Raw genomic sequence first — 141,981 nt, 5'->3', positions numbered from 1 at the left:
GTACTGAATAGTTTCTTTATTTTTGCAGCTGTAAAATGGCAGCCTTAGGAATGTTTATGAAAATATTACATTCTAGCTAGAGATTTTGGCAGTCTCTGTAGATTCTCATGTCATACAAATGGGTCACTACTAAAGAATGAGCTAAATAATTTATTTCAAAAATCATATTGTGTTGAAGAGCACATTCAGCTCAATAAGTAAGACATATTCACTTCTCTATTTGAAAATCTATTCAGATTATCTTTTTTTCCTTTTATTCCTGCAGACGCGTGGTGCTTTTTTCCATGACCGTCCTCGTGGTCTAGTCTAAATTATTCGTAAGGGGAAAGAATACCAGCCTTCATGGGCCGTCTGGCTTCCACTTTTGGTCATGGGCCTTATATGGAGCTCTCAAAGTGTGACGTGATTCTGAAGAGCAGTGTGGTCTGCGGACTGAAATGACTTCAGCATACCTAGAAAAAATGAGAGAGAGTTTCCACTAGAAAGACAGCAGTGTTTGCATATCTAAGAAAATCTTAAAGGCAGGTGCTCAATCAAGCCAAACACAACATTAAAAGTAAAGAGAATCGGCACACTGCCACTTAAGCTCTCAAAAGACAATTTAATTAGACAATATTTCAACCCACAAGGTTTTCATCAGGTCACACACGAAATACAAGAGAACGCTTTATAGTCAAACTCTAGACATCACACCAGCAAACAATGATAACCTCAATTAACCAAAAAATAGGTAGTTAGGAAAAATACACAAGTTGAAACAATAAAAAAAGACTACATGAAAGAGGTTTTAAAAACATATATAGTTGAATTATTAGCCCCCCTTTTTAAGTTTTTATTTATTTTTTTAAATATTTCCTAAATGACATTTAACAGAGCAAGGACATTTTCACAGTATGTCTAATAATATTTTTTCTTCTGGAGAAGGTCTTATTTGTTTTATTTCGGCTACAATAAAATCATTTTTTTTTTTTAAACACCATTTTAAGGACAAAATTATTAGCCTCCTAAAGTTATTTTTTTCGATTGTCCACAGAACAAACCTAATTATGCAATACTAACTAAACATAAAATGTTCTTTTCCAGCAGATAATAAAATTCAAATTAATTAAATAACCCAGCATTAATTGTTCCTACATCACAGAATTACGCAGAAATCAGTATGATTTTAAACCCTAGCAACTACCCATAACAATCTAGCAACCACAGAGCAACACACTTGAATTTATGCACATCCAAGTAGCACTAAAGACTATAGAATACACAAGATGTGTCACTCGTACAGTTTTGAATGGGGAAAAGTGTAACGGTCAATATGGTGAATGAAGCCCCGCCTACTAGTAGGAGCAAATCATTGATTGCTTTAGACTGACGTTTCTCCGGGAGAGGGACTCGGATCAGATGTGTGCTTTTATGAATCCCAACAAACATTTGCGTAAGAAATAAGAAATATATCCAAAAAAAAAAAAAAAAAAAAAACTTGAAATCTATACTTTCAAATGAACTATGAGTGTTCTTGAAAACAAAAGTTTATTTGGTTTTGTTATCTTTATGAAGCAAACACAAGGTACAGTCTGTTCTGTCAAAATCACATCACAGAAACTACAAGAATGCCCACAAACTCGTAAACAATGAGTCGCTGTCATTTCTGAAAAAGATTTACCATCAAGACTAAGTTGTGAATTACTTCAGAAGAGGAGCATGATCTGATGAAGCATTATCCAGAGGATGATATCCCTGCTGAAAAAAACAGCTTAAACCAGCCTAGGCTTGTTGGGTGGTTTTAGCTGGTTGATCAGCCTGGTTTTAGAGGGGTTTTGGCCACTTCCAGGCTGGTTTCCAGCCATTTCCAGCCTGGTGTTAGCTGGTCAGGCTGGAAAATGACCAGCTAAAACCAGCTAAAACAAGCTTGACCAGCCTGGTTCAAGCTGGACTGGTTTTGGTTGGACTTCCAGCCTGGCTAGGCTGGTCAAGTTGGTTTTAGCTGGTCACCAGCCTGGAAGTGGCCAAAACCCCTCTAAAACCAGCCTGGTTGACCAGCTAAAACCAGCCAACCAGATTAGGCTGGTTTAAGCAGTTTTTTTCAGTAGGAATGTGTAACACTGCCTTAAATAAAGTTGGTGTCTTGGGTAACCAGAAACATTTAGAAACGAGCATTTAGAAACTAAACTTATGAGACAGTTGTTCAATTTTATTGTTGATTCCCAATATGAAATGTAATCATAAGCTTGACAAATAGTTTTGGAGGATTTGATGTTTCCCTATTTAGACAGAATGCCTAAGCATACTGCACAAGAGGTGTTTCAAAGATGGCCGCCAAGTGAAATGGCTTGCCTGAAAGGGACTTTGGTAGCACTTACATATTTTATCAAAGTAGACTATCCAGGGGAATTATTTCTTAGTAAGGTTATGTCATACCATGTGACAAAAAGCAAGCCAAAAATGTGCTGTGATAAGATTGAGAGTGAAGCCTTTGGGCTGACAGCAAACAACAAGTCAAACTAAGGCTAAGAGCAGCCTTTAGTTTCAAAGAAAGAGAATGTTTTTTTTTTTTTTTTTTTTTTTTTTTATAAATTATGTTCTGATAACCTCTGTTACTGAATTAAGAAAACATTTCAGTCATTTCAATTTTTGGAGTTTCACCAGGGACTAAATGTGAAAAAAATCCATGTGGGTGATATTATTTAGAGAGCAGTCCATATTTTAGAAAATTGTTAGCATACTTCCTAATTGCACTGAATCTGTGTTAGCATTAGTGATACAGATTACAAAACCGCCAAAAGAGCACAAAGGTTAATATGTACGTTATTTGCAAAGTTCAGACAGTGCCTGTCTGTTTTAAGGCGTATTTATGAGAAAAAAATGTGTCATAGTCACTTGAAAAGTGTCATCACCATTCATTTCCTTTACTAACTTGACTAACACTTTGCTTGCTAACTACTCACAGTGTGTGTCTTTAAAATGTTTCTAATCAAGTCTGTGGTGATGACAGGCCAAACAAATGCCTGACGAAATGCTATATTTAGAAAGCTGTTTGTTCCTCAACCCTCCTCAGCGTGTCCTTCCACCATGCCCTTTTGCCTATTGCCTCAAGTCTAATGCTAAAGAAATGACTAAAACATAACTTAAGCTTAATTTCTGTATTGTCATTTCATGCTGTGAGTCAGTCTCGACAGATTGCACATTCTCAGACACCCCCTAAAACTGCCCCTCGGGGGAAACAGGCCTGCTAAAATACCCCTGTATGCAGAGGAATTTAACTGTGGTGGGAGGAAATTACTACACCCCCAACTCCAGAAATCCCAGATGTGCCCCAGACTCCAACATGTCTGCCTCAAATCCAGTATAAACACACTAGCACCACTCTTACAAGAATACTGATCCCATCAGATTTAAACAAAGATTCTTCATCCCTGGTTCGGACTATTGTTGCAAGTCAAGAGTAGTCATCAAAGTGACACTAGGTCCTGGATTAAGATAACAGGAAATAGGGAACACGTGGTCAGAGCATTAGTTCAAATTCAGAGACACTGAGTGGATGTCTGTCCTCTGGCTCCGGGATATTACTGATTATTATACCTGTCAACAGTGTCGGTTTGTTCTCCACACAGTGTTCGCTCTGCTCTGGATAGGGTTACGGCCGGCTGGTGACTGTCTCTATATAATGTTGACGTCATTTAGCTGTTCATACTAGGATCAAATTTAAGTTAAATCAAAGTAAACGCGTAAATTGGAGAATTTTACCTTTTATTACAATTTAAGTGTTGAATGTCAGTTGAATTTTAAGAGCTGCATAAAGATTGCTCTGAATGGATTGAAAGATTAAACAATGGACTGTGATGTATTAATGGATGAAGGTTGGATAAAAAAACAGATGGAAAGACTGATTGATGGATGGATGTATTGATGAATGGATAGATGTTGGATTCATCCAATGGATAGCATAAATAACAAATCTGAACATTGCATTACTGTTTAATGTTTGTCATCTTTTTTCATATTTATTGTCATGTTTTCACTTGTCACTTTATGTACACTGGAAGCTTCTGTATGTAAACACACTTGGCAATAAAAACAATTCTGATAGGGATGGAAAATTACAAGCATCCTGAATGGATAGATTGATGGATGGATGGATAAAAGAAAAAGTGTCAATTATTGCTAAAAAGATGTTTGGATGGATAGAAAAACTGAAAGATAAATGGAAAAAAACAAAAATGGATGGATAGATGGATGGATGGATAGATGGATGAATGGATGGATTAATGGATGGATGGATGGATGGATGGATGGATAAATGGATGGATAGATGAAATAAAAGTTTAAGTATGGCTAAAAAGATGTTTGAATGGATGAAAGACTAAAAGATGAATAGAAAAAAAACAAATATGGATAGACTGATGGATGGATGGATGGATGGATGGATGAATGGATGAATGGATGGTTGGGTGGATGAATGGATGGATGATTGGATGGATGAATGGATGGATGGATGGATGGATGGATGGATGGATGGATTTATGGATGAAAAGTGTAAATATTAAAGGCTAAAAATAAATATTTAGGCTAAAAAGATGATTGGATGAATGAAAGCCTGAACGATGAATTAAAAAAAAACAAATATGGATAGACTGATGGATGGATGGATGTATAGATGAATCAATGGATGGAAGATGGATAGAATAACAGATGAAAAGAATCATTAATTTATGGATGGATGGTAAAAAGATTAAAAGACTTGAGTATCATGGATGGATTGATGGATGATGGATGAATGGAAGGTTTGAAAAATGATGAATACAAAAATGGATGGAATGACTAAAAGATGGATGGATGAAATTGAAAGATTCAAGCCTCATGTTTGAGTTTATGGATGGATGGATAGATGAATGGATGGATGGAAGGATGAAACTGAAATGAATAAGGGAAAAAACATCATTAATGGGTAAAAGACTAAAAGATTATTGATGGCAGATATACATACACTATATACCCTGTTTAACACTCATCTTGTAGCCTGACAAGTCCTTGTTATTCAACAAAACACAAGATGTTTCTTGTAAAACTGTTTGCCAGGGGCATTAACAAGTCTTAATAAATCCCAGCTTCAAATGAACTAAAAAGAATGTTATCATTCTCTATAAACATTTACTCGCATACTCAACAATCCTTCAGCACCACACCCTTGATTAATAATCTCCCGTTTTAGCAGATTTCATTCACCACTCTAATGTGAGATTACACCTCCAACAGACTGGAAATGAAAATTAAAATACACAAACTTATGACTGAAATTGGGAAGTTCTATTAATTGATATGTACTGTATGTTTAACAGGCATGTGGGACCATCTCCCAAGCCAGATTGGTAAAAACAAATCTACAAAATAAAGATGTTGTAAAGAAAGTCCCTTTCTCAGTTTCCCATGCTCTCATGTGCATCGATCACACCCCTGCGGACTGGGAATTCTGCCCATTTTACTAATGCTGTGAGTCGTTGACTCCCGGGACTGCTCTTTTAATAGAAAATAAACATAAAAAGGATAGAGAAAACTACATTTTCTGTTTCATCTGTGAACCTTTAAACCGTTCTCAGGATGATTATACAACAGCTCATATGAAGAGGGAGTTACTGATAGACACTCCCTCCACATTCCTCTTCATTCCTACTGAAACGCTGTAGTATCAATCATCGTCAGCATTCAGATGAATCAGCATGCTGAAATAATTCAAATAAGACTTTTTCTGTTATGTTACAGATATATAAATTCTAATGCAATATATTGTTTCAAACTACTAAAATGTCAATAAAAAATCGCGTTGTTAAACTGCAAAGTTGAATTTTCAACATCAAAAGTCAACAGAAAAAAGATCAAGATCAAGCTCCTATAATAAAATTTATAATCATAAATAAATGAAAAAACATTTGTGAATCATAAAACACAGAAACAATTGATATTTACAATTTATGGCCAATTCATGTAGTTGAAAAAGAACTGTAAAACTGTTTTTTGATCATGTTTGCCTTACTTGCCTTACTTACAAACCTTCTATTTAGTTATTAGATAACAGCTTAACATATTATATCAATGTAGTATATAAGAATCACTGAATTAATAAATGCAGAATAAGTTAAAATAGTATGGAAAAAGCAAATAAAAAAAAGAAAATATTGATTTCTAAATTTAATTTGACTTGTATTTCATTGCAGACAATACAACAAACATTTTTTAACGTGTTCCTTATGATTGTTTTATTTATTTTTGTTTGTTTGTTTGTTTGTTTGTTTGTTTGTTTGTTTGTTTAATATTCCAAATTTGGTTCTTGCAACACATTTTAAAAAAGTTGGAGCAGTAAAGCATTTACCACTTGGTAATGCTGCCATTCCTTTTCAAACCACATAAAATATATTTAGGGACCTATTACTGAAGTAATGACGAATCACTAAAGGCACTGAAGTGATTGAGGGTGCTTTTACACCTGTGAATCGATTCAGTTGTTACGAAACAGAGATTACAAATGTTACATTGTTGCTCTTTGCTCTTGGACCGGTTCGCTTTCACATTGCAAAGTTTCTAATCGGACCAAAAGAGCTAAAACATGTCACGTGCGAGTTAACTCTCCTCACATTGGTCAGAATGTCAGGGTTTATTTTGCAGCGTCCCGCTCAGCTGTCAGGAGAGGTGGTGGTTTGATTGCAGTTTGACACACAGGGTGCGCGCGCGCAATGTGTCTGAGGAGAGATGCGGTGGGGAGGGGTGAGAAGGGTGCGTGACGATGCCTATTTGAGGACCGGGAGGGAGACGCGAGATTACCGGGAGATCATCACTCGTTTGCGGGCACCCGGAGACTCACGAAACTTCCCGCCATACTCAGAATTCTCTCTACATATAGCCGTATGCCTATTACATATCCAGAAAACACTGTGATATAACCGCGCTCAGATCGGATCGCTTTCTCACTGTAATCGAAGCGCTCCAGGATTCGTTTCAATCGAGTCAAGACCACCTCACTCAAGCGATCTCGGAGCGATTACTTTGGCGCGGAACAGAGCGCGATTGCCCTGTTCGCATATGCTAAACGAACCGCGCTAACTGGGCAATCGAGACACGTTCTGAAACAAAAGTGTAGGTGTGAAAGCACCCTAAGTAATTTTGTTCCATTCTTCCAGCAAACAAGTGCTTTCACACCTGTGAATCGATTCAGTTGTTCCGAAACAGAGATTACAATTGTTACATTGTTGCTCTTTGCTCTTGGAGCGGTTCGCTTTCACACTGCAAAGTTTCTAATCGGACCAAAAGAGCTAAAACAAGTCACTTGTGAGTATACTCTCCTCACATTGGTCAAAGTGTCAGGGTTTATTTTGCAGCGTCCCGCTAAGCTGTCAGGAGAGGTGGTGGTTTGGTAATGATTGACAGGGTGCGCGCACGCGACGTGTCTGAGGAGAGATGCGGTGGGGAGGGGTGAGAAGGGTGCGCGACGATGCCTAATTGAGGACCGGGAGGGAGACGTGAGATTACCGGGAGATCATGACTCGTTTGCGGGCATCCGGAGTCTCGCAAAACTTCCCGCCATACTCATATTTCTCTCTTTATATAGCCGTAAGCCTATTACATATCCATAAAACACTGTGATATAACCGCGCTCGGATCGGATCGCTTTCTCACTGCAATTGAACCGCTCCAGGGTTCGTTTTAATCGAGCCGAGACCACCTCCTTTAAGCGATCTCGGAGCGATCACTTTGGCGCGGAACAGAGCGCGATTGCCCTGTTCACATATGCCAAACGAACCGCGCTAACTGGGCAAACGAGACACGTTCCGAAACAAAAGTGTAGGTGTGAAAGCACCCTTAATATGGGCAACATCAGTATCTTTAAAATGTGCCACACATCCTTCATTGGAGATAGGTCGGGACTGCAGGCAGGCTAGTCAAGTACCTGAATTCTCTTCCTTTGTGATGTTGCATTGTCTTGTTTAAATATGCATGGGCGTCCCTGGAAAAGAAGGCAGCATTTAGGGCTCTATTTTGACGGTCCATGCGCAGAGCGCAAAACGCAGGGCGCAAACGCTTTCAGGGCGTGTCAGAGCGCATTTTTGCTAATTTAAGGACGGGAAAATCCGCTTTGCGTCATGGCGCATGGTCTAAAAAGGTTGAGTTTATTTTCTTAATGATTTATAGATGTGTTTTGAGAATAAACCAATTAGAGTCTCATCCTCTATTGCCTTTAAGAGCCAGCTGCGTCAGGCCATAAGCGTATTCGCTATTTACAGGATGTAAAGTAAGTTTAAGTGGAAAAACTGAGCATTTCACTAGCAAACAGTTAACAGTTTTTTAACAGAAAACTGTTAAACAGAGCATCTACTGCGTGAGAATGAGAGATAATGGATCACTTTCACTCTCGCTCTTGGATATTGAAACCATTACGCACAGACATCAATTAGTCTATAAATAATTAATTTAGTTTGTTAAGCACAAATATTCGTTTAAAAACTATTTCTAAATTCAGTTCTAATTTCCAGCAAACGAATAAATGAACAATATTAACGAAGTGTGTTCAAATACCTGAGTTATATCCTAAAACACATCTTGTGCCCCTTATGGTCTAAAACCTGACAGGTGGGCAAATCTAAGCTTGTTTCTAATAAAACAAAAATAAACATGGATATAATAAATAATACTGCTAATAATAACAACATTATACATTATAGGCGCAACTTTGCGACGGAGTTTAGACCGGGTTAGTTTTGGTCTAATGGAAAATCTATTTTAGTTTCTCAAAATAGCGACGCACCAGCAGTGCGCCTCAGAACGCCTTCCTTTTCCGACCAGCACGCCTATGGACGCACATATGAGCGCTAATACATTTGCTATTTAAACAGCGTAGCGCAACGCCTCAAAACGACTCTTGCGCCAAGCTGAAACTACCAAACAAGTATTGCACCGCGCCTTGCGCCACATTGCGCCGGGTGTATGATATGTACTTTTTAGCATTATTGGTGCCACCAAAGAAGTGCAAGTTACTTTGCCAAGGGCACTGATACAACCCCATGTCTTGACAGAAGCTGGCTTTTGGACTTGCTGGTAATAGTCTGGATGATCCTTTTCTTCTTTGGTCCGGAGCACACAGTGTCCATTTCTCACAAGAAATACTGATTAATCTGACCACAGTACATGTTTCCACTGTGTGATGGTCCATCCCAGATGCCTCGGGGCCCAGAGAAGTCGACAGCTGGACACTGTTAACATAGGGCTTCTTTTTGACACATTTTTAATGTAACTTTGTATTGTGATACTTGAAAAAGGTTTGCCAAAGTAGTCTAGAGTCTATGAGGTGGTATCGCTTATAAATAAATAATAATTCTTGATGCAGTGCCACCTGAGGGGTCGGAGATCACGGTTGTTCAGCATATGCTTGCACTCTTGTCCTTAAAGCGTTCAAATTCCTCCAAATTCTTTGAATCTTTTTATAATGTTACACACTGTTAAAGGAGAGATATCCAAATGTCTTCTTATCTTTCTTTGAGGAACATTGTTTTTTTTTTTTAAACATTTCAATAATTTTCTCACGTATTTGTTGGCAGACCTCAACCCATCTTTGCTCCTTAAGGACTAGACCTTTCTTGGATGCTGCTTTTGTACCAAATCATAATTACAATCACCTGTTAACATCACCTGTTTCAAATCACATCATTATTTAACAAATTTACCTAAATACTAGCCCTAAACTGCTTCTGTCCCAACTTTTTTGGAATGCGATGCAGGTTTGAAAGACAGGAAAGGATGTATATTTACAAATGAAATAAAGTTGACCAGACAAAACATCAAATATTTTATGTTCATATTGTCTGAAATGAAATACAAGACAAAGTAAATTTGGAAATCACTACTTTCTTTTTTATATGCATTTTCCATACTGTCGGAATAATTAAACAATTCATGACAACATTCTTATGTCACTTTACCTTATTTTAAAGTTCATCAGGTTTCAACTTTATTTTTAGGTTTACATCTTAACTAGAAGTTTTAACTTACTTGATGTAAATTACTTTCAAATGTAAGGCTGTCAGTTTTCTGTCAGTGCTGCTTGCTCATTCTTGTGTATGGTGTCTGAGCAGTGCAGTGTGCTTGTGTTGATGCAGCTGTCTGTGTCTAAAGCTACTATGGCCTTTGATGACTCTCTGTTCATACACTGTACATAAAAACCATTGCTGTGCAGTTTCTATAAATAAAGCTTTACAATTTAATTTATTTTGAAATTAAATCGCATGTAAATGACTGTGTCTTATCACTTGATCACAGTCAGTTCCTCATGACCCAACAGCTGTGACCTCACACACGTCACATAAAGATGGTGGTTAGAAGATCTACAGCCATAACTGATAAATCTAATGTTAAAAATGCTGACACTATGAAGTTATGTAAAACTTCCTATTTACATTCAGCTGGTAAAACAACCATTTCAGATTATTTAGAGAAAGAAAATACCCATTACTGCTTACAACAATACAGTTGATACTGATACAATTGTATTAAATAGTAAATAAAAATGGAAACTTCAGACTATTTACTGCTCCTCTGTGGAATAAAAAAGCAGACATTTATATTCTCAATTATCTCAGTTAATTGCATTATAATATTAATATGCTATAATGAATATTATTAATATTATAAATAATAATAATAATAATTACACCAATAGATTTTATAATTAATAATAAAATAATACTACTAAAATGCAATTTTGACTGTTATCAATGTTTGAGCAGTCTAAGCTAAATTCCCACATAAAAAATACTTTAGTAACTTATAGTAAATACTACAGTGTTTTTGAAACGTTCTTGTGAAGCAGTCTTTGGTAATTGAGCTTCTGTGCTAATACAACAACTACAGTATATGTAGTATAAATAAAAATTTCTACCACTAGAATGTATAAATACTAAATACCACAATTTGGTGTAGTAAAATCTAAAGTATGGCCAACAGCTTTTTAATACTTAGTTAGCTACAGAATGACGATGATGTTGTACCTAAAGTGTTGGAAATATTAGGCTAAAGTATCTATAAAACACTTTTAACATTTACTTTTTTAAAAGGAAAAAAATCATTCAAAGACATTTTAGAGATCCAGAAACACATGATCCGCATGTTCTGTTTGAGTCTGAACAGAGCTGTTATTGTGCTCAGCAGATGTGTTCACTGTGTTTTCTCATTCTGAAGTGATGAAATGCCGTTTTGGCTGGAATGTCCGTGACTGATTCTTCTCACAGTTATCAGCAGTTTCATGTTGGTTTTCCTGATAAGTTCAATGTTATTAGTGGCTTCTAGATTCCCTGACCAACTGCAAATCCTGTGAGTAAAACATGTCTGTCTCTTTTACTTAAATATAGATTTTTTTATCGCGCCTTTTTACATCTTGCAATTGGAGTGCCACCTTCTGGTTATACTGTAAATGTACCTGATTCAATGTGAACATAAAGGTCATTTTAATCAGGCTTAATATTATAACTCTCTTGAATTATATTCTTGGCTTAGCTAAATAGCAGAATTTGCTAAAGAGTTCACCTAAAAATGAAAATGAAGTCGTCGTTTACTCACCCTAATGTTGTTAAACCTTCTTTTCTTTTCAAATACAATAAAGAAATACAATAACAAATTAACAATAAATTCATTTTTACATCTCTTAATTGAAAAGTCAGTTCCCTGCCAGTTTTGATATTTTGATTAACAAGCCCATAGTCAGCATGTATTTGCAAGGGGTAGTTCTTTCATCTTAAAAACTTTTTTGCAGTTATTCGCCTAATTTTCTATTAAATTATGAGGTTCAAATATTGCATTTTAGTGACACTTTAAGAACATCTTTTTAAATTTTCTTTTAATTATTTTATTTTATTTTTTTTTTGCTGAATTGTCTTGTTGAATGGTTATCATGACCACACTTTTTGATGCAACAAAAATATTTCCTACATTGTTGTCAAAGTGCTTATATTATTTTGTTTACAAAAAAATTGTTTATTTACAATTGTGCATTTAAACTGTACATTATATACAGTTTTAAGAATATTGTAATGAGATTAGAATAAAAAAATGAACATGTAAAAAAAATTAAATGCTATTTATCATCATCCATCATTTAAAAGATAATACAAAAAACAATAGGAATCTGTTAAAACTTGTTTTAAATCAAAAACTGTAGCCTACTGGCCAGCTCATGTCCTCAGTCAGAGTTTGCCCATTTGAATAATAAAAATATAATCTTAAAGCCTTCTTCTATTGGTTATTTTCACAATTTATGATGGCATACTTTCATACTTTTCGGGACACATGAGCTCATATAGGGCCCAAATTCTGTCAGTAGGAGGGGTCTTTCGAATCATTCGAACCTCCACTGGCTACAGACATGGACAACCTCATGCTAAAAAATGCTAAAACTATGTATGATTTGGGGTTTCAAAAAGGACATATGACACTGGAACTCTAGGGTGAGCAAATGATGGCTTATCATTCGGTTTTTGGTGAAATACAATTGTGCAGAGTTGAGTTTCCCGTATTTGTCTTTAGCATGAGTTTCGGGGCTGACTACAAAGGGTGTAAATCTGCTAGTAGTCAGTAGGTGTCTCTACAGATTCTTATCACTACAGTTAAAGCTAATAATAAATGATATGCTGAAGATATTTATATAAAAGATTACCCTGAGGATACTAAATTAAAAGAAATGAAATGCACATTTAGCAGTTTGGTTATATATATATATATATATATATATATATATATATATATATATATATATATATATATATATATATATATATATATATATATAATTGAATTAGAAATACAAACAGCACCCAAACATGCGCATTTAAAATATTTTACAATTATATAAATTACATTCATATTTCTAAGCATATTTTTAAAATTACTCATTTACACAAGAGGAAGTTTTAGATTTTGTAGAGAGTAAGTCTCCATGTGCTTCAAAGATTACTCACTTTAGCTTCTAATCAAACATTTCTTGGCAGCGGTGGCTCAGTGATTAGCACTGTCACTGGTTCGAGTCCCGGAGCTATGGTTTCCCTCATAGTCAAAAGATATGTGCTGTAGGTGAATTGGGTAAACAAAATTGGCTATTGTGTATAAGTTCATGTGTGAATGTGAGAGGGTTTGGGTGTTTCCCAGTACTGGGTTGAAGTGGCAACAGCATGTCTGAATAAAACATATGCTGGAATAGTTGGCGGTTCATTCTGCTGTGGCAACCCCTGGTAAATTCTGGACTAAGCTGATGAAAAATGAATGAATGTTGGGAACCAAAAAGTGAATGCTAACCAATTAGCTCAACAATAGGGAACAACAGATCATGGGCTATGGAAGTCAATGCATATAATCAACTATTTGCTTACCAGCATTCTTTAAAATATAATAGCGTGCACAGGTTTGTAGCAAGTGGATGTTGATTCTAAAAAAAACACAAAATTAAAGGTATCATATCATGAAAATCAGGATATACAGAGGCATAGCTGAATAATAAATGTCCAGTACATGTAAATGTCATACAGTAAGCCTAATCACCATTGTTTTCTTATTCTCGTATAATTCCAGTGAAAGTAAATCCTGGTTAAATTAAAAAAAAAAAAAAAAAAAACACTGACTATCCACACGTTCATTAATATGCATGCCACAGGCAGCGTTTGATTGGTCAAAACATTTCTTACTGACATTACACAATCTATATTTTTCCATTATGTTTATCTAAGCTTGTATTATTCTTGATTTGTATGTGGGATTTTTAAAATGACACAGGGAAAAGTTATGGCTCATTCACATAGAACACATCTTTGCATCTAAAGCCTGATTTATACTTCTGCGTCAGGTGACCGGCGTAACCCACGGCGCAGGCAACGCGCGTGGCTGTGCATTTATACTTCTGCGCGCTGTCTCTGCCGGTCTGCATTAACACTTCCGAAACGCTAGTTGGCAGTGAGGTGTAAATGTTCCTCTGTGTCAAGTTTCTTCGCTACTTTTTTGCATTTCCTGAACACTTCCGGGATGTACAAGTGGCTCAAACTCGCTCATTTTGAGGCAGGAACCGGCGGACGTGCAACAACTTTAACTATGAGGTAAACACAAAACAAAACTTTCCATCCGGAGCTCCTTCACGGGACTCCACACTTGTAAACAATCGCTCGCGCGGCGTCGCGCCATTCGCGCGCCTCTCGGTCCCGCCCAGACTCGTCAGCGCTACCAAGCCGACCAATCACACAGCTTATGCTACGCGTCGTTGCGACGTGTAGTTACATTTTTTGAGAGGTGCACGTCAGTGACGGCGATGGCCACGGCGAAGGGCTATGCGTCAGCGCCGTAGCATACGCCGGTGTTTGACGCAGAAGTATAAATCAGGCTTTAGGACTTACTTGATGATTCAAAATGTATTTTTACATATTTGCGCTACTTTTCTTATGTTTTTCAATGTAAACAAGTTGGATGTATGCTGGCATCTCTCATGTTTTGAAGTGCCGTGATTGTGAGTATGTTTTTTTTTTGGATGCTGTGTGAAAATAACAGAATCTCAATTTTTATGAGCACCGCTCATCACTGTCAGTTGCACAGCATTAGACCAAGAAGAACTTGGAGTCCAGGCAAGCATTGTTTTAGTGTACAAGCACTCAGTGGCTGTGTCCAGGCGCTCTATGCTCTGCTTTTTCAAAAAAAAACCTTTCCTGAGCATTGTCTTCCACATTTTGCCTTGTGAAGCCTTGCGCATTTCTTTACAGTGCATCAGAATACAAAATGTGGAACATATGGATTATAAATGTTTTTAGCACCACCCCAAAGAGGCATAAACTGCATTTAAATATATATTTTGTTTGTTTAACTTGTATATTGGAAAATCTGTCATTTATGTATGTAATCAGGCAAAAGATAAGTGAATGTTTGCAATGATGCAACAAAAACACAGATAAGTCAGAATTATTAGCCCCCCTTTGGATTTTTTTTTCTTTTTTAAATATTTCCCAAATTATGTTTAACAAAGCAAGGAAATTTTCACAGTATGTCTGATAATATTTTTTCTTCTAGAGAAAGTCTTATTTGTTTTATTTCAGCTAGAATAAAAGCAGTTTTAAATTTTTTAAAACCTATTTTAGAAACAAAATTATTAGCCCCTTTAAGCTAATATGTTTTTTTTTTCTATAGTCTACAATAGTCGACTGGTTTGTTCCATCGTTATACAATAACTTGCCTGATTCCCCTAACTTGCCTACTTAACCTAATTAACCTAGTTAAGCCTTTAAATGTCACTTTAAGCTGTATAGAAGTGTCTTGAAAAATATCTAGTCAAATATTATTTACTCTCATCATGGCAAAGATAAAATAAATCAGTTATTAGAAATGAGTTATTAAAACTATTATGAATAGAAATGTGTTGAAAATAATCTTCTCTCCGTTAAACAGAAATTGGGGGAAAAATAAAAAAGGGGGCTGATAATTCCGACTTCAACTGTATGTCAACTGCTGAATATAAGTGTTTAATGCAGGTTTATGCTTTGTGTCATATCTCTAAGCTCTCAATGTGATTTTGTCTGGAGTGAAAGGACAGCAATAAACTTCAAAAACTTATTTGTTTATGTTGAGGCTAACATTAATTCCTGCCTGTGTTTTCATATACATTAAAACCACTAAAAACATATCTGCCCCTTTTTAGCGAGCATATTATAAATTAACTTATATTTAATCCAAAAAACAACTCAGGAGCAAACTACGTGACTGGTGGCATAAAGATATCTCACAAACTCAGCTCAAATAAACTACACTATAACACTTCAGTTGAAAAGATTTTGCATTTCAGAATACAGTATGGTCAAAAGTAATCATATTAGAGCCAATTCATATGATTGAAAATGGAATTTAAATCTACCTAAGTAACATACCTTCCACCAATATAATCAGAGAACAATTTAACATATTGAATCAATGCATCAATCAATACTATGGCGTCATTAAAGTTCATTTTTGGGTGAATAGTACACATTATAAACAACCATTTTTTCCACTTCCATTCAACACACTAGTAGCACAGAGACAAGTATTTAGAAAAAAAGAAGGACCACACAGAGATGTTGTATACAAGAGTACAAAACAAAGAATAAACTTCAGGCATTATGTCCGGTGTACTGTTCCCACAGCTAACATCTGACCGGATGAGCCAAAGGTTGTAAAATGAAACATTATAGTTTTACACAAACAGCAGATGATCTCCTGCACTCACAGGAATCCTATATCCTATATTATTCATAAAGCCCAAATCCTCAGCTTCAGTTGTATCTGTGAGGGGACACAGAGAAAGATGTGTGTGACGAAGATTTTCCAGCTCCAGTCCTTGTGCAGCTGCGGAGTCCAGCTGAACGCTGAGAAACCCCCTCTTTAAGCCACGAGTGGAAAGTATTCATCAAAAAAAGAAAAAAAAGTGCAGCCTCATTTACTTGAAGCCAAGCCTGCTGTGATGTAAAGTATTCACACAGTGCGTAAAAGCCGAATTAAACTCCTTGAATGGCCCAGAGATCACAGAAGTGCACATTTCAGCGTTTGTAACTGAAGAGCTGCAGCAGAATTAAAATATTTGTAGTCTAAAGTTACCTCAGTGTTTTCACAGACTGATCTTGTGGTTTTGTGGAGAAAAATGATACTGTTTGCTCTGAGACAGACGTTTGGTGTTCATGAGATGTTTTTCTTTGATACCATTCCTCCATTTATCTGCTTTAAAATGCATAAAATGGAGCACTAATGTAACACTCCCTGAAGACAGTTTTAAAAATGTGTGTCATCTGCTAAACGCTTTTCCATACAATATTTAAAAAATCAGGTTGTGATGATGTGTTCAGCAGATGCCTGCATGGTCATCTTACATTATTTCTGAACTGTTCTGAACTGTTTTTATGAAACGTCAGCACAGCTTGTTTGCTGTGATTTTTCATTAAGTCAGTTTGTTTAATTGAAGACTCGTGGATGCAAGTGGATTTCATGAGCTCGAAATATCATGACTCGTAGTGTTGAAAACATAAAAAAATAAATAAATAAACGGGGCTAATAATTCAGAGGGGCTAATAATTCAGGGGGGCTAATAATTCTTAAACTTAAACTGTATAATGATTGTTCACAGCTGTTCCAACTTTAGTTAATGACTAATTATCCTATCAGACGATCCTAAACTCACTATTAATAACCAGACTTTTCTCATCTCAATATCTTCGTCTTGAACAATCCCTCCCCCCGACCACCCCCCGCCCACACACACACACACACACACACACACACACACACACACACACACACACACACACACACACACACACACACACACACACACACACACACACATCCACCCACCCAACCTTACTTTCCCTTCTTTTAAACGGGAGACACGGTGGCCAGTGATTAGCACTGCTGCCTCACACCAAGAATGCCCCTGGTTTAATTTCCTTCCAAACCAGGTGACATTTCTGTGCGGAGTTTGCTCATTCTCCCCGTGATCGCGTGGGTTTTCCTCGGGTCCTCCGATTTCCTCCCACAGTTTAAAAACAAGCACCCTGAACAATTAATCTAAAATATTTTAGCCAAACTCTGAGTACACCCTCTCAGCACCCATATCTGACTTTTTGCAACAATAAGCTGGAGAGGGAGTCATCGAGATCTACCTGAGCTCAAACTCCCCTCTTGCCTTGCAACGGGAGGGAGCCCAGGGCTCGAGGATCTTATAAGCTCAGGGCACTCTCCCGGGACAGCACGCCAAACAAGCTTTATTATCAATCATCAGCTAAGTGTGAACTCTTGAAACTTGGAAATGACAAATTGAGTAGACTGTACTAAACATGAATAGACTAATCTTGAGGATAAGATCTGTTTAAACTCAACAGTGATTTTGACTGATTATCCAAAACCAGTAACATCTGAAATTAAAGACAAGACTTACATTAAAATATTGGAGCGTATATAATAAATAAAAAATGACAGAGCCCGTCATTTTTGCAGAACTCCCCGACTTTCTGTAACTCTCAAGCTCTTCCTAAAGCAGGTAGAAGTTTTCAAGCTGCTTGCGGAGTCACAATCATTTGATAGAGAGGGACTGTTGCTGGGGAAACCTGTGCTGTTCTGTCAGACTGTCTAATTGAGTACTGCATTATCAGAGCCAAATTCCACTGGCACACAAAGCAGGGATTATTCCCCCGTCAGGGTGTTTGAGGGAGGAGATGGGGGGTTCGGTGCTTTTTCTCACGAACTCTTTACACCAGTCAGTCCTTGTCCTCCAAACTTCCCCGCTGCTGTGAGATCTGCCAGACTGTGCTGGATGTGTTTCCCTCTTCAGGCAGACACAAGGCAGCAGTCAGACTTGATCATGCCCTTCTGTCCAAACAGAAGGACTCGTCATTTACAAGATGAAGATACCAGAATATTTACCCTCTGGGCAAATAAAGATTACACCCACACACACTCATAAACAATATTAAAAAACAAATATAATACAAATATTTTTATTTTTAAAATCCCCTAAAACACAAAGAAACATACTTGTTCTTTGTTTTAATTTTACTTATTCGTTCATTCATTTTCTTTTCGGCTTAGTCCCTTTATTAATCTAGGGTCGCCACAGCGGAATGAACTGCCAACTTAACCAGCATATGTTTTTACGCAGCGGAAGCTCTTCCAGCTGCAACCCATCTCTGGAAAACATCCTTACACACTCATACACTACGGACAATTTAACTTACCCAATTCACCTGAACCGCATGTCTTTGGACTTGTAAGGGAAAACCAGTGCACCCGGAGGAAACCCACATGAACGCTGGGAGAACATGCAAACTCCACACAGAAACGCTAACTGACCCAGCAGAGGCTCGAACCAGCGACCGTTTTGCTGTGAGGTAACAGCACTACCAACTGCACCACCACATCACCCTTAATTTAATTATTTTTCTTATAGTTTTATTATTGCTGCTGTTGTTTATCATTTATTTTATGTTTTAAGTTCTATTCTCATTAAAACCTGCAATCCACTGATTGAACATTAAAGTCGTAAATCTGAAATGCTTTGGAGGACATCTTCAAGTAAAGTCTTTTTAAAAAGACACTTGGAAGTACTGTTGAGGTGGGGGAAAATGTAATTATTAAGTTTATAAAAATTGCAAAAAGCAGCATTTAGAAATTTTATATTTTTATATTTATATTTAATGTTTAAACCTTGAACCGAGGAAGTCAAAGCCATAAAAAAGTTAGTAACCAAAGCAATGTTTCAGTATGTTTTGATGCAACGTAAACATTTTTACTATTGCAATTAATCCCCCCATTTATTTCCAACGCAACCATTGTAGACAATGAACAACACGATGTGATTTTTTTCTCAGGGCGTTTTACCAATTCCAACACAATCTCACAGCAATTCATTACTTTTAGTCGCTAATTCGTACAATCTTATCCACATACAATTATTCATACATACAATTTGCTTATCCCCCAAATGATGGTTGGGTTTAGGTGCCACAGCTTCTTTTTAAATCGGATATTTTCATACGACTGAACTCATACGAATTTGTACCAATTAGCCACTAAACTGACAAAACAAAAAAATACTTTGTTTTCTCATAAGATCAGGCTGCTGATTATTATACTAATATCAGAAATGGTACGAATGCTTCAAAAAAATTCTGCCATTGGTATTGGCGAGTATTTGAAACCATAAAGCGATCTGATACATATAGTTACGCCTGCTATGCTTAATGCTTTAAACCTATAGTGAAATTCTTGTGAAGACATAAAATGTGCTAGCAGTACATGCACTTTTACAGTATATGGGGCTGGGATATTTCACACTGAGCAAACCAGCCAATAAAACTGCAGATTGGACAATTAGCAACTTTAATATTATTAACTGAAAAGCATTTAAAGATGCAGAACTCTTTTCATTCATTCACATTTTGTTAAGGGAAAAATCTGAAGCACACCATAAAATTAGATCAATTCATGTAGGCTAGTAGATGTAAATACATATTAAGTACAAAGACATACCTAGATATTGTACATTAGATACCCTGAGCCCAAGTATCAGAACATCTCTGTTTTTCCCCAAAGACAATTCATCTTTTGTTTGTCATTTTGACAGCAAGTGCAAAAATCTTTAACAAGTTTCAAATTCATACCTTTATTTAATCGCAATTCCAAAAAATAGGATCAGATTAGTTTTGATTCCATGGCAAGAGTTTACCAGGAAATGCTGATTCTACTGATTAAAAAAAAACACACAGCACACCAACAGATAGATCAAAAGCTTTTCCATTAATTCAAAATGACAGAGTAGACTGCAAATTTAAAATTTTATTTAAAAAATAATAAAATTTAAAAAAAGAGCCATTCAACAAGACTGGCGTCTCTATTGAGCATCTCTGACAATAAATACAACACAAATGGAATGACTGGGGACACATACGAGTTGGTCTACATGAATACATGGGCCTACGGCACAATTTAGCAATGCTTTGTTTGGTCAAAAAGACTAAAGTAAAAATATATACTGGTTTAATAATAATAATAATAATAATAATGATAAAAAAAAGTATTATTAAAAGAAAACAAATTTTAAAAAAGCCACAATGCTTAAATCGGCCTGGAAACCAATGAACATTTCTGTATGTCTTTTCTTTTTGTACTGCAGTCAGTATAAGAACAGGAGGAAATCTCTATGTATTTAATAAAAACATCCGCTCAAAACCAAGCCAGAGTCTGGTATCCAATATAATCTTACCAAACAATTATGTTTAAAATTTCACAAATGTCTCCAAATCAGTCTCGAAATTTAAAATAGGACCAATATTTTAAGCCCAAGCTAAAATCTAATCATCTATCTGCCTATTAAAATACTGTATAATCAACAGAGGAAACTCCTCTTAACATCTGTTTCTTGTCATATAAAAAAGGCCAACGAGGAAAAATAAACAACAACAACCTTGCTCTGTTGAAGCCAGGATCCCAAAAATATTCATTTGCGCCACGATCTTGTGGTTTAATAGTCAATGCCATGGTCATATTGGCCTCTGTATTCATCATGGTAGTCTGCCTGGTATTCGTCCTGATATTCGCCGTGGTATTCAGCCTGGTAGTCGCTGTCGCTGATCTCGGAGCCGTTGGTGCCAGTGCCCTGACTGCCGTTGCTGTGGATAGTGGGCTCAGTGGGTGAGGAGCAGTATTTGGGGTCATACACCTGTCTGCCCAGCCCGTACACGCTCATGCCCTTTTGAGAGGCCACTTTGTTGGTGCCCATCTGAAGAGAGATGGTGGAGTTGTCCAAAGGCTGAACGGCCACTTTCTGGTCGAAAATGTCTCTTCTGGTGCCGGGTGCTGACATGCCAGCCTGAGGGAGAAGAAAAGGTGAATAGATAGTTAACGAGGAGTGCTTCACACTTAGTTTGATTGACAGACCCAAAACAGTGTTTGTTCATGGTCTCTTTCCCCACTGGATTGTGTTCACATGCCAGAATACTCAATACGGATGCACCGCTGCCATTTTTTGGAACCAAGCTCAATACAGTTGACCAATACAGATCCGATTTTGTTTCACATGTAGTTTCTATATCTGCTAATCAAAAACTCAAATGATGTATCGTCTTTAGTAAAAATAACAGACCTATTGTATATGACAGACGACACAATCTCACTACACACGTGATGCTTGCTGTAAACTACGCTACGTTATTTGAGCATTCATTACTACATTGAAAGGATCTGTTGTTGTCCAGCTTATGTTTCCGTTGAATAATAAGATTTTTTTTGTTGAAATCTGTAATAGGCTACCAACAATGCTTAAATTGTGAGATCGCGAGCTCCCAGAACAGGTCGGGGTAACAAATCCAGCATGCTACCCGAGGATGTAGAGCTTTCGCATACAAAAGGGAATAGCGGGCTGTTGGATAGCGGAGGGGTGTCGAGGATGTAAGTTTAGAGCTGGGGCAGGGGTTGGTTGTGATGGAGGAAAGGGTTGGGGAGATGCGAACAAAGTGAAAGAAAACAGCGGACTGGGGAGGAGGGCTGGTGAGGAGGGTGATTGGTAAAATGAGGTACCGGATCAGATTTCAGAGATGCCAGATCCGGCGTGTTCCGGCACAAATTAAGCCCTGGTTACCACTATTGATAGGCTACCACTCATCACTGGTAAAATAACCAGACTTTCAGCAAAGCCTGATTTACCTGCAGGTTTGACGCAGACTAAACTAAACTGTCTGAGGGCAGTTGAATTTATTAAACACTCCCTCACTTAAACTTACCATGAATGAGACGAAGAAAATGAAAGCACATCAGCAATGAGGAAAAAAATCAGATGCTCAATACATAAATCTTTAAAATAATGACTTGTATTAAAAATGTAGCAAGTATATGACAAAAGTTTGTGATACAACAATAACAGTTAAGTATTAATTAAATCTTTACATTCCATGGAGCGAAGCAAATTATCCATCCGCACATTTGTCTTCATTGTTTATATATTTTTGTTTGAAAAATGATCTTTTTGGAATGAATTTCATTTGGTATAATTTGTATCTTAATTTGATGTATTTTTCGTTGGTCATTTATCGAACATTTGAGGTACATTCGAGGAACATTTGAGGTGAAGTTCAAAACAAGGTCTTCTTATAAGCTTCAGCGTCAAAACACAAACTGATTTTTAAATAAAACATCAATATAAATAACATTACAGTGAAATATTCAGTTTCAGAGAGGCCTATTTTAAACAAGTCTTACTCTTAATGACAAAATCATCCATTGCGTTTCAGCTTTATTCGTTTAATCAACTACTTTGACCACAATGAGCCAGGCTTCATAGCACTGAAAGTATTGAATTGTGAATGAATGGAGAGGTGCAGCAGAGGTGAATATGAATTTAACCACTTAAAATATTCATCTGCACATCACATGAAACTATCCAATGGCTACAGAACAATTGGGATATAGTAGGCCTACACGACAACTTTCTAGTGCCTTGGAATTGGCTACCTTCATGGCTTTTGTTGGCTTATAAATTCCACAGTATATAGCGCACACGCAAGATCGGATTTAGATCAGTTCCAGCTGGCCGATACCTGATCCAGCAAAAATATGCGGTATCCAACAGATATCAGATCCACGTATCGGAGCATCCCTAATACTCAATATAATATCAAATCATTCAGTACAACCTCCACAGTTCAATATACATATATAAAATCCAGATCCCCATCTGAATCAAATAAGAGTTTGATCAGGGTTAAAATAAAACCCAGTAAAAAAAAGTTGACTTCATCGGCCATATTTGAAGATCCCACATATAAAAAGTAGCATCTGACTGAGCATGTGAATGATCATAGAAGACGAATAGTTCAGTGTTCATAAGATTTAAAAACTTAGATGTCCACAGATAATTTCTCTTCAACCCCAAAGCATGTGTTTAAATCGGTGAGGAGTTTTCTTTTACAGACACCCCATGACAAACAACTGCAGTTTAAATAGGGCTTTTGTGATTTTTTTGGTTTTCATCAAACATCTTGTGTCTCAGAAATAAACAAAAGTCTTATACATTTTTGGAATTACATTAGTGTTGTCAAAAGTATTGAGTTCAGTACTGGAATTTAAAAAGGTTATCAGTTGACCACTTTTCACCACTGTTAACCAAATGCAAACAAACACACTGGAGCGTTTCAAACCCTCGTCAATCAACTGATCTGTCTATGTGCTGAAACAAAGACTATAGAATACACAAGACACGCCACTCATAATGTTTTGAATAGGGAAAAAGATTAACGGTCAATATGGCAATTGAAGCCCCACCTTGTACAGGAGACAATCGCGACACACTAAGGCTTGAACAAGACTTGAGTTTCTGCAGATTTTGTTTGATTCGAACACTTAAAAATAAAACTAAAGAGACAGTTGTTTAATTCTGTTGGTGATTCCTGATATGAAATGTAATCGTAAGCTTGGCAAGCAATTTTAGAGAATTTGATGTTTCCTTGTTCAAACAGAATACCTAAGCATACTGCCTAAGAGGCATTTTAAGGATGGCCGCCGAGTGAAATGACTTCCCTTAAAGTGACTTTGGCTTAAATAAGCAATCCGATGATGGATAGACTCTGCTTTAAAACACCCAAGTTACAGTGTATCAGTATTTGAGAACGTGATCGACAGCAATTTCAGTACCAATTTGTACCGAACTCAATACTTTTAACAACCCTAAATGACACGAGATGCAAATAATGACAGAATTGTATTTTAGTTTTTGTTAACTAACTTCAAATCGTCATACACACCTGGCTCGCTCCTTTATTAGTTCCCATCTGCAGGCTGATTGTGGTTTGGTCAAATGGTTTGTCCGCTTGAGTCTTTGGGTCGTACAAATGTCTCCTAGTACCATAAGCGGTCATTCCAGCCTGACTAGCACACTTATTCGTCCCCATCTAGGCATTGGGGAAAAAAAGGATGTGTATGAACATACAAAGCATGAAAATATTATTGGAAATACAAAAAAAAAAAAAAAAGACCTATCGTCACATTGGAATTATAAGGTTTTATCTGCGTTCTGAATGATTTTGAGACACTGAGCTTCAAAGTTTTTGCATTCCATAGCAAACAGTATTTGTGAAACCATTTGTTTTGTTTTTTTTAGATAAAAAGTCTTTAAATGTAAACAACTTATAAAAAACATTCCATAATGTAAATAAGTTGTCATTTAATTAGAATATGTCAATAACTCAATTTTGACAAAAATGTCATATAGAACCTTATAATTCTAAGGTGACGCCATGTCAACTCAAGAGTTAACCTCACCTGCAGGCCAATCACACACTGACCAGCCTTCATTTTCTCATCATCAAAGCTGCGAGTCTGCTTGTCTGCATACTTTACACCAATGTCGACTTTTGTGTTCATACCTTTGGTTTTTGCCTTTGAATGAAAGAGTGAAAGTGGCATTACACCAGCAAATCCAAACTGTTGTCATGAAGTCTAAAACCTTCTCTCGTTATCTGCATCTGAGATGGTGTGCACAAAACTCACCATGCTGGCCAACGCAAGAAGTGTGGTCTGGACTTGAGTCAGGTTTCCGTTCTCGAACAGATCATTGGCCTCAAAAATGTCGTTAGGCTTCAGGCCATAAGCAAGAATAGCTTTGATGAAGTTGCCCAGGTTCTCAAGCTTCAGTGAAAACAAGAAGATAAGTGGCTTTGCTATCATGTTTTACCCAAAGAAAAAACAAACTTCAAACGAAGAAAATTCTAAGAGCAAAACACAAAAAGCATATTACGTATAAATCTTGTGTTCCTCACCTTGTGCCAGTTCAACTTGGAATGGTTGATTTTCTTAATAGATCCTGGTTGAAGTTTATTAATCAGTCTATTAGAAAGAGAAATATTACATTTAGAGGGTTTGATTTTACAGCGCACATTACAATCCACAATTGAGTCCAAATAAATGATCAAAAGAAATTAATTAAATTCAGTAAAAATGCATTAAATCAACTTCCATTTTAACTAAATATTGCTCTTTTTAACTCTTTATTTTAAGAAACTTCCAAATATATATTTGATGGTTTTTACAAAACTATTAAACAGACTTTATTTTCAACAAAATACATATCTTAAGTAACTCAGCATATTAAAATTATTTCCAAATGTTCATGAGTTTCTGAGGTCTAAAGAAATAATGCTAAAATTCAGCTATGCTATGATTATATTAAATTGAACACAAAATACAAATAGAAGTTCAATGGTAAAGATGACAGATTTTACTATATTTTTAAAAAAGAAAAGAAAAAAAATCATGCAGCCATGTTAGGTGATAGTGTCTTTCCAAAAATTACCAGGCCACAATACATTTTTACTTTTTTTCATTTAACAAATACCAAGATAACATGCAACCCAATTTTTCTTCAGTAAAAAGCATTAAAACACATTCTGAAAATAGCAACAGCCTACAAAAGTTGACATGGATACCAGACTGGTGGTTACGATTTAAGTGACACATGGTTTGAGCTTGGGAAAATGTTGTTGTTTTTTTAGGATGCTCATGCCTGAATATTTTAAGCACCCCATAATCTGGCACATTGTCAGGTTACAATAAACAGGACAAAAATGTTACAGGTTAGCTGAGTCATTAATTGGAGCCAAACAAACAACCTGAGCTCTACTGTTTTGAGTTCCCAATCAAACTGAAAAGCACATTATGCTCATAAACTCACTCGCATAGGATGACGCCATCCTTCAGTCCCATCTGGAAGTTTTCTCCAATTGGCATTCCTGTTACATCCTCAATCCAGTACCTCAGCTCCTCTTCCTTCTGCACGTCATACTTCTGGGCAATCTACAAGGACCAGAAAAAAAGGACTGAAATCTTTTGCCTCCTTAAACAGTTTTTCCATATGCAATCCAAAGCTTGCCAAACATACAGACACTTGAAACAAGAGAGTATTAGAAAATGTTATTTTCTACACTTCACTTCCATTACAACTTAAGCCGATTTTCCACTATCATGCCAAACTGCTCTTCAGTACAGTTATGGTCGTTTTTCCACTGAGCCTGTAACAGTGCGGCACGATTACGAATTGCTCTCCGCCCGGAATTCGACACGGTTTGACAATCATGCTCAAGTGTGCCAACAGATTCTGTGTGTTGACATTGCGGAACTGTTGCCAAGCTACCACAGCTGGCTCAGCAGAAGCATGCTAGTTATCAGACAAGTAAACTACAATACATTTAATATAAAAAAAAAGTGACACAGGTCTAAACCATACAGTTTGAAAAGGGTTTCAAAACCAAGGAGCAGTCTCTGGCAGAATGTGACCCACCACATTCTCTCGAACATATTTTATTTATTAAAGTTATTATTTTATTGACTTAAATATAATTAACCATGTATAATATAATTACTAACCCGTCGTCTAAAATATTAGAATAATAAAATAGCCTATTGTTTTATTTATGGTAGAGTTTGAATATTGACATCCTGAGACCTTTACTTCACCTGAGTGAATGTGAGGGTGCTTTCACACCTAGACTTTTGATTCAGAACCTGTCTCATTTGCCCAGTTAGTGCGTTTCGTTTGGCATATGTGAATCCAGCAATCGCGCTCGGATCCGCGATCGCCTGAATGAGGTGGTCTTGGCTAGATTGAAACAAACTCTGGAGTGGATCGATTGTAGTGAGAAAGCGCTTTCCCTCCAAATAAAATTTGCCCAGAGCCGTGCAAAATATGGCCTCTAAATAAATATGGGTGCTGTGACGTGTAGCTATATTTAGCACCCCTATATGAGGGAGCGGCAGTGTTTAGTCACGAGGTTGTTTTCACTTTTACACATGAATATGAAAAAAAGTAGATTTGGAAAACTACCAAGTGATCTTCGTCAGCTAAAATATATTTGTAGGAAAATCCATTCTGAATGGATTCTGAATCTCTGGTGGTACACTTAAATTTATTTATTAACATATTAACAACAATATTAACAATATTTAAACATATTAGGACTGCACTATATGAGGAAAGTACTCAATATAATGGAGTATTCTTAACGATATTTCTTACAATAAAACATGTCAAATATTTTTGTTAGCCAAGTTTTTAAATGATTTATGGAATTATATTAAAATAAACAGATAACATATTATTCAGATCCAATTAATGTGAATTTAAAAAAAAAAAAAAAAAACTGATCTCTGATCGGCTTTTATCGCTTTTCTCTTTGGTCTTGACTCCTGCCAGTAGTATTTATTTTCAGCTAACCTCACCTTGGGCCACTTAAGCCAATAGCAGAACAGTAACTACTGTTCAGGGTGGGTAAAAACAGCAATTCCCCATCTGATTGGTCCAATTTAGATAAACAACCAATGCAAAAAATAAAACAATTTAGAAATCAAACGTCTGCCATATGTATATTACATATACTTTTATAACGATAACAATAATTTTGCAACATTTATTGTGCAGTCATATTAAATATGGTCATAGAATGATTTATCTGCTTAAAGGTACTGTGAAAATTATTTTTTTTAGATGTTAGTTTCAGTCTCAGTTTTAAGGATATCTATTAGCTAATGTGCTCCAAAACTCAATTCAGATGACACAATGTATTTTTTGGAGGATGTAATATGATATAATACAATATTATGTCTGTATTACATTTGAAGGATGTAATACAGATATTATACAAGTTTAACTTTTGTCACTTCTGCCCAAATCTTTTTTTTTTTTTCACGTCACCTCATACTACATTTTCTCATTAAATCTTGACCAATCAAATAGTTTCTAGCATCTGACATGCCCTGCCCACTTTAAGACACCTATTCATTTAATGCGCTGTAGCTTTACCACTCTCACTGGCAGACCTGTGATAAAACAAAACAAACAAAACCTCTCTGCATTGTTCAGTTGGGATCATGAGAAGCATCAAATATAAAGTGCACAATTCAAAGCACTTCACAGGACCTTTAACACTGCTTAATATGCTTGTTAATCTTTTTTATTTAGTATTCTATATTCTCTACTCTACTTCACATAACGGGTTTAAAAAAGTACTGTTGTCATACTAACTAAAAAGAAAACATTACAGAATCAGGTGATGGTGAAATCTTTTTTCAGTTTCAGTAAATGCCCCTGAAAACTTCTATGATTGGCCCTGATACTGCTAGACTTGTTCGCCGTGTGAACCTTTTATAACAGGAACCGAGAACATGTGCTTGAAACTCGAATGGAAACTTCTGCACTGTTCCAATTCATGAATTCATAAACTTCCAAACAAAGGGTTTCTGACAGTGCAGGTGCAGTCATGTTTAAAGGTTAGCTTTGGAAAACGGTCTCGTCTTCATCTCTTGGTAGTTTGTGCAGGATCAGAGCCAAATGCAGTAAGATGGACAGGAAATTACTAATCGCTGCCCCATCTGTGAACTCCAGCTTCAGGAGCAGCTCCAGACGCATGTCATACTACATTATGACCATTTAGAAAACAGAATAATATTGAAAGAGCTTATCAGGCTTCCAAAAAAAGGTCCGGGCACATAGTTTTGAATTGTAATTAAATTAGGCTGCTTCATGTTTCAATAAGGCAAGGCAAGGCAAGTTTATTTATATAGCACATTTCATACACAGTGGCAATTCAAGGTGCTTTACATAAACAGGAATAAAAAAGACAAGTTTAGGAACATAAAATGCAGACAATAAAAATTATTTAAAACAGATAAAAACAATTTAAAATGTGTTAAAATAGGTTATAAAAGAATGAAAAATAAAACGAAAAAAACCTAATAGTGCAATCTGTCGGACGTAGCACAATGCTCATACAGTGAAGGCACAGCTAAACAGATGTGTTTTCACTCTTGATGTGAATGTGCCTAATGTTGGGGCACATCTGATCATTTCTGGAAGCTGATTCCAGCAGTGAGGAGCATAGTGACTGAAGGCAGATTCACCCTGCTTTGACTGAACTCTTGGAATTTCTAGTTTATATGATCCTAAAGATCTGAGTGATCTGTTGGGTTTGTATTCAGTGAGCATATCTGTGATGTATTGAGGTCATTGGCCATTTAGTGATTTATAAACAAGTAATAATACTTTAAACTCTATTCTGAATGTAACTGGGAGCCAGTGTAGAGACCTGAGTACAGGTGTGATGTGCTCTGATTTCCTGCTTCTGATCACAATTCTGGCTGCAGCATTCTGGATGAGCTGCAACTGTCTAACTGTCTTTTTAGGAAGGCCAGTGAGGACACCATTACAGTAATCCACCCTGCTGCTAATAAAAGAATGAACAAGTTTCTCTAAGTCTTCACTGGAAACAAAGCATCTAATTCTTGCAATATTTTTGAGATGATAGTATGCTGATTTACTGACTGCTTTGACATGACTATTGAAACCAAGTGTGCCGCAAGCCTACGTTTGAGTGAAGGTTTCGGCCGTTAGATCGCCCCCTGGGGGCTGGCTGCAGTACAAGTCATAAAGCCCGCCTCCCCGTGTTAATGAAGGAGACTTGAGCCCAAATAAAAAAAAATATTACACTTGCAATAAAATGTCCTGAAAGATAGTTCTGGTCGATTAAGGCACTGGTTATTGTGCTGAAATAGGTGCAGATCTTCATTTTTGTGAACAGTTTGTTTTTAGCAGTAATTTAATGCTGGGCGTGTCATCGTGATTTACAGCTGTGATTGACAGTTTCTCAAAGCGCGGCGTCTGAGCTTCGGCAGGAGACTGAAGTAGACTGAAGTGTTATTATTCGATTTCTGTGTTATTTTACCATGACAAAATGAGTTCAGCAGTAAACTATAGTTTCTGACATACATGATCCTGGTGGAACACTGTTTATTCGCTAAGTTCAGGGCTTTTTTCGGGCTTTATTAGTTTGCTGATACACGCCTAGCCACCCAGATAGCAAAACACAGTTCCGGCTAGATTCTCGCCTGCCGGAGACTTATCTCTTAGAGCTCAGACTGACTAATGTTACCTCTGCTGGACCTACTCCGGATGCCTGGACTCACTGCCCGATTCCAGTCCGAGTCAATCGAGCCAGATGCGGCGGCCGAGCGAGCCGGTGCTGCCGCATGCGAGCCGGAATCAGCCCGCGACGCCGCGAGTAAAGTTATGCGCTGCGGCCTGGAGCTGGCGCGATTGAATATATAAAACCCTCATATTTGTTAACGTTATTACATCCATTTGTGTTGATATGACAGCAAACGCATGCTGAGAAGTTCGGGGGGCGTAGTTGATTTTACATAAAGCGTTTGATTGGAAGCTCGACTCCGCTCATTTTCGCGGCTCCTCCTCTGGCTCCATCAGACAATCCTTCTGCGCATGTCTGGCTCCAATTTCAGCAGTCTTTTGCGACAGTTTGTGCCCGTCAAGCAGGCGTTTTGCCCTCAAGGCGTTCAATGGGAAAAAGGGCTGTCGCGTCGTCCATATTTTTTACAGTCATTGATTGAAACTCAGATCTGACTCCAGAGTCACACCAAGATTTTTTACCTTATTTTTTGTTGTTTGACCCTTAAAGCCAAGGTACGCATTCACCTTGAGAACCTCATCACTGTTCCCAAACGCAATGACTTCAGTTTTCTCTTTGTTTAACTGAAGAAAATTTTGGCACATCCAATTGTTAATTTCATCAATGCATTGGCAGAGGGTGTCAATGGGGCTGTAGTCATTAGGCAGTAAGGCTAGGTAGATCTGAGTGTCATCAGCATAGCTGTGGTAGGAGATTTGATTCTTTCTCATTATTTGGCTCAGGGGGAGCATGTAAAGGTTGAACAGGAGAGGTGCCAGAATCGAGCCTTGTGGGACTCCACATGTCATGGGTGTCCACCTCGACCTATGGTCACCTTTACTGACATGGTAACCTCTACCTTTAAGGTAAGATCTGAACCATTTGAGGACTGTCCCAGACAGCCCAACCCAGTTTTCCAGCCTATCCAGAAGTATGCTGTAATGCAGCACTGAGATCAAGCAGTACCAGCACTGTTAGTTTGCCTGAATCTGTATTTAGACGTATATCATTGATTATCTTTATAAGGGCACTCTCTGTACTGTGATGTGCTCTGAACCCAGATTGAAAATTGTCTAAATACCCCTTTAAGTTTAAAAACTTGTTAACCTGGTTAAAAACAACTTTTTCAATTACTTTGCCAATGAAAGGGAGATTTGAGATTGGCCTGTAATTGCTCAATAGGGTGTTATCCAGGTTGCTCTTCTTTAAGAGGGGTTTAACAACTGCAGTTTTAAGTGAGGTTGGAAAAATCCAACTTGGCTGTTTGGATGAGCTGATTGCTTTTCTGATATTATTGATCTAAGAAATGAGCAAACTCATTACATTTGCTTTCAGAGAGTAGCTCACTGGGAATCCGACCTGGGGGGGTTTGTGAGTCTCTCTACTGTTGCAAAGAGTGTACGAGCATTATTTACGTTTTTGTTTATAAGGTTTGAAAAGAAAGTCTGTCTAGCAGTTTTTAGCTCCACATTAAAAGCATGAAGACTGTCTTTATAGATATTATAATGGACTACTAGTTTCGACTTTCTCGAAACTAGAAAAAGAGGTATTCCATCCTTTCATTGTCATTTTAAGGTTTTTTAACTTCCTTTAAACAGGTCTAGTCTTGAAATCTATTGTAAATGAGCTGTAAAACATATTCCATCAACTAAACAAATGAGGCTCAGCTTCTGAATGAATGTTTAAAAGAGTAACAAGTTAAATCATGTCTACGCTCAATTCTGCTCTCCCCTTAAGAAATGAATAGCGATTGAAATGTCCTTTTCTTTTGTCTAACACAACTTTGGCCCTTTATGAAGTTTTTCATTAGGAGTGGACAAATAGAGCATAACGCTGTCCACCCCCTTGATTTAAGCATTATTGCCCCCATTCTTTTCCTACCCAAACATTTCAAACAATCCTATTATAAACAATTCAGAGCCATGAATCAAACCAATGAACTATGAGATTAACCAAAACACTACTAATGGCAAGAAGAGGGTGGTGGGGTGTTATATGATTATGTTACATAACATTATTGATGTTATATGATATTTTGAGTACCATAGCATATAATTGTGAATTTAAGATGCTATGATGCACATAAATAATGCAATGAGCATATTTTGAAATAAATTCAATTATAATTACAATTTCTTAACAGATAAAATAAAAATCTGAGCTAATGCTAAAATTAATCATTTATTTTGAAATATAATTACTTAAACAGCGACTTTTTATAACATAACCTATGTAGTGTAATAATTATATGGGCTTATGAAGTGCAATTATTTAATGAAATGCTCCTCTCTAGAGTTTATTGCTCTATCCAACTAATAAGCTGTGGGCTCTTGGGATGTCCCCAGCTGATATTAGTCCAGGTAACCGCTGTATAAAGGCTGGCCCTTTATTTTATGTCAGTTGTTGTGCAGGCATCATTAAAGAGAAGTGTAGTTTGTGACCGGATTGTGTGACAAAACTATTGTGTTGGCCTATCCAAGCAGCCCATCAGCAGTAGAGCATGTTTTATTACTCTCAGTTCTTCATAGATACAGAATGTTTTCTGAGGTAATTAGAGTGTAGTGAAAGATGCAGAACATTTTAGATGTGATAAAAACGGCAATGTCCTTGTACTGCCTTTTCTGCATTGCTTTCTTTGCTCCATATCTTTGCCCAGAAATTGTGCTGAAGCCTAGTCACAGAGCTTATTCCTTTTTATTGCAAAAAAAAAAAAAACATCATACATCATATATTTAATCCAGTTTCTGTGATTTAGAGCTTAATCTCATTTGTGTGAATGAAATATATATTTTTGTATGATGTAAATTAAAATATACTTGTTTTACTGCAATCTTACACTATAAGCTTATTGTCGCTAGTTTAAAAAAAAAAGTAAATTATCCTCATTACAAGTTTTTGATAACCTAAAACTGTTCTGCTGCAATTCCAAAGTCTCTGTTTTCGTTTTAAAGTCTTCTAAAAATAAGGGCTTAACTGCACATATTCTCTCCCTGATGGGGTTATCTGGATCATTCTGTATCCTGTAAGCCCAGTAAATATAACTAATGCACAGATTTTTGTTTTATTTTATTGTAAAGATTTGTTCTGTCATCTCAGTTTGCCTCAGAGTATCACGGTTTGTACTGTGGGGGTGTTCTTTTTTTTTTTCTATTTAGTTTGAATAACGAAACAGCCGATTTGCGGATGTGTTTTAGTTCTGTCACACTGCTTGTCATAAGCACTGATAGATAACTCTGTAATGAGTACCATCACACTGGTGTGATCAGTCTAGGTTGATCTCTGTGGTACATACGAAAAAATTGTTTAGAGGGTCACGTGACCAGCTGCTAAATTCAAATCTTCCTCACCACAATCACTTGCTCTTAGCCAGAGAAAGACAAGCACATTTCTTGTCAAGCATTGACCAAAACATTTATTTGTAGTTACTAAAATACATGGTGTTGTCTATGGAGAAATTACTAATTTTCATCTTACACTATTGCACTATGTTTATTCACATCAGATACACACTGTTGTTTAGGAAACTAAAATGTTTATTCTAGTCTTCTTCCGCTTTTATGTATTTTGGGAAACCTTCACTTCAGTGCATCCACATATTAACATGGCTGCGTTCAACACCCATCAATAAAACAATGAATATAATTATTATGAAGCAGTTCAAATGACAAAATGTGTGTTCAGGTTATGATACAGGACTGAACAATATATCATTTGGGCATCAATATCACAATGTGTGTATCTGCAAGTTAGGGATGTCCCGATCCGAAATTGATATCGGATATCAGTCCAAAAAAATTATATCGGACTGCGTTAAAAATCACTAATATAAGCAGTCCGATTTGCTCTAAACTCCCTTACAGCTATTCAATCCAGCAGCGTCCAGAGCCAGCAAGCAAAGCCCACGTGATCACAACACTGCTTGCAAGCAAAGTCTCTTTAAGATTTAACATGCGCTTCACACTAAGTTATGGTGTATTACAATAGAAATCTATTGTGACGGTAGCACACTGACGCAATCAACAACGGCACATCTCTACTGGTTTATTTACTTCACGTCAAGCGATCTTTAAGTTACATTGTTTTGTATACGCTGCTAAGCAACACACTGAACGGCGACGAACCGTACACCATGGGAGCCTCATTTAAAACGTTTACATTACAATTCGGTCATGGCATATCGTGGTTCATCCAGTGTGACAGCCAATTTAACACCAGCGCTTCCCACATATAAGACTTTATCTCAGCGGCCCGGTTCTGTGTGCGTGAGAAACTAAACAGACTCGGGTGCTCTGCTGCTTCAGACTTCAGAGACGCACTGGACATCTGACTTTGGTAGTCGCTTTGAGATGAGCTCAAGGACACGCGAAGAGAAGCTTTTTACTGAATAGACTGACCCAGCTCATTGTTTAGGTTGACTATACATCCTCTTTTCCCTGGACATGCCCTCTATTTGAGACTTAAAAATGCATTCACTCAGGATTTCTAAATCGCGCAACATGTCCCGGATTCTGCTTTTGTTTTCTATAGCTGTCATGTAAAAGATGTTAAATCCTAAACATTTTTGTTGTTTTAATTGTCTATTAAACAAGAATAAGAAATCATTCTGTTGCTGAGGGCCATTACAGTTTAAAAGAAAGAATGGTATTACTTTCTGGCAGAAGTAAAATTTAATTAGAGGCATTCCCATGTTTAACTCTTCTTTAAAAAGCCCAGAAAGAGAAAGTGCTCTGATAAACAGAGTCAGCTTTGCACATTAGTTTACAGTTCTGTCTCTATTTACATTGTCTACTTTTCACATGTGGGCAGTAGGGTGGTATCTTTGCAATATATTATGCAAATAAAATGAATTTTAATAAATACAATTATTCTTTAAAGTCACATTATTGTATATGATGTGGAGAAAAGGTGTGTATCAATCCAGCTACTGCAAATATATTCATGTTAAAGATAATTTGCAATATATATTATTATAAAATTAATAATGTTTTGTTTAGGAACATTGATACAGCCATAATCTTCTTATGATACAAACACAGATTAAATAGATCTGATCATGTAAATGTTTGTACTAACCATACTGCACATTTTTATTAATTTAACAATAACTTATAACAATAACTCCTTACTTCTGCTCTACTGTATGAAAGATATTTTTCAGCTCGAAACTGGATCAAAAATTCATCAAGAAGCTGTGTGTGAAATTGAAACTTTGGACACTGAACCTTTAGTTTTTTCCTTATGTTCCTGCTCTCAGCTGTTTCTACCATTTGCTGATGGTAAAAATAAATAACTGAAGTGACCTTTAATTAGTATTTTGCACTTTAAAAATATTTTTTTGTTTATTCAATTAAGATATTTTTCAGGGTCTTAATATCTATTCTTTAATTCCTTTATATTTATTCTTATGTAAAAGGTTCACATTTATGCAACCAATAGTTAATAAATTGGTTGTTTATTTCCATACTTACTGTTGCTGACTTTTATTCTCAGTTTGATCTAGCCTTTCATACATTCCACTCAACAAAATAGGTAAAAGTATTCATGATTTGTGCTGATATCGGATTAATATCGGTATCGGTTCGTACTGAAGGTTGCAATATCGGTATCGTATCGGAAGTTAAAATGTGGTATCAAGACATCCCTACTGCAAGTCACTTTGCAGGATTTTATAATTTATTAAAGAGTAAAGGATGAAGATGTTATATATTATGAAGACAATGTGTACGATGTGTTTTTTTTTACATTTGATTGTTACATTTCTTTACCTTAATACTGTTAGTAGTAGTGTCAAAATTAATTGTGTCTTTGGTGCACCGTGTTGCAGATGGGGACAATTCGATATCGGTTCAGTAATCATTATCATAACCCGTTATGTACTATTGACATAATTTATCACATATTTGAGAAAGGAGAGCAGGAGTAATTAAAACATAGAAACTCTTTCACTGACACTGAAGTTACAGCAAAAGCCCTGTTTTATTGCTATAAAGAAAATGAAAGTAAACTCCATCCTCCATGTTTCCTCTCATCTTGGCCATTACAGTGAAACGTCTGGACACATACAAGTGTGTGTTTGCAGAGCGAGTTTTCACCACCATGTCTATCATGGATCAGCTGTGATCACAGCATCTGTTCATCAGTGTCACTTATCGGTGAACAGCACCTGTGCATTAGAGCCAAATGCAGCCCTTTCTGTTGAGCGCATGACCAATTATAAACGTTTAACAACTCGCTCAACAATGCTCAAAAAGCAAGTGGGATCATATTTGTTTGCTTATTTGCTTTAAATGAAAGCTATTCAAGTCATTTGGTGAAATTATACTCTTATAGCGGCAAAACATGATATCAAAATGTCAGACTTTTCTAATATTGTGCAGCCCTATTATATTACACAATAATCAATTTAAGCCAAAAATGTGCAATCAACATTTGAACGCACTGATATTGCAAGATAAGTTATGATTTATTTATTGTATGTTACTGCCCCTCCCAAACCATTGTTATTTTTATGATATTGATGAGGAGCCATTTTGTGACATTGGAAACCCCCCAAAAAACAACGTCTTCAGGGTAAACACATTAAAATCATTATCTGCAAACAGAAAAATTAAAGTAATCTGTATCTCTTGAACAATGGTTATGCTCTATATCCTGTTGTGGCTGCTTATTCTTCAGCTGTGTGTCAGCATTAGGGCGACAGGAAATGGGTTGGTGTCAAAACTGAGACAATTCAAACAAAAGGACCATTGATGCGTCGCATGCATGAGTACATCATCGGTCCTTGGAGAGCTCCTGATTCAGGTGAATGAACAACAGGGGGATGACAAGCAGAAGTGGAAAGGAATATTATTAATTGTCCTTATACACACTGAAGAAAGAAACAATCTTCACTTATCACACATAGGCCCAAGGTATGTGTGCCATTGTTAACAATGTGGACATCTTTCAACACTAGAATATATACGTAAACACAAATGTACATACAGGGCTTTACATTAACATCCGCCAAATGCGGGTAGATTTCAGTTGTGGCGGGTTAAACAGCCACTCGCACTAGCCACTTTGGCTGGCTGAAACTCATTTTTAAATTGCCAGTGATGGCTCGTTGCCACTACAGAGAAGACTATTAGGCCCCGTTTACACTGCCAGTTAAATGTGTTTCGATTTTTTGCTCATACGTGACACAGATCAGATCTGTTCTATGACACTGTAAACACAAAAAAAATGCATGCATTCAGATATTCAGAGATCGGTTTCAGGACTCCTTCATATGTGGAACTGGAAATAAATCAGATATAGATCGGATATGTAACACTGCGACTGTCATGTAATCAGGCAGATCGGATTGATATTGAGGCATTCCGTTCTGTACATCATTAAACTTGCGACAATGTGGTGCTTCTCCGCGGTTTAATGACAGAAAGAAGAGTGTGTGTGGAGATGCCGACGCGGTAAACAACCGAGGAAACATACAGGGGGAAAGTGATCAGGCGCCACAGTTTGCTCCCACCAGACCTGAGACCTCTCTCGTACCCACAAAATCCTCTGAATGATGGAGGACATCATGAAGCACATAAACCATAAACGCAAGCTGCGATGATGGCCCTTTCCCACCTTCACCTCAAAATCATTTTAAAGTTGGTCGAACTTCGTCTTGTAACTTTTGTTTTTTGACGCTATTAATACACGCACTGCGGGCTACACATAGAATAACTTTATTCTTTCCAACACCAGTGCGCACACAGGCAAAGGCAACACGCACACATCAGGGCTATACCATTAGATAAAATGCGTGGGGGTAAATCTGGACTAAACCATTCACTGCTTATACTACACTTGCATTGTTTATTGAGTGCAACCACAAATGCAGGGACACTTGAGCATTATAAGCCGCGATTCATCAGCGGATCGCTCGTATGTCAGCTTATAGACAAACCAGCTGATCTACATGAAAAAAAATCTAAAATAATTTTTTTTTTTAATTATTAAAAAAAATTATTAAAAAAAATTTACATGGTAGACTCGGAATATTGTCTTAATCATATAAAGATCAAAATATTGAGGTTTGATTATTGTTTGATTATTATATTATACAGGAAAGCAATTCTGTGTCCATAACTAATTTGTTAGCAATAAACACCTCTTAAGAGGAGCATTTTGCTAAACATACATTTTATCACCCATTTATCCCTTACTTAACTTGTTAGTAATATCTTATTATTGTGCAATGTGTTAGAATTAATCTCTAAAAAAGCAAGTTTCCGATAATCGATTTCTTACATGGCTTTTATAATCATCGTGTAATTGCAGGATTGATACGTCTACTAGTTCATCTCTAATTAAACATCTTCTAAACACCTAATTTTTCAAGCCAAATTCAAAATAAAGGGGTTGAAGGGAGATATAAATGGCAAGCAAAGATGCAGGCATGCAAAGCATTCACACACACTACTGATCTTTCCATTCAACTTCAACAGAATTCCCAATGAAATAAAAGGCGCAACATAAAACAGAGGCCAAATGGGGTTGAGAGCAAAGTCTCTCCAAAGTCAAACCCTTCTCAAATCTCACATCTTTCATCTTTTCAGTCTCTTCTGTGGAGCATTTAAAGATATACTGCTTTGAATTTAGGAAATTGGTAGTGTCTTCTCATCCAGCTGTCCACTTTCCATCTGCTGTACAATAGATCTTGTGTGTACTCGAGCATTTAAAGAAATAGATGGTAGGGAAAAAATGTGTTCTAGCACACAGATACCTTTTTTGACTTCCCCAGAAGTTTTTGAACTTCCTAAGGACACAGAATAGAGGGAGAACATCTGTGTTTGGCACAGTGAGAACATCATGTTGGGAGTTCTGCTGGCCTTATGTACAAAACCATTCGTGTGTGGGGGTAAAATGTGTAAATAATAAAAAGAAGAAACACTTGCAGGAAGTACTCGGGGAATCCAGCCAGAGCTGGAAAAGCATCCTGCCTAAAATGTGGTGATACATTTGCTTGAGGGAAAAGCTCGAACAAAGATATCATGCTGTTAAAGACCTTGGTGAACAGCACAGCTGTTTCTGCTGATCAATTATTCACCCTGTTGCTCTGGAAATGTCCAACAGACAAAATAATGTGGCCTGTGATATAAGCATATATTTACACACATATACGCATACTACACAATTTGTTTGCATAACAACCAAGTGTCCATTACATATTGGAAATCTAATGCTCTGGTGAATCTTGAGAAAACTGCAGGAGAATATCGATTGAATTTGTGCACATATGAATTTAAAGTGAATTCAGAATTTAATATATATTTGCCAATCAACGAAAATACAAATACTGATTATTTATTGATATTGAAATTGACCAAATGTGGCAGTCGTGCTATTATATAATTTATATGAAGGATAATACTTCTATTTCAAATAAATGCTGTCGTTTCAAACTTTTATTCATTAATGTATCCTAAAAACACAACACCTTCCAAATAAAGCAGAAAAGCTTTCAACATTGATAATAAACGTTTATCGTTATCAAAATGTTATCAAACATTGATAGTAAACGTTTTTTGAGAACCAAATCAACATTTTTCAATAAGCATAGGAGGAAATTTATAATAAAATATTGGATTTAAACAAATAATTTAATCAGAAATTAATTATTTTAGTCACGTACTATTGTGTGCCAATTGCAAACTTTTGAAGTTACTTCTTGTAAAAAAATTGCAGGTACTTATGTTTCTCTTTACAAAGCGACACCACAAACCTTTGGCTTGGTGAGCACAGCAAAGCATTTGTAATTATGTTTGCATGTCAAGTATGTATCTTCATATTGTAAAACATATTAAACTATTTACATATTTAAATACTAATGTTGTGTCGATAGACGATGCCATCGATTTATTGTGAATGGCTTTAGTTATTTCATAGCGGACTTGAAACCACTAGAAGTCTTATATCCACTCTTGGAAAAGTGTAAATGGTGTGCCATTTTCCGTAACTGTGGGTAAATCTGTCAGTGTTATTTTCATTCTCTCATCTTCAGCGCTTCACATTTTCGCGGTTGTAGCTCCTGTCATCTGAAGGCAGAAGGCATTGACTGAGTGTTTGATGGCTGATATTAACCAATCATTCGCGTTTAGTTAGAGCAGTGGGCCAATAAGAAGAGCACAAACGCAGGGCAAGCATTGCAGGCTTTTTACTTCAGCAAGTTCATTTAACAATAGTTTATCTGTTCCTGAGCGCTGCGCTTGGCATTTTTAGGTGCAAAGATGCATTCTGCACAAATGTCTCCTAAATCCACGCACGTGGTGAGGATTTTGCAGAGAAAACAATGAAAATGTATGCACTACAGTGAACTCCAACAGAACTCTCATCTCCTCCATCAGCTGTGGGAAAAGCCATTGGAACGACACAGATCACTATGCCTATTCATGCCAGAGTCATGGAAAAAAAAAATTACTGATGGGTGGTAATTTGTTTGTAACTTTATTTATTTATGGTTTGGTTATGGATAAAGCAAAGACCATGTGGGTCAGGTAGTAAAAAGAACCGAAGGTTGTTGTCAAGAACTGAATACAAATTCAATACGGGTAAAACACACACACACAGAAATATTCCCCTATGAATAAGTGTCCAACGGCAAATTTTCTTCAGATATTCACAAGAACTCAACGAGCGATAATGAAAGTCAGCTGGTGGTAATGGTCTTCACACTTCTGAAGATGGCAGAGGAAAACATCACCAGAAAACATCACCTCACTGTGGTTTACCCTGTTTGCTCAAACCTCCTGCATTCTCACCAAACACACATGGTGATGGAAATCTTGTTTAATATAATTGGGCTCCATTTATACTAATAAATTTTAATTTTAAAACAGTGTTGTAGAATGACAACCATCCTCGTCCACACTGGTGTTTCACCTAGTGTTTCTGAAAAGCTCTCAGTCCACACTATACTGCTGAAAAAAACACATCACGTAACCACACACACACTCTGGTATTCGCTGCATACGTCCAGGCAGTCAGCGGGTGTTTTGAGCACCTCAGGTGAGAGCAGTGCACATCAGAGAGTTCATCAAGGATTTACTGCTGGATCTCATCTCACTAAAATTGCTAAACATGATATTTGATTCAACTTGTCTCTATTTAACCACTCTTTGGTCTTTTAAATCTATTACTAGTTTTCAGGTATCATGTTTTGGCAGAGCGCAAACATAAGTTATACAGGTTAAATAAACAAATAACAAAATAAAATCCCAAATGCAAATTAGGTGTTTATATCAAGTTAGAGTAACTGACTGTAGCAATAGTAACCCACAGTAAAGGTCAGTGGAATTAGCTGATTGGTCAAGTAAGTGAATATACGCCAAGTCAGAGATTTTTCGGCAAATGCGTTTCCATTGCCCTCTATTCTAAATAACCATTTCTCACACAAGTCCAAAACTACCTTAAACGTGTGTAAAAACATTTTTGCAAATAATTATTAAAAATGTGTTGTCGCCATCACTCTGCTGAATGATGCTTTAAAAAGCTGCCAATCTGTATGGGCAAACCAATCAAAGTGTGCTCCTGATGTAAAATAGAACTCAGTTGGTCTTTAATCATCGTTCCTCATACAATATGCAGATTACCCACCCACCAAACCCGAGAATTATTTTTATTGGTTGAACTTCCTGATATGTTCACATGACACTGGTAAACAACAATGCATCACTATAATTACAATTTCCACTGAGTGGTACGGTACGGTTTAGTACGCTTTTATGGCTGTTCCCAATGTCAAAAGTTACTAAAAAGTGAACTGTACCACTTTTTGGGTACCCTTTCGAAAGGGTACCTAGTACAACAAAAGGGTACCAAAAGTAGAGCTCTATGCGAAGCTGAATGCTATTGGTTTACAGAGAAGCGTCAATAGCTCGTGCAACAAGCCAGGAGAATGAAAACAGGGGAACCACCATTTTTAAAAACACAGCTGAGACAATACACCGTAATAATACATATAATAACAAGCCATGGTCGACACAAGCTCAAATCTTGTCATCGTCTGGTTGAACAGCCACAAGGCCAAGAAAAGCAGAATCTACCCTGTCGTTGTTTAAGAAGCCATCTAAAGGGCAAGCGGTTTCACTTTCTTGAGAGAGCTCGCTGCGAATCTATATTTGAAATAACAAACTTTGAGCTGATGATAATAACGTGCACGTGACTAAAGTGCTTCAGACATCCTATCCTTTCAGAAACAGACAAACGTGAGAGTGAAGCATGCAAAAACAAAACAAAGGAAAAGCTTCTCATGATATATGAAGAACCCATACAGCTTTACTCTAGACATTTTTCCTGGAGCGAGAATGACGTCAACTGAAACTTTCTGTCGTACACCACGCCCACCATTGGTACCCTTTTGGCCTGATATAGGTGACCCAAACCATACTGTACCACTCAGTGGAAACAGGCTAAACATCTGACACATATGGCACACTTTTCTAGAAACACTTTTGCAGATCCTCAGTCATCCTCTGATTGGTTTAAATATAAAGGATTTCCATGAGTTGAGTTAGCTGCAATCTTTATCAGCCCGCCTAGAATCAAGTCTGAGTGGATAAACAAGCTGGGATGTTTATATTGATGACAGTGCCAACACACCCATCTGTTATTGTAATGCCGAGTTCAGACTGCATGATTTTAAAAGTAGTCGTGTCACAGATGTTTTCACACTGCATGACTATCTGGGCTAGCGTTTCGTCGCTGCTTTGTTTACACTGCAAGATGGTTCGACGACATGGACATTCACATTGCATAACTTTACTATAGGGAGAATCGCCGACAACTTCGTCCAAACTACGTCTCACAGCCAAAAACATGTAGTATATCTTTTGTTATTAACTACATAATGAGAAAGAAGCCTTTAATGGGGTAGAACATGTACATGTTTGCTCACCTGGGTTTAAAGGGAATTAGCCATTTCTTCTCAACTTAAGTTGATAATAAACTAATTTCTTTCTGTATGAAACGTCAAACAGACACGGTTGCTCCTGAGTCCTGTCAAACCTCCACTACTTTTTCCTCCATTTCGTGGGTCCAAATAAACCGAAAAAGAGTGCTTTTAACTTCTCCCCCAGCCTCCCGCTGGCCTGCAGCAGGTATATACACTCACACACAAGTGAAAGCTGCTCTCTCATTGGCTGTAGGTGATGGCTGATGTTATTTTCAGTCAAAACTCAATTCACACGGCATGATTTAAATCGCCGACAGCTCCAGATATTTAGCATGACAAATATCTCACAGGCATCGGCGACTCATCGGCGATTCTCTCAGATCGTGTCTTTGATCGTTCATACTGTGTGATTGTCACTCACGTGCATGAGCAGCGATTTGCCTGTGATTTCAGGCATTTGTCGGTGATTTCTCAAAACCTGTCAGTGAGCCAAAATCGGGGCTAAAATCACGCAGTCTGAACTAGGCATAAGGGTAACTAATAAGCAATTATCAATTTGACTTAAATTGACTAAATGCTTTGACACAATATTGGTGAATAAATCAATTTATCATCCTAGCTATATCATTTAGTGCTCGCAAATGGTGTTTCAATAAACAAAATTGCTCTCAGTTCCTGCGATGTGAACATGCCAAAAAGTGGCAAGTAGTTCTAGGAACTGAGAAAAAGAATCCCCTTAGGTTTCATTATATTGTGGGCGCATATAAATCAAGAATAAAACTTAATATAATTTAAAAGGAGTATACTGTTACCATCTATCTTTATCTCTGGTTTTATAAATTATGTACTCCAATTTACGTGTACAAGGACTCTATGTAACAAAGATCCACTTTATTTTTTCGATGTGCAGTATAAATGTACACAACAGTCAAGTAAAAAAGGGCAAAAGAAACACCGGTCTGCAGACGCACAATATTGCATTCAGAAAAAAAGCTGTAATTGAATTTGATTTAAAGTGCTGTTTAGTCTTAACTCTATTTTCCAGAGAACCTGCTTGCGATACAATAATCAAAATATTTAAAGCGGACATGCCCAAAGTTGGCCTATTGTAACCTTTGATTTGGCCCATCAGAGTATGATGGAAAGGATTGGGGCTAACGCCTTTAGCACAGAGATCATCAGTTCTAATTTGACGTAACCTTTTTTGTTTGTTTTAAAGCTGACCTACAAAAAAAAAAAAAAAAAAAGTAAACTGAAAATATTTTAATTAAAGGTGCAGTAGGTGATTGTCTTCAGAAACATTTTTGTTGTGCTGGTTGAAAGTTTCTTCACATTCCAAGAGTAATGATTACAGTAAATGATCTAAATGTTATATGCATTTCTATATTCTGGGTAAGGGATAAACAAAAAAATGTTCATAAAATTAAATATTGTCAGGCCGACATCTCCCATAATTCTGATAAATAGCCCAAACTGTCTGTCAGCATATGTAGATTTGTACCACTGTGCATCACTTCATGCAGATCTGCCATTTGCCCGTTCATGTGAACATGAGACAATCACAGTTGCCATAAAATCAAATGCTGAATAAAAACTTTTTAAAATCTTGAATTAATATCAGATTTACTTTTGCAAGCTGAAGGAAGGACGACACCATGGCTAAAGTATTTTTTAAAGGGTCACGAAACACCAAAACACAATTTTTGAGCTGTTGACAGTCGTATATGTGTCCCACACTGCTAAAAACACTATTAGGACACCTGTATTTTGCTAAAAAGTGTAAATTGGTTGTTTTTGCGTTATTTCAAGCAAATTCGTACTTCCGGTTGGAAACGAATTTTTGAAGCTGCGTCACTGCCATGAAATAATAGCGTTGTATTCCAGCGTGCAGACTGGACATCTGTACTGGACATCTGTACCACCAAACAAAATGCATGCACAAATGCACTGCAATGCTCAAGGCATGCGCTATGGGTCATGCCGATCACTCGACGCAGAAGTATAAACCAGGCTTAAGTGAATCAGAAGGTGTGGCTATGGACGATGGGGGAGGGACTGTGTTTCAAAGATATTATGCTAACCGGTTAGTATTTTGGCAGATCACCTACTGCTCCTTTATTTGTTGTAAATGAATCTGATTTTTTTTTTTTTAATGTAAACACTGTCACTCGATGAATAGAGGACTATGCAGAAGACATTGTGAAGCAAATCAAGGCAAAATCTAGTGTAATTCTGTTATAAATTAGATAGTTATGTTTTTATTGCAATAAGTTAATTATTAAAATGTGAAAAAAGTATTAGTTAATATAAAACAATGTATTCTAGTCATTTCAAAACATTATTAAATAAACTAGTTAATGATGACCCATGCTAAGTATTTTTACCTTCAGCCAGCCCACTAGCCTCAATCAAGTTTGGTTTTTGAACCTTTATAAGAAAATGTTTGGGCACCCCGATTTAAAGGGTTCACCCAAAAAATGATTGTAAACATTTATTATTCACTCTTCTAACACGAAATTCCAAAGAATGCTGTTAACTGTTCTTTTCCATTATCTGTGATTTTTGGGTGAACCATCCCTTGAGAAAAAAAATCGCAAAAAGGTATCTACTCTAGAGATTTTTAATACAAAAGTACATTATGTTAGACAGCTGTTTAAATTAAGCCATAAAAAGACAGTAAAAGTACGTTTCGAAATCACAGATGCTGCACGTGTATCATCTCGACCAAACTTTCCCTTACACATTTCTACGGAAATCTGGGGAAATAACGTTGCTAACTTTACTAAAGCTTTATTAGGTAAGTTATACACCGCCGCTTATTTAGACCGATAATGACTGCTTTTATTGTTGTTGTTTGGAGACTCTACACAGACAGAGGCAGTCTCTTTCTCTCAACCTGGAGCTCCACCCTGAACTCAACAAAAGACCCCATGACCCACAAACACACAAGGCTGCAGGCAAGCTTTATCAACTACAATGTCTAAACTTGATTTGCGGGCACAAAATGACAAGTTATGCGTTTTGAAATTGACAAGCAGCATATCAACATGGCGTCAAAAGCGAAACTCGTGGCGTGCGAAAAAGAGAAAGTTTCATTCATCGATAACCCGTGCTTTATGCTGCGCGAATAATACTTATTTTTAGTTATAAATGCACAAACGTAAGGATTCATCTGCATAAACAAAGGGAAAAAAAACGACAGGACGCAACCATAAAAGTTTCAAAACTAACAAATCACAGGAATTAACGCGAGTCAAACACAATGGGTCTCCTGCAGCGTCTTTGGCCACCTATAGCAATTTTAGTTGATATTTTACAATGTAGATTAGATTACAAAACAAACATGTTTGTCCGAGAAGCGGTCTAGTTCAACAGTTTTAATTCCAGACAGTTACTTTTTCATTTAAGTTAACATTTATAATGCAAAAGATCAGCGTTACTTAAACTGCAAAATTATTAAAAGCTTACCTTGCTTCTCACTTCAGCAGATAAACCATATGCAGGGCCCTTGTTGAACTGAGTCATTGTCTCTTATTTCTCGTTGAATTGCACCAAAGATGTGATCAGAAATCTGTCTGACTCTTCTTGCTTCCCTTTTTGCAAAAAGATCCTTTGCACGACTTAAAACAACAAAATATGAGTTTAGGCAAGTCAACTATGACTGCCGATTGCCCCAGCTGAGCGGATGCACTAAACTGTCCCTGTTCAGCAAAGTAATTACAGAGCAGCAACAGAAGTCTGCAGACGGAGACGAATGTACGAATTCTACTATGGCGAAGGATCGAGTCTTGAATATTAAAGAGGCTCCATGACGCAGCTCAGTCTACCTTCCTGATTGGCTGCAAGGCGGACGCTGGATTGTGGCGCGAGTGAAATGGCTGAGATGTAAATTTAGTTTATGAATATTAATTAGTTTAGGCTTGACGTTACGAGGTTATCAAGCGACGTCGAAATACCTTATTAATATTAAAAACTTAAGCCTTCGCCGTAGTATTTTTGCTCTAAAATAAAATAATTAAAATGAAAGCCTACAAAATGTAATTTATTTTGTGTGACAGGAAATACGAATTTAAATGAATAAAAAACATTTAAAAAGTTAACCTTTAAATACTTTTATATTACAGAATATATTATGACCAATTATTATAGAATTTTAAAGTAAGAATTATTAGACCCCCGTTGAATTTATTTTTTCTTTTAAATAGGAAATTTTCACAGTATGTCTGATAATATTTTTTCTTCTGGAGAAAGTCTTATTTGTTTTAGTTCAGCGAGAATAAAAGCAGTTTTTAATTTTTTAAACACTATATTAAGGACAAAATTATTAGCCCCTTTATGCTACAATTGTTTTCGATAGTCTACAGAACAAACCGTTATACATTATACCCTAACCTGCCTAGTTAACATAATTATCCTAATTAGCCTTTAAATGTCACTTTAAGCTGATTAGAAGTGTCCTGAAAAAATATCTAGTCAAATATTATTTACTGTCATCATGGCAAAGATAAAATAAATCAGTTATTAGAAATGACTTATTAAAACTATTATGTTTAGAAATGTGTTGAAAAAAAAAACTTTCCACTAATCGGAAATTGGGGGAAAAAATAAACAGGGGGACTAATAATTCAGGAGGCTATTCATTCTGACTTCAACTGTAAATCTGTAGTAGGGCTGCTACTAAAGGTTAATTTGATATTAATGCTTTCATAATAATCAGAAAAAAATAAAATGTATTATTTTAATTAATTTTATATATATATATATATATATATATATATATATATATATATATATATATATATATATATATATATATATATATATATATATATATATATATATATATATATATACATATATATGTATAATCATATGGCAGCAATTCAATGCATTTAGGTGCATGATCAAGACGATCTGCTGCAGTTCAAACTGAGCATCAGAATTGGGAAGAAAGGTGATTTAAGTGACTTTGAACGCGGCATGGTTGTTGGTGCCAGATGGAGTAGTCTGAGTATTTCAGAAACTGCTGATCTGCTGGGATTTTTACGCACAATCATCTCTAGTGTTAATTATCCAAAAAAGAGAAAATATCCAGTGAGCGGCAATTCTGTGCCTTGTTGATGCCAGAGGTCAGAGGAAAACTGCCAGACTGATTCGAGCTGATAGAAAGGAAACAGTAACTCAAATAACCACTCATTACTATCATAGTATGTAAAAGAGCATCTCTGAACGCACAGCACATCCAACCTTGAGGCGGATGGGCTAGAGCAGCAGAAGACCACATCGGGGTGCCACTCATGTCAGCTAAAAACAAGAAACTAAGGCTACAATTCGCACAGGCTCACTAAAATTGGACAATAGAAGATTGGGAAAATGTTGCCTGGTCTGATGAGTCTCGATTTCTGCTGCGACATTCAGATGGTAGGGTCAGAAATTGGAGTCAACAACATGAAAGCATGGAATTATTCTGCTTGTATCAACGGCTCAGGTTGCTGCTGGTGGTGTAATGATGTGGGGATATTTTCCTGGCACACTTTGGGCCCATTAGTACTAACTGAGCCACAGCCTACCCGAGTATTATTGCTGACCATGTCCATCCCTTTCTGACCACAGAGTACCCATCTTCTACTGGCTACTTTCAGCAGGATAATGCACCATGTCATCAAGTACGAATCATCTCAGACTGGTTTTTTGAACATCACAATAGGTTCACTGAATTCAAATGGCCTCCACAGTCACCAGATCTCAATCCAATAGAGCACCTTTGGGATGTGGTGGTACTGATTTGCATCATGGATGTGCAGCAGACAAATCTGCCGCAACTGTGTGATGCTATCATGTCAATTTGGACCAAAATCTCTTAGGAATGTTTACAGTAACTTGTTGAATCTATGCCAAAGGATTAAGACAGTTCTGAAGGCAAACCAACCTAGTAAGGTGTACCTAATAAAGTGGCCAGTATGTGTATATTGCATTCACAATTGTAGATTAGTCATTGTGACGCATTGTCAACTGTCTAACACATGCTAAAAATAAATGGAGGTTGAGGCCTTGATTTTATGACATTTTTTTCTGTGGGACATCCTACATATGGAGTTCAGCCTTCAGCATATGTTTCCTAAGACCCATCCCAGAAGACATTGCTGTCAACTGGTGTCGGGAAGCAACAATAACTTAATGCCAGAAGGAATTCATCTCAGACAGATTTCTCTTTCTCTTTTTATTCGAGCTCTACCTTGTTTGTCTGAGCTCAGCGTTCAGTGCCCTATCATACAATGCTATAATTTTATCATCACCCGATCGTGTCGGAAGATAAAAGATGTTGTGTCATTATAGACATGTAGCTTTCAACCTGATTTATCCTCAAAATGGAAAGTACCATTATCCCTTTTTGTCAAGCAATTAATTAAGACAAGACAAAACTTGCATCTTAATGATATAGTTGCTCGTGTTTAGCTCATCACTATAGTGATGGAACAAAGAAACCGCCGGAAAACAAGGTGTGTTTGCCACTGCAAGTGATTGTTGCCAGACATTTGGTCTAAGATGGAAAAAGCACGAGACCCATTTCCACTGCAAAACAGTTCTGTGGCTAACCTCAGGTAATAATTACCATAGTTTAATTTTAATTAGAGTATTTACAGATTTGTATTACATTTATATGAAGAATGCATGGAATCATATTTAAGCCATAAAATATACGTCATTCTAACAAGTTACATTTTTGTCAATTAAACATGAAATTGACTAAACCAATAATATTTCACCCAACGAGATGTGAAAAGAAATGCTTTGTCAGCAACAGAATTTCCTTATGCTTTCGTTTCTCCAGTATTCATTTCCCTCAGCGTCTACAGGAGACAGTGGAAGGCTATTAGTTTCCCCCATCCTGTTATATAACCCGGAGCTGATAAGTGAGAGAAATATATTAGAACACGCATTTAGAGACAACATCCCTTTATTTTCCATGAGCAGCACTCCTTCGGGATGAATGGTTCATCAAACAGGAATGCCTTGTTGCTTCGTCCCCGAGGTGCAAAATGCAGACGGACTCAACAACAACAACTATATAGAAGGGGTTGGGGTGTTATTACCTGAAGCTGCAGGGCAGGACTAACCGCTCTGCCTTCAACTTACTCCATTATGGCAGTAAACACAAGAAGACACTGCTGAAGGGATTTTTAAACAAGGTTGAGGTTTATTTTTGCTTGGTTAGGCCTGATAATAGATCCTGTTTAAGCTGAGAGTTCAGGAAATTAAAGACGGCAGGGCTTACCTTACTACAACATTCATTCACCAATAGCGTCTTTGTCCATACAACCACTCTTTCCTAGTACATTCACAAAGGAGCAAAAACATTATGACCAGTTGGTGCTCTGTTTGGACTCCAATAGACCCCTGAAGGAGTCATGTGGCTTCAGTTGATCCTGCACATCCCACAGATTTATTGAGATCTGGATAATCTGAAGAGGAAGGTAAAACCCTTAAACTCATGTCCCTTAAAATGTTTCAAAACAATGTGTGCGCAGGGTGGCAGTGTGCTTTAACCTGCAGAACAAGGCATTGTGTTGAAGGGTTGTATCTGGTAGGCAAAAAAGTTTAGCTGCTGTAGCATGTCAATTTGCACCCACATGAATAAAGTGGTTTCCAAGTAGAAGACTGCTCAGGGCATCACTTTTCCTCCGCCGGATTGTCGTTGTCCCACAGTGCATATTGGTGCAATCACTGTTCTGGCACAAACACACATTTATATATACACAGCCATCTGTGTGATTTAAAATAAAATATGACTGATCTGACAAGATAACTTTCTTTCACTAATCCAAAGACCATACTGTAAAAAATGGCCGTGATTTCAACGAAAAAAAAAACTGTAAAAATGCTACAGTACAACCCCGAAAAGATGTGTAGATGTTGGTCATTTAAAATACAGACATATTACCTCTATAAATGAATAAATACGGTATTTTACCGTAAAAATGAGAAATTACTTTTACGGTTTGTACCGTGTTTTTAACGGTAAAGTACTGGCAACCACAGCTGCTGGTAAATACCGTAAATTTTACAGATTTATTTTTTACAGTGCAGTGTTTGCATGGTTATTATAGGTGTTTTCAATGTTAATTCTGATTGGTATGCAGCCTAGTACCATTACAAAGATGGTACAATAGCGATCACTGGCACAGTCCTTTTTCTAGGGTCATGTTTGTACCTTATGTATCCCTGAACAATGCTTATTGGTGACTTAATAGTATACACCTTTCACGATTTTTGTAAATTTTACAGTAAACTGTATCTTACTTTGGGACAGTTATGCAGTACGTTACTGTATTTTTAAGTTGCATTGTGAAAAGTACTGTATATTTTACAGTAAAGATATACATACAATTCTGTAAATACATACAGCAGTATTAATGGTGTTGTAAATGTAAATAGACTATTTGCCCTGTAATTGATTAACAGTAAGTTACTGGCGAACTGCTGCCAGTAAGTTACTTTAAATTCATTCATTCATTCATTTTCTTTTCGGCTTAGTGCCTTTATTAATCTAGGGTCGCCACAGCGGAATGAACCACCAACTTATTCAGCGTATGATTTATGCAGCGGATGCCCTTCCAGCTGCAACCCATCAATGGGAAACATTCATCCACATTCATTCACACTATAGACAGTTTAGCTTACCCAATTAACCTATCATGTATTTAGACTTATGGGGAAAACCGAAGGAAACCACCCAGAGGAAACCCACACCAGCATGAGGTGTACATGCAAACTCCACACAAAAATGTCCACTGACGCAGCCAGGACTTGAACCAGCGATCTTTTTGCTGTGAGGCGATTGTGCTACCCACTGCGCAACCGTGCTGCCCTTATTTTAAATTATACAGGGAAATTATTAACAGTGTATTATACCTAAAGTCCACATTTTACCTACACAAATACCTAATTATCTAATAAATACCTAAATTACGTATAGTATGGATTAATACAACTTTATCACAGTTCCTGAAGCTATTGGAAGAAGATGCTGCTGTAATTTTGCTGTGTTTGCACTACAGGAACTGGGAAGAGATTTGTTTCTAGTAAAAAACATTTGGGGGAACTAAAGGATCCTCTACATCAGAATAGGTTTTAATCCACTTCAATAAGAACAATAGCTGATGTAAGTGTAAGCTGATTGGGTGACTGCTACAATATAAAACATTTTGAAGTGTTAAAAGTAAGAACACACCACACATTTTTGGCAGCCAAAATTATCTTATCATTATTAACATTATTACATTTTTGTTTTACAGCCACTAAAAATCCCATTCATTTCATTGGCTTGCACTGCACAAGGGTGATTTGATGCTGCACCAACTAAAATGCAAGAGCAGCAGAACACACCAACAAATAGTTTAAGTTAATGAGTTAAATGTAAAAAGTTTTACTTTATATTATTAAATAAAAGAACAATTATTACAAAGCATTTCAGTTTTTGGCCAGGAATTTTCCTTTTAGTGAACCCCTAGTTATAAGGCATACTCAATCAGAAAGCTAATGTTAGCAAGATTTACCTGTTGCTTTTGTCCTTGTGTCTTGTCTTCTTTTTTCAGCCTCAACAACACGTAGCACTAAAGGTTCAAATTGTCATTGGAGATTTAGTCAATTTAGCTATTTCATTCACATAACTTATACACATCCATTATCATATTTTTTATTACGACATCCTCTATTCTCTTTTTTTTTTCCAATTCAACAGGCATTGTCACTGTTAGCCAGCTTGTTTTACTTCAGAGTTCTAACTGATGGTGTGCAACCGGGAAGACTAGCTCTTGGGGAACTGGGACTTGTGCTAGTTTCTATGAGTGATGAGTGAGTTCATGTTACAAAAACAGCACCATTTCATAAGGTACATCCTCTGCTTTCTTTGCTCTTGTGCATCCATAAAGCTTTGGTGCCCAACATCAATGCAAGTTTGTGGATTGTTCCTCCTTGGACCACCACTACTAGTAAATTCTCACCACTTATGACTGGGAGCAAAGCTGATTCCATTACTTTAAGCCAGGCATTTTGCCATCAAATTTAGCCTTTCTCAAACTTGAATCTTTATTCTTGCACAATGCCACCAAGGCATTGATTATAAGAACTGGTTGTTTGTTTGCCATCTAATCTATCCAGACCTCAATGTTATTAGTATGTATAATAATGTAATGTGTTATTAGGGGATGATCAACTGTATTTTCTTCACCAGTGACTGGTCATGAAGATTTGGCTCATCTTTGCTTATGACGTCTGGAGCTCCACAGAGAGAATGTTCAGTCAACTGGGTAACTCACTCCATCTAGTGGTCCAGCTATGTAATTATGTTCATTCAAAGATATAAAATGACACTGGACGGTACAAGAGAAAGCACTTACTGACTGCACAAGGACAGTGGAGAGAAGAAGAGAAGGGATTTGTGTTTGCATCTCTATGCCAGTCTCTTTTGTTCCTGCCTGAGGTGAACTGAGCGGCTGTACCGATTGCTTACACCCTGTGTTTATCCTCGTGTCCTGCTGAGTTGATGAATGCAGTCCATGGCCAGTTCAACATGGGTCTTTTATAACAGAACGGGTAAGTCTGATCATGCATTGCACTGGCTGTATTTGCTTGCTAAGAGAGCATATCATCTTTAATAGTCCCTTAAATGCTTGTCATTCAGCTGTCGCAAAAGAAAATTAACTGCAAATGAAAGCAAATGGCAAGACTGATTGATCAGACACTGAAAATGAGAAAGACAACATTTTCTACTGCATTTTTTTCAGGGTTTTATGGCCTTTTTTATGTTTTAGCGTACAGGTCAAGGGATTTTTCAGGCATCACGACACACATTTTTAATGTTGGCCATTTTTTCATACATCTAAATGTGCCCTGCTTTTTCCTAAGCAAAAATATTGAATATCATACATTTTAACCAACATTTACAGAACATTCCTTCTGTTATTCTGTGTAACAATAGTTTTGTCCAAAACAGGCATATTTATGACAAAATCTATTTAAAAACATGTTTAGAAAGATTATAATGCAGCTAATTTACATCTTTAGACTTTGCTACTATACTACAAGTAGGTTTTACCTATTTGCCAGCCCAAACTTGAAAACATTAAAGATTGTAAAAATATTATCATCACTTATGTAAGTACAGCTATAAATAAATTTAATATTTACATAAATGTATTGTTTCAGGAAATAGAACATTGACAGAACCTTATTTCACCCATATTTCCACATTTTTTTCCACAAAATCTATAGCATTAGAAATCTACTGCATTTAATGTGCTGTCAGCTCATGGAAAATCCATTATTGTCAATTGAATTTGACGAATTGACACCATAACATTGCACACTAGTGCATTTACACACTCAGGTTTTTTAAAAAGCAAAAGGTTGTGCATGTCTCCGCTCCATTTGACCTCTTCTGCAACCTCCTTCCATATCTGTTAATCGCATATCAATAACACACTTGGGTTCTACCAATATCTTCACTCCTTACAATAAAAGCATCCAAAAAATCCATGAATGCAAAATGTCAGTAGAACTCAAATCTGACAAGGTCATGCCAGCATGACTTCCACCAACTATCCAGTTACCAAAAGCACCGAAGCTTGATTTCTTTTTCAAGGGTAAATGAGGACAAATCAGGGGAGTGGTCGCATCCCAGTGGACCAGAACAATACCACATTGATCAGAACGCATTGATTTCCTGCTGTTTCATTTCGATCACTGCAGGAATGTATAGCGGGAGTAACATGCACACACTCCCTCTCAGCCAGGATAGAAGTTAGTGCACGCAGCGCTAAAGCCACCCAATCAGCTGCTTGTTACGGGACGCTGAGATCTCCACAAAAAGCCACGCGTGATTCCTATAAATCACAGACGGAGCCATCTGAGACGTTTTTGGAGTCAGCTGACCTCTGGGTGGCTGTTGCAGCTGTGTCAGCACATATGCAAATGCGCCTGTGTACTGGGGAATTTGGCAGTGGAGAGGTACTGCGGCAGCTCAGGTGATGACTGGGGGCTTTATGCTCGCAACTGGTCTGGAGTAAGAAACATTTGGATTTGTGAAATAGTGGTGTGAGGTTGGGGGTGGTTATTATTGGAAGGGATGGAGGGGAGGGATGGGGGTCGTGTCAGTGGAAGAGTTATTGCTGAATGTTTGTCAATGTCTTGCTTTTATCTCTCTTTCTCTAGGGCTCAGCAGGCATGGAGCCTCTCAGCCCGCAGGTGCTGGTGGTTGTAGCAGGAAGTTTCCTGAGCTTCCAGTGGCTCTTCCACAGAGTAAGCCCTTGGGTGTTTCAGCACCTCTGCGGAGGCTTTCTCAGGCTCAGCCCTACACAAAAGACAGAGTGGAACTCCAGGTGCCAGACTTTATCTTCTACACTGTGAAAAATGTTGGGTGCACACAACCAATTTGTGTTCGGACAACATGAAGGAATTAAGTTAGCTTATTAGTTTTTACAAATGTAAGTGGATTGAACTTAAAACAATAAAAAAGTTGTCCTAAAAAAAAAAAACTCTTTGTTTTTGTTTTTTGAATTGTGTTTTTTTTCCAGCTAACTTAAAATAAGATGATTGGGCAAACATAATGTTTTGACTGTAAGAGCATGTGATTCATTTATTTTATTTAGTGTTGTGCACTTCTGTAATGAATTTGTCTGAAGTTGGAGGGTCTATGTTTTCTCCAAGGGCCGTCTCTACAGTGCACGCCTTGGTTGTGGGACTTTTCTGCCTTTACATATACATCTTTGACGAATCTATCCAAAAAGATCCTGTCTGGTGAGGATTTGAAGTTTATTTACAATAGTGGTTTATAATTCCAGTCCTCGGGATCCCTCATCCTGCAGGGCAACCCAAGGACTGAAATTGAGAACCACTGAATTACAGGCATCATGGTGGCACAAGATGTAATGTAACATACTGTGGCCAGTATCATTTTTGTCAATAAAACAATGATTATTTGAGGATGATTTTCAAGAAAATACTAGTTTAGTTTAACATTTTATTTAAATTTTTACTTGCAAAACTGATTCTATACTAATTTTTGGAGGAAACATAGTTTCTAAACCAATTATTAAATTAAGTTAATTAAGTCTAAACAGAACAAAAACAACAATAACTGAAGGGAAAAGTGTTTCCTCACCAGTTTTTCAGTCTACTGTCTAAAGTTGTTGGTGATATCACAAACTGTTTCTTATTTAAACTCTTATTTATGATAACAGGGGAGACGCCACACTGGTGAAACTAAATGTGGCCGTTACCTCAGGCTATCTCATGTCAGGTGAGTGCTTTATGTGGCATTATATCAATTCATTAATGCAAAGATTAAAACAAAATATAGTTCATTCATATAATGAATTGAATGCATCTTATCTACAATGAGGCTTTTTTTCTCTTCTTATTTAAATGAATACAATTCTTAATTAAAAGTAATGACCGAGTGAATTTATTTGTTAATTTATTGATAAATACATGTATTAAATGCATTTATTAAATAAATTTCATATACTAAATTTCATGGATACATCAAGTAAAAAGAACACGTTAGAAAAACACATTATTTAGTATTCAAATTGTATATTGTATAGTCTGTTTTTTAAACTATTTAATTATTAGTTCATTATATTTCATGAACACTTTTTTTTTTACTTTAAAATATATATTGTACATTGCATATATATTTTTGTGAATAATGATTAAAAGGGCTTTTGCAATGTCAAAAAAATCATATCCCGTTAATGATGAAATATAAAAACAGACCACCTTTTTTTAGAAATTACATCAAATAATAGTTTATATATTTTTATTATGTAATAATATAATATTTTATATATATAATATTTTATATATATATATATATATATATATATATATATATATATATATATATATATATATATATATATATATATATATATTCTATATTAAAGTATATTCTCAAAAATGTATTCATTAGTATGTGATTATTTTTTCACTTTATTTGAAACTTTTGGGCAAATGTTTGATTAAAATGCACAAAATAATAAAATAAATATAGTTGAAATTGAAACCACTTTAAAAAACAACAATTAGACTAATACACTAAAAAAAATAAAACGATTACTCCTGCCTGCTCAAACTAACTGTTTAAAATGATGTTCAGTCCACATAAATTTTAAGCCATTAAGTTAACTTAAGCATTTTGTGTTGGGACAACATGAAGGAATTGTGTTGATCCAACTACCTGGTTGGGGGATTTGTAATTCCCAGCATGGAAATTGAATTAATAGAGGGAAATGTTGACAATATAAGTAATCTTTGGTGTCTAAAGTTAATAGAAAGGTTTGTTAGTTTAATCTTCACTTTAGTTTAACTATTTAGAAGATTTTCATGCAATGCTTTGAGTTTTGAGAGAACCACCTTGCACAAGCACCCATGCTTTGTCTGTTGGCAGTCTAATTAGCAAAAATGCAGTTTGTTGCTTTGCTCAGTGAACAATAACTGTCCTAAAAGTAGTTCTAAGATTAGTCTCAACCAACTGTATGTGCAAATCATGAAATATGCTTAAAGATTGCTCTTTTAATTCATTTAGGATAACTTCAAATAAAACTAAGAAACTTTGAAATGTACAACACATCATAGACATACATGATATTATCAGACCTTTGAGTTTAAGTTAAATAAAAATAAAAATGTATTTAAACTTTTATTTGATCAAAATCATGTTGGACCAACTCAATTGCATTTGATTGTGTAATTAGTTTTGTTTTTGTTGGTGCTAAACAAATTTATTAGATGGAAATCCTGCCCTCAATTTAATTGAGTTCATCGAATGCGTTATTTTTTGAGTGTGCTTACAATCCTAACAAATATTGTAAAAAAAAAAAAAAAAAATGTAAACTGTTCTCGATAGACTATTTATTTTATCCATATAATGTACAGTGCTCAACATATAAGTACACCCTCACAAATCTATCTTTTAAATTCAAAATACTTCTATAATAGGAAGCTATACAATATTTTTGTGCATATACATTTGTCAGTACTGAAGCCAAATCTGGAGATTACAAAATCTTCTCACAAAATAATCATCTTATCTTATCATCTTACAAAATAACTTACGATAATGGTCCAAAAACTAGTACAGCCAAATTTATCTTATAGAAAAATATTAAATACAAATTTAAAAAGATAAAAAATCAAGAGAAGCCAAATAATTGAAAAATGTTGTTGAAATTTTGTAGGTTGTAACTTTTCTATTTGCAATATTTTGATTGAATTTAATTGTATTACCTTTCAATTTCTAAAATATTATTTTAATAAATGTATCTCTTTAATAAATCAGTTTTGTTCAAATGCACCAAAATACATTACCTACGTTCACTGAGAAATTGACTAAAAAATATAAATTTTCAAAGTGGGGTGTCCTCAATTATACTCAGCATATGTATATGTATATTGTAATACTACACATCCCTAATTAAGATGCGTACTAAATAAATTTATTTTTACATCATAGAAACACTAACAGTTAACATGCACTGTGTTCCTGTCTCAGATCTCCTGCTCATGTTCACTTCATGGGAGTCAATTGGAGAGAAATACTTTGTCATTCATCATTTCGCTGCCCTCTATGCTTACTATTATGTGCTGGTGAGTTGTGTTTCCAGCTGGCCAGGTGTAATATTACTTCCTCAATCTTTCAAAGGTCATTTTGTCCTCTTTCTCCTCTACAGAGTCAAGGGATTTTGCCTTACTTTGCAAATTTTCGGCTGCTATCAGAATTTTCCACCCCTTTTGTGAACCAGCGGTGAGTAATATGTCGAAATGCGTCTAATAAATCACAAGTCACAAGATCAAATTTTCACATTTTGCTTTCCAGTTGGTTTTTTCACATGTTGGGCTACCACAAACTTTCCAAACCGAGTCTGCTTAATGGTGTCGCAATGGCGTTCACCTTCTTCTTGGTGAGGATCGCTGTCATTCCAGGCTACTACAGCCATATGTACTCGGTTTTCGGCACAGATGACTTCTACCGGTTACCTATTGGTGCCCGCTGTGCCTGGGTCATTTCCAGCGTGTCCTTGGATGTCATGAACATTATGTGGATGCGCAGAATCATCCGTGGATGTCTGAAAGTCCTTCGCTCTGCCTGGACACGACCAGCAGGAACTGACATGGAAACCAGAAAGAAAGACTGACATGGAGTAAAAGACAGAAACAACACATCAGCACACAAACCGTCCATCTTGTCCATCATGATGCTGGAGTGCAATTGTCATATGCGTTACTCCAGCTGCTGTACTTTTGAGTTTTTAAACCGACCAATCAACTGCGTGGAAAGTCATTGAGTTAATAATGACTTATATGATGTCATCTTCAAATCAGTCAGTCACAGTTTTTAAGAAATCAGGTGATTAGGAGGCATGAGACTGATCACAATGTACAATCAGGACATGAGTTGTGGTTGCACTATTTATTATTAAGCTGCTATTAAGATCAACCAACTTGCCTTTATGAATGCAATCAACAAAGCAACAGCACATCTTAAAGTTCACAAAGATGCACAGCGTGTGCCTGTAGACCATGATAGATGATTTTTGACTACAATAAGGATAGGGTTATGCAAACTGAGAAGTGTAATGGCACAGCAGAAATGTGGTTTAAGCATATATAGGTGAAAGATCCTGTAGGACAGGATATTGTACTCAAGAAACTATGCATGTCTACAATTACTGTATATACGGAGAAGACTATAGTATAATTAGGGAGTATTATGTCTGGAATACAAACATATCAGATGACACAGAGTTATATGTGTTTCTGAAAATCTATAACTTAATGGCAGAGCCGTGTGTAAGCTTTTGCTTGTATAGTACTTGCTATGTGTGGTTTGATGGTTGGTTTTGGAATAATGACAATAATTACAGTATTTAAGCTTCAGTGGGGTAAGGCATTTCAGGTTATTTATCATTATATACTTCACTGTTATGGAATTAAGCAATGATATGAATGTTGACAAAGGTGTATATGAGCTATTGAATGAATTTCTACAAATACTGTGATGTTGAAACTGCTCATGTTAATGGAGTCGTCGTGTGTTTCTGTGGTGTGGCAATGTTTTAATCTACAATAAAACAATTTTAATTAAAGTTGGTGTTTCAGAATACACAAATATTTAACGATCATTTTGTTAGTTTAAGATATTTCAGCAGCTGACAACAAACTACTGTGGAAAAAAGTATAATCTGTCATAAATATGCATCATGCTTTATATCAGAGCTTTAAAATAAATCGGACGATACACATTGTGTTATAGTAACACTTTGCCTCAACAGATGCATTGAGTTGTAGGTTAATTTGAAATGTGGTATTTTCCCGAGTTCATAACTTACATTTCACATGTATATTCTCCTATGTTTAAATGTTAGAAGGTCATAAAAGCATGTCTCTCAGGTGTGCAGTCTTTTCGTTAAACTTCGGAAAAGATGCCTGCAGTGTGCATGCGCGGCAAACTTTACATGTAGCCTACTAAGGAGAATCTTAGACTTAGAATTAAGTGCATTTTCTTTTATTATAATAGGCTAATAACGTTAAGTGATATATATCATAACTTAAAGTGAAATAGAAACAGTTTGGTGAGTTCAATTTTTACATTTTTAGACTGCAGTGTTATGCTAAAAAATCTTGCCAACTTTCCTTTTCTCTTTAAACATTTTGAACAGAATTTCTTACATGGATATTTTTCATATGCGTTCAGAATATAGAAATATCTTTCAAGTTACAATTGTTACTTTTGTAGTTGGCTCAAACTTAAAAATGACTAGGCTTTGCAGGCATGAGTTTTCATTTATTAGTCCAGTCATCATTAACCATTTTGAACACTGGATGTTTTAAAACATTCATTCATTCATTGATTTTCTTTTAGGCTTAGTCGCTTTATTAATCCGGGGCCACCACAGTGGAATGAACCGCCCACTTATCCAGCACGTTTTTACGCAGCAGATGTCCTTCCAACCGCAACCTATCTCTGGGACCCATCCACACACATACTCATTCACACTCATACACTACGGACAATTTAGCCTACCCAATTCGCCTGTATCGCATGTCTTTGGACTGTGGGGGAAATCGGAGCACCCGGAGGTAACCCACGCGAACACAGGGAACACATGCAAACTCCACACAGAAAAGCCATCTGACCCAGCCAAGACTCAAACCAGTCTTGCTGTGAGGGACAGCATTACCTACTGCGCCAATGCGTCAGCTGTTTTAAAACAAACTTGTGTTTTTTTTTTTTCTGCAGACCTAAAATGTCTTAAGAAGGCTAAAAAGTATATTAGTTCATCTGATAGGTGCTTAGAATTTGTCAACAAAGCAGCTTTTGTATAATGTGTCCATAAATAAGTTGTTTCTTTGATTTGGCCAAAGCAGTGTGTCTGAGAATTTTTCAATAAAAAGTCAAATAATAAATCAGCTAAACCCAAATACATATATGATATAAAATGGCGTGAACAGTTTTTCATCAGGCTATTGTTGTTGTTGTTGTTGTTTTCTTTTTTACATTGATTAATGGCTGAGGACTTGTGACTGAAAAAAGGAAATTGTGTAACATTTTGTAACATTTACCCATGCATTTACCTTAAAATATCTAAATTAAACAAACAATCAACAAACTGTAATGATCAAACACCCTCATCATGAGCAGTAAACAGGTAGGTTTTTCATTTATAAATATATAATTACACTTTTTTTTTATAATAAAATGCTCTTAACTTACTCAGTCAATTATCAGTAATGCGAAAAAAAAGACCTTGTAACCAACAAAGTTTATAAATAAAGTTTGCTATTCTTAGAGTAATCAATCTACTGGTCTTGCCTTATTAAAACACTGTAAAAATTAAAWATATATATATATATATATATATATATATATATATATATATATATATATATATATATAAACTCTATATTTTATATAAGATAAATAAAAAAAAATACAAAATAAGATCACATTCTCCAATACTCTAGGGGTCAGTGTTGACCGGTGTGTTCTTTCTTGCCATACACGCGATGCAATGATGCAAAGCATCGTGGGCTCCGAGGCATGTGAACGACATTGACAGTAGAGGTGGGAGGTAAGCGTGATCTACAGTTATAGAGAGATTTTCGTCAATCAGCGTTGTCTTGCGCCTTTAGTTTCTACAAGATGCAGTGATGATAAGCTGTTGATAACATTGTAGGGTTAAATTAGCTGTGAAAATCCCATTTTGTTGTCCTTCCTGAAGAGTCTTGTGTAACGTTTGTTTCATAACTTTAGAAAAATCATCTGTAGTGAATGCTGCATGAATCAATAAGGGTGTTTCTGGAAGAAAGGAAGACATTCATAGTGACAGCATCTATTCTGTGAAACAGTGTGTATAAATATTGAGACGAATAATCTGTTATTTCTTTTATAAAGTTATACCTTTTGTTTATAGTTGAATGGAGACATAACTGTGTCATGTTGTCACAAATAATTCTGTATTCTTTATCTATAGTTAGACCTAAAGAATAATAGTTGTGTTCATGTGTTGTATGTGCACATGACAAGAGTTTATGCTTGCATGGATTTATACTAACACTTTTAGGATGTTTGTCAATTACATGACATCCCATTTTGCTGTTCTAGAGGTAAAGTTGTTTTTATATTCGCACATTCGGACTTTCCCCTTAATAATATAATTTCATAAGTATTATTTGCAAACTTTAAATAGCGAAATCAAATTAGCAGCCAATGACTATCAAACTACAACATAGTTCACTGTCAAATAAACTGTGTTAATGTTGTTTTCAAGTCATACTTGCAATAGATGTAAAGTTGGTTTTATATTCACAAATTCATTCATTTAGTAATCTCTGTATTGTTTACCATGTTACTTTGTAAGTATATTCTATATCCAATATTCTATGGGATTTAGCATGCAAGTGTAGCTTGAAAACAGCATTAACACTATTTATTTGACAGTGAACAATGTTGTACTTTGATATTCATTGGCTGCTAACATGATTTCGCTAATTAGAGTTTGCAAATAATACTTTTATGAAATTATATAGTTAAGGGGAAAGTCTGAATGTGCAAATATAAAACCAACTTTACCTCTATACACTTGCATGCTAAATTCCAATTGAATATTCAAAGTAATATGGTAAACGATACAGAGACTTCTAAATAAACGAATGTGTGAATAAAAAAACAACTTTACCTCTATTTTGCTGTTTGCATCATGTTCAGTATATAAAAGGGATTTTCTATACTGTGAAACATATTAATAGCAAATAAAGTGATTGCTTTCAAAATGTATCAAAGTAATGAGCAATTGCAGTTTTATGGATGTGACATTTTTCTGTAAAAACTCAAAACACAAATTCACAGAAAAGGTGTATAATTTAACATTAAATTGAAACATTTGTTTCCAAAATATTTTAATAGAAAACATGTCAGGCTAAATAATTAAAATAAATCATTGACTTCTGCTGTCTTCATTAGTTTCAAAAACACAGGTTACTTTACGATTTAAAATGGTATTTTTGTATATCTTTTCTGCATAAAAACGTAAATAAAAAATCTTACACATACCTTAGGAACGGTATAGCAGAAAATGTTGGCGGTTTTAAAACCTTGACTTTTCAAAACCGCTGTATACCTTGAAAACGGTTATCGTCTCATGCCTAGTCATAGGCCATGAAAAACACAAACAAAATTATAAACCATTGACACAACACTGCATTTACTCACAGTGTGATTATTGCGAATGATCACATTGCGATATTAGTGCTGAAACGATATATTGTGCAGTCATAATTGTTGCAGTGAATGACAATTTAATGAGTGTCTTCTGTTAATCATGGTACAAATACACAATATTCAAATATAAATTTTTTTGTGCAAAAATAACAGGAGATATTGTTGTATATGGAAGGAGAAACATGCACTCTCTCTGTTTTGATGCTTGAAAATCATTCGTTTTCATCTTTGACCTCAATTTAACTGTGTATATGGGAGCAATAGTATGTGAAATCCAGTCACTCAAAACTTACAGTGTTATTTGATGTTTTGTGTCTAAGAAACTGATGAGAGACACTATGTCCAGTCCTACTGGCACCGTGAAGGCGGAGGGCATTATGGTGCCTGATGTTGGCGGCGCACCACCACAGGGCTGTCCAATGCATCGCAATGTTAATGAAAGTAAGACTGTTTGAAACATTAATAACATAAAAATAACATTTAAAAGTACAAAATTAAAAAAACATATACAGTTTAAGTCATAATTATTAGCCCCCCTTTGAATTTTTTTCTTTTTTTAAATATTTTCCAAATGATGTTTAATAGGGGAAGGAAATTTTCACAGTACGTCTGATAATGTTTTTTCTTCTGGAGAAAGTCTTATTTGTTTTATTTTGGCTAGGATAAGATCAGTTTTTATCTTTTCTTTAAAAACCATTTTAAAGTCTTAATTTTTTTTCGATTGTCTACAGAACAAAACATCATTGTACAATAACTTGCATAACTACCCTAACCTGCCAAGTTAAACTTATTAATCCATTTAAGCCTTTAAATGTCACTTTAAGCTGTACAGAAGTGTCTTGAAAAATATTTAATCAAATATTACTTATCGTCATCATGACAAAGTTAAAAGAAATCAGTTATTAAAAGTGAGTTATTAAAACTATTATGTTTAGAAATGTGTTGAAAAAATATTCTCTCCTTTAAACAGAAATTAGGGGAAAAAATAAACAAGGGGGCTAATAATTCTGACTTTAACTGTAAATCTGTAGTAGGGCTGTTGCTAAAGGTTCATTTGATATTAATGCTTTAATAATTATTTTATTAATCAAATTATATAAAATGGATTATTTTAGTTATGTTGTCAAAATCTATTATTTACTCCCTGACTGATTTTTTTTCTCAAACCATTTTCTCACTAGCTTTATTTCTAATCTAGCTGTTTGATGAACTCGCTGTTTATATGATGAATATTTTTGGCTCGTAACCGTACCGTACCACTGAGTGAAAACAGGCCATTATTGTGCTTCTGTGTCTCTTAAATGCACACAAAACACATGAATGCACATTTGTGGGGTAAATTATGCTTAATACCACGGACATTCCTGGGTCTATGTAGTTTGTTCAAAACAGGTTTAAGAAGTAAACACTACTTTGTAAACCGCAGTGTAATGAATGGTTTATTTTTAATTTTTTTAAAGAAAAAGTCATTTCCTACATGTAAACTTTTTCTTGAAGAAATGACTTCTACTTTACATTTAGAGCAAATACAGTAGGTAATGTTGAAAAGAAAACTTGAGCAATTTGACAAAATCTGTTACCTTGACAAAACTATGAATCATTTTTATGTATTTTTGTTTATCACACTCTGTAGTTTTAGATAGATTGTGTTGTGATTGGGTTTAGTTTTATTTATTTTAATTCTTTGTTTGCATATGTAATATTTTATGCAACAGTCAAGTTGTATGTTAATTTGCTATGTGAAGAAAAGAAAATTATTTATTTTTTGGCATACTGATTTATGTGAAATTGTGAATATAAGTCTATATAATCACCTTGCAGTTTTGAAATTATTTCTTTGTTGCTTTGATTATGCCATTTTAAGATCAGTTCAAACTTTTGTTTTTAAAATAAAATCAGTTGTTTAATGTAGAAAAATATTACATTTTAAAATTTTTTTATTTATCAGACTATATATCGGTTATCGGCCTCCAAATCCTGAGAGTTATAGGTTATTGAGATCGCCCAAAAAATCCACATTAGTGCATCCCTAAAACATGGACAATTTTTTTCTGAACCTTTGTCTTCAATTAAAACTTATTTGACACAAAAATTGTTTGCAATTTTTAAAAAAAGAAGGTAAGCTAAAATTGAAGTAGACTAAACTGAGTTTACTTCACTAAATTATTCACAAATTGGTTGGCAGATATTTTTCTGTACACACCACATAGACAGTTAATAGCCATTCAGATGCTTTATTAATTATTTCAATTATTGATCATTTATTGATATTATCATAATATAAACAAATAGCAATATTCTTTTTTTTTATCCATTCCTTCTCCAACAGGTGTTCCTCCTCCAGAATGCCCAATGCATCAGGCATCTAGAGATCACACGAAGAAAGCTCCAGATGTACCTGCACATCAGGACAGGGCTTATGAATTTGTGGAGTGTCCTATGAGAGCTGCCAGTGGGACGAAACCCACACTGTCCGACATCAATCCAGCCAACATGGTATTTTGTGCACTTCCAGTCGGTTTCCTAGATGTTTAGACGCATCCAGTGTCTTTACTTGTTTTCCTCTGCTCTACAGATGCCTCCACCTAACCAGCAGCCTTCAGCTGATCAGCCCTTTCCCCTGTCAGTTGTAAGAGAGGAATCCACCATTCCCCGTGCTGGAGCTGAGCAGAACTGGGTTTATCCCTCAGAGCAGATGTTCTGGAATGCCATGCTGAGGAAAGGGTAACTTTTTGGGAAACTGCAGTCTGTAAATTAAGAATCTTTGTCGCCATCTCTGATTGAAACCTTTATTGCAGTTAAATGTGGAACGATCGCCTTTAAGGGAATTTTGTAACAGCTAGGGATGCACCAATACCAATTTTGGAACCGATCCAATCCCGATACTAAAATTTTGACTGTCGAATGATACAGACCTGGTCCTGATACTGTGCCTTTTTTTCTTTTTCTTTTTTTCAAGCATAATTTAGTTTCTATAGCTCCTGAGCTAAACTCAAATAATATACCTTCTTTAGTCAAAATAACAGACCTAAAGACCTAATGTATATGACAGACGGCACAATCTAACTAAAACACGATGCTTGCTGTAAACTAGGCTACATTATTTGAGCATTCATTATGACATTGTTATGATCTGTTGTGGTTTAGCTAATGTTTCCTTTTGTAATATTAAGATAAAAAAAAACTGTAATAGGCTACCACTATTGTCCCTATTTTTTGGTAAAATAATCGGCCTTTTAGCTAAGCCTGATATTTTCCTGCAGGTTTGAAGAAGACTAAACTAAACTGTCAGCCAGTTTTACTTTATAAACATTCCCTCGCCTAAAGGTGATCTCACTTGCCATGAGTGAGATGGAGAAAATGAAAGCACATCAGCACAGAGGAAAAATCAGATGTTTAAGACATCTTCATTAAAATAATAAATTATACATGTAGCAAATATATGACAGGTTTGTGATACAACAATTACAGTAGAACAATAATTAAATCCTTATTTTCCATGGAGTGAAGCAAATCATCCATCCACACAGTTGGGTTAATCTATTTTTGTCTGAAAAAATGACAAAATCTTTTTGGAACGAATTTTGTTTGGTATTAATCTAATTAATTTTGTTTGTATATTAATTAGGGCTGGGTATCATTCCAAAATGTTCGGTACTGATACCGATACCCTGAATTCAAAACGGTTCCGAACGATACTTTTTTCGATACTTTTACATTTACATTGAGTCATTTAGCAGACGCTTTTATCCAAAGCGACTTACAAATGAGGAGAAGGAAGCAATTTACACAACTATAAGAGCAACAATGTGTAAGAATCAGCTTTTTGATTTAAATCATGTATAAACTTTGGGGATTTGAATCAAAGATTCGAACATGATTCACATAGAATTATTTAAAGCTTACACTTAACTTAAATATTTGTCCAGCAAATAGAACGTTTAGTGTAAAGCAATTCTGTATTATATTATTACGTGGCCAACAATAACGATATAAAAACAGTATCTAATTATTTAATAAGCAAGGTAGCAGTATCTGAAGCTGAGGCATTAACTTATAAAGCACACAACACACCAATACTGATCTTAAAACAAAACAAAAGTTTATTGCTACTCTATAACACAAAGTACTAATCTACGTAAAACAAAAAAACGCACATACATACACACACGCACAAGCAGTTTGAGGAGAGTTTTGGCTGAGTGGATTTAACTTCTAACATTTGCTACGTTCTTAGCATTGCAACCTGTGGGAAACCATAAAAGCAGAGAATTTCGCTATTCTTTACTACCTAAACATAATTCACACCAGTTTCAGCAATGGATAGAAACCTTGTTTGTGCTACTTGCGTTCTGATGGAATTTTGGTTTCCTTGACTGGTCCAAAGGGAAATCCCAGGGAAGCTGATTGGTCAGTGTAGCAACTTCAGTGACGTGATAAAATTCCCTCGTTAGGTGAAGCTGAAGCTGAAGATGATGATCTTTCATCCAGTGTGAAATGTCTGACAGGCAGGCTGATATGCGAGCCGGAACCGAGGGATCATCAGGGTGAAAAGAGAGGTATAGCTGGGTATCATCAGCATAGCAGTGGTAGGAGAATCCATGTTTCTGGATGACTGATCCCAACGATGTTGTGTAGATGGAGAAGAGAAGTGGTCCAAGAACAGAGCCCTGTGGTACCCCAGTGTTTAGATGCTGTAGGTTGGACGCCTCTCCTCTTCAAGACACCCTGAATGACCTGTTAGAGAGTTAAGATCCGAACCACTGAATAACCGTGCCTGCAACACCTAGTGACTCAAGCGTAGATAGCAGGATCTGGTGGTTTACAGTGTCAAAAGCAGCTGACAAATCCAGCAAGATGAGGATTGATGATTTAGAGTCTGCTTTAGCCAGTCTGAGATCCTCCACGACCGAGAGCAGGGCAGTCTCAGTTGAGTGCCTTTCTTAAAGCCAGATTGCTTGTTGTCCATGAGGTTGTTTTGAGTGAGAAAGTCCAGGACTTGATTGAACACTACTTTCTCCAGAATCTTGGCCATGAATGGAAGCAGGGATACTGGTCTGTAGTTTTCAAGTAGCGTATGGTCCAGGTTGGGTTTTTTTAGCAGTGGGGTTACCCTAGCCTGCTTAAATGAAGTGGGGAATAAACCAGAGTCAAGAGATTTGTTGATTATGTGAGTCAGTGTTGGTATGACTGCAGGAGAAATGGCTTGCAAGAGATGAGTGGGAATGGGATCAAGCGGACAGGTGGTTGCATGGCTAGATAGCACGAGTTTGGTCACCTCAGACTCAGAGAGCTGAGAAAAAGCGGTGAGCGTGTGTGGTGACGGTGGTGTGTCTTGCCTGTTTGTAGTAGGTGCAGTAAATTGAGCACTGACTTTTGTCGTTTTGGTGTAAAAGAATGTAGCAAAGTCATCAGTAGTTAGTGTGGAGGATGCGGGTGGCGGAGGAGGATAAAGGAGGGAGGAAAATGTTTTAAAAAGTAGGTGAGGATTGGTGGCATTGTTGATTTTTTTGATGGAAGTATGACTGTTTTGCAGAAGTAACATCAGCCGAGAAAGAGGCCAGAAGAGTTTGGTATGTTATGAGGTGTGCAGGAATTTTAGTTTTTCCCCAAATTCTCTCTGCAGCCCGAAGTTTTGAGCGATGCTCACGGAGAACATCAGAGAGCCAGGGTGCAGGAGGACTGGCACGGGCTGGCCTAGATGTAAGAGGACATAGTCTGTCTAGACACAATGCTAGTGTGGAGCTGAGTGTATCAGTGGCACTGTTAGTATCCAGTGTAGCGATTTTGCAAGGTGGAGGAAGAGAGTCTGAAACAATGGTGGATAGTTTATTGGGTGAGAGAGAGCGTAGGTTTCTGCGCAAGGCAACTTGTGTAGGAGTGTGTGGCGGTTCAGGAGTAATGTGGATGTTGAGAGACAGAAGGAAATGATCTGATTTGTGTAGTGGAGTTACTAGTGTTTGATTAGCAAAGCAATGTCGAGTGTAAATAAGGTCCAGCTGATTACATGATTTGTGAGTAGCAGAAGTAGGTGCTCTTTTGAGGTCAAAAGAGGCAAGCAGAGTCTGAAAGTCAGCAGCTTGTGGTCTTTCAATGTAGATATTGAAGTCACCTAGCACCAACAAGGGAGTGTTATAATCAGAAAAAGATGAGAGATGAGGGATGGTCTCTGAGTAAATTTCCATGCTCTGGAAATCAGTAGTCCCGTCCCATCCCATCCCCTCTCCCTGTCTGACGAGGAGTTGTGGGAAAAAGAGAAATTAGCAGAGAGAGCTGCATGTGTAGCAGTGTCCTCCTGTCTCAACCAGGTCTCAGTTAGAGCCATGAGATTATAGTTAGAATGTGTAGCTATGGAGGTAATAAGATCTGCCTTGTTCACAGCAGATTGACAATTTCTGAGGCCCATGGAAAGAGAATTGTGAAATTGCAGATACTTGTATTGAATGAAGGTTGTGAGGATTACCTCACGTGCTTTGCGAGTGTTAGTAACAACAGGAATTAGTAAACACATGATGAAAGTGCAATACAAACAATAATTAGTGTAAGGATAAAGAAAAATAAAAAAGTACAGTACTCAAGTGCTTTGTCGGTGTCTTTGCTCGGTGGAGTCGCGCAGGTAGAGTCGATGGTCTTTACACTCGTCGGCCTTCACACGATGCGGTCTTCACACGAGGCGGTCTTCACACGAGGCTGCCGCGACCGCTGCCGTAGTGAGAATAGCTGCTTATATACACCCCAGAGCACTAACTTAGCTGATTGAGTTCAGCTGGACACCCAGAGCACTAGCTAATTGGATTCAGCTGGACACATCTCCAGGGTACAAACACCCGAAACTACGGCCGTGAAGCCATCTGCGATTGATACGCAAGCTAATGCTTGTACAGCTAATGCAGTAACTAAGGAAACAGTGAGTAAACTTTCTACACATACACACAGACACTGAAAGCAAGTTTAAGTGTCCTGGAATATTATCCTTATTATTATTTGTTTTTATTTTTATTTTACTTGTTTCTTTTATTCTTGTTTATGTAAAGCACTTTGAATTGCCGCTGTGTATGAAATGTGCTATATAAATAAACTTGCCTTGCCTTAGAACCACCCACAAACACTGAAAACAGGTCTAAATGTCCTCGGGTGCACAAAACAGTCCTAAAATAGCTGAGGACAGTTAGCAAACAGCTAGAACCATCCACAAGCAGCTGAAAACAAGTCAAAATGTCCTCGGAGGGCGCGAAATCGTCAAAAACAGCTGAAAAGCAGCTACACTACAGCCAGGACCATACACAGACACTGAAAGCAAGTCTAAATTTACTTACACACGGCTGGTCTCGTTGCTAAAATGCTTCTCCTACTCACCGAGCCTGCTGTGCCCTTAATATACTCTTAACCTGGCGTTAGGACACACCTCCAGAGTACAAATACCCGAAACTATGGCCGTGAAGCCATCTGCGATCGATATGCAAGCTAATGCTTGTACAGCTAATGCAGTAACTAAGGAAACAGTGAGTAAACTTTCTACACGTACACACAGATACTGAGAGCAAGTTTAAGTGTCCTAGAACCACCCACAAACACTGAAAACAAGTCAAATGTCCTCGGTGGGTGCGAAATCGTCACAAACAGCTGAAAAGCAGCTACACTACAGCTAGAACCATACACAGACACTGAAAGCAAGTCTAAGGGTGCTTTCACATCTGTAGTTTGCTTTATTTGGTCCGGACCAAGGGTAATACATTATACATTGTTGCATCTTCTGCCGTCTTTGGGTCGTTTTCACACCACACTGCTGGCTTTGGTCTGAACCAGTTGAAACTAACCAAAATGCAGTCATGTGCAAAATCCACATCTCTCATTGGCCAGATGTTGTTGAACATATTTCCAAAACTGCTTATTGATAAGCCAGAACTCATGTGCGGGAAAATGCCAGTGAACTCCCGGAGGTAAACAAAACCGGCAGACATAAAATGTCGCTTTTACTCTGGAGGGACGACTGCGCTGACTGATTATATCCCTGCTTTAGACAAACTATACATTATGAAAATTAAGCGCGGCTGCGGCTGGAAAACAGTGTTTAATGCATTGCTCGTCACTTCAGGAGGAGGCGTGAATTAATTTAGTCAAACTGCGACATGCTCATCTTGCAGAAATATTACCAACAATCCATCAGGTAATGTTTTCCCCTCTCTGTTGGTAAAGCGCTGTCAACAATTTTTTTCCTCCATATCCCATAATGCACAGCGCATCGGCCTACGGCAGCTGAATTAGTCCAAAACGTGCAGTACTTTTTGCGGTTGGACCTGTTTTAGTACGAATCATATTCTCACCACAAATGAACCGTTCCAGGGTTCGTTTGAAAGCGCACCGAGACCACCTATTCAAGCAGGTCTCGGTACGCTTATTTGGTCCGCTTTTGGTGCGCACTCGAGTACGATTGCTGCATTCTCACCTGCCCAAACGAACCGCACTAAAAGGGGAAACAAACTCTAGTGAGATTCAATCAAACTAAATAAGGCAGGTGTGAAAGCACAGCTGGTTTCGTTGCTAAAATGCTTCTCCTCCTTTTATTTTAAGAAATATATTTTAACAAGATAACGTAACACATAATCTCAGAGAAACTTTAGTTTTATGTTTTCAGGATGTTTGTGATACTTTTCACAGCAGGCTTATCTTTAAGACCAATAAACAAAGGAACAAAAGCACAAAATGAACAAAGTGTAGTTAACACAATATATTTGTGCAAACAGTCTTAATAAAGTTCAAGCAGTTTTAAGTCAACCAATTTTAAGTATTTGTGAGGCTTACTGCTGCTTAAAGGTTTAGTTCATCCAAAAATTGAAAATTTTGTCATTAATTATCTTTAAATGAAGATTTTTTGGATTTAATCCAAGCGCTTTCTGATCCTGAGCTTTCTGTGTTATTTTTGTTTACTTTGAACACAAGAGTATTCTCTCGCAGCTTCATATAATTATGATTGAACCATTTATAACACATGGGCTTATTTTGACTATGTTTTTGGTTCCTTTCTGGGTAATTAAAAATGCACATCCAGTAAATCTAATCTTTCTCCACAGTAGAAAAAGGCAGGAAACCTTTAACAGTAAATTTGTAATGGCCCTGTGGCATTTATCTTTCAGCAGGTGCAGAGACTATAACATTAATGTGAAGAAAACATGAAAGCTAAACCGTTAATGCAGCCAAGGATAAGGACATTTGAATAAGATAAGTTTAATGTGAGGTAAACTTCATAATTTAAGGTTAACCTTAAAGCATTTTAGTATCTAATTAGCTAGGTATTTAAAGCCATCGAAACAGTACATAACATCACACAGCATAGGTTAGGTCCAAAAAAGGGATTAATAAATTTACCCTGTACAAACCCTGTTTACACTGTCAGGCCTTGATGCCCAATTCCGATTTGTTGCCAATATCAGATTTTTTTGCTTGTCCGTTTACATGTTCTTTTAGGGCATACTTACACTAATGCCTGTTTCACACCGCAAGCGAAAGCAGTGTGTGAGCAGAGCGTGCGCAGCGCGTATGTGGAGCAGAAGCAGCACTGTGAACCTGACAACACAAAAATATGTAAAAGAAGGGCATGCATTAATTACTTTTGTCTGTCTCATCCTCTGCACGAGCATGAATTAACGAGCTGTTATTCTGCCCCCGGACATCACTGAAGCGGAGAAAGTAACACTACTTTGATCATGTATAAATATCATTATAACTATATTATATAAATATTATAACTATAGGCCTACAGCAACCTGACAATCAAAAACCAAATGACATGATATCACAGGCGATTGTCTTCTGACTGTAGCCACTTCTCATAGAGCTTGAGAAGCATACAGAACTATTTGATCTATAAAATTTGTAAAATGAACGTTTGCAGGTTAAGGAAACAGCATAGGAGGAAGTTGCCGCGGGCCTTGGTGCAGATGAAAAGTTTAAAAAGTGTATTTGTATATAAAGAGATAGCTAGATAGAATAGATAGAGATAAGTTGATCTCTGCAGCAGCTGCCGAAGAGCTTTGCGCTGCAGACGCAGCTGGTGTGAAAGGCAAACGCCTGCATGCTGCTTCTGCTCGACATACACGCTGCACACGCTCTGCTCACGCACTGCTTTCGCTTGCGCTGTGAAACAGGCAGTGGGCCTGAGCGTGGTTTACTTGGGCTTTGGCGCTGTATGCTTGTGTGTGAGTACAAAACACGCCTAAACCCGAAACTGAAAGCAAGATGTGACTTTTAAGGTACTGTTTCATATGGATTTATTAATCATTCTTACTGTTCAGTAAACGCAAACTGTCATAGTTTATTAAAACCCCTAAACCCCTCACTGCACAACAGCTGCGCACCTTTAGCAACCTCATAATTCCTGTAGCACGAGGACTTTATGACTATTTATGAGCGTCAAAAGTGACAGACCTGTTCAGCGAGTTCTGCCATCTGTGCCAAACTAGCCACTGCGAAATATGCAAAGTTTAGTATAAGCAGTAAATGGTTCAGTCCAGATTTACCCACACACAGTTTATGTAATGGTATGGTCCTGTTGTATGTGTGTGTGCGTGTGTGTGCGCGTGTGTGTTTGTGTGTGTGTGTGTGTGGGTGTAGGTGTGTGTGTGTTTGTGTGTGTGTGTGTGTGTGGGTGTGGGTGTGGGTGGGTGTGGGTGTGTGGGTGTGGGTCACAACTGAGGGCGCGTTTTAATCCCTCTGCACTTGACCTGTGACTGAATTTGGTTCTTCTTGTTCCTTTTATTTAGGCTATTTATTAATGTATTACTTTGCATTACCGACATAGGCCTACTTTTTATAGTAATAATAATATGCAGTTTCTCTATTACCGATTTTATTAATAAAGGTTAGGCAACGATACCATTTACATTAATGCAGACAGATCATGGTTTAAGCATCAAAAGAGTGGTTTAAATTATGTTAGTCTCCTTATTTATTTCCGTTTTATTTTAAATATTGTAAATGTTTAAAGTTTTAGGTAAAGACGTCAAAATATGCCCACACATGCAAGCTAAACTAAATCATATCCAAGTCATCACGCTTTATAACCCAACCAAAATCAGCGTTAGGAAAAAAAAATGTTAATGTTAAAAAATAAATTTAAATGTTAAATTAAATTTAAAATTAAATGTAAATGTTAAATGCCATTTAAAAAAAATAGTAGTTTGACTAAAATTAATGTGTAATTTAGTTACATTTTAGGGCATTAGTGTAGCCAAACAGAAAGCCTGTCTACCTATACCTATAGATTATCATTCAGCCTGCAGCGCAAGAGGTGGATCCGCGGTAAATCCAAACGCACTAAATACCTTTTACTTTTATACACTGTAAACTTGACTTCGCAGGCCGATCATCTTTAAACGCAAAAGGCATTTTTAAGTGTCCTAATTTGAGACTGCTGCTGTAGAATGTTTCTTTACATAACTGTAAAAGTGTGCTTTAGATATGTGAAAATGAAAACAAATATTTTTAAGGGTTCTGCGTTTTGTCAATTTTATAGCTTAATAATAATAATAATAATAATGGATATAATAAATTATAATTATTTATATTATTTATAGATATTTATTATTTATAGATATATTATTTATAGATATTTATTATTATTTATAGATATTATTTATATATTTTTATTAAGCTACTTTAATATTAATCCCTAACTGAAAAACTAATGTGAAGAAAATGACTGGCAGCTGCGTCTCTGCTAAAATTAATTTAACAGAAAATTTCTTCTGCGTTTTTTTTCCCTTTATAGCTCAAGAGAGTTTTATTTAGGGAATTAGTTTAGCAAAACATGAAATAAATTAAGCTGCATGTCTTGGTGTTATCCACTAGTCCAGTTTTTTCCTGTGTGAGTTTAGAGTGCGCATCCACCGCGTGCGCATTTATGCCTGCACCAGATCAAAGCAGTTTTTCAGTTTGTTCATGAAAATTTGCTTTTATATAATGTTATTATTATTAGCAGTTTTATTTATTATATGCATATTTATATTTGTTTTATTAAAAACAAGCTTAGATTTGTCCACCTGTCAGGTTTTAGACCATATGGAGCCAGCATGTGTATTTGGATTAATAAACGAAATTTATTATGTAGGCTAATGGATGAAGCTATTTGGATGTCTGTGTGTACAACACATTTCCTTGTCCACGAGAGCGAAAGTGAAAGTAAAGAATGAGGAGGCTCATAATACTGCTGTAAAGTAACGTGTCATTTGTTTGTTTCGGTTGTCTTCATTTTAATGGTTTGATTTCGTGATAATTCCATGGTGTGCTTTATCTGCCTGATTCCTGCTGAAGTGGGCAGGTATTGTGACGTTTGATTCGGGGGACGTTCTGGGGCGGGGTTTGCGTGACGCGCTGCGAGCTACTAGCTAACAGTGGAAACGCGACATGATTTCGGCCTCATAGACTGATTTCACACGGCTGCCATTTTCAAAAGCAAAATCGAGGCTGCGGTGGGAAGAAACCCTGAAGTATCATTGGGAGTTACATAGGAATATTCTGTAGCTGGCTATATATCTTATCAGCGAAGATAAAGTGGCACAACTTTATCATTTCTCCGCCTTCCGGGTGACCCGAAGGTCCAATCTGAATGAATGGTGTATATAAAAAGGGATATCAGAGCTCATTTTCAGCTAAGTTAAGGGAAATGGCACTAGTTAGCTAACGTTTTCTTTCCCAAGCACACGTTTTAGATGCCATTCATCAAACTCAAGTGAATAAACTGATTCTTTCAATATATTAGTCTTGTCACGATACTGAATTAAAAAAAAAAAACGGCAATTTCGCGCTGAGATTTAAGGCAATGTTGATTGCTTTCTTAAAACAGCGCTGATTTACCACGTGTTCAACAGAAATGATTGTGATTGGCCGAGAAGGTCATCAGTTCACCCACCGCTGTATACTGAGCACAAACACAGATGAGCCAAGCGATCTGCTTGATGATTCGACTGATCTTGAAGGCTGCTTTGCGCTCCAGTCCGTGTATCTGTGTTTGCACTGGGTGAAGAGTGGTAAACTGAGTGCAAACCAAACACTGATACACGGAGACTGAAGCGCGAAGCCGTGAAGATCAGTCGAGTCATCCGTGCTCAGCAGCGCTTCCATGTTAGTGGGAAATAGCCGGGTTTAAAACTTCAGTACCAGGACAACACTATTACAGACAACACGAGGGTGTGCTGCAGAGGACTGCAGTGTTTTATTACTCACCGGGTTACATTGGCTGAAGCAGGAAAGCGTCCTCACAGTGTTTAACTAGTGCCATGAGCTGAAGCCTAGGAGGACACTTAAGCGTATCACTGATATTGTGATCTTGTTTGATGCTAAATTGATTTTAATTGTTTAAAATAAACTTACTGAATTATATTGAAGTAATGTTTACACCATTTCTGCATTTTGAAATCTCTGCAACAGCCGGAGGTTAGTAGAACACAACATGTTACTGCAATGTTTACAGTGCTGATACTTCTGGGTTTCTTCCCACTGCAGTCTGGCTTTGGTTCTTTAAAATGGCGCCTTCGTGAAATAAGTGTATTACTCAACCTCCGGGGCCCGGCCCGATAAAAGCCCTGGCTCGCTCTGGCCTGATAGTGGAAATGCGGCTATTGCAAGCCAGTGCGTAAATGAAGAGCTTAATGCATAACCGAGACACATTGTGTAGCCCTTGAGTATCTGCGGACACTTCAAAAACTTAGTAGCACAAACCCTCTCTACATCAGTGTTGCGAATGCGATCTGCTGGTCTAACAGACACATCACAACATGATTTAGAAACAGCAATGAACTCCTTGTTGCAGGTAAAAATGAAACCATTTAATGCAAAAGTGAATTATTTCTCCATTGGTTACCTACCTTTCTTCTTTGGCTCTCGGCGAAGGCGGTCGCTCTTCTTCCCGCTCCGTCCCATATCTCTCCTTGCTAGCACCTCTTGTCTGGTCTTATTTTATCTCTGAGGCTCTCCTTGTCCTGCTTTCCAAACGAAAAAGGAATTATGGATTTGATCAACTGGTCTCTGAATGCAATTGACACCATCTTCTCAACGAGATCGCTGGGCTCCGGGGAACCCAGCTGTCCTGCGGGGACGCTCGCAGCTGGATATGTGATGGACGGGTGGGAGAAGTGGAGAGTCCTCTGTCTAGCTGCTCTGTCTCTGGAGGATATTGAAGATATCTACCTATTCGGAACTTTGATAACAGGGTTTCTGCTGATGGGCTTATGCGGGGCCCTGGGATATCGGAAACTGATAAAAGTGGTCAGCGCAGCTCAAAACCCCACTAGGCTGGCCGGCTTGATTGAAACACTGATGGGTAGGGTCGCGAATCAGACTATGGTCCTTGACCGTGTTGTAAAAAAAAAAATAAATGAGTGAAAAGAGAAGAGAACCCAGTCCAGGAGACTCGAAACAAGCAGAATTCCTTTATTGAGACGTGTTGGTTAATCTGCAGTCATACAGCGTCTTCAAGATGTTCAATGTGTCTGCAAGAGCCTACTAGAGGTCCGCAGTCTGCAAGTTCTATCACAAGTCTCTCACAAGTCTCACACAAGTCTGAATTAGTCTGAATTAAGACAAAGATTTCATGGCTATATTGTGTTCTTTGGAGGAGGGGATTTGGCTTAACAAAGTATGCAAATTAAGCGTTGTGGTCGGCAGGGTAAACTGCTCTTTCAGGCATTGATCTCATCATGTTCTGGAGACAGAAACCGCCTGACCATTTGATCGAAAAGAGAAAACAATAGACACCCCATGCTGTGAAACTGATAATTGCATCACTTTGGCTTAGCCTGTTGTCAGCAAGGCAAAAGGTTAATGTCCTTCCTAGCTGGGATGTTAATGAAATTATATAATTAAAAACCAGAGAATATAACTTTTTAGTTATACGTAGATTATTGTTCATTTGGAATTAGATGATAGAAATTTATATTTCCACAGTTCCCCCTTTGAGAGTTATTTAAAAACTCTCACAAAAAAATATATAAATTTGTAAGCTTTCCTAAAACCATTCAATGGCTTCTGTTTGATAACAGAAGCCCCATCTTCTAGTCATGTAACTTGAAAAGTTACAGGCACATTTAACTTATTCTGTGTCATTTCAATATCTACGTAGATGTAAGTGTAGATTTCAAAACTGTTCACACGTTTATGACAATCAGTTGTAATGTCACAAATCCTACATGATGACACAAAAAATCATGTAGTTAAACTGCAGATCTTCTGAAAGTCCATGGCTTGTGAATAGTGTTCAGTCTTTTGTGAGGTGTGTTTCTTGTGGTTCTTCTCCAGCACAGAGTTGATCTGATGACTTCCTGTCATTCATGGATCTCCGTAGTGATGCTCTGGTTCAGAGTGTTTCTGAGAAGATGCAGTGTTTGTGTTTACCTGCACACAAGAAAACAAGGAAACAGCAGACCAGCAGTATTCATGCATAGACTTGTATGATCATACAGTTCATGTGTCTAGTTATTCAGGTGATCGTATAGTGGTGTTAAGTTGGTGATCGTGTAGTGTTGTGTATTTTCTGTCTCCTAATCTTAAAGTTATGACACCTATAAAACAGTGAGGTGAGGATGGGGGGAGAAAAACAAAAAAGAAAAGGGAGTCTTCACCACAGGGTGCGGCCCCTGAAGCCTGTTGCTTTCAGTTCTGCCCTGGGCTCCTCACTGGTTTGTGTGTCCTGTTCTGTCCCTGAGTGTGGTGGGCAAACTTTAAGATGTGAGACACAAACTATCATTCAATAAATATCAGTCCTATCAGACATCATAACATTGAATGGGTAGTGATTGGAAAATGTGTCAAACACATTCAAGGCTGTAAGTGGACTTAAGCAGAGTTCCCCAATAAAAAGGAAGAAGTTTCCTTTGTGTCTTTTTCACAAAGAGTCTTTCATCTTAATTGTAAATGAACTGGGACATTAAGCACTCACAGCCAAAAATGGTTAGCATCTTTGTGGACAGCTCAATGGATTTAGTGATGAGGGGAGGGGTATGTTGAGGGCATTTAGCAAACTGTTCAGAAGTTGATTTACTCTGTTCATCTCTTTAAAGTTCTTTTTATTCTTTCTACACTCCCTCATCCAATGTCCTTTTTTACCACAGTAATGACAACAGATATTTTTCCTAAGACATTTGTGATTTGATGTCTTTTCTGTGTTGACCTTAGTGGCAGCTGCTTCAAATCTGACTCTGTCTTTGATGTAAGAGTCTCTTTCCCACAAAGCTAAACTGTTCATATTATTTCTGAGAGTGGTGGAAGACCAGGTGATGTTAAGAAATGGCAAAGCTTTTCTGTATTCAGTTGCAAGGCCATCTGACCAGATGCGGACTAGGGGTCCCTTATCATTTAGCACACTGTCCGAATTATCAGCTAATCCACTGTAAGTTATGGCGGATTGACAAAATCTCTCAGTGAATTCACTCACAGATTCATCTTTCCTTTGCACACAACAAGTCACTTTTGACCAGTCGATCTTTGGGCCAACAATGTTCTTTAGAGCTTTCAAAACACCCTCTCTCAAATCATCCTTACTGGCATGTTGTAATTTAGAGGTCACAGTATGCTCAAAACTGTTGAATTCAGATTCAGTGAGAATTTGAGACATTAGCTGGGTGACTTCTGTTAATGACAAGTCATAAAGACGCATTTTGCTGATTAGTGCTCTGCTAAACTCTGAAAAATTTGTGCGTGCTGATGGTAAGCTTTGAGACAATCTGTCTATTTCTCTAGGTCCTAGTGTTCTGGAAACTGTTTGAATTTGAACAACAGAAGTGTTGTTGTGTGAACTCTCAGTTCTCTTAGATCTTCTGGCACCACAAACCTCTACTGAGCCTATAGGTAAATCGCTATCTGACTGGATGGAAATGTCTGTTTCAGAGACAATTTGTAAGTCAGGATGTGTATTATCAGGCTGACTAACCTCCTCAATGTCAGTTTTTGATTTCTTGAGGTTCAGTTGTTTTGTTAATGAGGTTATCTTAGCATGAAGCTCTTGGATCTGTTTTTCTAATTCTGATTTAGCTTGAGCTTGTTGTTTAGCTCGAGATAAACTGAATTCTCTGTAGCAGCAGATAATGCCTTTCACATTGTTTTTGCGAATGCATGCATCAAGATTCTGTCTGAAGAAGTTTCCTTGATCTTGAAGGTTCAAGTTGAATTTCAGGTAGATTTCAGTCTTTTGTAGCAAATTGTTGAGAATTTGATGATTTCAGTTTCTATCCGGGTGACGGCACCAAGTTGTTGTAAAAAAAAAGAAATGAATGAGTGAAAAAGAAGAGAAGAGAGAACCCAGTCCAGGAGACTCGAAACAAGCAGAATTCCTTTATTGAGACGTGTTGGTTAATCTGCAGTCATACAGCGTCTTCAAGATGCGTCCAATGTGTCTGCAAGAGCCTACTAGAGGTCCGCAGTCTGCAAGTTCTTTCACAAGTCTCTCACAAGTCTCACACAAGTCTGAATTAGTCTGAATTAAGACAAAGATTTCATGGCTATATTGTGTTCTTTGGAGGAGGGGATTTGGCTTAACAAAGTATGCAAATTAAGCGTTGTGGTCGGCAGGGTAAACTGCTCTTTCAGGCATTGATCTCATCATGTTCTGGAGACAGAAACCGCCTGACCATTTGATCGAAAAGAGAAAACAATAGACACCCCATGCTGTGAAACTGATAATTGCATCACTTTGGCTTAGCCTGTTGTCAGCAAGGCAAAAGGTTAATGTCCTTCCTAGCTGGGATGTTAATGAAATTATATAATTAAAAACCAGAGAATATAACTTTTTAGTTATACGTAGATTATTGTTCATTTGGAATTAGATGATAGAAATTTATATTTCCACAACCGCAAACTGGAAACCATCGAGGTGAAGCTAGCGGCTCTGCAACAAATTTTGGCCAGATTGGGAGACGAGTGATGAACATTAAATATCTGTGAAATTGGCAGATATTGACCTAAAGTGGAAGTATCTTACTGTCTTTTTTTCGGCTCTCCTCTTACTCCTGCCAGACGGCCTCGGCTGGAAGTAAACAACTCCCTGGGATAAGCAAGATAAGCGGACGCTCTGAAATTCCTGCCCCTGTCAAGGACACCTGCGGGACTCTGGACTATGCAGGCTCACACACACACACAAACATATCTACAGATAAACATTCACCACCGATCCCCATCCAAACGCCTTCGTGTGCTTTTACCCACGTGGGGTGTGGGCGGGGCTGTGACTTGCGCCGGAAATGGCTGCTGGACCAGTTGGCTGCCCGTACTCAATGGACTGTTTTCCATTACCCCTGTTCCCATCCCCTCTGTCTATGTTGTGTCTTGCCGGTGTGCTTATGCTAAGATAGGGCTGTTTTTCTCCCTTTTCTCACTTTGTCCTAATCAAGGGCAAGCTGAGGGGGTGTTTTTTAGCCTAACTGTCCAAATGTATCTTTCTTCGTTTCTAAATGCTACCTCCTAAGATCTGTCTCCCCTGAAAAGTTGTTTGTGATGTTTTGTGTATGGTCTGGGGGGTCCAATTTCGCTACAGGAAAGTGTAGTGACAAATAAAGGCTTGATTGATTGATTGATTGATTGATTGATTGATTGATTGATTGATTGATTATATTAACAGGAACAAATAGTCTTGGAGAGTTTTTTCGTGTTCTCATAAGACAACGCGACACGAAGTTTGAATTGTGAATGAATGGAGAATGATCGATAGGCGCAACAGAGTCAAGGGCTTAACTGAATATAAATTAAACCCCTTGAATATTCATCTGTACTTCACATTAAACTGTAGAATGGCTTCAGAACATTTGTGATATAGTAAGCCTACATGACAACTTTCTGGTGACTAAATGACTCAAAGACCCTGAAGACTCAAAAGGTGAACTAATCCTTTCGGTTCAGATTGTGTTGGTTAAGCTTATTTGGTACCGTCAGTGTCACGTGAACGAATGTCTCAAATTTAAAGACATGTCAGAAGAGCTAATCACAAGCTAAACAATAAATGATCATTTTCTCTTTCTTATAGCATTCTAGTTGTGACTTGTTTATAGTGTGATCAATATTTGGGTTAGTTGTAGCTGTAATAATAATAATAATACATTTTATTTTATTTCTTAAAATTGAAGCGCTACAAGATATACAATAACAAATACAAATGCAGAGAATTACAAGATTGCATAAGCTCCCAGCAACAAGCCAGAAGTCATACCCCAGTAATAAAACAATAAGTAACATGTTACAAATTGCACAAAAGTGACAGTGATGATCACAAATTAAATGCTTTGCTTAAAATAAGCTTCTTAAAACAATCCAGAAAATTGGCAATCCTGATAATTATGGATAATGCATTCCATAATGTAGGTGCACAGTAAGAAAAAGCCCTAATTCCCATAGATTTTAATCTACAGCACTGCTGAAACAAAGGGAGTCGACATGCAGAACTAAGACAGCGAGTAAAACCAAGACAGGTAGAACATGCAAACTCCACACAGAAATGCCAACTGACCCAGGGGGGGCCTAAACCAGTGACCTTCTTGCTGTGAGGCGATTGTGCTACCCACTGCACCACCGTGCTGCCGGAAGCAACTTGTAACATTTGAATAATATTTTGGCAAATTAAATGAAACAACTGAATACTCCACCCCCCAGTAAAGAAAAAAAAAATCAGTAAAATGATCTGAACGTCCCATCATTAATTGTAAGATAGGCAGTGCTAACAAAACGGAGGAAAGTTGACAAAAGCGAAACATGCACTGACAACCCCACCTGAATGACATTCCATGTGACCAGAAGTAAAGGAAATTAGTTTCGAGGGGAGAAGGGAACATTATTTGATAAATAGTATATGATAAAATATTATGATTATAATTATGGAGGCAAATACATTTTTTACAAAACAACGAAGTGCATCTTTTATATCAAGCCACACTTTATACATATAAAAATAAGAAGTTTGTTTTCATTTCATGCTGATTTTAAGGGGACAAAACAATGTGTGACAGAAACTAGATGCAGCAGCAGAGATCTTTTTATTATACTTTCTTGAATGTACATGCACTCTAACATGCATCTAAAAATTATTGAATGATGTTGTACTTTTTTTATTATTATTAATTCTTTATAAGTACATACAGAAAAAAAAAACCAATCATACAGACATCTTAATCAACTAGAAAGCCCAAATAGCAGCATCCACAAAAAATAAATAAAACAAATAAATATAAATAAATTGCAAAATACCATACAATATAATATAATACAAAGGAGTTAATCATCAAAAAAATGCCTTTAACAGACTACATAGTTTAGGGGCTTTTCATGTCTCTCAAGTAGGGCCAGATGGAATCTGCGGACATTTTTTGCTATTTCTGCACAGAGTTTGGTAAAAATCTGTGGATTTATGTGGAATGATTTTGGTATTATCTTTACTAAAGCCTTAATATATGAAATAAAAACATTTTTACATTTTTTACTTTTATTTCATGTTTACAATACAAATCCAATTAGATCCAGTTTATTTGTCAAACAAAGCAAGTTTCTCATATAATAAATCTACTAAAAGACATAAATATTACTGTACAAACTGTATTGTACATAAATCATATGAATATTTTCATGTTAGTCAAGAATATAACTAAAATTAATTAAAAACTGAATAAATATAAATTTACACACATGTACATAAGTAAATAAACAGAATCAATGATGGGCTATAAATCTGCGAAAATCTGCTCGACCATTTAAAATCTGCATTTATGAATGAAAAAATTTGCCATCATAACAATATTTTTAACTGAAAATTCCAGATCAGAATTCTGACTAAAAGATAAATAATTAATAGTCTTAAAATAAAAATCAGGTATTTCATATTCTAATCGTAACCAAACAGAAATGTCATCCCTTAACTTTTTTCAAAAATTTGCATGAATAAAATGATGTTGTAAATTAGAGTAACATTTACCAAGTTCATTGCTCATGACTGAAACTTTCACCAGATGGCGCTGGAACAAAGATGACATAAACCAGAACGATATGGGGGACATCATCAAGATTCACAATCAGAATAATGAACAAGCCTGGCAAGAAATCCTGAGATGGGAGAAACTCCATTCAAAGTAAGTGAGGTGTTTAAATGGGGTGTTTGATTTGTTTCGTTTTTACTTTTTTTAGTTGACTTCTTTACTAGGAGTTAAGGCCAAGTAGATTGTAAAAATGATCATGTAACATGAAAATGATCTATGATATAATATTATGGTTGTACTGTCATTCAGTATCCAAATAACAATTTGTTTTTATGAAACAGTTTAAAAAATTGTGGTTAATTACTGCACATTTAACTTCTCCCAGAAGTCAATAACATTCAACTAATAAAGTATATTTCTTTCTATTAAAGAGCCCTTATTATGCATTAAAAAGGGTCATATTTTGGTTTTAAGGATCTCCAACAACATACTGATATGCATGCAATGTCAAAAAAACACTTTCATTGTCTTATAATATGCATTTACTTTTACCTAATTATCCCAGCGGCCTCCATATGAATCGTTCAGCAATTCATTTGTTCCCAAACCCCTCCTTAGCACGAAGTTAATCTGCACTCATTGGACCGATGACAGTTTGTTGCGATTGGTCGACAGTGTTCAGCGTGAGACAGAGTAAAATGCCCAGCATGGCTTATCAACAATATTGTAGTCACAGTGCATAGTGTATGTGTGAGCATACCTGTCAACGCTCATGTTTTTTCCAGGATTCTCCCATATTCCAAACACAGCGGCCGCCTGTGACACGCTTCATAGTAGTTACTAACACCATAGTACACAGTACCCAGTTCTCAACAGTGTTATCAGTGCCGGCGCGCCCATAGAGGCGACCTAGGCAGAATAGTAAGGACGCCATCCGCAAACTTCCTGGTCCTCACTTTCATCCGTGAACCGGTCACTTTCTTTTTCACTTTCGGGTGTTACAAACCCTTTGATTAATTCAAAATAAAGAAAAAGTAAGTAAGCTAAAAATATAATATTTACAATATTTACAACACTGAGACAAATAAAGACGAGAAAAAAACAAGAGAGCTGGCAGAAGGGACGCAGGCGGCGCTAAAGAAATTAAAAGAATAAAACCAAACCTAAATCTAACTTCCCAGAAGCATCTATCTAACTAACTATGTGAAAACAGTATAATAAACACGCAAAGATCTTCCGAGTCCTAACTATCTACTCTATCTAGCTATCCAAAAAGTACAAGGAGTGGCGCTCGCCTCTAACCTAATGTACTAAACAGCAGAGTAGTCCTAAGTGTTGCAAAATGTATGTCACGTGACCTTCTAACCTGTCTGCTTCGTCCAAGCCTCGTAAACAATGTAAACTGAGAATGATGTACGAATAACAGACAAATAACATGCACACAACAAAATACACAGTTAGACGGGGTTATTTCTAAATGCACGCAATAACAGAAACAAGCAGAAAAAGCAGAGTAACTGAAGTCAAGAGAGAGAGAAATCAAGGGACCAGCGAGTGGTCTGACGCACGCTTTTATGACGGGTGGTCTTTGCTTATTGGATGTGACGTAAGAGTGACGTAACCGGGAAGGAATGACTGACAGCTGAATGGACCAATGAACAGAGCCTGAGAATAATAAAAGTAGATATGGAAGAACAGAGCGAGAGAGAGAGGAGAAAAAATACAGAGCAACAGAGCACAAATAACACAAATACATAAAACGGGTTGAGGGCAGCGTGATCGGCGTTCGCCTAGAGCACCAGTTCAGGTTGCTCCAGCCCTGAGTGTTATTCAGGCACCTCACCCCGAACCTAACCCTCTGGTCTCCCAGGTTTTCAGGGACAGATGTTGGCAGGTATGTGTGCAGTTAAACTCCAGCATATAGTTCTATTCCTAACCGTGACACACATTCAGTATTAATCCACACAGAGGCAAAAGAACAAATCTGAACCTTGACTGCCGCACGTTAGAGCTGTACAATTAATCGTAAAAAGATCGCGATCTCGATTCGACCCCCTAGACGATCTTAATCCAGCATTTCTACGATTCTGTCAATCATATTTTCAAGTTCAGAAGAGAAAAAAAGGCAGCTGCACGAGTCTTTTCATTGTTTCACATAAGTAGCTCAGTCACATGGACACCTCTAAATGATGTTGAATGAGTCACATACTGTGTTTTTAAGGTATAATTCACCTAAAAATGCAATTTTTGTCTTCATATAATGATGTTTTTGCTGCTGGAAAATCACACGTGACATGAGCTGCTGACCATGAGCTGTAATCATAGAGAGGGCGTCTACTTTAGTGAATAGAACCTGCATATGTTGCTAATAACAGGTAATACAGTTGTAAATAATATTCAGTTTGTGGCATAGAGTGATCGTTTGGGAGCCGCAAGCGAAGTATGAACAAGCAGCAGTCTAAATGAAACCGAAAGTGTGCACGTCATTTAAATGGTCATATCGCATTTAAGAGTTATGATTACGACAAGCATTTGATATGTTTTTTCGTTCATAGCGGACACAATTTTTTTTGTTTACAATGTCAGTATAACTACTCTAGCCTATATATTGTTAAATATAATCTGATAAGGGCAAATGTCTGATTTTACCAGTGAATAAAATTGTATAATATGACAGATTGCAAGCATACATCTTGAACATAATAATTCAACATCAAATTTCTTATAAGTAGAATATAATTATTTATAGAAGCCAGTAGACCTACACATAATATTAATATTGATGTTTTGCCATATGTTTAATTTTACCATACCTTTATTTTACATCAACAGAATCGTGAGAAAATCGTGATCTTTATTTTAAGCAAAAAAATCGCAATTCTCATTTTACCCAGAATCGTGCAGCTCTACTGCACGTGTGTAGGAACAGCTGACGGTGACCTTGAACAAATGGCCGATGAATTCTCCGTAATGTGTAGATTCCAGAAGCACTCGAACTGCACAAGGCTGGGCTATAATGCTGAGGCATTTTTGCAAAAATAAACCAATGTAAAATGGTGAAATATGTTTTCGACAACCCATGAGCCTTCCGACTGATTATAATACATCGGTATTAAAATTCCCTGCTTCATTTTATTCACTCCTTGATGATAAAGTGCTCTCAACATGTACTATATAGAGATTAGAGAATCAAGTAAGTAATTTCAGACACTAGTTTAAGTGTCAGAGTACATAAAGTATGTAAATCCTGATGTTCTTCTGTTGTCCTCCTCAGAGAATGTCCATGTGGACCTTCACTCTTAAGGTTTGGTGGTAAAGCAAAAGACTTCTCACCCAGAGCCAGATTTCGCTATTGGATGGGGTGAGTGAAGCTTTTTTTTTTTCCCCCTAAATGCTTTATCTCAAATAGACGTCTAAAGCGGTGTGATATTTATTGTATGCAATAATATTATGACTGTTGCTTTAACAGCTGGGACTGTTTTATAAAAGTGGTTAAGAAAAGCAGAGATTAAAGTTAAAAACCTGACTTTAATGAGCCGAACTAAATGTCCACGCTTAAATTAGTTCCATAATAGCAAGTTGAAAATCATTGCATTTAAAGAGCCCATATTATACATGAAATAGGGTCATATCTTGGTTGTAAGGGTCTCCAACAACAGTCTAATATGCATGCAAGGCCAAAAAACACTTTCATGGTCTTATAATCTGCATTTATTTTTACCTAATTATCCCAGCGACTCCTGTATGAATCATCCAGTGATTCATTTGTTCCCAAACCCCTCCTTAGCGCGAAGCTAATCTGCGCTGATTGGACCAATGACAGTCTGTCGCGATTGGTCGACTGCCTTCAGTCAGAAAGTGAAATGCCCAATAGCTAATCAGCAATATAAAAAGTATTCACAGTTCATACACGCTCGATAGTGTAGGCGTGGATTTTAGCTGCCATACACACACAAAAACAAACACACACCTCCGGACGACAACGCTCCCGCTTCCACCCTCACCTGCCAGGTTTTAGCCTGAACCCGACCGATCCCGCTTATATTAAGAATTTGTTGTCCCGGTGCCCGACCCGCCCCGCCCCGTTTTCTGCCCACCGCGCCCGATCCCGCTAAAGAGCGGGGGAGAACAAAACCAAAAATCACCCAGCTATACAGTCCAGATAGCCAAGCTGTCTGTATAAACACACACACAGCACCAGGCACACACACACAGACAAAGCTCTCTCTCAAACGCACGCGTGTGCACTAACACACACACACAAGCATCAAGCAGACACACAGGCAAACCTCTCTCTCTAATCCGTGATATTGCTAGACAGCCCGCTCCCGTCCCAAATTAAACCCGTTACCGACCGCTCCTGCGATTTATTCGGAAATTTATTCCCGTGCCGCAGAAATCTGGCGCGGGGACAGCCGCGGGAATGCAGACCTCTACCATGGAGCTCCGTAAACAAAGCAGCACGTGTCGCGTTTTTAATTTGACTTTGCACGCGATAAGAGAATATAGCCAGTTAACCTGATACAGTACACGCGGTTACAAGTAACAAATCACAACTAAATACATTTGCAAGCTAGAGTCAACGAGGCAACAACTTAAATCGCACTTACTTACACTTGAGAAATGGAGGAAGAAACCCATCCTGACGCCCATCAGTAAGTTAACTTACTCTTTACTGATCCTTCCTTTAACAAACGCAGATGAAGTATTCTTTGTAGCATGTAGTTTCCAGAAGTTTCCAGTAGTTTCCAACTGCTTGGTTATAATGCTGATGTTTCATCTTTGGGTAGACCCTCGATAATATCCCTCTGCAGTATGACTTCAATCGATCGGCATGTTTGTGTGCGTGTGTTTGTGGATGTGTGTGTGTGTCTGGGTTTCTGCGTCAGAGGGCCGGGCCTCAGGTTTAAAATCTCCCGGGTTTGCGCGTGCACGTGAATAACTTGGTTTCGTTCATACATCATGGCAAAACACCTAATGACTCGGTATCAAGGCGACTCGTTTGAAGCACTATGAGTCGATAGTCGATATAGATGAATCAACCATTTTAAACACTGTATTCTTACAGATTTAAGCCTTAGCTGGATACTTCACTTCACTTAGAGCTGTTACACACTACATGGAGGAGAATTTTCAAAAACCCATAATATGGGCTCTTTAACTAATCTGAGTTCAGTTTAAATATTCTAGATAACTGCTTGTGCACATTACTATTATAAAACCCTAAAGGTCGAGCGTAGATGCATCGATTATGTTGTGTGCTACCATGGCATTGAGAACCGAAATGTTTCTAAAATGAGACATAGCTGTTAACCTAGAGTGAGCTCTGTTTGTTTTTTAGAGTTTATACATATAAGAATTCAAACATAATAATCAAAAACTACAGTACGGCTTGCAACAAAGCAAGAGAGAAAGCTGACAGGAAATTGTAAATATTAAAATATTGTCTATTATTTAGGTTAAATTAACATTTGTCACAATACATTAAAATTGTTCTTGCGCGCACGCGAGAGAGAAGGAGAGAACGCTAAGCCTACTGCCAATTGTTGCTTGCAAGAAAGAAGTTATTGCATTGCAGGCTCCCTGTAACATTCAAAATGTGCTTAACTTCACCACATTAAAGGCTCATGAAACACCAAAACACATTTTTTGAGATGTTGACAGTCGTATATGTGTCACACACTGCTAAAAACACTATTAGGACACATATTTTACTAAAAAGTGAAAATTGGTTGTTTTTGCGACATTTCAAGCAAATTCGTACTTCCGGCTTGAAACAAATTTTTGAAGCTGCGTCACGGCCTTAAGATCTTAGATCTTAGCGTGTAGAGAGCATAGGTTTTTGCGAAAGGCAACCAGTGTTGGAGTGTGTGGTGGCTCCGGAGTAATGTGGATGTTGAGGGACAGAAGGAAATGATCGGATATTTGTAGTGGAGTTATTAGTGTTTGATCAGCGAAGCAATGTCGTGTGTAAATAAGGTCTAGCTGATTACCTGATTTGTGTAGCAGAAGTAGGTGCTCTTTTGAGGTCAAAAGAGGCAAGCAGAGTCTAAAAGTCAGCAGCTTGCGGTCTCTCAATGTGAATGTTGAAGTCACCTAGCACCAACAAGGGAGTGTTATAATTAGAAAAAGATGAGAGAAGAACATCCAGTTCATCTAAGAAGTGACCTAATGTACCCGGTGGGCGGTAGATGACAACCACATTTATGTAGAAGGGGTGGATAATAGTGACTGCATGGAATTCAAAGGAGCTGATTGTTGGCAGTGACGGTCTCAGAGTAAATTTCCATTCTTTGGAAATCAGTATTCCAGTCCCACCCCCTCTCCCTGTCTGACGAGGAGTGTGGGGAAAAAGAGAAATTAGTAGAAAGAGTATCATGTGTAGCAGTGTCCTCCGGCCTCAACCAAGTCTCAGTTAGAGCCATGAGATTAAAGTCAGAATATGTAGCTATGGAGGTAATGAAATCTGCCTTGTTAACAGCAGATTGACAATTCCAGACGCCCACGGAGAGAGCGAGTTGTGAAATAGCAGATACATGTATTGAACGAAGGTTGTGAGGATTACGCCTGCAGCGTGCCTCCCGTGTTTTGCGAGTGTTAGTAACAACAGGAATTAGTAAACACATAATAAAAGTGCAATGAAAACAAAAATAAGTGTAAAGATAAAGTAAAACAAGAAAGTAAAGTACTCAAGTGCTTTGTCAGTGTCTTTGCTCGGTGGAGTCGATGGCGCAGGTAGAGTCGATGGCGCAGGTAGAGTCGATGGCGCAGGTAGAGTTGATGGTCTTTACACTCGTCGGTCTTCACACGAGGCGGTCTTCATACGAGGCTGCCGCGGTGAGACTAGTTGCTTATATACACCCCAGAGCACTAGCTGATTGAATTCAGCTGGACACGCCTCGAGAGTAAAAACAACGCCCGACACTGCGGCGGACGGCGCAAAACCGTCCACGTTCGACACACAAGCTCTTATAGTAACCAAGGAAACAGTGGCTTAACACTTCTAGTATTATACACAACTGAAAACAAGTTTAAATGTCCTAAAACTTTACACAAACAGCTGAAAACAAGTCCTCAAACCAATATTATATATATATATATATATATATATATATATATATATATATATATATATATATATATATATATATATATATATATATATATATATATATTATTAATACTGTCAAAATTAATGCGTTAATGCATGCGATTAATTTGAAAAAATTAAAATTTAAATTTTTAATAATTTAAAAAAATAACGCAATTGTAACATGAAATTAGCTCATTTTATGAATATTAATAATCAACAATAACGGTTTATTCTTAATTATTAATGTTCCAGCTTAAGCTTCAGTCAGCTTGGTCAAACCAACATATGATTGTAAATGATCATGCTCGCGCGACCGAGCGGATTCCCAGATTATGAATATTAATTATCAACAATAACGAATTATTGTTAATCATTAATATTCCGGATCAATTTATTGTTAATTTGACCAAACAAACACAAGCAGAGCAGCCGCTCTTCCGAGCGGACACGGTAATCTATTCATTTAGAACAAGGGAATTTAATTGCTACTTCTTGTGAAGTAGATTAATCATTCAAAAGTTTTAAACAACTTATAATAGCAAGGCAGGGGAATCTGTATTTCAGTGACATTTTCTCGTGAGGCAAACAATACAATTCATTTGATGATAATGGAATTTATTGACTAGTCAGACGTAACGAACAAACAAACACACAAACATACATTAAACACAAAACAAAGGTAAACCACGTGGAGATATCGGGTCTATAGAACGTGTAACAGCAAAGAGACAAAGTAAAGCTTGGAATTATAGATTTCAGGTAAAAAGTGACAAAACTTTCAGTTCCACACGCACCATTAAGGACCACCAAGGTTATAAAAAACACCTTTTTGATAAAAGGGGCACAGCTTAATCGCATAACTAAAATCACCTGGTTTTTCATGTCTGGAGGTCTCTTTTATGCGTCTCTCTTCCGTCGTGATGAAAACTACTCTTGATGTCCTTTGATGCGTGGAGTTTGTAATGCAGTTCGGACGAACACGATCGCAAACTTTAAACTGAATTTACTTTGCCGGAAAATAAAGAAAGCGTGGCGGGAAAAAGTCCATGCGGCTTAGAAAGCCACGTGTGGCCCGAGGGCCACCGTCAATGATGTTCCTTTTTGGGACGTTCTCTTTCTGCGCAGATGTTTGGGGGGAAGTGTGCTTATACCTGCGGGTCACGTGACAACCCGTACAGCATTCTGACCAATGATTTCAGGGGAAAGTTTGCGCGCGAACCTTCCTTTGTCTCTGGGCTGCGCGTATGCAAATTTGAGCGTCCGCCTAAAGCATGCGGACAGGCATTTAATACAGGGCTTTAAAGAATAAAGCAATGCGAGTTATGGTCTCGATCTATGCATCATGTGTTGTAAAATGTCAGCAGAAGCCCATTGGTACCAAACATGGGGGGGTTGAAAGTACCTCAGCATAATTTTTCATATCCTTACAATATTTATGCTTTACAAAGGCCTACATGGAACATGCATACAGGTTATAAGAGAGGTTACACAGGTAAGAAAGGTCAGAAATGAGATACAAAGTTTACAAAACATAACACATTGGTTTTGTGCTGGTTCTGGATTTGATGAGTTCATTTTCTTTCTGTCGGAACAGCCTCGTGGGGGTGTATGTGTGAGGGTATTTGGAAAGGAATGTCTTTAAAGTTTTCCTGCTTATCTATCCAGGCCCCCTGAACAACTTAAGCTGTCACGAAAATCCAGACTTCTTGGAGCCAGGAGTCGTAAAACCGTTCTGTCGGATCGTGATAAAATCAATAAGAAATTTTCTCTGTGGACTGTACGCTACACAATTAAAGCCGTTGCAGGTTTTTTTTGTTGTGGTGGACGTGTGTTCAACATGCAAGAAATATGGATAAGACCAAGAAAGCACTTTTTGAAGGCAAGTTTAAGTATGAAACAATTAGTCACATCACCAGGCTCTCCAGAGTTTCATGAAATTTCGGGTGTTTCATTTTTAACTTTCGACTTCTGTTTTAATGTAATATGATACCGCATGGTGAACAAAAAGAAAAACCTCCACATTTCGTGACTTAGTGGTCCTTTAAGATAATCAAATCACTGCTTACACGGTAGACTTTTAATAAGAGTATAATCTTAATCATATTAAAATCAGAGTATTGGTGTCTTATGTAAATGTACTTAGAAAGTCTCTGGTGAAGTCGCGAGCCGTTAAAGACAGCGCATTACTCTGCCTTTCAGATTGAGCTCTCCAAGTTTAGCGTGTTTCCTCATTAAACGCAACGAAAGCTTCGCATTGTTGTATCAGAATCCTTGTGAAATGCAGCCATACTTTAGAATGTTTAGTTTAAGCAAATTTGATGATGTGTGTTGAATCTGAAGGGAGACGCTCCAGCGCGTTGTGTGTGTGTCTTTGTCAGGTCTGTTGAGGAGTGTCAGGGGTTAAGTGAGCGACGTATCGAAGTAGAGGCGTGCGCGCGCGCGCGAGACGTACCTAAAGAGTGGTGGAGGTGAGTTGCGCGCAACACACCTGAAGAGCTAGGAGGGATGCGGTGGAGAGGGGTGTGCAACGTATTTAAGGACCGAGCGGGAGACGCGCGATTTCAGGGAGATTATCATTCATTTCTCTGTGCATTTGCCGGATACTCCTAGTCTTAGCAACTGGATGAATGTAAAGGAGGACTGAGCAAAATTGTTTCTACCTTATAATTAATGTTCTCAATTCACAGCAAAACAACTTTACAATGAGTGCAACTGTTTGTATCCAATAGTTTATTATTATTATTGTTTTCCAATTTCCATATCTGCAACGCCTGTATTTTGGCATGTTTTTGCAGTCCACTTAGAATACAAACGTGGAATTCAATGTTTTTTTATTGGCATTGATGGTTTTAAAATTCAAAGGGCATTAACATGCCTGTATTTTAATTTCTGTAATAAATATGGCTGTCAAGCCAGGATCTTGAAGATTTATTGTGGGTATGTTGCTTACATGAAGAAATCTGTGTTAAAAGTTAAACTAAAATTCTAATAAACAATTATATTTTGAATTTAAATAGTTTTTGTCTTGCGTTTACATTAATTTTACATTTGAATAGCCAAAATTACAAGTTTTAAGTATTATAAATGCGATTAATTGCGATTAATTTAAAAAAAAAATGTGAGATTAATTAGTTAATTTTTTTTAATCGATTGACATCACAGATCTCTCTTTTAAAGTAATATTTTCTACAGAATGTGCAAAAAGCAAAAGCAAAATTTTGAATTTTGGACTAATCTAACAAAAAATAATCTGAACATCACAGTGCAAAAATGTGTACACCTAAATTAAAATGTTGAGGGAAAATATTAAAGAAAATTTTAATAAACAGGAAAGAAAATCATCAGAAACAAAGAAATATAAAATTACTATTAAGTGAATATAGAGTTTTCATCATTATTAAGCGGTTAAGTGAATTCAAATGGCATCAAAATACTGAACTTGAATGTTAATATTACCTTGATTAAGCTTGAACTTGACTTAGCCTGAGAGTTAGCCTGCCCTGGACCAGGCTAGTTTCCCAGCATAAGGTGCCAGAGTAACCGAGTTTGAACTATCGTAAATTTGATTTATGAAACCAAATCCGCCATAATAAACCTGACTTACCAAAATAAGCCTGGCTCATTCTCTAAGCTTGGTTTATGGAACAGGCCCATGACATTGTCACTGAGAAAAAAAAAAAAAAAGTTTTGAGTCACTGACTGAGCATAAAATTCAAACTTTGAACATAAGATACTAGTGCATGGGTGTATTCAATATATTTATAAGATATGATATAGTTACATAATATTGCAAACAAAATTAAGTTTTGCAATCATCAGTCATGATCATGATTGCAATCACTTGTTTTAAAGTAAATGGCTCTTTTGAGCAAATTGTTTGAACAAATGATTCAGCGAATCAGTCCTTAAAGAGTCAGTTTACCCAAAAATGCAAATGTCCTCTCCATTTACTTGCACTCAAGTGGTTTTAAACTATTAGGAATTTCTTTCTTATGTTGAACACAAAAGAAGATATTTTGAAGAATGCTGTAAGCCAGCAGCCACTAACGTCAACGGCTCCTCCTTTACAACATTCTTTAAAATACCGTCTTTTGTAGTGAGTCAGGTTTAGAAGATATTCTGGATGACTAAATTATAACAGAATTTTGCATTTTTAGTGAATTATTAATTTTAGACAGGGACTTGCTGCCACATACAGCTTGTTTTAGTTTCAAATTTAACCATCTATGACTGACATAAACAGCTAACTAGCTACTAGCACAAAAACCACAGTCGGCAAAACATTGTTTAATTATCTTTATTTGGAAAAAAATTCCAAATGCTGTCAGGAGAGTTCTAATAATGTGCTTCTGGTGTTGTGCTTTGCAGGCACGAGCTGCCATTTGATCGGCACGACTGGATTGTTGACCGTTGTGGAAAAGAGGTCAGATATGTGATCGACTACTATGATGGAGGCCTGGTGTCCAAACACACCATCCTCGATGTGCGTCCAGCCTTCGACTCTTTAGGAGCCGTTTGGGACCGTATGAAAGTGACCTGGTGGCGTTGGACCTCAACATAAACTTACTGGACATGAACTGTTGGATAAACAGGAACTATTATTTATAACCAAGTCTGTGGAAGGTTTTTTTTTTTTTGCATTTGGAGTCAGAATGGCTTACTTATATTCCTGTGATGGATCCATTAGGTGAAAATTTTGAAACTATTTAATAAGAATGTGGCACTATGTGCTATTGCAAACTGCATCATGTAATAAACAGGAAATGCTGTTAATCTTATGAAGGTGTTCTGGTATACATTAGGAAATGCACAGTTTGTTTTTTAGAATCTATAGTTGGCAAATCAGTGCTGCTTTATCATAAGGCATCCATAATATTAACAATACAGAGTCAAGTGGCTGTGTAAATATACACAAAATCTGATAGATACAAGTTTTTCTTCATTTACTACTCTTTTCTCAGACCAATTATATTTATTTCTGACATAAAGTTAGTTAAAACAATTTATTGTAATGCTCATTAAAATATTCACACTTTTTTGTTTAAAACAGAATATAAAGATGTAATATTTTGGAAATTGAGTGGATCATTTGGAATTAAGTGGACATTGGTGCTTACTCTTTAAGTTCACTACATTATTTTATGCTGTTCACAATAAGCTGAAAGAATGTAAATATTGTTAAATAAAATAAAGGTCTGGCTTAACTTAAAATGTGCCAGATACTACTATTGTGCCATGTACTTTTCAAAATGTAAAAATAAAACAATAGTTTAAATAAAAAGAAACATTACTTTATAAAGAAACCCACTATTAAATCCCCCTATTCCCCCATGTTTTAATTTTACAAGAAAATTTGTTCATTCAATTTGCTTGCATTTTGCAGGGTTAAATTGTCAGTGCTTTCATTTGATTACAATAGATCCATAAAATGCCATAACTGCCATCAATAATTATCTCTATGCTCTTTTTTCATATATATATATATATATATATATATATATATATATATATATATATATATAGGGGAAAAACCATGAGTCCTGAGGGGTATTGCACAAAAGCAAGGAAAAATGTGAGTTTCAAGCTATCCCAACTGAATTTAGCCCTGACTCAGTTGAAAGTCGTCTAAAGTTTCTACTGAGATTTATTCTTTGCTAATTTGTTAATTAGTTTCGCCTCTGCATGTGATTCTGTTAAGTCTCTGAATGAAAGTAATGGGAGGTCCCAGATTAGAGGGCAAGAGGACCCTTTTTTAACTTGATACCTGATTGGCTGACATCGTGTTTAATCCATATTTCCATCCCTGATTCTGTGACAAATGTTGTGGTCTTTAAGAATGCCATGACATGAACGTGCAGTTATCCTGGTTATCTACATCAGGCTTAACATGACAGCATGTTCTCATACTGGATCAGCAAATGTCCAATGGACTAAGTCTTTAGGAGCTAATTGAACTAGATCAAGCCACACTTTTCTGTTCTCCTGGCTACTTTTGTGCAATATCGCTCCTCTGTTCGATAATTTCTCTCTACTCCTGTGATGACTGTGGTTCTGCAAACTTTATCTGGATCTGCAAACTTTATGATCCTGGTGTTGGTCTGAGAGCACATGAACCCAGGATGCTCATTTCTCAATCCCGAGCTCCATTTGTAAAGTTTGCCGGAGGTTCTTCAAATCACACTGATGTCCATCTTGTCCACCATAAACATTCCTCTCAGAGAGTTCTTTTTAAGCTTTAAGTTTGAGTCGTGGTGTCCTTTGTTTTCTGTAGAGTTTCCTGAGCCAGAGCCAGTTGCAGCTGTTTTGATTTCAGAGCTCCCCTCTCAAAATCCTTAGTCACAAAGTTTCCATCTAAAGTTGATCTGATCCTAGATCTTTCTGGAACGCTCCATTATAGGATCTTTTTAAGTCCTCTGTGTTTCCCTTTGAAGCTGAAGAAGTTCCTCTAGAAATAAATCAAACCTGTGTGGAACATTACAAATAAATTGAGATACACTATAAATATATACAGTTGAAGTCAGAATTATTAGCCCCCCTTTACATTTTATTTATTTATTTATTTTAAATATTTTTTCAAATTATGTTTAACAGAGCAAGGACATTTTCACAGTATGTCTGGTAATATTGTTTCTTCTGGAGAAAGTTTTATTTGTTTTATTTTGGCTAGAATAAAAGCAGTTTTAATTTATTATGAACCGTTTTAGGGTCGAAATTATTAACCCCTTTAAGCAATTTTTTATTTAGCTCTCTACAGAACAAACCATCATTATACAAAACTTGCCTAATTACCCTAACCTGCCTAGTTAACCTAGTTAAGCCTTTAAATGTTACTTTAAGCTGTATAGAAGTGTCTTCTTGTCAAATAATATTTACTTTCGTCATGGCAAAGATAAATAAATCAGTCAATAGAACGTAGTTATTAAAACTATTATGTTTAGAAATGTGTTGGAAAAAAAATCTTCTCTCCGTAAAACGGAATTTGGGTTAAAAAATAAACGGGTCTAATAATTCTGGGGCTAATAATTCTGACTTCAACTGTATATAATACCAAACAATGTATAAGGCAAAAATACACACTACAAATACTAATAATAAACATTGTGATACAGAGGTGCAGGAATGATATCAAAACCCGAATAATTCACTGTGGGATTCTTTGGGTTTTTTCTGTTTATAAGTAAAACAACGTCTGTGGTAAACATAACTTGATGATACTTGAACTTTTTTCTTTAGAATGGAAATTAGATATTGAATTTTTGAATAAGTTGTATTTTAAAGGTGCCCTATAAAGGAAATCTGGGTATACCTAGGTATGGTCAAATAATAGGAGATCAGATGGAAATGGGCATATCATGAGCCTCAGACACCATTGTTTTCTCATTCTAGTGCAAATTCCATGAGTGTAAAACCAAAAATGTCAATCAGAAAACAAAACAGACTGTTGCATGACTCACAGGGCACCCCCTTAACATTTTTAAAATAAAACGTTTTAAAAATAGCGGAGAAAAAAACTTGCATTAAGCAAGACTTGCCCAAGGCCCAAGACTTGCATTAATAATAGAATATGCGATCTGCTTACTCACAGACACAAGTGACTGGTAACAAAATTACACTTGAGTAAGGCTTTAGACACTACAGTATTTCTAAAAACATTTTAAAATAAGCAGTGCAGTGCCTCAGGACTGTCACCTAACAGCTTAATATAAGCTAAATACATCTGCTTATACACTGGTCACAGTTCTTACTCTAACTAAATGCTAAATCTTTTAGTTATTTTTTAAATTGGAAAGCTGAATACAGTAAGTTCTTTATTTGCATGTTTTTTTTCTAGAATTAATTTTGAGATGAATCTCTTCACTGTGATTCTGCTTTGTCTGTGATGAATTATTAAATCACTAACAAAACCACATCAAATATGTAAAGAATGTTTATTTGTGTTCTGTACATTGATGACATGTTAGAAATGCATGATATTTATAAGTCTTCATGTACCAATCTCTGCTTTGTTATATGCAAATATACAATGTACTAGTCATTAATAGTAGACCTGTTGTTTAACTGTTCTAATTTTTCCACATCTGTCTGCTTTAGACTGGCTGATGTGTGTCGTCGTGGCTCTGGTTTCAGCTGGTGCTGCATCTTCAGCTCCTCCAGCATCCACACAGAGTCTCACAGATGCAGCAGAGGAAGCTCAGGATCAGGAAGCTGTTCTCTGCAGTTCCTCTGCCATTCCTGCTCACCCTCTACAAATCATTGAAAGCATTTATCTACACTGACTCTAACAATGCAAAGCCACGACTGCTGGCATTCAGATAAGTGTAATGCCACTGGCCACCTGTTCACTGAAACCAGGGGTGGCGCTCAATGTCATCTAAACTGGGCCGATCTGCTGGCGCTGCACTGAGACACCAGCGAATCAGCTGACGGCACTCTGTTCCACACAACACAGCCTTCAGAACCACAAAAGCACAAACTTCTGCTCGCTCACCACATCATCTTCATCTCTTACCTGTCGACAGCTTCCTCGGGAAGTGCAGTCTGCTTTTGGACGTGACCGTCCGTGTGCCTCTGAAGGGGAAACAGTCGCACAGGATGTTGTAGAGAGTCACGCCGATGGACCAGACTGTCAGTGGAGAGGCATGATAGCGATGATGCCGAAACCACTCAGGAGGAGCAAAAGCAGGAGTGCCTGAGAGACACAAGAAGAGCACAAACACACACTCTAAAGGCTCCAATAAACACAAACTCCCTTTGGAGGATCACAAGTTCACAAACATCCTCAGAGCGTTTCCTTCAGTCACACAAACCAACCTGCAAAGTATCTGTAGGCCGAGTCCTTCATCAGATCTCCACAGCCGAAGTCCAGCAGCTTGATGTCATGTGAGTCTGTGGAGATCAGCAGGTTCTCTGGCTTGATGTCCCGGTGCAGGACGCGGCGCCTCTGGCAGTGTTTCAGCGCCGCGATCAGCTGCACCAGCACTTTCTTGGCCAGAGGCTCGTCCAGACAGCCGTTCTCCTCACAGAAACTCTGGAGATCTTGGCAAGGAGCTGGACGCTCTAGGATCAGGACGTAGCGTCTGCGATGGTCAAACCAGTCCAGCAGCTGCAGGACACTGGGGCAGACAGGAGGTGAAGAGACGCGGGTCATCAACGCCACCTCCAGCGGCAGACGACCCTGACCATCCTGCAGGACAAATGCTCCATTACATCCAGGACTGAATCAAACACAACAGATTAACGCTCAACTTACAACTTTCAGTCTGGTGTGCGTCCGCTCTTTAGACACATACTTGATGGCCACCTGTAGACAGATAAAGCACAGTAAATCAGCCCTGCCTGATCGGGACACGAGACATTTACTGACATCAACATTTCTAAAGCCTGTCTGAATGAAGAAGTGAAGGAAAAGTCTTACTGGCAGTCCATCAGACCTGCGGATCCCAGCAAACACAGAGCCGAATCCGCCTCGTCCCAGCAACGGGCCCTTGGCATACTGGTCTGCAACACAGAAGAGCAGCAGAAATGTGTTGAAGAGAAAACATGAGCTGAGTCTCTTTAATGACCAATCATTTCACAACTGAGCCTCCACTATAAGCCTGTGCTGACCTCTGCGAGAGCGTTTGGCAGGTCTCCTAGACGAGGTGGACGCCGTTTGCTGCTTCCTCTTCCTGTTACTCTGATCTGTGGACACTGAATCGGCCAACAGGGAAGACAGAGGTGCCAAATAACCAGGAAGCCCACCAGAAGCGTCCCGTGTCTCTGTGTCCTGAACTGCTGTCTGGGTGAAAGCTGCACTCCTGGATCTGGAGCGGCCTGAAGATGAAATATCACAGACAGCAAACACTGATTATTGATTATTAATAAAACATCACTCACTGTCAGTGGTCACACTGCATTATTGCAATCATTACAACTGATTCAAGGAACAAAATAATTTATTAATAAATCTGTTTGTTTTTTCATTAAATAAAACAACATTTATTAGTTAGCAGGGGATATTTTAAGATTAAATGGCTTGATTTACACAATCTTCTTCATATTCATTTATTTAAACACTGTAAAACACAACATAAACATAGCAATAATAAACAAATGTCAAATGAAGAACACTCACTTCCTCTTTCAGCCATTTGCGCCATGAAGACCGTCCTGCAAAACTCCACCACAAGAGAAAATACAAACAAGAGAAAATATAATGACAAATTAATAAAAGACAACTGAAATGTCAAACAAACAAGTAGAAAAAAAGGCACAAACTAAAACAGAAATGACAAAAGAGCAATAAAATAAGCGTCTTAACAAGTAATCTGAACGATTAAAATAATTATGTATTCTTTTCAAAGAAAATATCCTTCGATATCCTTCGATGTCGTCCTGGAAAGAAACTCTCAGAAATCCTCAGGGCTTCTTGAAGAATCAGTTTCAGCACAAAAGTCTCTGCAAGTCCCTAAATTCGCCTCATCTCTCAACCAAGATCTTCAGCGCTTTCAGTGTTTATATATCTAGTCATATAATAACACGCTTTACTATAGCAACTCAAATGTAAAAAATCTGGACTGCTGGACTTCGGCTGTGGAGATCTGATGAAGGACTCGGCCTACAGATACTTTGCAGGTTGGTTTGTGTGACTGAAGGAAACGCTCTGAGGATGTTTGTGAACTTGTGATCCTCCAAAGGGAGTTTGTGTTTATTGGAGCCTTTAGAGTGTGTGTTTGTGCTCTTCTTGTGTCTCTCAGGCACTCCTGCTTTTGCTCCTCCTGAGTGGTTTCGGCATCATCGCTATCATGCCTCTCCACTGACAGTCTGGTCCATCGGCGTGACTCTCTACAACATCCTGTGCGACTGTTTCCCCTTCAGAGGCACACGGACGGTCACGTCCAAAAGCAGACTGCACTTCCCGAGGAAGCTGTCGACAGGTAAGAGATGAAGATGATGTGGTGAGCGAGCAGAAGTTTGTGCTTTTGTGGTTCTGAAGGCTGTGTTGTGTGGAACAGAGTGCCGTCAGCTGATTCGCTGGTGTCTCAGTGCAGCGCCAGCAGATCGGCCCAGTTTAGATGACATTGAGCGCCACCCCTGGTTGCAGTGAACAGGTGGCCAGTGGCATTACACTTATCTGAATGCCAGCAGTCGTGGCTTTGCATTGTTAGAGTCAGTGTAGATAAATGCTTTCAATGATTTGTAGAGGGTGAGCAGGAATGGCAGAGGAACTGCAGAGAACAGCTTCCTGATCCTGAGCTTCCTCTGCTGCATCTGTGAGACTCTGTGTGGATGCTGGAGGAGCTGAAGATGCAGCACCAGCTGAAACCAGAGCCACGACGACACACATCAGCCAGTCTAAAGCAGACAGATGTGGAAAAATTAGAACAGTTAGACAACAGGTCTACTATTAATGACTAGTACATTGTATATTTGCATATAACAAAGCAGAGATTGGTACATGAAGACTTATAAATATCATGCATTTCTAACATGTCATCAAAGTACAGAACACAAATAAACATTCTTTACATATTTGATGTGGTTTTGTTAGTGATTTAATAATTCATCACAGACAAAGCAGAATCACAGTGAAGAGATTCATCTCAAAGTTATTTCTACAAAAAAGTCAAATAAAGCACTTATTCAGTTTCTCATAAAAAAACATTTAACATTCAGTTAAACTAAGAACTGTGACCAGTGAAACTGTGACCATTGAAATATTTGTTTATATTTTCCAAAACAACTAAACACAGAGTTCTGGGATCAGAAAAATAATAATCTGCCTAGTTAACCTAATTAACCTAGTTAAGCCGTTAAATGTCACTTTAAGCTGTATAGAAGTGTCTTGAAAAAATGTGTTGAAAAAATATTCTCTCTGTTAAACAGAAATTGGGGGAAAAAATAAGCAAGGGGGCTAATAATTCAGGGGGGCTAATAATTCTGAATTTAACTGTAAATCTATAGTAGGGCTGTTGCTAAAGGTGCATTTGAAATTAATGCTTTAATAATTATTTTATTAATCAAAATATATCACAATGATCATTTTAGTTATGTTGTCGAAATCTATTATTTACTCCCTGCCTGATTTTTTTTCTCAAACCAATTTCTCCTGCTAGCTTTATTTCCAATTTAGCTGTTTGATGAACTCGCTGTTTATATGATTAATATTTTTGGCTCGTACCCATACCGTACCACTGAGTGAAAACAGGCCATTATTGTGCTTCTGTGTCTCTTAAATGCACACAAAACACATGAATGAACTTTTGTGGGGTAAATTATGCTTAATACCACGGACATTCCTGGGTCTATGTAGTTTGTTCAAAACAGGTTTTGTTGTGGAAAGTTGCGCTGGATCTCGACAAACATCTTCTAAGTTTCAAAAAAGAGGCTGAGGTCTTCGAAGTTCTCAAGTTGAAGCAGTTTATTGTTACAGCAGAGTTGGTCGATCGATCTCTCTCCTACCAATCTTCAAAAACTCACAGTTTATATACAGTTTTTTCCCATAGTCATCATGACATGTCGCGCAATTTCCCGGCTCCAATAGTATCCTAGCTTTTTAATGAATGGCTGTATGTTTTTCTGTTTTTACATATCTTAAGGTCATATAGCATGTGCTTACAATCATGTGTTTGCACATGATCATGTTGTTTCCATACTTTTCTAAATAATTCTCCTTATGTATGCTATTTTGGCGAGGGTTGTTTTATTGTTGTCAATTATAAGGCCCTGCATGTCCATGTGTTTTCCTCTGCATCACTTGAATGTATTTCTATATGTTTTAACAGTGTATTTCTATATTTTAATAGTGGCAGATTATTTAGTGATTACATAATAAAAGTTCCTCTATATGCATCAGAAATTCTCCTATAGTTTAAGAAGTAAACACTACTGTGTAAACCGCAGTGTAATGGATGGTTTACAATAAAAATAAAAAAAGTTGTTTTTTACATGTAATATTTGGCTTAAAGAATTGACTTTTACTTTACATTTAGAGCAAATAAAGTAGGTAATGTTTGAAAAGAAAACTTGAGCAATTTGACAAAATCTGTTACCTTGACAAAACTATGAATCATTTTTAAGTATTTTTGTTTATCATACTTTGTAGTTTAAACAGCTCCTTTTAAACAAGTCTTTTGAGAGATAGATTGTGTTGTTGTTGGGTTTAGTTTTATTTATTTTATTTCTTTGTTTGCATATGTAATATTTTATGCAACAGTCAAGTTGCATGTTAATTTGCTATGTAAAGAAATAAAAATAATTTATTTTTGGCATACTGATTTATGTGAAATTGTAAATATAAGTCCATATACAAGTCACCTTGAATATAAGTCACCTTGCAGTTTTGAAATTATTGCTTTTTTGCTTTGATTAGGCTATTTTAAGATCAGTTTAAATTTAAATTTTTTTTTTAAATAAAATCATATACATTTTAAAATATTTTTATTTATCTCCTATATACTGGTTATTGGTAGGCCCACACGGAATCTGCGCGCGCAGAATTCAGCAGATTTTCTGCAGATTTTCCACAAATTTATAGCCCATCATTAATTCTGTTTATTTATGGAGTAAATGTGTGTAAATCTATATTTTTTCAGTTTTTAAATTAAAAAAGTTATATTATTGACTAATGTGAAAATGTTCATCTGATTTATGTACAGTGCAGTTTGTAAAGTAATATTTTCTGTCTTTTAGTAGATATATTATATGAGAGACTTGCTTTATTTATCAAATAAAGTGAATCTAATTGGATTTGCTTTTTAAACATTAAATAAAACATTTTTTTTTTAAATTTCACATATTAAAGTTTCAGTTATGATACTCCCAGGCCCGGCGCCAGGAAGTTAAAACTGAGGGGGCACTTTAAATCCGTAGGGGGGCACTAGACCTGGTGACTGATTTTGGTCTCTTGTTTCTTTCATTTAGGCTATTTATTCACATTTATTATTACTTTGCATTACTGCCTAAGTTACTGACCTAAGGCAGTAATATAGGCTATGTTTCAATAGTAATAACAATATGTAGTTTCGCCATTACGAATTTTATTAACGATAGTAATGCATACTGCTTTTTAATGCAGACAGATGATGGCTTCAGTGCCAAACATGCTTTAAATCATATGTTATTCTCCTTATTTCCGTTTTATTTCAAATAACAGGCCTATGAATGTTTAAAGTTTTAGGTAAAGACGTCAAATTATGCCCACACATGCAAGCTGACCCACGATCAGACTATTCATTTACCCGGTAAATAAATATAGTGAAATCAGCTTAACTGAGTCATCACGCTTCACGTAGCCTATTTCCCAACCAACATCATAGTTAGGGAAAAGCTAAATGTTACAATCCAATGTCATTTAAAACAATTACTTACATTTTAATGCATTAGTGTAGCCAGAAAAAATGCCTAAAAAAGATACCAAAATTCACATGTTTTTGCCGTGAAAATTGGTTACATTTTGGCACGGATAACACGCAACTCAATATGCTATGTAACTTTTTTTTAATAATTTTAAATGTAAAAAAAAAAATTATCTTAGGCTATCATAAGTGTGTTTTTTTCGTGATATTGTAAACCATCATAAACCATTAGGTTATTAGGCCTACCCGTCATTTATTTATTAATTATTTTATTTATTAAGCCTTTTTTAATAGCTTGTTTTCAGGTTATTTTCATTTTAGGGCCATGAGCTACAAGTCAAAACAAACTCGATGTGTTGTATTTTAGCTCTTAAAATAGATCTACAATATATTTTATGTTGTTTAAATTTGCATGAGCTAATTGCAGTATAGCCTAAATGACATATTTTTAAAAGATTATCATTCTGCCTACCTGCAGCACGTGAGAGGTTTCTCGGTTGATCCGCGGTAATTCCACTTAAGCACTATACCTATTCCATTTATAACACTACAAACTTGACTTAATAAATTCAAAAGGCATTTATTATGTGTTATACCTTGACTGCTGCTGCATAATGGGATGTTTCACAACTAAAGTGCGCTTTTAGCAAAATGAACGCAAACATTCAAAGGGTTCTGCGTTTTGTCAATTTTTGCTTAATTGTAATAATATTAATAATAATATTGATAAAATAAATTAAAATATTATTTATTGTGTAGCCTACTGTGGGACTGTGCAGTAAACTATTTATTTTTATTAAAACATTTTTATTAGGCTACATCTTCCCGAACTAATAAATGACTGGCAGTTTCTGCTAAAATTAATTTAACAGCAAATTTCTTATGTTTTTTTTTTTCCTTTTAGAGCTCAAGAGAGTTGTGTTTAAATAATTAGTTAACCAAAACATGTAATGAATTAAGCTGCTCCTATCATGATGTCCCCCACTTTTCTCCCTTGTGAGTTGAGTGCGCCTCCATCGCTGTGTGCGCCTTTTAAAGGCTATTTACGGGTGCACCTGACTTGACGCAGGGATCGGATCTCTGAACTATAGGACTAGCTTTAATCTCACCATTTTCATAATTCAATTGCTATGTCATTTATATTAAAATAATTAAATGTGTGTTCTTAAGGTTGGAATGACGGGGGTGTTAATAATTAATGACAGAAAGAATTTTCAGTTTGAGTGAACAATCCTTTATAAAAACTGGAGGGCACAAACTCTTTCTGAGGGGGCAATGCCCCCCTTTGCCCCCCCGTAGCGTTGGGCCTAGATACTCCCAAAGTAATTCTGCAGATATCCACAGATTTTGAACAAAATACTCTGCAGAAATAGCAAAAAACATACGCAGAATCCATCTGGCCCTAGTTTTCGGCTTCCAAATCTTTAGAGTTATCAGTTATCGAGATCGGCCAACAAATCCACATCAGTGCATCCCTAGTATATTGATAAACTTATTCCTAAACCTTTGTCTTCAATTAAAACTTATTAGACAAAAAAAATGTTTACCATTTTTAAAAACAGAAGGTGAACTAAATTAATCTTGTTGAGTTTTTTCACTAAATTATTCACAAATTGGTTGGCAGATATTTTTCTGTACACACCACATAGACAGTTAATAGCCATTCAGATGCTTTATTAATTATTTCAATTATTGATCATTATTTCAAATATATGATCATAATATAAAATAAATAGGAGTATTTTGTTTTTATCCATTCTTTCTCCAACAGGTGTTCCTCCTCAGAATGCCCAATGCATCAGGCATCTAAAGATCACACGAAGAAAGCTCCAGATGTACCTGCACATCAGGACAGGGCTTGTGAATTTGTGGAGTGTCCTATGAGAGCTGCCAATGGGACAAAACCCACACTGTCTGACATCAATCCAGCCAACATGGTATTTCCTAGATGTTTAGACGCATGCAATGTCTGTACCTTTTTTCCTGTGCTCTACAGATGCCTCCACCTAACCAGCAGCCTTCAGCTGATCAGCCCTTTCCCCTGTCAGTTGTAAGAGAGGAATCCACCATTCCCCGTGCTGGAGCTGAGCGGAACTGGGTTTATCCCTCAGAGCAGATGTTCTGGAATGCCATGCTGAGGAAAGGGTAACTTTTCGGGAAACTGCAGTCTGTAAATTAAGAATCTTTGTTGCCATCTCTGATTGATACCTGTATTGCAGTTAAATGTGGAACGATCGCCTTTAAGGGAATTTTGTAACAGCTAGGGATGCACCGATACCAATTTTGGAACCGATCCAATCCCAAAACCAAAATTCTGACTATGGACTGATACAGATCCGATCCTGATACTGTGCCTTTTTTTTAAGCATAATATACTGTAGTTTCTATAGCTCCGGTGCTAAACTCAAATAATATACCTTTTTTAGTAAAAATAACAGACCTATAAGCCTACTGTATATGACAGACGGCACAATCTAACTAAAACATGATGCTTGCTGTAAACTAGGCTACATTATTTGAGCATTGATTATGACATTGATATGATCTGCTGTGGTCCAGCTCATGTTTCAGTTTTTAATATTAAGATTTAAAAAAAAAAAAAAAACTGTAATAGGCTACCACTATTGTCCCTATTTGTTGGTAAAATAATCAGCCTTTTAGCAAAGCCTGATATTTTCCTGCAGGTTTGAAGAAGACTAAACTAAACTGTCTGAGGCCAGTTTTACTATATAAACATTCCCTCGCCTAAACTTGCCATGAGTGAGATGCAGAAAATGAAAGCACATCAGCACAGAGGAAAAATCAGATGTTCAAGACATCATTTTAAAAATAATGACGTATATTATACATGTAGCAGATACAACAATTAAAGTAGAACATTAATTAAATCCTTATTTTCCATGGAGTAAACTAAATCATCCATCCACACTGTTGTGTTTATCTATTTTTGTATGAAAAAATGTTTTTTTGTCTGAAAAATTATCTTTTTGGACTGAATTTTGTTTTGTATTATTTTAATTAATGTAGTTTGTATCTTAATTTATTTAAATGTATTTTTTGTTGATCAGTTATCTACAAAATAAACAAGAAGATTTGAGGTGAAGCTCAAAACAAGGTCCGCTTCAGCGCCAAAACACAAACTGGTCTGTTAAATAGAATATTAATATAAATAATATTACAATGAAATGAGAGTAACCTATATTAGGCTAAATCATTTTCTGTTTATGTCGATATTGCAATTGCACTTTTATTAATTTAATCAACTACTCTGACCACAATGAGCCAGGCTTTACAAACTATTTGCAGCACTTAAAGTATTCCCCTCTGAAGAATAAACTCAGTCAGAAGGATGAGAGAACAGAAAATTATTGTGAGAATAATTTTACAGAGCGGTGCACCTTGCGTCTACGCAGCTGGTGTGTAAATGAAGAGCTTGATGCATCACTGAGGCACATTGTGTAGCCCTCGGGGATCTGCGGACACTTTAAAAACTTAGTAGCACAAAGGGAAGAAATCAGTGGGTTGAGGATCTGTCCAATGTATTATTGAGCCTTTTCTAATTCAAAATTTCCTACTTTGTGTGTGAAGAGCAGGTAATACCCCTCTCTACATTAGTGTTGCGAATGCGATCTGCTGGTCTAAAAGACACAGTGCAACATGATTTAGAAACAGCAATTAACTCCTTGTTGCAGGTAAAAATGAAACCATTTAATGCAAAAGTGAATTATTTCTCCATTGGTTATCTATATAACAGGAACAAATAGTCTTGGAGAGTTTTTTCGTTTTCTCATAAGCCAACGCGACACGCAGTTTGAATTGCAAATTAATGGAGAATGATTAACAGGCGCAACAGAGGCAAGCGTTGAACTGAATATGATTTCAACCACTTGAATATTCATCTGTACTTCACATTAAACTGTAGAGTGGCTTCAGAACATTTGGGATATAGTAGGCCTACATGACAACTTTTTAGTGACTTGGAATAGGCTACCTTAATGGCTTATATATTACATAGTATATAGCACAGGGACAAGATTGGATTTTGATCGGTACCAGCTGGCCGATACCCGATCCTGCCAACTAATGCGCTATTGAAACATATTCCATTCTAGATCCGGGATCTGTGCATTTCAAGTAACAGCACAGCTCCTCATGAATCTCATGCTTTGAGGAGTTTGATCATTGGAAGTAGTCATGAGTCATTCTTGAACGATTCCTTCATTTTGAAAGAATCTTTTATGTGACTTGAGTCCTCTCAGAGAATGATCCATTTATTGCTCATACGCACATTTGTGTGGATGGGGTAGGAAATGACTTCCTTTTTCGAGTCTTCTAATGATTTAAGCCATTTTATCAAGACGTGAAAGACATACAGTATAAGCCAAACATATGTAGTCAGAGCCAGAAAAAGATTTGATTCGTTCATTCCTCAGGTTTGAATCATCTCTTTACATGTTTTCACACGATAAATAAATGACTCAAAGACCCCGAAGACTCAAAAGGGGAACTAATCATGGGTCCTTTCGGCTCAGACTGTGTTGGTTAAGTTTATTTAGTACCGTCAGTGTCACGTGAACGAATATCTTAAATTTAAAGACATGTCAGAAGAGCTAATCACAAGCTAAACAATAAATTATCATTGTCTCTTCTTATAGCATTCTAGTTGTGACTTGTTTATAGTGTGATCAATATTTGGGTTAGTTGTAGCTATAATAATAATAATAATACATTTTATTTTATTTCTTAAAATTGAAGCGCTACAAGATATACAATAACAAATACAAATGCAGAGAATTACAAGCTTGCATAAGATCCCAAGCGACAATCCAGAAGTCACACCCTAGTAATAAAACAATAAGTAACATGTTACAAATTGCACAAAAGTGACAGTGATGATCACAAATTAAATGCTTTGCTTAAAATAAGCTTCTTAAAACAATCTAGAAAAATGGCAATCCTGATAATTATGGATAATGCATTCCATAATGTAGGTGCACAGTAAGAAAAAGCCCTAATTTCCATAGATTTTAATCTACAGCACTGCTGAAACAAAGTGAGTCGACATGCAGAACTTAGACAGCGAGTAGAAGTAGAAACATGTGTTTGGAAGGAACTCATTCATTTATTTTATTTTCGGCTTGGTGCCTTTATTAATCAGGGGTCTCCATCCATGCTCTTTTTTGCCCTTCCAGCTGCAATCCATCATTGGGAAACAGCCATAGACACTCATTCACACTTATACACTATATGGACAATTTAGCCTACCCAATTCACTTTTACTATGTAAACACGTGTTTTTGGACTTGTGCAGGAAACCAGAGCACCCAGATGAAACTAACGCAGGGAGAACATGCAAACTCCACACAGAAATGCCAACTGACTCAGCCGAGGCTCAGTCCAGCAACCTTCTTGCTGTGAGGCGATTGTGCTACGCACTGCACCACCGTGCTGCCGTAGGCAACTCGTAACATTTTAATAATATTTTGCCAAATTAAATAAAATTAATGTAAAGGCACATAAAAAGAATCAGTAAAGAAAAAAAAGAGTCAGTAAAATGATCTGAACGTCCCATCATTAATTGTAAGATAGGCAGTGCTAACAAAATGGAGGAAAGTTGACAAAAGTGAAACATGCACTGACAACCCCACCTGAATGACATTCCATGTGACCAGAAGTAAAGAAAATTAAGGAAATTTAATAAATAGTATATGATAAAATATTATGGAGGCAAATACATTTTTTACAAAACAAATTAATTAAGCCGTACTTTATACATATACAAATAAAAAGTTTGTTTTCATTTCATAAAGATTTTAAGGGGACAAAACAATGTGTGACAGAAACTAGATGCAGCAGCAGAGATCTTTTTATTATACTTTCCTGAATGTACATGCACTCTAACATGCATCTAAAAATTATTGAATGATGTTGTACTTTTTTTTATTATTATTAATTCCTTATAAGTACATACAGAAAAAAATAACCATTCATACAAACATCTTAATCAACTAGGAAGTCCAGATAGCAGCATCCACAAAAAATAAATAAAAACAAATTAATATAAATAAATAAGAAAATACCTTACCAATAGCAAGTTTCTCAAATAATAAATCTACTAAAAGACATAAATATTACTGTACAAACTGTATTGTACATAAATCATATGAATATTTTCATGTTAGTCAAGAATATAACTAAAATTAATTAAAAACTGAATAAATATAAATTTACACACATGTACATAATTAAATAAACAGAATCAATGATAGGCTATAAATCTGCGATAATCTGCTCGACCATTTAAAATCTGCATTTATGAATGAAATAATTTGCCATCATAACAATATTGTTAACCAAAACTTTCAGATCAGAATTCTAAAAGATAAATAATTTATAGACTTAAAATCAAAATCAGGTATTTCATATTCTAATCGTAACCAAACAGAAATGTCATCCCTTAAGTTTTTTCAAAAATTTGCATGAATAAAATGATGTTGTAAATTAGAGTAACATTTACCAAGTTCATTGCTCATGACTGAAACTTTCACCAGATGGCGCTGGAACAAAGGTGACATAAACCAGAACGATATGGGGGACATCATCAAGATTCACAATCAGAATAATGAACAAGCCTGGCAAGAAATCCTGAGATGGGAGAAACTCCATTCAAAGTAAGTGAGGTGTTTAAATGGGGTGTTTGATTTGTGTAGTTTTTTTTTTTTTTTTTTTTGTTTTTTGCTTTTTTGAGTTGACTTTTTGGCGAGGCAGTGGCGCAGTAGGTAGTGCTGTCGCCTCACAGCAAGAAGGTTGTTGGGTTGCTGGTTTGAACCTCGGCTCAGTTGGCGTTTCTGCGTGGAGTTTGCATGTTCTCCCTGCCTTCGCATGGGTTTTCTCCAGGTGCTTCGGTTTCCCCCACAGTCCAAAGACATGTGGTACAGGTGAATTGGGTAGGCTAAATTGTCCGTAGTGTGTGTGTTAATGTGTGTGTGAATGTTACCCAGAGATGGGTTGCGGCTGGAAGGGCATCCGCTGCGTAAAAAGTTGTTGGATAAGTTGGCGGTTCATTCTGCTGTGGTGACCCCGAATTAATAAAGGGACTAAGCCGACAAGAAAATGAATGAATGAGTCGACTTCTTTACTAGGAGTTGATGAAATCGACTATGTGACTGGATCTAGATTGTTGTGAAACAGGGTCTGGCAAAATAACACATTTTTGTCATTAGTACACAAATTTTGACTTGAAAACAATTTAACATGACTGCCAGGGCTGCGTTTCCCAAAAGCATCATATGTCTAAGTAGATTATAAAACTGATCATGTAACATGAAAATGATCTTAATATTATGGTTGTACTGTCATTTAGTATCCAAATAACAATTTGTTTTAATGAAACAGTTTATAAAAATTGTGGTTAATTACTGCATATTTAACTTCTCTTAGAAGCAGGGCCGGATTAACCAATGGGCCTTATGCTACGGCGCTGACGCATAGCCCTTCGCCGTGGCTGTCGGTGTCGCTGACGTGCACCTCTTAAAAAATGTAACTACACGTCGTAATGATGCGTAGCGCAAGCTCTGTGATTGGTCGGCTTGGTAGCGCTGACGAGTCTGGGCGGGACCAAGAGCCGTGTGAATGGTGCGAGCCTGATGGAGCGATTGTTTACAAGTGTGGAGTTCCATGAAGGAGCTCCGGATGGAAAGTTTTGTTTTGTGTTTACCTTAGTTAAAGTTGTTGCTTGCCCGCCGGTTCCTGCCTAAAAATAAGCGACTTTAAGCCACTTGTACACTCAGGAAGTGTTCAGGAAATTTATCATCAACCTGGTTCGAATCAACCATCTGCTGAACTCGTGCTACTTTTTTTTTCTCCATTACAGATTAGAAATATATTTATTTAAACATTTTTAAAAAAATAATGCAAATGTGATATAAAGTCAAAAGTGCCTCGTGGGTATTTAATAATGTTTAGCCTTAATAAAGGTGCCTCTCTCTCTGTAAAAACTATATTGCTCAGACAACGTATTTCCTCTGAGCAAACAAAAGCGCTATCACATATAACTAATATTATTATATTTAAATTGTCTTTCTTTCTTTAACTAAACAGAAAGCTGTAATTGGTTAAGCGTCAGTTTTGAAACAATCCGCACTCAACTGAGCGGACTGTAGTGTAACGTTAGTATTTGTCATAAATCAAAAATGAGTGGACAAGTGGACTTAGCAAACGCGAGAGAAAGAGAAGAGGAGGCATCTTTATTGAGGCATTTTCCATACACAACTTCTTCAAACAGACCTATGATCAGGAGAATAAGGGTATAGAAGAAGACATTATGGTAACGTTAGATGAGTAAGCTAGCACAGAGAGAGAGAGAGAGAGAGAGAGGTCCCGAAGACCGGAGAGGAGAAGAGGTATAGTGTGAGTGATTTCGGATACTTTTAGGTTTATAATCAAATTGTTTTGTGAACTTGAACAAGTATACTAAAAAACATTAATTTTCACTAGTTTTATTTGTATTTTTATTCAATGCTTTGAAAAATAATTTAAATCTTTGTAGACTATAAATTTATATGTATATACTATTTATTTAAATATGTGGGCAACAAATTATAGATTCATTTTAATTAAAAATTATTAGATTATTTTTATTTTTTTAATTCAACTATAGGGGTGCGGCCAGATAGGGGGCCTTACAAGATAATGTGCCCAGGGGCCCCTGAGTTCTTAATCCGGGCCTGGTCACAGCTCTACATTGATACCAAGTGTGTTAATTGGCAAAATCTTGAAAAAGCACAGAAGATGAAAAATTGGATCAGTAAGTAAGCAAAGAAACAAACTTTTAGCCCTGGTGACAAAGTTTTGGTGTTTTTACCAGTGTCTGGTGGGTCGTTGCAAGTTCGTTATAAGGGTCCTTACGAGATCAAAAAGAAACTGTCCGACCATCCATATGCATGATCGTCACAAAAGTTTGAGAGTTTGTCCTGTAAATATGAATAAACCCTTGTAGGGGATCAACCTACGTTTTAATATCGATCAGGGATTAATTAGCTCATTTCAATGAATCGGATCCTGAAGATTCGAATTATTGATTTGACTCAAATGAGTCAGATTGAATCAGATCAAAAGATTCACACTTTATCTACCATTTGTCCCGCAAATAGAAGACATCGTATCTTACCAATCTTGTTTATATTATTTACGTGGCCAACGATCATAACATAACACAGTATTGGGTTAACTTTTAGCAAGGTAACAAGATCTACAGCTCGAGGCAATGACTTAGAAGCACATAAACAAGAACACAGTTCTTACAAAGTGAGTACAAAGATTTATTGAGCTACACTACGATACATGAAACTAACTACGTAATAAGCAAACAACAAACAAACGCACACACACATTCACACATACACACAGAGGTAGTTCAGAGGATGCAATATGAGTTGACAACGTCCCAAATTAATTCTAATACTTCTTGCAAGATCTTAGAATAACACCTGAGAAACCACAAAAGCAGAGATATGGCTTATCTTTAACTGCTTAAGATCAATCTGCACAAGATCAGCAAGAGACAACATTAGTTTGTGTTACTTGCGCCCTTTTTGCTGAAGTCGAATCTCCCTCGCCGGCTGGCCTTGGGGAAACACGGTGCTCCTGATTGGGTAGTTTCTCGCTTCGATGACGTCTATGGGATTCACACGCTCGTGAATGGCTGTTGTCCTGGGTTACCTAGGCGACGGACTGCTGAGAGTCGGTTTTGCGGAAGTTCGTGCAGTTTCGTGAGTCCCGAAACTTAAGAGGTTTGCGTGGAAGTTCGTGGTGACCCAATCGCGTGGCGGTGCGGTGTCTGGGTAGGCGAAAGGGGGCAGAGAGCAAAAGCATGCGCAAGCTAGCTGATGCAAAAAGCAAAGTTTCTTTGTTGCAGGGCGTTTTTAAGTGACCTGGTCTGGTTCGTCCCCATGGCACTGTCTGCCAATAAGCAGTTGCCATGAAGGGCAGGGCCACGCCCCGTACTGACATAGGAAAGGTCATTAATTAACAGACTGCATGTAGATTTCACGTGGTAGAACTCTTGCAAGATTGAAACTATCTTACATCAAACGTTACAAGATGAATACTATTTGTACTACTAGTTTTTCATTTACACCAACGTATTGCAAATGTCACTAGCTTTCGTTCAATACCAGACATCATACATTTCAGACACATACAGATTATTTTACTCTGTTATAAGGGTTAAAACAACACATTGATTAACCTAGTTGATTGGAATAAACAGCATATGAGGAACATTATGGCATATTATTCAAAGATACATCTGCCTTAGTTCTAACATTAAGAGATTAGCTTTTATTCATATGCATTAATGTTTCTAGAGATCTCTTTGTCTCTATGAAATGGTGCTTCTAGCAGGATGTGCCCAAGGCGAGCACATGACCAGGAGTCAATTAAAAGTCTCGTGAAATGGTTTCTGCTGAAGATCCTGTAAGGGCCATTGTTTTTAATTTAACTGATTTAATTAATCATTGGCTAGTTAGCCGAAGGGTACCAGAACATCTGCATAGAAGTACTGGTCAGAGGAGCCCGAAATCAATTGGCGCTCTGTTATCCTGATGGTATAAGCCCTCAAGCTAGTTCAATGAATGAGACCATTGGAGATGCCCAAGATTTCAGATTCAACTTGTGTTGACCACTGAAAAATGCCGATGAGTTCCTACAGTCCCCCTTTGTCTGGTGATGTTCCCGGTGTGAACATTGGCAGGCACTGGAACAAACAGGCAGAAGCAGAGAGAACAGGCAACACAAGACACGAACAACATCATCACTAACTGAATCTTGGTGCAGGGTTTAGGCACTTTGGAATGCTCGGGTTAGCAATGCTTAAGGTGTAGAAGAGCATAGTTTAGTATGATCAGAATTTAGGCTTTTAAGACTAACCGAGGTATTGAAGGTTCAACGAAGTTGTATAGGCATTATTTCAATCTGTAAAGAATTAAATTTTTGGTCAGCGTTATCGCATCTAAGCATGCGCAAGATGTGGGGCGTGCACATTTGAACAACTTTTGGATGGCCTTTACTCGCTTGTGGAGGAAGAGGGCAAGTGTCAAAGTCAACGTATACCCTACAATGCTATTTTGACGAGAGTCAAACCAATAAATTTCATTCTTTACCCTCAATCCCTTTTTCGGTTCTGGATTGAAGATGAAGAAATGTGGTAAACAAATCTTTTGAGTTTTCGCCTAAAACGTGTCGTCAGACAGGATCACACCTTTAAGGCATTGATCCGTGAGGCTTGGTGAAAGGAGTCAATCCTAATTCTGAGCTCTGGACTTAAACATCATCTGTGGGGGTTCCCTGATGAGGCAAGAGAAATCAATTAAAAGACAGAGAGAAAGAGAAAGAAAAGAACAGTGAGACATAAGGACATTGAGTGAGGTTAACACAACAAACAAGTGTCACATATGTAATAGCTCCTCTCTACTAGAGATTGGTCCTAGTAGTGCAGTGGAGGGGAGAGTGCATGTATTGGGTTTAGGAAACATAGCTAGGGCTAGGTGTCTTCCTAAAATGGCACAAATGGCAAAAACAGTTTAGCGTTAAAAAAAGAGTTTAGGATAGTGGGTCTGTGTCAGCAGGTTGGTTCCTCCCCCTTTCTGGTCACTTGGAGTTGAGGGACTGGAGTTGGCATGGCACAGGTAGGATTTGGATTGATTCTGAGTTCAGCTGTGTGGCAAACGATTAAGACAGCACTCTTAGGAATTGGAAGAGTTTCATCCACAAGTGTTTGTGTGATGCAGTGGTGACCTGAGGCATCAGGTGTTGAGTTAGCGTCTAACTCTGGTGTTCAGGTACAGTCTATTGAGTCTTTGAAGTTATGGGGCTTACAGTTCTCTGTAAGTGAGGTGCAGAAGTGCTGTTTAGTGAGGTCATTGCTTGTCAGGCAGAATCAGGTTTTCCTTTCCTTTCCCACTTCCGATCCTCTTCCCTTCGTTGGAAGAAGTCTTTCAAGATCATCTTCATCAGTTCTTGAGGGTCAAAACATGGTGATGTTGTCCCTTGTGGGGATTCAGTTGGAGCTTGATCAGCGTGGAATATTTGTGAGTTCTTTCGTTGACCTCTTGGGCTGGTTGCATCAAGGTGGTGTTGCTTTACCTTGGAAGTACCACTTGATTCCCACGAGCTTGTCCCCCTTTGGTTTACAAATGAGGTGGACCTGTTCCACGGTCTCTCCCGGTGACGTTCAGGTGAGTGTTGTCGTCCAGACAGTTCTTTCCAGCGACGGTTCCACTGTTTGGGTCTGGTGTCAGCATGACAGTCCCGTTGTCTGTTGTAAGACGACACATTTCACTCACTGGGAGGTAGATTAGCATTGTCTGGGCCTTGGGCACCCTCAAGGGCCAGATCTTGACTTTGAGTGTTAAAGTCATAAACAGCAGGGATTTTGGCACTCTTCTCTGAAGCTGTCTTTTGTTTGACGTAGACTTTATGTGCCAAATCTCGTAATTGCTGAGTGTTCATCGTGTGGGGGCATGCAAGAACTCCAAGATGGTGGCTTACCCCAGGATGGAGGTTTCTCAGGAAGAGGATTTTGAAGTTCAGGTCCTCTTCCATCTCAGGTTCATTGCGGGTGCCGAAGTAGGCTCGTCTGAGTCTGCTGTAGTAGGCTTGAGAAGACTCATGGCGACCTTGCTTTGTCTCCAAGGCAGCTACAAGTCCTTGTTCAGACTCGATGACATCAAACTCTCTGATGAGGGCTTCTCGGTGCAGGAGGTAGTCAGTCTTTGTGTGAGCCGGCTGTCGGTCCAGGAAGCTGCGCACTTCAGGGCTGGAGGTTGCTCGGAGCAAATACAGTCTATCTTTGTCAGTGACATTGGGTCTCATTTCCAGGTGAAAGTCAATGTCTTGCAGATAGGCGTGAAGATCTTGGCTACCTGGCAAATTCGGCGTGAACTTGCCCAGGTTCTTGACTAGCTTGTCAAGGTCTTTGAGGTCCAGGCCACAGGGTGATACGTGGCTGTCTGGAACAGAAGGAGATGGTGAGGGTTTTGGCAGTGACCCCTCAGCTTTCTCATTGTGTGTCAGTTCATATGCATGCTTGAGTTCATCTTTAATGCTGTTGGACTCTTCTTTGATGTAGTCCAGCTGCTGCGTTAGTCGTCTGACCTCATGTCTAGCTTCACTCAGGTGAGTTTCGAGGGCTTTGATTCTGCTGTCCTTGTCTTTAGAGTCAGCATTTACCTCTTCCAGTAGCTGTTCGACATACTCAAGCTTGTTAGCGACGTCAGCATGTTCGGCTTTGGCTTGCTCCATTTCTTGGGTGGTGGCGGCTAGAGTCTCTTGAAGTTTTTCGATCTCTTTGGCAATTTGATCAGTCCCATCTGGCTGTTCCGGTCGTTCCTGAGCCTCCAGTTCTAGCTGGTTGATGCGGGTCTGCACATGCGTCTGCTTCTGCTGGAGCTGGGCGGAATGCCTGTCACTCAGCTTAAGGGTGGCGATGAGGATGTGACTCAAAGTACCTGTGATCTTGGCTAGGTCTTTGTGATTGTAGCTTTTGCTCGGGTCTTGCTTCATAAGGCTGTTCAGGTTCTCATCCAGCTGGTCCTGTGTCAGATGCTGTAGCGTTTCGGCGGCCTTAGGGAGGAGGCTGTCCGTTGCAACACTTAGCCATGCTTCTAGGTCCTTCCAGTGGCCAACAGGGTCTTTAGGGCGAGCCATGTTTGCGGCGGTGAGGGGGAAGACCTATAACTGACACTGACACAGACCTAGGGGAGAGAGAAAAGAACAAAAGAAAACAAAAACAAATGGCAAACAAAAAGTGTCAGGGTGTAATGTCAGATGCGAGCTACTGTTGAGTGTGGAATAAACAAGTGGGTGTTGTTCTCTGTGACTGTGATCCTCTAGGGGGCGTGCATCTAACTTGTAGTCTCTGTGGGGACAGTCAGTAAACACACACAGTTAGGACAGCTAGAGAACTGAGAAAGAGAAGAAGACTGATAAGGAGAAGAGTGATAATTGGCTGCTTCCAGGTTCCTAGTGAGAACGATTCCTTTAGCTGTCAAGCATGTGAAAGGATGCTTCTCTGCTGGAAGTTGGAGATGGGGAGCTCTAAACACCAGGACTGTGATTGTTATTAAATTTCCTCCGCTGTGAAAGAAAGTACAATAACAATGACAGTATTGGTTTCTTACTTATTAGGATTGACACCATACACCAAGTAGACCACTTTTGATGTGGATCTAAAATCAAATTTGAAAACACCTGTCTTCTGGTTGACTCGTTTCGTCCTTAATCAGGTAGCGTCCTATGGCGAGAAAGGGTAGAGAGTCAGATAATTATAACATGAAATGTTTAAGTTTCACAACTTCTGTTAAATGTTTCTAACGTTCTCTGCTTTCATGATTCACACAGGTACAATCTCAAAAGGGCAGCGGTAGTCAACTCGGAAGAAGACAGTTAAAGGAAACAATAGAAAGTGAAGCAAGTTTTCAAATTACAAAGTTGACAAAGTGGTGGCACTGTTGAGTCAATACATCAAAAGGGGTTGGTTTATTGTGTTATCAAGATAACTAATTAGCCTAAGTAGACAGGAAAATCCTATATTTCCTTTGGGGTTTGGCTAATCGAAGGCTACTGCTCTGGTATGCTAGGTTTAACGATGACTTGAGTTCAGTTGTAGCCACCTACAGGCTACACTGTCTCATTGCATCAACCAAACACCAGGGGGAGCACTGTCCTGTGAGGTAATTTAATACCTAAAGGATAATTAAAAAAACTTGACTGCAAATTAATTTAAAACTAATTCAAATTAGTATTGACATGAAATGATTCAGAAATATGATTTTTATCAATAACCTTGATTAAGAGTTGCTATAATTAAATAAATCAATAATTGTAATAGAAAAAGGAAACCAAACACCACTTAACTATTATTGAAATTAAAATTTCCAAATAGCAATAATGTTGGTTAAGGCTAACACTCAGTGAGGTTGTCATTAAAGTCATAAACACAATTATATTTAATTAATCAGCAAACATTCCTGCAAATCAGTTCCTGCAAATCAGAGAATAAATAAATTTCAAAATCAATGATGATCGGGAATGTGTGATATTCCCGATGTCAATAAATTTGATCAAAAGAGTTTATTTAAAATTGATCAATAACTGTTATTGAGATAGGGCAGCCAAGCATCAATGAACTATTAAATGAAATTAAAATTTCAGAATAGTGATTGTGTTTGTAAAGTCCCAGGACAATAAATGTTATAATTAAACACTGTGCTTATAAATCAACTTCAAATATCAACAGTCATAGAAAATGGTTGTTCCTATAATGTTGATAAGTTTCAGAAGAGAAAAGCATTAATCATTAATTAAGCATTAATTTGATTGAGCAATTAAAAGCATTACGTTATAGTCATAAACTATAATTAATTGCTAATAAACCAACAACTTATGAGCATTTGAATTGATAAAACAGGCCAGGTTAAGCAGGAAAAGCATTTGACAATTGTGATTAAACCAGCGATGAGATCGCGTACAATGGGGTTTACTAAATCTGCATTAGTCAAAGCCTTTTCCAAGAAAGGGAGAAAAATGAGAAATAAGGCAAATAGCCTATAAAGAGTGAGAAATCAAGATTCAAAATCTTGCTATATCGTGAATTAGGTTGTCACTTCAACTTAACACACTGCATTCAAGACCACAAGAAGAGCGCTACTACACTAGCCTTTAATGCTATAATGGCATAGCCATACCACACACTTCAATGCAACAGCGTGAGCTTCAGTTAGCTTAGCTTTGTGCTAATGTCTACAGCCGATGCAAGCGCGGAGGACTGCGCATGCGCACTTGAGAGTACTCTGAAAAGTCTTTCAGGACTTTCGGGAGGCTGTTACTATGACGACGTGCACAGAATGAACCAATATGCGGTTATGCACACAAACTTACATGCATCACGTGAAATAGCGGCGCATTTCACACTGCTCAACAGAATATAGCACTGTTAAGATCTCGGCGGATCCCAGCGCTCTGTGTCAAGACTATTCACAGTCAAAGACACGCGTGGATTCAATCACGCACACTTTACTTGATCAAGATAAGTTCTCCCGTGAGAATACGCTCTGCCGCTCTCTCAAGCGCGGCGTGATGAGTTCACTAACTTTGATGCTAGTGAATTAGATGGCAAAAAGACAGTTAGCTACTCTGTGCTTAATTTGACCAGGGAGAAATGCACAGTTAGTCTTTAAAGCTGGGACACGCACCTTTAAATCAACTGTGAAGGCCTTATAGGAGAAAGAATAAGGAACACGCTTATTGTTTCTCAATCCGTGCGCTTTACAGCGACGTATCGTTTTTGTCTCGTGGACAAATAACTATTTACTGCAGTTCGCTTTCTCAAAAGCACTCGAGTTGCGCATTCGTGCGTTTCAACACACTGGGTACCACAATAAATCATACAGTAACACAACAACTTTGTTTCTCTGTCTCTAATCTATTCTTCCGGACAAAATAGAAAAGATAAACAATGTTTTTGTGCTTAAAAGTCAGATCGTACTGTGCCTAAAAATTCTCCACCATTAATATGTAGGGGATCAACCTACGTTTTAATATCGATCAGGGATTAATTAGCTCATTTCAATGAATCGGATCCTGAAGATTCGAATCATTGATTTGACTCAAATGAGTCAGATTGAATCAGATCAAAAGATTCACACTTTATCTACCATTTGTCCCGCAAATAGAAGACATCGTATCTTACCAATCTTGTTTATATTATTTACGTGGCCAACGATCATAACATAACACAGTATTGGGTTAACTTTTAGCAAGGTAACAAGATCTACAGCTCGAGGCAATGAATCACATAAACAAGAACACAGTTCTTACAAAGTGAGTACAAAGATTTATTGAGCTACACTACGATACATGAAACTAACTACGTAATAAGCAAACAACAAACAAACGCACACACACATTCACACATACACACAGAGGTAGTTCAGAGGATGCAATATGAGTTGACAACGTCCCAAATTAATTCTAATACTTCTTGCAAGATCTTAGAATAACACCTGAGAAACCACAAAAGCAGAGATATGGCTTATCTTTAACTGCTTAAGATCAATCTGCACAAGATCAGCAAGAGACAACATTAGTTTGTGTTACTTGCGCCCTTTTTGCCTAGTATGGGTAGCTGCAGTCTGGAGCAATGGGCGGAGTTAAAGGTAGGGGCGTGGCTAAAGGTATTTCATTGGTCAAAATTTTTTTCGCTAGGGGCGTGGCACAAGGTTTTTCATTGGTCAAAGGTTTATTTTCCGGTTAAATGCGTTGGCCAATCACATTAACGTATAAACAGATTGACAATAAGCTGCTCCTTTAGCATAAAGGTGGATTGTTCTATTAAACGCTTCTCGTTTAGAATAAAGAATAAATTAAACGTAATCACAACCTTTGCTTAAAAATATTACTATAAATATTTTTAAAAGTAATTTGGAAAGTCATCTATCTAATTTAGTCACAGGCTGTTAGCGAATTTACTTCATCACCATTGAGAGGTCTTGAGTGTTTTTTTAAAAGCAATAGCCGAATAAAGACAGAGGATTGAATTAAATATAATCATAACATGCTTTCGCTGTAAAAATCATTATAAACGTTAATTTGAAAGTGCATTAGACCGGCATTCCTCAAGGTCGCGGGTAACTTACGTCATCACCATGAATTTGAGTGCATTGTAGTTTTATTAAAGTAATGTGTAAATCAGAATTTTTCTGCTTGATACAAATACCATAAACCACTTTGTTTGTTCTTCATGGTGGCTATTTAAAAGTGCAGTAAAGCGAAAGTTGTTCAATTCAAGTTAAATTAAATCGTGATTTGGTTGTTTCTTTGTGATACTAAAAGTAATGCCTAAAATAATAAAAATTAAGTTGATTTTGACAAGTCCGTTTTGTGTGGTAAAATGTTCAAATATTACAAAATTAATTATGATAAAAACTTATTAGCCTTATGTTAAAAACAATATTCAGTTTAAAACAGACACAAGTCCATGAAACATTTGTTTAATCAACAAAAAAACAAACAAATTTAAATCAAATAAACAAATCCATCCTCTTCCATTCACCACAAATCCAATCATCCATCAGTTAGCCACGAATACCATCCGTAACTACAAATCCAGCCATCCATTCATTCAGTCATTCATTGTATAGAAGCAGTGCATCGAGCAGTAGCCATCGAACTCTTTGTCAGAATAAAAAGCTCTATACACCCCTTTCTTCCCATCACCACAGTATCCAATTGTGTCTTTGTACAGCCAACCACATGATTCACACGTGGAGAGTTTGAACTCCACTCTTTATTTGTCTTTTATATCTGGACTTGTAGATTTCCAGTCAGTGATGCCTACAAAAAAAAAAAAAAGATATTACCAAATGAAAATCTATTTAAAACACCTTATTCATTTAATTAAAGTAAAGAACACATACTGTCGAGCCAGGCCAAGTGATATTTTCTACGGAAAACTTGACTGCAGACAATGTCACAAAACTTTCTTCACACAAGTGAGAGTGTGAGGAAGGCTCCATCTCCTTCATCGAAAACAACATCTAGAAGAATCTGTCTGAGCAGGTCTGATGGTAACTGAATTAAAGACAAAATTTATACACAAAATAAATGACAAATGTAAAATGGGAAATAAAAAAACTAAAGCTAGGCTAATAAAATATATTCAAACATACATCACAAAGGCCTCCTTTTGGATCCATGGCTGAAGGAGGAAAAACTAAGATATTGTCAAGTGCATCACCTTTACAATGCTACATACAAACCTCTATTTAACACTTAAAATAAAAGACAAAGATGCAATAAATGGCAAAAGGTAAAAGTTACATGTATAAATGTATATTTGCTATAATTTGTCATAACATTAAACATATGAATCAAGTGATACTTTGTGACAACTTTTCTATTTTTTATTAACTTACTACATTTGTTTTCACCCGAGAGTACAGGTGCCTGAGACACGCATTCCATTTTTCTGGGCCTTTTTCGTTTGACAGGAGACCTTGAGAAAAAAAAATTATATTAATTGCAGTGCTAACTGCCTTCACTTTAAAATGTAAAAAAATAATAATAATTTACCCTGAGCCTTCGAGCAGGAGCCCACACCACCATCTCCTTATTTTTGTCATATTAGCCTGTTTCAAATAAAAAAAAGACAATTACTACAATGTTGAAAAATCCTTCTTTTATACTGGCTAACAAAGTGTTGAGCAAAGACTCACCTCAGAAAAGTCAAAATCAACATCAAGTGCGATGTACAAGGCATACTGAAAGTCAAAGAAATTGTCAAGATCTAAATCTATTAATGCGGATGTCCATGTAAATTGTTAAACTTACCATTAGCATAAAGACTCCACAGTTATTTGAGAAACTCTGCATTGGAATATTCTGGGTAATGTTAGGAATAAAAATGAACATTCAAAATAAAAAAAAAAAAGAATTAACATTTAAACAAGATTGTTTTATATTGCATGTTGGATGGCTGTAATTATTGAAGAACTTACTGAAAGATCCTGACAGGACAACTCAGTCCAATGTCCAGGAACAATTTTCTGGGCAACTCTCCTATTAAATGTGCCAAACACGCAAAAATCAACAACAGCAAGTAAATTTACATGAATCTGAATCAATAACAGAACCATGGCGCATGCTTTTTTGGGAATGATGAGTTTTACATTGTCCTTTTTAAAATATTTTCTTAATTCATATACTTAAAATTCACATTTAAAACTTATTAGTTTCCACATCATTCCCAGAAGAACCACAGAAACAATAAATAAATACAGAACAAAATTAAAAAGGAACAAAAACAAAAAAGCTGAATGGTTTAAAACTGAACCACCATACAGCAAGAACGCTTGAGCAAGAACTGCTGAACCAGAACTTCTGAACAAGAGCTATTGAACTTGTAAAAGACCTGTACACTTGACTGTATCTGCCATCACTTAAGCCACTCTTGCAGAGTGAATCAAGTAAAAAAAGCTGTTTGAGCTTTGGACGCAGTATCTGCAAAATGTTGTTAAAAACAAAATATCCTGACATTTATTTGAAAAAACTTGAACATATCATACCAATAACTTACACAAATCATCCAGTGTGACTTGCTCCATGATGGAAACAAAATGCAGTCTTTCGCAGATGCATCAACCTGTCACAAAAGTACAACCCAATTTATGACAAAATATTGCAGAGTTTGTACTTTGCAGAAAGGGGTTGCCTTCTTTGTTTTATAGTAATACTTAATGTTACGTTGCCTAGAACATATAGTAAGGAATTTCAGTTGATGAAATCCAAATCATCATCACCATAAACCAGACCAACTAACCATTAAAATATTACATTGATTATGCAAAGTATAAATCCTTACAGGGATATGTAACATGGGATCTGCACACAGCGGTGGAATCAAAGTTGCATTTACATAGCTGTTCGAAGTCCAGACTTGAACACCCTAATAACAAAAAAAAAAAAATTAAAAATAAAAATATAAACAACAAAATAGATTTAGTTATTATTTCTTTAATTTTACACACAAAAGTTACCTGCAATGCGCTGATGTCTTCTATTATCTTGAAACAGCAATTCAAAATCTATGAAGAAAAAAATGGTTCACTTGAACAAATTATATGGAAAGCAAAAGTAATACATAACACTTTACAACCATGCGCCATGAATCATTTATCAAACATAAGCAAATAGTTCATTTGTTAAGCATTAACTCTTCATCAATAGACATTAATAAGCTATTTATAAAATACTGCTACAAATACTATTGTCTTGACATATAATCACATTTATAAATGTGCTTAATGATTGTATTTTCATACATTGTTAATGATTGCATGGTTAACAAACTATTTGGAGTAGCTGGTGTTTTTTTAAGATTCAGAAAAAATAAATAAATGATTAATAAACTATTCAAATCAAAATTTATAGATATTACTTCTTGGGCATATAGTAATCGTTACTTTGTGTTAATAAAAGCTTTATTAAAGGCAATTTAAGTGAGGACAATTTATGATATGTAAAACTCTTTTAACTGACAATTAAAGGCTCAGATATAATTTAAACTAAAAAAAGGAAATCTACTATTCAGAGCAAAAAACTAATTTTAAAATGCAAAAAAGTACCCATTTAAAAAAAAAAAAAATCTGTGCAATCTTATCAGTAAATGAAAATAAATCGGTGCAATCTTATCTGTATATAAAATTACCCTTTAAATATATCTGAAAACACTGAAATGTTTTATAGTTATATCAAAATGCTGTTTTGCAAAACGGAATGCTGTATTTTGTTGACCATTTTAATTATTTTTATATGTATGTAAAGATTTATTGTCCATTCAATAAAGAGCCTTTAATTTTCATTTATAAGGGATTTACAAAGAACAAATAGTCCTCACTAGATTAGGTGACAAAACTGGGAAATTGTCTTAATAAAACATTAATTGTTATACAAAGTAACCATTGCCAAGTGCCTGACAAATAAGTGAAAATATTAATTAAAATAGTTTATTAATCATTTGCTAATACTGAATGATATTGAACACCACCAAGTACTCTTCAATAACTGATAAAAATAACACTTCAACACATTATTTTGTAGTGAAAAAAGAATCATTAAATATGAAAATACAAGCATTAAGCACACTATACATGTGATAAGTCAAGAATGCACCTTTTGTGCATTTGTAACTTTACTTAAAACTGCTTACAAATGTCTATTAAAGGTAGCTTTAATGCTTAAAATGATTAACTATTTGTTATTGCTTTATAATAACTAACATTATAACATTAATGAGCAAATTTATTAAGTGTCACCAGTCATTTTGGAAAAAAAAAAAAAAAAAAAAAAAAGATTACATACCGTTGCCTCAGCATCGCGTTCTAATCCCAGCGTCTGAAAATCTTCTCGCATCAGGGTGGTGGAATAAATGCGTGCCACATGTTCGCTCTGACTTTTATTTGTGTCTAGCACATCCATGAGCTATATGGGGGAAATAAATAAATCAACATTTAAATACTAAAAATTTGATGCTCCTCACATCGTATAAAATTCTCATTTAAACACCTTTTCCTCCACTGATTTAGTCAATGGCTGTTCCCAGGAGGTCTTCAAGTAATCTTTCAATTTTCTTGCAGCCACCTTTTGTGCGTTTGGCTCACCATTGCTCTTGTTTTTGCTTTCAAAAGATGACCCTAGAAATAAAGCATACCAGTCAAATTATTTTTAAAGGAAAATCTGATTATTGTGCTGCTAACTTTAAATTGCGAAAAACAATTCAAACATGCCAATTGATCTTTTACCTGACAGTGCTTGCCCATGCTGGTCCAGGGTAACCTCAGTGCAACCAACATGCTTGGCAAGTTGTTCAACAAACCTATTATTTTTTGCAACATTGTAGTGGTGCAACAGGTTACGCATGAGGAACACATGGTTTGTTGGCTTCATTACATTCAGAAAATAGTTGTTTTTTCTCATTTGAGAAAACAACTGCTCAGCACATTGAGAATTCACTCTTCCAGCCAACTCTGGTACAAGCTGTATTTTGCGAAGTTTATCGCGTGAATCTTTGGTGTTGTTTTCATGGAAACGGTCATAGAGAACGTAATGCTCACATGTGCCAGTTAATGGATGCCCATTTACATCAGAAGGGAAATTCTTCTCTTTAAGCCACTTTAAAGAAACTTTCAGGTTTCCCTTCTCTGCTGCTGTAATATTGGCTTCATTTGGCTCCAAAAGTCGACCTTCGTGTGGACTGAAGGGAATCATGTTCGGACTGCGAAGATTTGCATGAGCAGCCAGTCCTCTTGCAAAATCATAAATGGTCACATTGGGGAGATGTTTCCAGGACATTAAAATGTCAGTAAAGTCCCGTGGACTTTCAGCTCTCAACAAAACTTTAAGGCTGTAAACAACACCGCAGGGGCACATCACAACTGCCCAACCCCCTAGATAATAATAAAATGATTTCAGCAATTTGTTCTTTTAAAACAATATTATTATTTTAAAAATAAATCCAATGCAATTGTTGTGAATAATAAAGAGAAATAACTATAGAATTACACAAACCTGATGCACCCCAAACCTTCTGAAATATTTTGTCGTAAGATGACCTGCTTTGCATTTCACTCCTCAGTCTTGTTATGAGGTCCATCTTCGATCCCTTTTTACCTAATCCGCAAGACTCGCATAGGCGTCGGACAGCACTAACCTAAAACATAATATTTAAAATAATAGTAATAAATAACAACAACAACAACAACAACAACAACAAATCCACTAATAAAAAACTAACTTGAAATAATTGAGAATGCAGTTAGTACTATCACAATATTAGAAGTTGTCAGAAAAGGTTACCTTCAGTTTCATCAGCTCATCAATTAGCCTCTCCTCAGAAACTGGAAGTTCAGATACTGGATTAGAGGTTGATGGCTGAACTTTTTCCCATTCAGTATTCAAAACAGTTCCAGACTTCCTGGTGTTAACTCCAATCCAAGGTGCCCAAAGGTGAAAATTTGGTTTAACAGCAAATGGATTGTGGTTCCCACCTGTAAAAAGAACCAACAACACCAATAATACTATAATTAGTATCATTATAACAAGTATACTTTTACTTAAAAAACAAAAAAAACAAAATGTAAACATTTTAGCTAAAGAAAAGATAAACATATCTGAACTGTGTGCTTAGTACATCTACTAAACTGAATGCATCAAACACAAAATAAACAAACTTACATGGCACAAGACCTCTTGCAATAATTTCCAATCTCAGGGAATTCCAAAACGCCTCCACATCTACATGTCCATTAAAGTTTGCAGGCGGTTTTTCAGTTTCACTTACTACAAAAAAAAGGTAGTTAGGTAACTGGATAGTTACACAGAATGGACAAATTGATAATTTTTTTTTAAATTAAACAATGGAGAAAGAGGCAGATAATTCAAACATTAAAATTTAAACAGTTATCATACCTGGCATACTAAAAACTCCTTTTCGATGTGCATCCATGATAACAACAGATGGATGGAATCCACACTTTAAGCAGGAAAACTGATAATTGTGGTCAGTCAAGGCTTCAAAGTGCAGATAAGCACAAAGCACAGTTATGCAGCTTGGATAATGCATTCCAGTAGATACAGAAAGAGCTTTACAGACTCGTTCAACTGCAGTGTGAGACTAAAAGAGGAAATTACATATTATTATTGACAACAATGTTCAATATAACTCCAATCCTAAACAACCACTGTTCTGCAAAGTTTAGCTCTAATGACAATGTAACACACCTTAATAAGCAATACACTAAAAACCTCCCACCATGTCTTGAGGCAGGATGGAGCTAAACTATGCAGAACAGCTGTCCTTTAGGTATCTGGACACCCCAGGATATGATAATCCATCTACTATACCTGTAGGAAACTTCTAAGCAGCAGACAAAATTTCACACTTAGTATGATGTGGTTATCATAGTTATGCAGACCAGAGTTCCATTCTTGGTAGCGATATGAAAGGCCACACACTGGGCATTTCTTGCAATACGTTTCAACATCTAAAAACAAGCAAACAAGCATGCAGTTAATAGTAAATAAATTTAATACTCATTTAAATTATTTGCTTCTAGCTAACAAATACCAACCTTCGATTATTCCAATTGTTGTGACAATTTTGGCTTTCTTGGAGATGAGCAAAGGGTCACTGAGTGGTACTTTTTCTGAATACATTGAGCAGAGCATTTCATCTGGAACAAGTACTTTTGGGAACTCCTTTTCACAAAAACTTGTTGTTGATGAAGGAAGGGAAGATGGTATCGTTTTTATGGTGAAAATGTATTGCACCATTTTCTTGAGATCATCATTTGTTGGAGGGTACACAGTGCTCTTAGAATCATCTTTTGCCAAAGTATGATCAGGATCTGCTGGCAATAAAGACTTTGTGGCCAAGTCCTCCTCAGTGCTCTTCACTTTTCTGAACATATTTCGCTTTGTTTGAAAAAGCAACCACTTGGACACTGCCTTGTGTATGCAGGAGTGCCTCGGTCTACTGCAAGGGCAATGCCATGTGTTATTTTTGGCATTATAAAGAACCATAATTCTGCCCAAACGGTTATAAAACGAAACTTTCGGCTCAAATACGGAGATGTAATGCATATGAGATGCACTTCCAATGTCAACATAAGATGCAAGACATGTATCTTCTTCCTCTGCTTTTTTTTGCAAATTTATACACTGTTTCTTGCGATCCTCTGCAAACCATCTCTGGGTGACCATTTCTTGCAAAACCTCTTCCTGTAAGGAAACTTTTGAAGCATCTGATCTGCAATAATTAACTGATTTTAAGTGGGTACACTCACAGGATCGCATACCAGATCTCCTTTTAAAATCAATTAGCGCATTACAGATGTCAACATCGCAAGTCACCTTATGCGAACTGCCCCATGTCTTTTTAATTACATGGACAGGAATGCAAGGGCCTTTTGAAGATTTTGAAACGGCGAACACACCATTTTTTTCATCAATGCACAGGCTTCGAAGACAAGACAGTGCAGTGACGTCATGCTCAATATTTGAATGAGCTCTTTGGGTGTGTTTTTTAAGATTTTTCTTTAAAATACAAATATTGCAGTGTGGACAATTCACCCTTTGCTCCTGCTTTCTTTGAACAACTGTCACCTTGGCGGTCTCTTGGTTTGGAGTGATAGTAGGATGTACCGTTTGCCTGTTTGGAGGAGGTGCCATCTGCCTGTTTGGAGTGCTAGGTGGAGGTGCCATCGGCCGGTTTACAGTGCTAGGTGGAGGTGCCGTCTCACTGTTTGGAGTGCTAGGTGGAGGTGCCATCGGCCGGTTTACAGTGCTAGGTGGAGGTGCCGTCTCACTGTTTGGAGTGCTGGGTGGAGGTGCCATCGGCCGGTTTACAGTGCTAGGTGGAGGTGCCGTCTCACTGTTTGGAGTGCTGGGTGGAGGTGCCATCGGCCGGTTTACAGTGCTAGGTGGAGGTGCCGTCTCAATCTTTGGAGTGCTGGGTGGAGGTGCCATCGGCCGGTTTACAGTGCTAGGTGGAGGTGCCGTCTCACTGTTTGGAGTGCTGGGTGGAGGTGCCATCGGCCGGTTTACAGTGCTAGGTGGAGGTGCCGTCTCACTGTTTGGAGTGCTGGGTGGAGGTGCCATCGGCCGGTTTACAGTGCTAGGTGGAGGTGCCGTCTCACTGTTTGGAGTGCTAGGTGGAGGTGCCGTCTCACTCTTTGGAGTGCTAGGTGGAGGTGCCGTCTCATGGTTTACAGCACTAGCTGGAAGTGCCGTCTCACTGTTTAGAGTGTAAAGTGGAGGTGCAGTCTCATGGTTTAGAGTAGCAAGAGGAGTTTGTTGTCGAGCTGTCTTGGTGCAATGAGTAGAAGAATATTTACAAAAATGTATGTGCTTGATGAAATCGGACTTGTTTATAACCGTTTTGGAACAGTAGCAGCAGTGATAGTGCTTATTTTTTCGGCAATCCAAGTGACAGTCATAAATTATGAAATCTGCAAAAATACAGATAAAAAAAAACATTTATTAAAACCATTTAAAGCATGTTTCAAAAAACATTCAAATGTAACAAAAAAAAATTAATCTGACAAGGAAAATATGCAAATCACATATATGACATACAAATTCATATTTTATATGCATAAGGTGTCATATAGGCAACAATTGTAAAATATTGCAAAAAAAATACAATTAAAAATACTCTAAGAAACTTATACCACCTAGTTTGGAACAAGTAAAAGTTGAGTAAATGATAGCAAGTTTTGGCTGAACTATCATTGGAAACTTTTATAGACTTTTGGCCAGCATTAAAAAGCTGAAATCTTTTTTGTTTTGTCATTTACTTGTTGTTTTTTTAGTGAATAATAAATAGCAGATATTACAAACATGTATTAGTTAATTAACAAACGGAAATTAAAACATACTAAAACAGATTAAATGTGTGCTATAATCAATTGTTGTCTTTTAAAATTAGTGATAGACAGTTAACATTAACTTTAGGGAAAGCAAAAATTCAATACAAAACAATACTGAAACTTGTATTTCACTGCTATATTTTATATATATTTTGTAGTAATGTAGGTTTAAAACAGTAATAGTGAAAATACAGTTGACTTAGTCATTGCAATGTCCAGTTGTGTGTGTACACACTCTTTAAAAGGATATTTCTAAAGTGGACATATTTGCTATATTTCGTAATACATGTTGCATACATGGCATTTTATATGTATCACATATGAGCTTGTATGTCATATAAGTTATGCAATTTACACGTACATATTGGCATACATCAGATGTAGAATCGCTCTTCACGTCATCACATAACGTTATCACCCAAATAAATCATCTTAAAATGCAAACCACCAAATAATTGGGTACTTATGGTCGTGATGAATTGCTCGAATTTTGTGACTCTGCAGATGACTATAAATCATATGAACAGGTCTCAAAACATCTGCACAAAAGGGACACCTATACAAACTACCACTTTGCTACTGTTCAATAGAAATGCAGTCATCCCCGTCATCTTCGCTTCTCACCGTAACGTGTCTCTATCAACCACAAATTACGTAAAGTAATTATTAGAGTTACTGTTACAACCCCGGGGCAGTCTAGGGAAGTGGGGTTGCACACTTGATCAAGGATTTTGTTCAAACAAACACTCAAAGAAAATTGAACTCAAAGTAATGACCACATACAAGAATTGCTGTGCAAATAAAGTGATTTATTACAAGTGGTGATAAGTGAAGCAGTAAGTGAGCTATTTACAATATTTACAATTCACAACCAAAACAAAAACCTAAATTAGAAAGACTGGCTATGGGTGGCGCTAAAGCAAAGAAACAATCAAAACCAAACAGTCTTACTAATATCAAATCCCCGCTAATCTAGTCTAATAAACAATAATGTGAAAAATAAATCTTCAACGTCCAAGACGTCTTACCTAAACTACACTAACTATCCACTTAACCAAAAATACACGGGTTGGCGCTCACCCCCTTCCCTAGTGTATCTCTAGACAGTTGAACTCCTATGTGTTGAAATGTATATCACGTGACCTACTTACCTACCAGTCTTTCTACCAAACCTCTGTAGGGAAACATGAGGAAAGGGAATGAATGATTACACAGGTAAGAACAGACAGTGACTAAACCAAAATAACAACACAGTGTAAATAAAGGATAAGACGGACTATATATCACAACAATACTTAACAAAATGGGGATATAAACACAGGTTCAATCAAGCGAGCAAACAAGCACAAAAACCAGTGACAAGGTGAGCCAACAAAGACTGTCAAACTGCTGGCAGACAAAAAAAAATATATAGTGAGCTGGAGTAATCTGATTGGCTGAAACTGGAACCGAGTTGTCACAGAGGAACCAATCAGCATAAAGCAGTGTCAGGATTGGTTGCATCAAGTGGATGTGAACCAGCCAATCAGGAACAGCAGTAGGCAAAAACAAGGAAGTGAACTGGAGTGATAAAAAGAAAAACACAATGAGACACATAGTAATACAACCATAAATAACTGGCACGTAACACCTCCCCACTAAAGAACAAACATATAATGTTTGTAAAAGAAATATTTTTAACAACGAACATTCAAACATAAATAAACAAATCCACAAAAACTGAATTGTCAAATTTAAAACTTACGTGTCAGGTCGAGACAGGGTATCAGCCACAATATTCTCTTTCCCCTTCTTGTGTCGGACCTCAAGGTTATAGCTTTGTATAATCAGTGACCAGCGCATCAGTCTCTGGTTCTGATTATACATGCGTGACAGAAAGACAAGTGGGTTATGGTCTGTGTAAATCACTACTGGAGTTGAGCTGGAACCCACATACACTTCAAAATACTGTAGAGCCAACAATAGAGCAAGAGCTTCCTTCTCAATCGTTGAATAATTCAACTGGTGTTTGTTGAACTTACGGGAGAAGTAGCAAATCGGATGGTCAATTCCTTCCTTATCTTCCTGCAGCAGGACAGCGCCAGCTCCTACAGCACTTGCATCTACCTCCATTTTAAAAGGCTTTTCGAAATTTGGAGCCATTAACACGGGAGCTTCACACAGAAGTGCTTTAATACTTTCAAAGGCATGCTGGCATTCAGATGACCACTTAAATTGCCTAGAAGGGCTCAATAAATTTGTAAGAGGCGTTACCACACTTGAAAAGTTCTTGCAGAAGCCACGGTAGTATCCCGCCATTCCTAAAAACCTCCGCAATTGACGACGAGTATTTGGGGTAGGAAATTCTGCAATGGCTGTTACTTTTGCTTCTACTGGGCGGACCTGTCCTTGACCAACCCGTTTACCAAGATAGGTGATGGTTGCCTGAGCAAACTCACATTTTGCCAAATTCAGGGTTAGATTAGCATTGGCTAGTCGTTGGAACACAGTTTTCAACTGAGACATGTGCTCTGGCCATTCAGAAGAATAGATCACTACGTCATCCAAATATGCATTACATCCTGCAACTCCTGCCAGTACAGTAGTTATCAAACGTTGAAACGTAGCAGGTGCATTGCGAAGTCCGAAAGCCATAACCTTATACTGCATAAAGTGATCAGGGGTAACAAAGGCCGATATGTCAGATGCACAAGGTGTTAATGGCACTTGCCAGTAACCCTTTAACAAGTCTAGTTTAGTCACAAAACGAGCAGAACCCAAGTTATCAACACAGTCCTCCATGCGCGGCAATGGATAGCAATCAGGAACTGTCACTGCATTGACCTTGCGGTAATCAGTGCAAAAACGATTTGACCCATCAGATTTGGGAACGAGAATGCAAGGGGAGCTCCATGGACTACAACTTGGAGCTGCTAGTCCATTTTCACATAGATATTCCACTTCCTGCTTCATAATTTGTCTCTTTCGGGCATTAACACGGTAAGGATGCTGTTTGATTGGATTGAAGTTATGAATAACAATATCGTGTTGTATAACAGAGGTTTGCGTCGGAGTGTCATGAAACAGTTCTGGGAATTGCTCAATCAGATTTTTAACATCCTTCTTTTGGGTTTCTGTCAAATGAGTCAAGTGTGAGGACAAGTTTTTCAGAATCTTAGAGTTCTGTAACAAAGCACATTGCTGTGGAGCATTGCGCAGCACTAATCCATCCTCATCTAGCTCTGTGGAAATGTCAAAATCCATGTTCATAAGTGCAATGGGTTTTGTCACTTCCTTTTTCTCAATTTGATCTTGTCGTACCGAATATGCTTTGAGCATGTTAACGTGACAAACACGGGTTTTTCGTCTCCGGTCAGGTGTGCGCAGGACATAATCAGTATTACTGATTTTGTGGTCAATCACATACGGCCCTGAAAATCGTGCAGACAATGCAGAACCAACAATTGGCAAAAGGACCAGTACTTGGTCTCCTGGTTTAAATTCACGAACCACAGTTTTAACGTCAAATCTTTTCTTCATTTTACCTTGCACAGATTTGAGTGTCTGTTGTGCCATGGAACAAGCATTACGTAATCGCTCCCGAAATCTACTCACGTATTGGGTCACATTCGTTTTGCTATTAGATTCCGAATCTAAAAGTTGTTCTTTCAACACTTTAAGTGGGCCACGGACAGTGTGTCCAAACACAAGTTCAGCTGGGCTGAATCCGAGGGACTCCTGTACTGTTTCACGTACCGCAAACAGCATCAGGGCCACTCCTTCATCCCAGTCATTGCCAGTGTCTAGACAGTACGTTCGCAACATGGATTTCAGTGTCTGGTGGAACCACTCTAGTGCTCCTTGACTCTCTGGATGGTAAGCACTGGAAACACAATGTTGAATAGAAAGTGACCTTAACACCTCGTTAAACACATTTGACATAAAATTTGTCCCTTGATCACTCTGTACGACTTTGGGTAGGCCAAATGTAGCAAAGAATTTGGTGAGAGCTTTAATGATTACGGGTGCAGTGATTTTACGTAATGGTATGGCTTCAGGAAAACGTGTAGCAGCACACATTATTGTCAACAAAAATTGGTTACCGGCTTTCGTCTTTGGCAACGGACCTACACAATCAACAATTACCCTTTCAAAAGGTTCCATCATGATTGGTATAGGATTAAGAGGAGCAGGTGGGATTACCTGATTAGGTTTACCACTGAACTGGCAGGACTGACAGGTGCGGCAGTATCTGGCGACATCTTGCTTCAACCCTGGCCAGAAGAAATGCTTCAGGATCCTGTGATAGGTTTTCGTGATTCCTAGATGACCAGACAAAACATGATCATGCGCAAGAACTAATACTTGCTGTCGGAAAACAGAAGGAACAACCACCTGATATACAGTACTCCATTCATCATCTTGCTCCATTGCAGAACTCCACTTACGCATCAGTAGTGCATTCTCAACAAAATAACCCACCTGTTTCTGTTTCAACTGTTCTCGAGGAACGACTAATTTGAAACATTTGGATAAAGTTTGATCTTTTTGTTGGGCAAGGATGATTTGCTCACGAGTCAAATTTAAGTTCAGATTGACCTGATTATCAAATGCACACTTTTCAGTCAGAGGTTGTTTTTCAACATTTGTCACTTTGTTACTCACAGTTGCATCATCTACAGTCATAAATGAATCAGATAAAGTAATCTCATTGTCCGTTTGCTTCTGCTGAGCTCGGGTCACGACGCATGCTAGAAAAGTCTCAGGGAATGCATCTGACAACTTGTCACAAAATGAAGGCATGGGAGATTTATCAAGAACCTCGCAAACAGGCATCACCTTACCACCGGCTATATCGTTTCCAAGGATAAGTGATATGCCTTTTACGGGTAATGCAGGTCGAACTGCCACATGCACAAAATCATTGACCAGTTCGCACTGTAAGTGGATTTTGTGCACAGGTGCTCTCACAATTCCCATCTGGATACCTTGCATAAGGATGCTGGATCCAGCTGAGGTTTGTTCGTCAAACGGTAACGCATCAGCAGCTATAATGGAATGACTGGCACCAGTATCACGAAGAATGTTTATTATGTGCTGGTCTTCAGGTTTACCAGTTATCGAAATTGATCCTTTAGTTACGAATGGCTTGTAACTTTCATCAAATGTATTCTCAAGTTGTTCCTTATTCTCAGGTGCAGATTGGACAAAACCAACACTTTTAGGTTTTTGATTTTTGTTTTTCAAAGCACGACAATCGTTTATCAAATGTCCAATTTTTCGGCAATAGAAACAGACTCTAGTCTCTTTTGGAATTTCGGACTTTGCCAGTGTACGAGAACTAGAGTAACAAGCAGGCGGAGTGACAGTCACAGACTCAGGACGAGCAGAGGGAAACACGGGTTTGTGTGTAAGAACAAATTCGTCAGCATGAACAGCAGCTTCAGACAAAGACGTTACTTTCTGTTCATTTAAGTAGAGAACCACACGCTCAGGGAGACAATTTTTAAATTCTTCAAGCAGAATTAACTCTCGTAAAGTACTATAATCGGCTGTTTTAGAAGCACTACACCATTTGTCAAATAAAATGCTTTTTTCCCGTGCAAATTCTACAAATGTTTGCTGTGGAGTTTTCTTGTGTTTGCGGAATCTTTGTCGATATGCTTCTGGTACTAGCTCGTAAGCGCGTAAAATTGCGGATTTTACAATATCATATTTCAAACTCTCTTCAACAGAAAGTGTTGCACAGACTTCTTGGGCTTTGCCACTCAGCTTACACTGCAGAAGCACAGTCCAGATGTCTTTAGGCCAATTAAGTGTAGTTGCAATACGTTCGAACGCAGTAAAGTAAGAGTCAACCTCATCTTCACGGAAATTAGGAACAAGTGAAATTTGTTTACTTACGTCAATTTGGTTGAAAGAAGATTTAACATCTGGCTTGATCACCTGACCAGGCATGAGTACATCAGTACTGACCACAGGAGAAGTCATAGCAGCCTTAGCAGCAACGTCCAGCTCCAACTGGCGCAACCTAACTTGCTTGTCAGCTTCAATCTCGAGACGCCGTATCTCAAGCTTAAGATCCAGTTCAGCCTTATGTGTCCGTGCTTTCTCCTGAGTCTCATACTGGAGTTTGGCCAGACGTAGCCTAAGTCTGCCATCTGTCTTTGAATCAGTAGAGACAGGGGTTGATGGATCAAAGGGCGGCAACGCAACTTTAGCCTCAACCTTCGCTTCAACGTCAGTTACATTACTACCATGCCCTGCACTTTCAGGACTGCACGGCCTTTCAGCTGAATAGTTAGGATCAAGTTCAGTGACATTCTCACTAGTGGTCTGAAATACTCCTATTTCAACCAAATGATCGTAAAGTATTTTCTTAATAGTTTTTTTCAGAAATTGGCGACTGATCGAAATTTGAAAATGCTCTGCAATTTTGAAAAGTTCGTCCTTGCGGCATTTATCAAACTGCTCGAGTGAAGGATTATTAAGAAAAGCTTCCACATTAGACAATGCCATTTTTTTAATCACAAGCTAGTCAGAAGCAAATAGACAAATTCAGTAACTCACTCTTCTAATACTACCTCTAGTATAATCCACAAAATTACTTTGGGTACAAAAAGAATTGAGTATCTGTAGAACCAAAATCCTCAGAAATAAATGTTGGGACGTTAATTATCCCGGACGAGCCCCCAAAAATGTTACAACCCCGGGGCAGTCTAGGGAAGTGGGGTTGCACACTTGATCAAGGATTTTGTTCAAACAAACACTCAAAGAAAATTGAACTCAAAGTAATGACCACATACAAGAATTGCTGTGCAAATAAAGTGATTTATTACAAGTGGTGATAAGTGAAGCAGTAAGTGAGCTATTTACAATATTTACAATTCACAACCAAAACAAAAACCTAAATTAGAAAGACTGGCTATGGGTGGCGCTAAAGCAAAGAAACAATCAAAACCAAACAGTCTTACTAATATCAAATCCCCGCTAATCTAGTCTAATAAACAATAATGTGAAAAATAAATCTTCAACGTCCAAGACGTCTTACCTAAACTACACTAACTATCCACTTAACCAAAAATACACGGGTTGGCGCTCACCCCCTTCCCTAGTGTATCTCTAGACAGTTGAACTCCTATGTGTTGAAATGTATATCACGTGACCTACTTACCTACCAGTCTTTCTACCAAACCTCTGTAGGGAAACATGAGGAAAGGGAATGAATGATTACACAGGTAAGAACAGACAGTGACTAAACCAAAATAACAACACAGTGTAAATAAAGGATAAGACGGACTATATATCACAACAATACTTAACAAAATGGGGATATAAACACAGGTTCAATCAAGCGAGCAAACAAGCACAAAAACCAGTGACAAGGTGAGCCAACAAAGACTGTCAAACTGCTGGCAGACAAAAAAAATATATAGTGAGCTGGAGTAATCTGATTGGCTGAAACTGGAACCGAGTTGTCACAGAGGAACCAATCAGCATAAAGCAGTGTCAGGATTGGTTGCATCAAGTGGATGTGAACCAGCCAATCAGGAACAGCAGTAGGCAAAAACAAGGAAGTGAACTGGAGTGATAAAAAGAAAAACACAATGAGACACAATGTAATACAACCATAAATAACTGGCACGTAACAGTTACGAATGACAATTGATGACTTGACCAAATAACAAAACTGAACTATCGTAAAACACGTGTCTGTTAACAGCAACACATCTTACCGTCGCCATTCTGCTGTCTAAACTAAAGGAAATTACGTCTGCAACTGTTTATGCATTTCGTTACTGCTGATTGGCAGCATTTAACCGGAAAAGTACCTTTAACCAATGAAAAACCTTTTGTTCCGCCCCTTACTTTTTGCTCCCCCAACCGTGATTGGCCTTCGCATTTACCGGAAAGGGAACCTTTAACCAATGAAAAACCTTTAGCCACGCCTTTTACATTTTGGCCCCTCCCACCTTTAATCACACCCATTTCTCCAGGCTGCAGCTACCCCTACCTCCTTTTTGCTGAAGTCGAATCTCCCTCGCCGGCTGGCCTTGGGGAAACACGGTGCTCCTGATTGGGTAGTTTCTCGCTTCGATGACGTCTATGGGATTCACACGCTCGTGAATGGCTGTTGTCCTGGGTTACCTAGGCGACGGACTGCTGAGAGTCGGTTTTGCGGAAGTTCGTGCAGTTTCGTGAGTCCCGAAACTTAAGAGGTTTGCGTGGAAGTTCGTGGTGACCCAATCGCGTGGCGGCGCGGTGTCTGGGTAGGCGAAAGGGGGCAGAGAGCAAAAGCATGCGCAAGCTAGCTGATGCAAAAAGCAAAGTTTCTTTGTTGCAGGGCGTTTTTAAGTGACCTGGTCTGGTTCGTCCCCATGGCACTGTCTGCCAATAAGCAGTTGCCATGAAGGGCAGG

The 141,981-nt window shown here is 37.3% G+C and overlaps 7 protein-coding genes across 38 annotated transcripts; 3 read left to right on the top strand and 4 right to left on the bottom strand.

Moving 5' to 3' along the window:
- Window positions 1–20,335: 20,335 nt before the first annotated feature.
- cnn3b (calponin 3, acidic b) lies at window positions 20,336–47,210 on the bottom strand. Its single transcript, NM_001024073.2, has 7 exons — window positions 46,912–47,210; window positions 26,240–26,361; window positions 25,329–25,395; window positions 25,060–25,197; window positions 24,832–24,948; window positions 24,315–24,461; window positions 20,336–21,388 (listed from the first exon to the last, which is right to left on the bottom strand). The coding sequence occupies exons 1-7, from the start codon at window positions 46,966–46,968 to the stop codon at window positions 21,041–21,043; spliced, it is 996 nt and encodes a 331-aa protein (NP_001019244.1). The 5' UTR covers window positions 46,969–47,210; the 3' UTR covers window positions 20,336–21,040.
- On the top strand, window positions 46,290–60,593 carry si:dkey-10f21.4. Of its 25 annotated transcripts, none has more exons than XM_073910470.1 (10): window positions 46,290–46,400; window positions 50,838–50,918; window positions 53,186–53,298; window positions 53,678–54,039; window positions 55,657–55,823; window positions 56,152–56,241; window positions 56,685–56,743; window positions 59,000–59,094; window positions 59,178–59,251; window positions 59,324–60,593. In XM_073910470.1, the coding sequence occupies exons 5-10, from the start codon at window positions 55,669–55,671 to the stop codon at window positions 59,640–59,642; spliced, it is 792 nt and encodes a 263-aa protein (XP_073766571.1). In that variant the 5' UTR covers window positions 46,290–46,400; window positions 50,838–50,918; window positions 53,186–53,298; window positions 53,678–54,039; window positions 55,657–55,668; the 3' UTR covers window positions 59,643–60,593. The 25 variants fall into 25 exon arrangements, with proteins under 25 accessions (XP_073766571.1, XP_073766582.1, XP_073766574.1 ...); XM_073910481.1 differs by having other exon boundaries at window positions 53,649–54,039; XM_073910473.1 differs by having other exon boundaries at window positions 53,186–53,335.
- A 1,931-nt stretch (window positions 60,594–62,524) lies between these two features.
- Window positions 62,525–97,041, top strand: hccsa.1 (holocytochrome c synthase a). Of its 7 annotated transcripts, XM_005163319.5 has the most exons (8): window positions 62,525–62,579; window positions 64,549–64,669; window positions 66,558–66,724; window positions 66,804–66,952; window positions 85,204–85,323; window positions 88,445–88,531; window positions 94,642–94,731; window positions 96,632–97,041. In XM_005163319.5, the coding sequence occupies exons 2-8, from the start codon at window positions 64,555–64,557 to the stop codon at window positions 96,822–96,824; spliced, it is 921 nt and encodes a 306-aa protein (XP_005163376.1). In that variant the 5' UTR covers window positions 62,525–62,579; window positions 64,549–64,554; the 3' UTR covers window positions 96,825–97,041. The 7 variants fall into 7 exon arrangements, with proteins under 7 accessions (XP_005163376.1, XP_005163377.1, NP_001002498.2 ...); XM_005163320.5 differs by lacking the exon at window positions 64,549–64,669; NM_001002498.2 differs by lacking the exon at window positions 94,642–94,731.
- A 1,889-nt stretch (window positions 97,042–98,930) lies between these two features.
- On the bottom strand, window positions 98,931–102,678 carry LOC141378001 (serine/threonine-protein kinase pim-1-like). The gene is made up of 7 exons (XM_073924367.1): window positions 102,378–102,678; window positions 101,870–102,076; window positions 101,679–101,761; window positions 101,514–101,564; window positions 101,075–101,447; window positions 100,773–100,952; window positions 98,931–100,694 (listed from the first exon to the last, which is right to left on the bottom strand). Exons 1-7 carry the CDS (start codon window positions 102,400–102,402, stop codon window positions 100,603–100,605), a joined length of 1,011 nt encoding a protein of 336 aa, XP_073780468.1. The 5' UTR covers window positions 102,403–102,678; the 3' UTR covers window positions 98,931–100,602.
- Window positions 102,679–102,846: 168 nt separating this feature from the next.
- On the top strand, window positions 102,847–113,334 carry hccsa.2 (holocytochrome c synthase a, tandem duplicate 2). Its single transcript, XM_017352633.4, has 5 exons — window positions 102,847–102,877; window positions 103,026–103,179; window positions 108,371–108,536; window positions 108,596–108,744; window positions 113,151–113,334. The coding sequence occupies exons 1-5, from the start codon at window positions 102,847–102,849 to the stop codon at window positions 113,272–113,274; spliced, it is 624 nt and encodes a 207-aa protein (XP_017208122.4). The 3' UTR covers window positions 113,275–113,334.
- Window positions 113,335–115,843: 2,509 nt separating this feature from the next.
- Window positions 115,844–123,762, bottom strand: LOC101882511 (uncharacterized). The gene has a single exon (XM_021467007.3). It carries the CDS (start codon window positions 120,304–120,306, stop codon window positions 118,936–118,938), a length of 1,371 nt encoding a protein of 456 aa, XP_021322682.1. The 5' UTR covers window positions 120,307–123,762; the 3' UTR covers window positions 115,844–118,935.
- Window positions 123,763–124,633: 871 nt separating this feature from the next.
- On the bottom strand, window positions 124,634–134,963 carry LOC110437863 (uncharacterized). Of its 2 annotated transcripts, XM_073924342.1 has the most exons (21): window positions 131,286–134,963; window positions 131,059–131,198; window positions 130,624–130,828; window positions 130,390–130,494; window positions 130,012–130,202; window positions 129,724–129,865; window positions 128,958–129,602; window positions 128,722–128,849; window positions 128,518–128,637; window positions 127,194–127,241; window positions 127,019–127,102; window positions 126,734–126,799; window positions 126,569–126,657; window positions 126,156–126,216; window positions 125,989–126,039; window positions 125,874–125,918; window positions 125,731–125,786; window positions 125,574–125,653; window positions 125,328–125,356; window positions 125,076–125,229; window positions 124,634–124,992 (listed from the first exon to the last, which is right to left on the bottom strand). In XM_073924342.1, exons 1-20 carry the CDS (start codon window positions 133,189–133,191, stop codon window positions 125,143–125,145), a joined length of 4,278 nt encoding a protein of 1,425 aa, XP_073780443.1. In that variant the 5' UTR covers window positions 133,192–134,963; the 3' UTR covers window positions 124,634–124,992; window positions 125,076–125,142. The 2 variants fall into 2 exon arrangements, with proteins under 2 accessions (XP_073780443.1, XP_073780452.1); XM_073924351.1 differs by lacking the exon at window positions 126,569–126,657.
- Between the last annotated feature and the right edge of the window lie 7,018 nt (window positions 134,964–141,981).

Source organism: Danio rerio, chromosome 2 (assembly GCF_049306965.1).
Source record: "Danio rerio strain Tuebingen ecotype United States chromosome 2, GRCz12tu, whole genome shotgun sequence".
NCBI classification, from domain to species: domain Eukaryota; kingdom Metazoa; phylum Chordata; class Actinopteri; order Cypriniformes; family Danionidae; genus Danio; species Danio rerio.
The sequence above is the reverse complement of the archived record's forward strand: the minus strand, read 5'-3'. Positions and strand labels throughout refer to the sequence as shown.

Bases quoted from the DNA above. Each gene is read 5' to 3' on its own strand.
- hccsa.1 (XM_005163319.5), top strand. From the start codon at position 64,555: ATGAGAGACACTATGTCCAGTCCTACTGGCACCGTGAAGGCGGAGGGC. The intron at 85,324-88,444 runs GTAAGTGAGGTG...TGTCCTCCTCAG, and splicing joins TGGGAGAAACTCCATTCAAA to AGAATGTCCATGTGGACCTT. The intron at 94,732-96,631 runs GTGAGTTGCGCG...TGTGCTTTGCAG, and splicing joins GTACCTAAAGAGTGGTGGAG to GCACGAGCTGCCATTTGATC.
- LOC101882511 (XM_021467007.3), bottom strand. From the start codon at position 120,306: ATGGCTCGCCCTAAAGACCCTGTTGGCCACTGGAAGGACCTAGAAGCA.
- si:dkey-10f21.4 (XM_068222595.2), top strand. From the start codon at position 55,669: ATGGAGCCTCTCAGCCCGCAGGTGCTGGTGGTTGTAGCAGGAAGTTTC. The intron at 56,242-56,684 runs GTGAGGATTTGA...TTATGATAACAG, and splicing joins ATCCAAAAAGATCCTGTCTG to GGGAGACGCCACACTGGTGA. The intron at 59,252-59,323 runs GTGAGTAATATG...TTTGCTTTCCAG, and splicing joins ACCCCTTTTGTGAACCAGCG to TTGGTTTTTTCACATGTTGG.
- hccsa.2 (XM_017352633.4), top strand. From the start codon at position 102,847: ATGAAGGACTCGGCCTACAGATACTTTGCAG. The intron at 103,180-108,370 runs GTAAGAGATGAA...TTTCTCCAACAG, and splicing joins CCCGAGGAAGCTGTCGACAG to GTGTTCCTCCTCAGAATGCC. The intron at 108,745-113,150 runs GTAACTTTTCGG...AACTTTCACCAG, and splicing joins AATGCCATGCTGAGGAAAGG to ATGGCGCTGGAACAAAGGTG.
- LOC110437863 (XM_073924342.1), bottom strand. From the start codon at position 133,191: ATGTTTTTTTTTATCTGTATTTTTGCAGATTTCATAATTTATGACTGT. The intron at 129,603-129,723 runs GTTTGTGTAATT...ATTATTATCTAG, and splicing joins GAAGGTTTGGGGTGCATCAG to GGGGTTGGGCAGTTGTGATG. The intron at 125,654-125,730 runs GTAAATTATTAT...TTTTTTCTCAAG, and splicing joins CTCCTGCTCGAAGGCTCAGG to GTCTCCTGTCAAACGAAAAA.
- cnn3b (NM_001024073.2), bottom strand. From the start codon at position 46,968: ATGACTCAGTTCAACAAGGGCCCTGCATATGGTTTATCTGCTGAAGTG. The intron at 24,462-24,831 runs GTGAGGTTAACT...CCCAATGCCTAG, and splicing joins AGTGTGTGATTGGCCTGCAG to ATGGGGACGAATAAGTGTGC. The intron at 21,389-24,314 runs GTGTGTATGACG...CTTCTCCCTCAG, and splicing joins CTAATAAAGGAGCGAGCCAG to GCTGGCATGTCAGCACCCGG.
- LOC141378001 (XM_073924367.1), bottom strand. From the start codon at position 102,402: ATGGCGCAAATGGCTGAAAGAGGAA. The intron at 102,077-102,377 runs GTGAGTGTTCTT...TTTCATCTTCAG, and splicing joins GCAAATGGCTGAAAGAGGAA to GCCGCTCCAGATCCAGGAGT. The intron at 101,448-101,513 runs GTAAGTTGAGCG...TTTGTCCTGCAG, and splicing joins CGCACACCAGACTGAAAGTT to GATGGTCAGGGTCGTCTGCC.